This window comes from Anastrepha ludens, chromosome 2, assembly GCF_028408465.1.
Source record: "Anastrepha ludens isolate Willacy chromosome 2, idAnaLude1.1, whole genome shotgun sequence".
Taxonomy (NCBI): domain Eukaryota; kingdom Metazoa; phylum Arthropoda; class Insecta; order Diptera; family Tephritidae; genus Anastrepha; species Anastrepha ludens.
In genome coordinates this window covers 144,211,027-144,355,205 of record NC_071498.1, presented here as the reverse complement: position 1 = coordinate 144,355,205, position 144,179 = coordinate 144,211,027, and positions in this window count along the sequence as shown.

The following is a 144,179-nucleotide window of genomic DNA, read 5'->3' as shown; positions in this document are numbered from 1 at the left end:
CGCCGCAAATTTGGAGTAATTATATTAGTTATCGTCGCTATATCGACGAATCGCACTCAAACGGTTAAACTAAGAGTCGGAATCTAACTTATTTGGCTTATCTAAAAGATGCTTAGAAATAGAACGATCGCAGCAGAGTGGGACGGCACCTTTCTCCGCCGGCAGGTGAACAGAGGCACTCCGCAAAACGGTGTTCTCTCGCCTCTACGCTGGATTTTCGTACTTAACAACTTGCTGGAGAAGCTGGAGAGGAGGGGCTGCAAGGTAAATGCGGACGACGTGGCAATTATTGTCAAGTTTTTAGATGCTCTAATAGAATTGATGCAGGGTTATACGAATCTAGTTGTGAATTGGACCGCAAATTACGGCTTTTCAATAAATCCTATGAAGACGGAGCTTGTCTTATTTACTAAGAAATATAAAATAACTAGAGATTTTCTCCAATCAATAGCGGGCGACCCGTTGGTGCTCTCTGACAGGGTGAAGTACCTGGATCTTATCCTTGACAGAGGTCTAACGTGGAAGCCAAACATTGCGGAGAGAATTAGGAAAGCACAGTCGCCTTGTATGGTTTCAGGGGCGCTATCGGCAAAAAGATGGGACTTCTTGCCTAAAGTCACTTTTTGGTTTTATAACACGTTTATAAAGCCAATCTTGATGTACGGAGTCCTTGTCTGGTGGAACTCGCTAGAAAGGATGGTATCAGTTAAGAAGCTGGAGAGGGTGCAAAGGTCTGCCCTCATTGGAATCAGTGGGGCGCGCCGCACCACCCCTACTCTAGCGCCTAATGTTATGCTGAATGTAGCGCCCGTGGACATTGCAGGAAAAACTAACGCTGCACGCGCCACAATCAGATTAACGTATTCGGGCCATAAAGCTACCGATACTCCAGCATCCTAAAACAATTTGAGTTCATCCCCAGGATGCTGGGTCATTGCTGGGTTATTGTACACATTAACGCTAGGTCCAAGCGGTCCTTTTTCCACTGATATCCCTCAAGGGATGAGTGGGTGGGGTGTAACATTTGGCGGCCAGGCATAGCAAACATGTTCACGAATGGCTCGAAGTTGGACGGAAGGGTTGGTGGGAGAGTATCCTGTGAGGAGCTCCCCATCAAGCACAAATTCAGGCTTCCGAACCACGGTTTTCCAAGCGGAGAGAGCCGCAATTGAGGAAGCCGAAAAACCATCATTTAAGTCTGAGGGAAGTAGCTCGTGACCTTAGCGTGTTTCACGAATCATTTCGCAACACTTTACATCATCAATTGGGCATGAGGGTGGGTATATGAGTTTGACATTCGAATCAGTCAACAGGCGGCAGAATGGCGTTATCCACATGAGCCGAAACCAAAAAATCACGTCAAAGTTGGTCAAATTTGGTCAAAAGTGAAAGTCATGCTACTCGGTTTCTTTGATTATCATGCAGTTATGCACTCGGGATTCGTTCCAAATGGTAAATGAAGAATATTACTTGGAAGTTATGCGACGTTTGAGAGAGAATGTGCGTAGGAAACGGACCAATTCGGCCCGTATGGATCTTGCACCATGGCAACGCACCGTCTCACTAGGTTCATATTACGAACACTTTTTTGACCAAAAGCACGAGAAATATCGTCGAACAACCACCGTATTCACCGGATTTACTTGCGACTTTTGTCTTTTTCCAAAACTTAAATTGCCACTCCGCGGACACCGCTTTAAGTCGATAGAAGCCATCAAGGAGCCTTCTTCGCTGAAGGAGCTGAAGAAGTTCTCTTCAAACGCGTTTAAAAGGTGCTTTGATGACTGGACTAATCGTTGGGATGTGTGTATTGCTTCGAATGGAGTCTATTTTGAAGGCAACAAAATAAATTTTGATAATTAATCAATTATTTTCACCTCGGATCATTTATTGGATATATACCTCGATCATCAAACCGATACTCTTCTACGGTGTGGTTGTATGGTGGACAGCACTTGAAAAACGGTGTAGAGTAGCCACAATTGATCGAGTTTAAAGAAAAGCCTGCCTCCTGATAACAGGGTGCTTAAGTACAACACCTACTAAGGCTCTAAATACGTTGCTTCACTTGTTCCCTATCGATCTGGCTGGCAAAGCGATTGCAGCGAAAGCAGCGACACGCATGAATGTCATATCGAAATGGAAAAAGTATCTTGGCCATTCGGCCATACTGAACAGGAACACTGTTATCTCTTCCGACATAGACTATCATGTAAGTCTTCCATCACCACCCTTGCTATTCTCCTGTTCACTCCCAACTAGGGAAGAATGGAAGGCAAATCTAACCGAAATCGATGGCCCTCTGATTATATATACAGATGGTTCAAAACAAGACGACAAAGTGGGATTTGGCATCTTTTCCAATTCCCCTCGCATCAATCTATCATTTAGATTACCCGACTACTGTAGCGTATTCCAAGCGGAAGTATGCGCTATCTGGTATGCTGCGAAAACTCGCTTAGAAAAGAGAATATCACTAGAGGATATCTGCTTTTTCACTGACAGTCAAGCGGCCGTTCGAGCACTCAGCTCCTCTTATACCCACTCAGATGTGGTTCGATCCTGTCTCTTATCTCTTAACGAAATAAGTGTTAAGAATTCTGTCCAAGTTATCTGGATACCGGGTCACAGTGGATTCGAAGGTAACTGCAAAGCTGATGAGCTCTCGCAAGAGCTGGAGCCGCGCAATCAAATGTTAGTAACTTACCCACAATCCACATTCCGCTCGCAACATGTAAAATGATCATTGATCGAGAATTTCACAGCATTGCTGATCGGAGGTGGCGAGTGGAAATTACTTGCGTTAAGACCAGACAAATCTGGCCATCCTACAATCTGAAACAGACAAAAACGCTTATAAGTCTTTCGAAACACGAACTAAGGCATATAATATCTCTTATCACCGGCCACTGCCTTTTGGGCACTCACGCACGTCGGCTCGGGGTTCCTCAAAACGACCTGTGCAGATACTGCGAGGACGAAGATGAGGAAGTATCGAGCAGGCATTTGCTGTCCCGGTCTAGCCAGAAGTCGACTCGCTCTTCTAGGCTCTCCAACAATTGACAATCTTTCAGTACTCTCCGACCTTAAAATCGAATCTCTCATCAAATTCTCGAAACGAATTAATATCTTTGACCAAAATCTATGATAAAAATCTCGGATAGGTGGGGAAATCATATAACAACACAACGGGCCCAACTTGCGGTATATGTGGCACTCCGATGCGGGGTCACCCTTAAACCAACCAACCAAACAATTATTTTACGTTTTATTGAGCAATTCTCGGTACTTTTTTGCCAGAATGTTTGTCCCTAGTATTATTTTCAAATGCTTTTCTAAAATGTTGAGCTAACACGGTTGCTTTTTCTGAGGAGAATCAAACCGATTTTTCTTTTTCTGTTTATTTAAGATAAATGTAGTGTAGCTCCCAACATTTTTTGCATCGCCTTCCAAAGTGTGTAGTTTGAAGTATCTGTTAAGTCAATATTTTTAAGGTAGTTACAAAAGTTTTTAATTTTCTTTTTTTCAAGTAGATCTTTTATATCTTTTCCCAATTTGTTAAGGTTTTTTTTTTTCGTCTGGAAATCTGACTGACAGGTAACTGGCGTTGAACAATGGGCCACTGTATGATCACAAAAACCAAACAGATTACGGTGGTTAGAATTAACTGCCAAGAAAGTTTGGTGTGTTCGGTGTGATTGGAGGAGAATCATCCACTAGCAGCTGCTAGCAGTAGATTTGAGGTCTCTCACAACTGACAACATATTGGGTTGGGGGAAAAAAATGTCATGTTTGTGATCGAAATTTGACGCTTTATTTAACGTACTTAGAATTATCCGATTCAAGTCAAATATGCCCCGTTTTGTTAGCAGACTTGTTGCCATTTAAAATGCAACTTCATTATCCCCCCTTTATAAATCGCAAGCGTTGATTCGGTCCAAGAGATTTTTTTGCGTCAACACGTGTGGCACCCAAACATCCAGCTTTTTTTGGAATCCAATCTTCTGCAAATGGTTCCAAACGGTTTTGTGGTCTACACCTGGTTCCTGGCTAATCGAGCGAACGCTCTCGTGCCGGTCTCTTTGGATAATTTCAACGATTTTATCAGTCTCTACGACGATTGGCCTACCAGTACGGGGTGCATCTTCGACATCTACTACACCAGAACGAAATCGATCGAACCAACGCTGTGCTGTGCGAATCGTTGCAGTATCAGGTCCATAAACTTCACAAATTTTTGCCGCCGCCTTCGTTGCATTTTTACCTCTAAGGTAGTAAAAACGTAAAATATGTCGAATTTCTTGCTTGGTGGACTCCACCTTTGACGCGCTATAAATTAGGACTGAAACATACGATCACAACACTGTCAAAGAGACTTGTAGTACAGATTGTCGTCTTCAAATCGCCGTTTAGTCTGACCCGATACAATAAGTACAACGCAAGATATGTTTAAATGTCGCGCTCAATTGACAAAATACGACATTACTTTTTCCCCAACCCAATATCTTTGGGACGATCCAGCAGTTCTGTTGTATAGTTTAGACCAGATACTAAGCAATTGTCACATTTTCAAACTTAAAAAAGTGCCCCAAGAATGGCCTTTTATCTGTAGATATGCGAACTTCCTAACTACTAAAACTTGTGACGAGAGTAGTTTTATGAATGGAAATTTCTAAGAGAAAACAGTGTTGCAAAAATGAGTAGGTAGCTAAGGTGAGAGGAGTTAAAGTCATAAGAGCAGCTTAGGTAGGTTTATTTAGTTTTATGATGCGCTCTCATACCATTCAGGTGAAATAAATATTTCGACATCATTGTGGATTGTACAGTAGCCAGGACCTATTTTTGTAATTTTTTTATTATGTTTTTGTTTCGCAAATCGATTTATGTGAGTGCACAAATCTAATTGAATTCTGACCAAAACAGCGTTTTAAATAACAAATGAATTACTGAGATTACACAGGCCTGCGAAATTTAACTTTTTTCAGTTTCTAGAATGGCTATACTTGTTTCTTGTAGTTTTTTATGCGCTGAAAACGAATCTGACCTTCAAAATGCTCCATCACGTCAGGATTTTTGGTAAATGAAGCCTAAAAGGTCAAAAAATGGCCATTTTAGCCTTTTTTGATACTTTTTTTTTGGGATAGAAAATTTTTTTTTTTCAATTTTCGACGAAAAGGTCGCATAGTACAACTCTTTAGCTTTAAACCCCATTTTTTTAAATTATTGTACGATTTTTTAAAAAAAAGTTACGACATTTTGAAATTAACAGTTTCAGTTACGCCAATAGACGTTTACCCAACGTATACCTAACTGAAACTGTTAATTTCAAAATGTCATAACTTTTTTTTTTTTAAATCGTACAATAATTTAAAAAAATGGGTTTTAAAGCTAAAGAGTTGTACTATGCAACCTTTTCGTCGAAAATTGAAAAAAAAAAATGTTCTATCCCAAAAAAATTATCAAAAATGGCTAAAATGGCCATTTTTTGACCTTTTAGGCTTCATTTACCAAAAATCCTGACGTGATGGAGCATTTTGAAGGTCAGATTCGTTTTCAGCGCATAAAAAACTACAAGAAACAAGTACAGCCATTCTAGAAACTCACCCTCGCAGGACTGTGTTATCGATTGAAGGTGATCTTATAAAGGGTTTTTTTTAAGAGCTTGAAAACTTTAAATAATATCAAAATACAGAAAATTTTTAAAACAGAAATCTTGTTAAATTTCCCTTAAATTTAAATTTAAATAAAATTTGCCAAACTAGCCAAGTCTTACTGAACGGAAGTGTCAACGCAACCCGATAACGTTAGCTCTCTTGCAGCTAAAAAAAAAACACCATTTACGTCTACGAAGCGCATTCTTTAAACAAAACAAAGAAATGAGTTCGTAAAATTTTCACTCCATTCTCAATTTGAATCTCATAAACTTTGCATTTCAGCGCCAGACTACCAACTGACAACACAACCAACAACAGCTGCGAGCAGTGAGCTCAAAATACGTATTGCGGCGCTGCTTGTCTACCACCAGTGGAAATTAAGCTTACGGTTAATAATGTTGCTGTTACAGCCTACGAAATACTTACGCAGCCTTTGACACAGTGCAAAGTGAAGTGCGTGGTCAACAGGCATTTCAATGCTTACGTACATTCGATTTGACCAGAAGAGTTCATGTTCATGGGCAAACGCGTGTTTTAAGCGGCAATCGAAGAAACTGTTGAAGTGCAAACAAAAACAACAACCGGCAAGAGACTTTAGAAGAGCGCAAAATGGGTAGAAAATAACTTTTGAGAGAGTAGAGATATAAATCAAATACAGAGAGAAATGAAAAGATTAAAATGTTACGAGTATACATTTTGCGCTCTGCTACTCATCGCACAACTAATAACAGACTGCGGTCAATGCACGGTGATGATAAAAATAACAACAGCAAAACAAAGTAAACAAAAAACGCGCACAAGAACACACTTGGCTAGGGTAGAGCAAAAATGGAGACAAAAACAAATACAAACCCAGTGCGTTGTTTGGATGTAAGCCATGCACACGCACAGGTGATTCAAGCACACGACAAGTTCGATGCGATCGATTGAGGTGTTGCTGGATGGAATGAACATGTTTGAGAGCGCCGCTCTGGAAAGTGGTTCAATGTGATTTCCATTGCTAGAGGTGTGAGTGTAAAAATTACATATATTGTTGTAGCCAACAGGTGTGCGTTTGTCATGAACAGCCTCCCACTGAGGGGAGAGTATATGCTTGCAGAGCGACTTTCTTTGCAAATTTTTGCTCACACACATTGCTTATGAACTTGATTGCAAGAGTATTATGCCAGAGAGAGAGAGAACCAAATTAGCAGTGTTCGAAGGCCATGTTTTTTGTTGGTCAATGTCAAGTGAAATGCTAGCATTGGAGCATGTTGATGACTGTTGAAGTAAGCTTTTATGATTTTGCTCAAACATTGAGAAATCGTAGATATCAATTGTAATGGCAAGAGTGCTCAGCATAGCTAGCTAATAAATTACTCGTAATGAAGAACTTTTCGTAAAGTAATTGGCTTTTATGAACCATCTGCTGTCACATTTCTTACATGGTTAAGCCACAATGATGATGTGAGATGATCATTAAGATCATTAATACATACATACATACATATATATTATATGAGTGTATGGTATACGCATTTGATCATGTGGAAATAAAATTTTGCTATCTTTACTTAGTTTTTTTCTGTTCTCTAATGCAATAATTTAAAAAAATAAAACTGAACGATTTTATTGCATTGTAGATATAAATAAATAAGAAATATTTATGTGCACTGGGGTAGCAATATTTTGATTTTAAGCAACATAAGGAAATTTTAATGCGAAAACTTTCTCACTGAAAAACAAGTTTTTTTTTTATTTGACAAGTTTTGAAAAGCTTTTTCTTTAACTTCTAAGAACTACCTTTTCTTTTTCGTAACACTAATCTGGGCATGGTTACAGAGCCCTAAATTTGCTATTACTATTAATCGATAAGCAAAGGCTATGAACGAAACACCGCCGTAGCCGAATGGGTTGGTGCGTAATTACCATTCGGAATTCACAGAGAGAACGTTGGTTCGAATGTCGGTGAAACACCAAAGTTAAGAAAAACATTTTTCTAAAGCGGTCACCCCTCGGCAGGCTATGGCAAACTTTCGAGTGTATTTCTGCCACGAAAAAAACTCCTCACAAAAAATATCTGCCGTTCGGAGTCGGCTTGAAACTGTAGTAGAGACCACACAACATATGTGATCACTGTGAAACCACTCGTCCACAGTTAAAGGCCAAACACAATTGATTTACATGAATTTATCTTGACACGAATTGAACATCTCTCAGTCTCTAATGTGCCCAATTATTCGCAAAGTCCACGCTTATTACAGCCAATTGTCTAAATAGATGAAGCGCCTTGAACGTTTCCAACGCCAAAACGTCATTACAGAATTTCTTTATATGCTTCAAACCACTACAAAATTACTTAAAAAAATTATTTAAATTCGCTCTAATAATGAGCGATTTTTTCTACAAACATACGCACCCAAAAATCTTCTTTAGCCAAATACCACTTTTCAAAGCATTGGCATTCCTCCTCAACTCCTCAAAAACTCATTGCCTAAACTACATAATAATCCAGCAACCACTGATCAGCCAACAAATAATGTTTCACAACATTATCACTACCAACATAACTATGCTGTTAATTTAGCCGATCATCGTGAGTAATCTTCTTTCTTCTCCTTCACTGTTACATTTCTTGCCACTCAAGTTTCTCCAACTCCAAACACAACTTCCCATCAAACCGCAGGCATTTGAGAGATTTTATGCTCGGCAAACATATGTACATACACACAACTATCTGCATGCACACATGTAAGTCAGCATATACGTATGCATATATGTGTGTGTGCATGCTTTCGTGCGGTGATAGTGTGCGGCGATAAAAGTGTTCGTGGTCTGTAGAGCGCGCGCCGCATCTTGGGCGTTGAGCGCCAAAGAAATGGTTTTTCCTGACATCTTCCGCACAATACATTTGGTCGGAACGTCTCCAGTAAAAGAAGTCTTCTAACTTATATAACAACACATTACCTTGGCAAAAGACTTTAGTTCTACGGCGACCTTACAACGGTCAAGTACGATTTTTGCACACAAACACAACCGTTGGTGTGTTGTGGTGTCTTTGAACACTTGGTTTTGTTGAAAAGAGAAAAGCAAAAAAAAAAAGTTGAAAGTAAAAATTTCTAAAGTTTAATTGGTTTGCGTTTTTATTTGACTTCAAATTCCAGACAGCATATTAATTGTATTTAATATACTTAAAACGCCGTGCGAGTACACTCCAAAGAAGTTCTAATAAAAACTCAGCATTTCATTTTCACGTGAAAAAATTTTGGATATTTTGGTCGATTTTTAAATATTTGCTTAATTTTACGTAAAGAAAAGTGCGTGGTGAAAGTAAAAATAAAAAGTGTTTTAAAAACTTGTGATTTTCTGAGAAGCTGCTTATAGTGAAATAAAAGCAGAGAATTGTGCGCTTGCTGAAATTCTGAATATAGCAGAAGCAGTAAAAATTAGGTAAGTGGAATGTTTTCAAACTTAATCGTACACAAAAAAAAAAGAAGAGAATTCAAAAATTCTAAGCTTAAGTTAAGAAATACAGACGCTCGAACAGCTGCTGCTTACTGTATTTAAAATCGTTCGACGGGTTAGAACGAATTGTATATAATTTTTTTTTTTCTTGTTGCGGAAAAGTTTACTGTCTTTGATTTAGTAAGAAAGTCGAGAATCACTACAGTTTTCAGCAGTACAAGGAGATGAAAATCTAATATAAAATGGAATAAAATAAAATTAAAACTAACAAAAAAAAAAGATTAATTAAAAATGAACACAAAATTAAAATAAAATAATAAGAATAACAATAACAACAAAAAAAGGAATAAATTCGAATAAAATAAAGTACAATGTTAAATAATAAATAAATAAATTCCAATAATAAAAACAAATTTTTAATAAAAAAATAATATAAGAATAAGAGAATATAAGAAATTAAATAAAATTAAATAAAGTAAAATAAAACAAAAAATAATATGCTAATAATTTAAATTAAAAATTTAATTTATAAAATCTGAAATGGTTACAACACAAAAAATAATAATGGAAAGTAAATAAAATACTAATAAATTGAAACTGAAAAAAGAAACAATTAATATAAATTATAAAAAATCACAAATAGTAGCAACAAAAAAACAAAACAATGGATTATAGTAACTCACTCAGTAAATAACCAGAAAATTTTAGAAAATGAAAAAAAAACAGTTTATAAAACAACGTAAACTAAAATAAAATAAAATGACAAAATAGTACAATCAAAAAAAACAAAATAACTTAAAATAAAGTAGAAAAAAAAATGCAATACAATAATAAAATAAGGTGAAGAAAATAATTAAATAAAATCTACCTAAAAATGAAGTAAAATAATGCAAAACAAAATAAAATACAATGAAAAATTATTACAATAAACGAATTCAAATGAAAACTACTAAATTCAGTAACAAAAATGCAATCAATAATAAAATAAAATCACAAAAAAACTTAAATAAAAAATACCTAAATATTAAGCAAAATAATGCCAAATAAAATAAGAAATTATTGCAACAAAAAAAGTGAAAAATACTAAATAAAGTAAAACAAAATGCAACCCAAATAAAATAAAACGATGAAAAGGAATGAAATATCCCTATTAAGTAATATAAAATAAGATCTGTATAAATAAAATATAAAAAATGCATTCAATAATGTAAAGTAAAATAAAAATGAATAGAATAAAACAAATTATATGAAATGATCTTAAACAGGGTAAATATAAAGAAAAAAAAGAAAGTGAAATACGATCTGAAACAAAGTAAAGTAAGGTCTGTAAAGTTAAATAAAATGAAAAGATTATACTAAACAATGCAAAATAAAGAAAAATAAATAAAAAAAATTATACAATAAAATAAATTATATAAGATAAAATAGAAAATAAAATGCAATACAATAATTATATAAAATTACCAACAAAACACAAAATAGTTAAAGAAGTAATGGAATTAAATAAAAAATAAATACAAAATGATATGAAAAAAATTTAAACAAACTAAATTTTTTTCGTTAAACAATGTAAAATAAAATTAAATAAAAAATTTATAGCATAAAAGATATTATATGAAAAATATTAAATAAAGTAAAAAATAAAGAAATAAAAAATAGTTACAAAAAATAATGAAATGAAATATAACTAAAAAATAATCTGAAATACAAACTGCAAAAAAATTTTTTTTAATTTTAACAAATAAAATGTATAATTAAAAAAACAAATTACTCGAAAATTTTACTAAAGAATGTAAAATAAAATAAAAGGAAATAAAAACATAAAAGTAAATATATAATAGCTTAAAAAAGTAATGGCATGAAACAAATAAAATATATTTATAACAGAACTATAAAATAAAAAAAAAATTAATATGAAATCAAATAAAATAAAATTAAAAAGTTTATTAAATAATTCAAAATAAAATTAGAAATTAATACAATATAAGAAAGAATATAAAACAAAGTAGAAAATAAAATGAAATAAAAAATAACAGAATAAAAGAAATTAAATGAAAAATATTAAATAAAGAAATCAATAAAATATAGTTACTAAAAATAATGAAATGAAATATAACTAAAAAATATACTCAAATACAAAATACAAAAAAAAATTTTTAATTTTCCCATCTAATTAAAAATTAGAACACAAAAGTACTAAAAATTTTACCAAAGAATGTAAACTAAAAGGAAATAAAAAACAAAGCAAATTATAGTTTAAAAAATAATGGCAGGAAACAAATAAAATATAATTTTAAAAGAAATATAAAATATAAAAAACTAAAAAATAAAATTCAAATAAAATAAAATGAAAAGAATGTATTAAATAACGCTAAATAAAATAAATTTAAATAAATTAAAAACTTAACACAATAAAAGAGAGAATATAAAATAAAATGAACAAAACAAATAAAATTAAAAAGTAGTTAAAAAAGTAATAGAATAAAATAAAAAAAATATAACCAGAAAATGAAGTAAAATAAAAAAATAAACAAAATAAAAAACATATTAAATAACGATGCTTCCCATTTCAACTCACAGATTTTTATCCAAAAATCCATTACTCAAAAACAACTGATTTTAGCTACTAGGGCATTCAGCTCAATTGAGGTTTAAGGTGTCCTCTTGATTTGGAAAAAGTTAAAAAACCAAATACACTTTTTGAAATTTTGAAATTCGAAAAAATTTCGCACTTTTTGTTTTTTTGCAAAATAAAAAAATTTCAGCTACTTTTTTGCTATTGTTTGTACATCGCTCGTGCAAGTAATGACGATCATTTTGAACCCAGAATCATTAAAATCGGTTCATTTTTGACTAAGTTATGAGCATTTAAGATTTAAAAAATTTTGCTATATAATTAAAAAAATCGATTTTGAGCCGAAAAACAAAATTGGCGATAAATCTTGGAAAAATTTTTTTTCGGGCGAACAAAAAAATACGTGTCTCATTACTTTGACCATAGAGCAACATATTTGAGTTACATCGAAATCGAAGAACATATCCCGAATAGCCCGGCTGCATTGAAATGGAAAGCATCAATGGAAAATAAACAAATAGAATAGAACCAAAATAAAAATATATAAAGTAAATATTAATAAAAGTTATTTAATTTATCAAAATTCAGTTTAATAAGCATTCTTAAGTTGGTTATTATTACAACATTGCCTTTGAAATTTTTGTCGGAGAACTTCAAGAAAGCATTTTAACTGGCACTCGATACTTGGAGTTGCGAATTGAATGATCACTTGAACACACTCTCCTGAACACACCTCTCTGAAGCGGGCATTTTTTTCGGACCCTTTGGGGGATTAAAGGGGTATTCTGATCTAGATGCCTTAATTTTAGATATTTTTAAAACTAAGGTAAAACAAAATGAAGAACATCTTTAGTATCAATTTTTTTTATGGGTTTTATTTATATTGGAAAAGTAAAAAAAAAAAATTTATAAAAAAAAAAAAAAATTGGCCGGCTACATAAAAAACGGTACTCCATGGTTGACATGATTTCAACCCTTTTAGTGATCTAAAACAAACAAATTAAAAAAATTCTTCATTAGTTAGGATGTCGCTATCGGATTACGCCAAATAAAAGAAAAAAAATTCAGAAAATGGCGTCAACTTGAAAAAAAAAAACATTTTTTCACCCAGAATAAAAAATTCTTATCAAACTTCAAAGCGATCGGTCAAGTAGAACTTGAGATATCATGACCACCATCTCAAAAACAGTAGTTTTGAGAAAATCACGTTTGAAGTTTGAGCAACAATCCCAATAGAATAACATAGATCATAACATTTACTACTCACTCTGGATTAAACGGCGATATATTTCCAGGTATATATCATAGAAGTATTAAGTATATATATATATATATGTATAGAATAAATAAAGGTTGTGTGGGATACAAAAGATTTTCTGGAAAGAACGAGTCCTTAAGTCGTCCGGTAACATCTGCAGTTCACTGTGCGATTCGCTACATTCTGCCCGCTTAGACGCCACGTCACAAAATCCGCTGTATCTCCGAAAATAATTCGAATTTTGAAAAATCCCGTTGAAGGGCGTATTTTTCAAGGTCTAAACTTTGAAAATATGCAAACAAAAATCGATTTTTTCAAATTTCTATACCAGAATACCCCCTTAACACATTTGTACATAGAAATAGCGAAATCAGATTAGACTGAAGAAAAAAAACCGCAAATATAAATTGGAGAACAATGAGCTAATCCAAATAACTTGCATCGCTATTAGTATGCCTAAACACATTTTAATAAAATCCGTATAAAAATTAATAGAAACTGAAGGTTGGGTACGTAATTTTTTCAGATTTGTATTCAAAATTCTGTACTTGAAATTCTACTAAATAAAATACTTTGCTGCGGAATGAAATATTTCAAACTCGGGTGGTGCAAAATTCTATATTAAAAATTATGCTAAGCGTACGCACTCTTCTTTTCCTTTTGCGTATGGTTCTCTGAACTTTCAATACAAAAAAATAGATTTGATATAGGTGAAAAAAATACTTAGAGATTATAAAAGGAGGCACAACTAATCATCCAATTTTGTTTTTGAAAAACTTTTTTATTAAACAGCTAAAACAAAAAAATTGTTCTGAGTGATGGAAATTCGTATTTTGGACTTTTGTGAACTTCATTGCTTGTCTGTTCGTCTATTTGTATGCTTCAGTTGTCTTATTTGCAAGTGTAAAATATGATTGGTAGGATGATTAATTTTGCGCCACCTTATATTTCAAGATTCCACAAATCAATAAAACCTCAAAAGTATGATTTTGTAATAAAAAATCGCCAATGGGTGCAACAACTAAAAAATTTATTACAATACAATAATTTTAATTAATTGAAATTTATTATGAAACTCCATGGAAAGGAATAAAATGTCCGATAATACAGAAAGGCGAATTTCAATAGCCAAGGAAGTAGCAGCAATATTTCTAAACTGAATTGAGTGAAACCGCAGGCCGCCAGAGAGCAGCAGGCCTCAGTTAGAGCAAACCGATTCTGTGGCATTTATTTAAAATAACATTAAACTGCAGTGAATACAAAAGTGCATTTAACATTTATTACAAGAAAGTTAAAGAGTAAAGTAACGCAATAAAAATTAAAATAACAAAACTCAACTGTAGAAAAGAGTGGCTTAATAAATATTGAAAAGCACTAGAATATTTGCAGCAGGCTGTAACAGCCTGAAATCGGTAGCAAAGCATTGGGCTAATCACCAGCTGCTGCTGCTGTTTACTGCCGTTAGCATTACGAATACCCTTGCCAGCGTGAGTTGTACCCAAAATGCGCCCACCGGCTGGTGTGGTGAACCAAACAGGGCATTGAAGTTGCCGCCACAACCGCCACCGGTAGACTACTGATTTTGTTACTCCAAAGCAAAAGCGAAATGCAACAAACCATACAAATTGGGAATTTATCGGCTATAAAAGTGATTGAAGTGTGGCCGCTTCTTGAATTTTGCGCTGTAAAAATTATGAAACCTGCTGAATGGGCTTTGAGGTGTGGTGTTAATGGCTCCTGTTTTTTGTTTTTTTTGTTTTCAGCAAAATACATAAGACTACAACCAGCGCCCGAAGCGGCTTCCGATAAGTAAATAGGCTTGTGCCGGAAAGCAGAAATTTAGGAATTTGCTTTTGGCACGTAAGGTTTTTTCGGTTTTCTTGAACGAAAATTTAACGTAATAGAATTTAAAAATTAAAAACATAATGATTTATGAATTAAAAACTGCAAGAAATGAGAAATGTTATATAATAAATAAACTTTTAAAAATTAACAAAAAAAAATATTAAAAAACAATTAATATTATTATATTATTATAACAAAAAATTCCAACTTCAATTACGATTGATTATAAACTACAATAAAAAAACAGATCTATTTATTTTGGACAGAAAATGAAAATAAAAACACACAAGTCCCATCACTATAATTGGTATTGTAAGAATTGTAAAAAAAAAAAAAAAATAAAAAAAATATATATATATAAAATTTATATAAGGAAATAATTATTATTTTAGCACAAAAAATATTTACCTTAAAACCAATAACTATTTTTGGAAAAGAAAATTTTACTAAAATCAATCACGCTTATTAAAAAAAAAAAACAATGTAAAAAACTGTCATTATTCTTCAACCAAAAATTTACAAATCCAGTCTCATTGAATAAACAGAAAAAAATTAAAATTTAATCTAGGAGAAAAAACAATCAAAAATCGATCGTTTTTAATAATTTTTTAATTTTACCAAAACAATAAAAAATATTATTGAACAAAACGGATTAAAATAATCCAGTAAATTACTAAAATTAATAAAACAATAATAATATTATAAATAATAATTAATATAAGAATAAAAAAAAATATGAATAACTATCGGGCAAAATAATTCAGAAAACTTACTAAAATGAATAATAAAAACTAATATTAAAAAAAATCCGAACAAAGTATTTTTATTGATAAAACATTAACCAAAAAACATAAGTATTAATATTTTCCAACCAAAAAAATTTATAATTCGATAATTACAGGGTTAACGATATGAAGTGTTACCTATTCAAAACACCGTAACTTTTTTGGGTGAAATTAGTTCTTATTGATTTCAAAGACAAAATTGTTCAAAAATGATTACAATTTTAACATATATTCACTTTAGCTCGATATGACCACCTCTTGCCTTCACTATAGCCTTCAAATGGTCAAAAAATGAGTTGCATGCTGTACGAATATGATCTTGAGGCATTTTGGCCCATTCTCGTATAATCGCTTTTTTCAGCCCATACTGGCATATTTTTTTAGTCCTTCCCTTGCTCTCCAAAACGGACCAGATGGAATATTCCATCGGATTTGCGTCTGGCGAATTCGAAAGCCATTGTGTGGACGAAATGAAGTGTGGAACATGATTTTTCAACCATTCTTGGTTCACAGGAGCTTTATGAGACGGTGCCGAGTCCTGTTGGAACGTCCATAGTCTACGACAGAAATGTTTGCATGTCCACGGCTCTAAAGCAGCTTGTGAAACTTTTTCCCGATAATAAGTCGCATTCACTTTGACACCAGGCTCGATAAAAACGATTGGAGAGCGTCCATCAGCGGTCACTGCGGCCCAAACCATTACTTGCGATGGGAAATTGCTTTGAGTGGCCACACATAGGCTCAAATTCTCGTATCAGCGTTCGGTCAAGTAAACACGATCGTTTTGAGTGTTTATGAACTGCTCAATCGGGAAATTTTTTTCATCAGAAAACACAATGTTTGGAATTTCGCCACGTTCGTGCAAGCGCAACAACTCCTTTGCTCTTTCGCACCGATTTTTTTTTTGCTGGAGTGAAAGATCATGTGCTTTTTGGAACTTGTAAGCTCATTCCACTTCGACGTGGATTTCGTTCAAGTCGAGCCTTCACTCTCCGAACCATTTCTGGCGTTGTGGTGTTTTTTTTTATTTCACTTCCATAGCGTTTTGCAATGATAACAGTATCATTGTAACGTTTTATAGTGCAATACTCAAACATTTTATTCACTTTGAGGTGACTGAACTCACGAACAATGGCTAGTTCTGATTTTCCAGCCAAATATAACGCAAATCACACGATTACGTTTGAATTCCATCACAGAAAAGAAAATTCAACAAAACTGAGACGCAAATGCTTTTGATGGCTTATACAAAATATATTGAACTGTGATTAGAACAATTTTGACGTTGATGTCATGAGCTGTTTTACAGATACAAGCAGTGTGTGTCACACTTCATATCGTTCACCCTGTATAATTTAGGAAAAATTCAAATAAAATAAAACGTAATCTTTATTCTTAAACAAAATAATTAAAATACCGAAAAAAACTTTATTACTAAACAACTAAGATTAAAAACTAAAATTAATCTACTAAAAAATTTTACTAGAAAACGAATGTAAAAACAATAATAATTATTGAACAAAATAATATAAAAATTATACCAACCATACCGTGAAGAGAGGAAAAAATCGGTTAATCTCAATGAATCATCACATAATCTTGAATGAACCACTAAGACTTAAATGCAAAAAGAAGCACGAAAGTAACTAAAATTCTGACTTTTTATTATATATATCATTGGCGCGTACACCCTTTATGGTGAGCGTCTTGATGTTGTTCCACAAATGGAGGGACCTACAGTTTCAAGCCGACTCCGAACGGCAGATATTTTTATGAGGAGCTTTTTCATGGCAGAAATACTCTCGGAGGTTTGCCATTACCTGCCAAGGGGCAGCCGCTATTAGAAAAATGTTTTTCTTAATTTTGGGGAAACTAAATTTTTTAATAGCCTACTGAATTTTACATAACTAAATGCAAGTTTCAAGTGATTACAAACTACCGTTTATTTGTGGTATTTGGTTTTTTTTATGCAGACTAGGCCTTTTCTCCCATACACAAAAATTCAAGCAAATAATTTGTATGCAAATAACTTGAGTCATGTTTTAATTTGTTCTATTTCTACGAGTATACTCCACGGACGGTACCTCGATAAAATTCATAATATTTAGCCTCATTTATTTAAAAATAAAAATTAAAATAAAAAAAAAACTGTAACAATAGCTTCCGAAATTTAAATTTTTCTCGATTGTTGTTTAAAAAAATTTTATTCTATATCCAAAATTAGAATTCATTCTGTTTGCACTCCACGGTGCTTGCACATAATTCATCATTTTTAAGGGGTGAGTCTGGTTTATAAGGTCAAAAAAATTATTATTTTTTTGTTTTTCATTTAAAGCCATTCCTAATATATTTCAGAATATTCACACAAAGTTACAGAGCCTAATTCTTAATATTTCCGTAGATACAAAGCCAAAGGTAGGCGAGCGTTAGGTAGTTACGCTGTGACCGGACAGCTATAGTACAAACTTTATCTTCTTTACTCGACTTTTCATTTTTATGATGTCTTTGAATTGGCGTACATGAATGAAAAAAAAAACTAATGAACCTTTTGAAATGAATCATAGCTTGTTCCCTTCAATATTAAATTCTCTTCTGACAAAATAGATAAAAAAAAATTTTCAAGATTTTTATACCAAGTTGAAGTGAATTTTTTTTTTCATAGAAAGACATTTTTTTCTTTAAAACCTCCAAAAAGTTGAAGTTTTGGAATTTCTCTCAGTTTTCTTAGTTCATCTAGAATAAAAATCATGATTATTAGAAATCCATTTGAATTTTTTGCTTTAGATAATAATTACGAGCTGTATCTTGTACGCCAGCTGGAAACTCCAGCGGTGCAGCGCTCTACTAATTTCTATATTAAACATTTTTTTCAACTTATTTTAACCAGTACAAAAATTTTTTATACTTTTTAAATGTTCATTGAACGATAGAAAAAACTTTGCAGCGCTAAATTAATTTTTTCCTTAAAAAAAAAATCGCAAAGAGTTGCAATTTTTAGAACTCATAAACCAGGCTCCCCCTTAATCTCATTTAATATAATAATTTTAATTTAATAAAATCTGTACCAGTAACCCCTGATATTTTAATTTTTTTTTTTTTTTGCTTTTTTTGTGCTTTCACATTGAAGTTTTAACAGAGTTATATTTTATGTCCAAAATTGGCATTAATTCTTTTTCATTAAGCTAAAATAAGAAAATATTGTCGACCTAGGCAACAAGCATGAAATAACCAGAAATGTCAGCCCTGAGATTTAGCGAAAAAAAAACACAGATATGCTATCAATTAAGGGGCACAGCCTTGCTCCAATGAAGAAAACGCCATCCTACAAGTCCCACATTATTTCTACCCTTCCTTTTATAAGACGCAGCAGCACAGACAATGTCCACGAAAGATGAGCGAGCACTAGGAGCAGCAGAATTAGTAGACTCAAAATGAACTGTCTGCCACACCTGAGAGGCCAACCTATTGCTGGGAATATGGAGAGGAAACTAAAGAGCTTCATTGCGATATGGATATTATATTAATTTCTTGTTTGGCGCAATAAGCAGCTCACTGACTAGGAGAAAACTTCAAAAAAAAAAAACGCACCGATCATTTCTCCTAAGCCAAGTTCTTGTCCAATTGGTGTTTCCGTAGTTAGTTTTCTATTCCTGAGCCATCACTTCGCAAAGGAGAGCGGCTAATGGATATATTTGCTTGAAACCCTTTCGAATAAAATATCACAGTTTAATACTGAGCGCCGACTGTGTGTTTTCAATAGTACAATAAAGAAAATCGAACAAAATAAGTTTTGAAAATAAGGAATAAATAAGAATTTCTGCATCAAGGTTTGAATGGCGAGTGGAGCATCGACTAACGCAAAACACGCACTAACCCACTGGCTGTTGCCGGCTTGCTTGAGATGTTTCTCACATTAGTGCATTTAACCATCTGAACGCCTGAGCAAAAAATACCCGCTTGAAATTACAATGCGTGCGTGTGTATATGTATGCTTGTATGCATGTGTTGTGCTGATCTTGAAAATCATAGTGCAATATAGCGAAAATCGTGTTTGATCAAATTGCTACTGCCGCCACCGAGTCGTCGTCGTCGCCGTCGTTGACGTCAGCGTTGCTATTTTTTATGATACACTGCAGCAGCAGTTATGAGTACGACACACCTCAGGGTTGTGGCATGTTATGGCATTGCTATGCCCTGTAGCCGTACTTGTAACAGAGTAACTGCGAAAGGGACTGCTAACATACTTCTAAGCAAACGCGCCAGATAAGCAACAACTTGCAGCGATGATAATGGCAATCAACAAAGCACACGTTTGTGTGTGTGTGTGCGTGTATGAGAGTGTAGTGGATAGCAACAACAATAGAAATTGGATTGGCACACAAAGCAAAAGGGAGTTGCAGCGTAGCAACTATGACTTTGTAAAAGTTGTTTTCTTCTCTCCTTTCTTTTTCTTCTTCTACACTTAAAGTGCTGGCACATCAAAAAGCTATCAAAAGCGATGGCATATCGGGTTGGCAGTTTGCGTCTGGCGAGTGCTTTCTGCGTGCCTTATAGCCATGGTCAGTTTCATGTGAGTTGAACGCATTTCTACTTCCCTTTTTATTGCCTGAATTTGCTTTTACTCTTCAGTCTCCCTTTTCCATGCCAGTTTTGCTACAAAAAAATGTCTGCTGCCTTTTACATACTCGTGTGATAAGTGAGTGAATGTCTACGCTGTATAGCAAACACACATACGCGCGCAAACACAGTTACACGCACTGAAAAAATGTGTAGAATTGAACCTACTACACTAATTTAAATACGACACCTGTTTGATAGCCAAAGTCGTATGCGTACTTTACATACATACACACATACATACATACATACCTGCATACATACATATGTATATGAGTGCTTCACAATCTGTCAAAATATTTATATAATATTTACGCCCATTATAAATATTTTCCGCCAATATCAGGGCTTTCTTCCTTCCCAAAACCACCCCCAGCAAACTGACTTAAGCAACGAACTTGCTTTGCATTGATTCGACAGCTGTGGAAAATTATGCTTCCCAATACAGTTTTTGTTTGCCTACATTTTTTTACTATTCTATGCGTTGCAACGTTATGCATGGCATGCTGGCACACGCACTAGCACACATTGACTAACAAACAGAACAATTGCCGCCTCTTAAACTATCTTTCAATTAATGATTGATTGCTGCCACAAATTGGTTTTTAAGCATCCCAACAAAAGAAGAGGTGGAACTTAGTCATGCAATCTTGCGGTTTGTCTTGCTGTGCGTGTGCGTGTTTTTTTTTTTTTTTGTTTTTTGTGTGTTATTTGTATGGCGTTCATGCTAATGCACTGGGCTGACAGTTAGGCTGCTGAAGTAGGGCGTTCAACTAGCGCGCAATTAATGTTTACTAATGAGTATTTGCTCGTAAAAGTGGTGGGGCGGTTTATTTCCAAGCAAGTTATATACAGTCTGTTACATAAGAGCGTGATCACTGTTAAATAATAACAACAATTGATTCTTCGAAAATTCGCAAATTTATTGATAATTTGGTCGTCAATACTCAATGCAAGTACCTCAGAGGCAAGTCCAATCTCCTGCACTGTCAATTATGGCCTGGCACCGTTGGGGCATACTTTCCACTAGTTTTTCTGCATATTCTAACGGAAAAGACGCGCAAATTTTCCGACTTTGTCGAGAAGGTTCATCTAAATTACACGGCTTGCATCTGCGAAACTGCATTTTCATCAGAGCTCACACATTCTCTATGGCATTTGCAGCCGGTGACTGAGATGGCCAATCTAAAGTGTCAACTCCGTTTTGCGCTTTCCACTCGCTACACGCTCGACTCCGGTGTTTCGGATCGTTGTCCTCTTGAAGGAGCCAGCTTTCATTTTGATTGATATGCCATTGCTTAGCAGATGGTAACAAAGCCTACTGATATATTTTATTCATTTTTTTCGGCACTTAAATTCTCGGTAAATAGAAACAAAGTACCGAAACCTTTGTTTGAGAAGAACCCCCAAACAAGGATCTTAACGGGGTTCTTAACAGTCCGTTGAAGTGGAGGTTGTACAGGCGTGTTTGATGCTCGAAAATGCCTAGAAGGAGGACTCATCCGAAAAAATTACGTTGCTACAATCGCAGTCCACGTTTTCCTTCGCCCATTCCACTCAATTTTCAACGTGTCTTGCACTCAACATTGGTTTTTCCAAAGTACTGCGATATTTAAGCTCATTGGCAAGCAAGTGCCTGCGAATCGTTCCGTAAGATATGTCGACACCTTTTGCTTTAAATTTCACAGCAGCTCCACGTAAAGTCAAAGCTGGATCTTTCGAGAACAATGCGAGAATCTGTTTTTCGTCTTTTTTTGAGGCTTTGCTTGCACTTCCGCGATCAGGAAAATCATCAATGTTACCGAACTTTTTATAGCGATTTATCCACTTGCTAACGAACTGCTTCGACTTTCCCATATATTTCGCAGCAGCAGCTTGCGTTAATTTGGGTCCTTTTTCATGCAAACACAGAAAAATTGCCTCAAAGCGAGAGGCGTAAATAGCACTCATTTCGAAAAACCACTCAATTGAAGACTAAATTTGACAGACAGCTGCCTTTTTACAAAAAGCATGAAGGACTGAGGTGCCCTCTATGTCATAGAAAAAGAAACAGTGACCACGCTCTTATGTAACAGACTATAGCCCTGAAATTCTTCATTAAAAATGCAAAGATTTTTATGACAAACCAAGTACCAGATTCTTGTAAAAACTAGTTCTTGCGCTAATATAGCGCTGAAGGAATATAAAACTATTTTTAAATAAGCAAATTAATTATTTCAACGCAATTAAAATTATGTCAACGCAATATTTCCGTACATTTTTACGAGTTTCGTGATTTATATCCGCACTGGCCATTTCAGGTTTCAACACTTGAATCGACTCTGAATGGTTGCTGTAACAAGTATGTTATTTTGATGAAAGGCGCCTCACCAAAAAATACTACAATAAAATCTCAGCTTTCGCACAAGTAATTATTATCATCCTTTTAGCTGGTATTTCAATTAGCGATTTTACAATATAATAGAAAGATCTTTGAATAGAACAGCTAGAAGAAAGTAAATTTTTGAATACAAAATCTGTTCAGACGCCCCGAAATTGATGTTAATCACAATTTTAAGGCACCAAAATTATTTACCATCTCAATTTAAAAACAATTTGTACCGAATTTTCGGCTGGGATTGTAGTAACCTTGTGCTAAGTTGTTGAAAGGACAATTGTGTCTATGGAGACAATATCTGTGAAAAGCCGAAGAAGGAAATATAATATCTCCATTCGATGATTCTTTGTTAAACTAACAAAACATTCGTCACTAATGATCAGTTTATGTTCTGCAAGCGAAATCTTCAATAGGTGTACGTTGCGATTTATAGCAATTACCAGCTCAAAGTTAGTAAAAGTGCAACAGACGATTGCCGAAACATCTGCAAACAGTGAAACTTTTTCCACGAAGGGTCAGGCGAAAGGGGGACTTTATATATATTAAAAATAGTATAGGACAGAACCAAGGACTCGACCTTGTGGAAATACCTATGAAATGCGTCTTTGTTTTCAATTTCAAACATTTATTAACAAAAAATGGTTAAAAATTTTATCTCCAAAATAATAACCATCGCTAGCGACACATTTTTCCCATCTCTCAGGCAATTTATTTTTTTATATTTAAAAAATTGCTTTTCTAAAAGCTGTCATCCTCAGCATTCCATGACAAGCTTTAGCAAGTACCAACTACTGCTTTAAAAACAAAACTTTCTCATAGAAGCCATCTGGCCCTTGGAGCCGCCTAAACACGCAGTGAATGGTACTGAAAATAACCATAAAACCTGTCAAGTGTTTACATAATTTTCTCATCGAATTAATATTAACCCTAACCCAGCATAGGGTTATGCCAATATTCACAATTGCCTAGCAAAAAACTTGCATCTACCATACGAGGCTTTCATCTATACTTATAACGCCTGTAAAATATGTGCGAGTAATAGGTATTGCACGCAAATTAAACCAGGCAATTAAACAAAACTATGCATTTTACGGTGCAAAATGAAGTCGTGAACTTTTGCGAGTATCATGAAAAATATTCAAACTCGCAACCGTAAACATTGGAATGCGCAAGGCTTCGAAATGGAACTAAGCAAGAAAACTAATAATCCTGCAATACAAATCGAGGTCGGCTGGAGTGTGTGCATAAATATCGAATGTGTTTCGCTGTGAATGATGCGAGTGCGTTCCCTGCAGGGAAAAGCACCAGAAGTAGTCAAACACGATTCTACTTCGGAACTAGTACAATTGGGTTTATTCGGCAACTACTTCGCTGTCATGTCTGCTAGGCTACTACTTCGTTGTTAAGCGTATTTCACGGTTATCGCTTACCGCACTGGATCCGTGTGATGATTAGGTTTTCAGTGAAGTAGAACGATGTGATTTTTCGAAATAAACTAAAATAAAGTAGACTAAACTAAACTAAACTAAACTAAACTAAACTAAACTAAACTAAACTAAACTAAACTAAACTAAACTAAACTAAACTAAACTAAACTAAACTAAATAAAAAACTACGGGGGCGGGTCAATAAGTCCGTGACTTTTTGTATTTCTGAGCTCTTTACTGAAAAATAAATACTGCTCCTGTCAACAGGCACCTGTCAGTTGACTCCTGTCAAAATTTGAACGTGCTGCGTCAGTTAGTTTGTGTTTTACAGCTACCTTTATCAGACTACCCAGTAATTCACAGTCGACCACAAACGCAATCGTGTAACAACTTCACAGGAAGATTTGGCGTTATTTGATCGCAATATGGAGAAGTTTTTGCGCCGTTTTGTAACCATGGACGAAACATGGATCCATCTCCATACACCAGAGACCAAACAACAGTCGAAACAGTGGGTTTCTAAGGGTGAATCGGCTTAATAAGCACACGAAATTCAGTTTTTTCCATTTCTCCTCCTGTTGCCAGGAGCAGTATTTCTTTTTCAGTAAAGAGGTCAGAAATACAAAAGGTCATGGACTTATTGACCCGCCCTCGTAATTTTATGACTATTCTATGACTATTTATCGACTTTTCTACCCTAGGGCTGGAGCAGCAGAGCAAGCAGTCATACAGTCTAATTTTTCATAGATATACTTTGTTGAATTTAACTATACTTCAGAAGAGCCGAAAAAGGAAGAGCAGCAGCGGACAATTGACACTGGGGCATTGCCATATAAAACTGAAGAAAAACGAACTACAGGCAGTCATGATCGTAAATTCTCTAGCAGTGAACCTGTGCGCCACTAGTGGATTTTCCTACAGGGCACCGATATGAATGCTAACTTGCGCAGGTTAAGTTATAACTCGAACAAATACAGACATACGCAAGCAGATGAAAATTTATGAAATATACGTATATATAATATAAAATTAAAAAATACTACACGGTCAGGGGTAGAGTGGAAATGAAAAAAAATCAAAGAGCAAAAAATGCAAAGCCCCGCTACTGCTGCAAGCGCTAAGGAGTTGCTAAAGCCTGCAAATATAAGAAAACATGCCACACGAGACGAGTGCACGCACACTTGCGCATTCCTCGATGACACACACACACACACACACTCACACATTTCAAAGCATCGCATGCAACCGACTTTAATTACTACACGAAAATCATTAATCCTTGGCAGTTAGTTGAACTGAACTATTATTAGGGGCGGCTAGTTGGCGAAGCAGGAAGGCAAAGCAATGCTTAGAGTGTGAGCAGAGCAAAACAAAAAAAAAAACAAAAACAAAAAAAAAAACAAAAAAAAAAGCTACGTACACACACACAAACGAAGCAAGGCTCGACGACGCTGATAAGGCCATGCCACCAAAGCGCAAAAAAGCACAACCTCAACTGGCAATGGAGCCTTTGTGCATGACTGCAAAATAAATTAGATTTCCACAGCAACTGTAGAAGGAGCAGCATATAGAAATAACAACAATTGCAGACGCCACAAGAGGTAATGACTGTTGCTGCTGATGTTGCGCGTACAAGTGAATGTTGATTGATTTTATAGAACGCAACACAACAACAAAAAAATAGAAGATGTACCCTAACAAATTTTAGTAACGATTTTCCACAACTGTCTGCCCTGCATACATACATACATACATGTGAACGTGTGCTTGTATGTATGTGCAGTCAAGGCCATTCGTCCAGGTGAGCACTCATTAGCGTAAAAGCTGGATATTGAAACGAATAGGAAAAAATAGAAAAATAAAAACAAAGGCAGAAATACGAAATATTGTAAAGAGGCACTAAATCTTCAGCAGCCAGAAAAAGCACTGGCACCGGCGACCACCAGTGGTGTAATTAGAGCAAAGTAGTGCGTGAAGAGCGTGGCGAATGGGCGTTAAAGCAAACACACACACACACATTCAAACTTGGGAGTGCACATTTGTTATTGTACCTCCAAGGATATGGAAATGAATTTTTCAAGACACTAATTGGCGTTAATGGTGCAGAATGGTTGGCGTTGAAAGGTGGCTAAGGTAATAATAGTGTGTTAATAAAAAGATGAGCCAAAACTGAGTGAACAAAACGAAAAATTAAAATAGAAAATTAATGGGAAAAATGCAACTAAAAAGCAGAAAAAAGGTGAAACTGAAAATTATTAGTGCAATTTAAAAACGACTAGGCGTTGATCAATGCGTTAGTCATTAACAGACTTTGGTTGCTTGAGCCGACACCCAAACGCATACTAGGGGATTTGGCATATAACAACATCTTTTAGTGCAGACTATCGACGCCAGAAGGGTGCTAGTGACATTTTTATTAAACGCCAAAGCAAAACAAAAAAATTACTTTCATAAAAACTCAGCTTGCAGCTGTTTTTAAATGAAAATCAAGCTTAATAAATTATGATACAAAAAACAAAAAAAAACAAAAATAATAAATAAATAATATATAATATAATTTAAATTTTTTTTCTGATATATTGTACATGGATATGTATATACTAGGCCGAGTCGATTTGTGGGGAGGCAAAAAATCGCCTATTGCTCTGTGAAAATCACATTCTAGGGATCAAAATAAGAAACTTTGCCGAAGGAACCATACCTCTAAAACGAATTCTGATGACCCCCAATTTGGGTCGAACTGTTTAGTTTCTTTTCTCATGTAAAGGCCAAAAATGGTGATATTTTGAAATGATTGTATGGGGAACCCCCCAGGGGAGTTCCAGGCGGTGTGCAACTGGCATGGGTGGATCGGCCGTCCAAAGTTAGGGGGGTCGGTCATACATTTGGACTCGATTGGAGCACTCTAAATGGGTCAAAGTGGGATTTTTCGTTCGACCCAAATTGGGGGACATCAGAATTCGTTCCTTCGACAAAGTTTCTTATTTTGATCCCTAGAATACGATTTTCACAGAGCAATGAGCGATTTTTAAATCGACCCGCCCTAGTATATACCCAACAAGACAGTACTGAAGACTTTCGACAAAACCTCCAACACATTTACAAGTACTTTATTGGTCTCTAATACATGCGCATTATTAGAATGGCACATACAACATTTTTTAATAGGGAAATTAAATATTTCACTTGATATTTCTTTCCCCTTGTCGGTGTGAATTCTATCTCTCTCTTACCAATAGCAATTTCGTATAAGTGAAAAATATATCTACTGTACATTAAACGCCAAGGCAACTCATTTGTATGCATATAATGTGGCTGCTCTGTAAAAAGCACTAGTGTGAAATTTGGTTGTATTTGTTATATGGTCGCCATAGCCGAATGAGTAGATGCTAGGCTATATTAATATTTGAAAATTCATGAGTTCGAATTCGAACACCGAATTAATATGTAAGAGTTTTCTAATGAATACAAAAAAATATTAATTTTGTATATTTGTAAATAAAACATTTTATGATAACGAAAATTAGAAGTTCTTGTCATCAGTCTGATTACTTTTTACGAAAATGAGGAGTTTTGTCATCAGTGCTGATTACTTTTAACGATTTACTTTTTGATAACTAAAATTACTAGTTTGGCCCATCAGTGCTGATTACTTTTTGATAACAAAAATGAGTAGTTTGGCCCATCGGTGCTGATTACTTTTTGATAACAAAAATAAGAACTATGATTATTAGTGCTAGAAGTTTGTGATGACGACAATGAGGAGTTTAGTTGTCAGCAGTTATTACATTGTAAGAATAAAAATGATTAGTTGCCTTACTTTTTAGAGCATAGCACATATATTTCTCAGTTACAAGAAATTGATATTAGTAAAAGAGAGATAGAATAGCACACCGAAAAGGGGAAACTTTCAAAACTTTCCCATGGTTAGAACAAAAATGTATAGTTTAATAAGGATAATGATGATGATAATATGAGTGCTTATATGATAGTCAGCTGTCTTGTAGTGTACAAACTTACATATACAGTTTGCGTCAATAGAAAGTCTACACCACAAATTGGCAAGTTTTGACTATTTATTTAGTATTTTTTTAATTTCAATTATTTCCCTATAAAAATATAGTTTATACTACAACAAAACCCACATAACGCACAGTTTTAAACTTTGTACAAAATTTTTAAACATTCATCGAATTTGCAGCAATATTTCAAACTTTTGAGTCAGAATATCTGTAAATTTTCGAGTACGCATTTTTGTAGTCCATCGAATTTCTCTATAGCAAAGCGCAGGTTTCAAGTGATTTTTGAAAAAATTTTATACTAACGGTGTAAACACCCAGCACCCTCATCTAAAAAACTTCAAGCGTTGCAAAACCAACATCACAGTTATTGATAATGGGATTTCGGTATAGCTTTTCTGTAATCTCAAGCTTTTGGGATTCGTCACGGGACATAACTTTCTTAAGCTTAGCAAGCATTCAATAAGCCTTGTTTTGTTTTTAATAAAAACTGGAAGCAATACCAAGTTAAAATATTAGCTACAGTAGCCAGCATAAGAATGGTAATCAGCTCAGCCGATTAGAGTTTATACTTTTAAATTTTTTTGCAAACAGTTTTGAGCCCTTTTTTACACATGAATTTAATTTTTATATGGAATAAAGTGCAAAAAGCTATCAGAAACAAAAAGTATAATCAATTCAAGCGATTTGCCGTGTTTTCCCTGACAAGGTTGCCTATTTTCGCTAGTGAAAAATCGAAGAAAAAATTATAAGAAATCAACTTGATTTTCTTGCCGCTCAAAAATTGCACTTTGTTGTACTAAAATTCATACCCGAAATTTTTCTAACACTTTTTGCTCGAGTTTTTTCTAACTTAAATCTCAGAGTGAAAAGTTTAGAATCTAGCTGAGAAATTGCTGATTTTTTCTTAATTGTGATAAATATTGATTTACATTTGCTCCGCTAATGAATGAGCAAATTACAAAAAAACGAAACCAAAAATAACTTTTTTTTTGACCAGGCCCAAGAAAACTAGTAACTTTTTTTTAATGCTCATTATTAATATTTTTTTATTATTAAAGTGTAGCTCATTGCCTAACAAAATCCATATAAATTCAAGCTTAAAACTTTATACGAAAATTAGAAGAATTGCACAAATTTTCCTCAGGATTTCAAATTTTTTATTAGAATTCAAAAACTTAAAAAAAAAAACATATGTAAGCAGTTTTAGAGGCCATTCAAATTTAGTATAATAAAGCGCAAGTTTGACGTTGCTAGGAAATCAGGTTGATTTCTTATAATTTTGGTCCTTGACTTTTCGCGTGAGAAAATAGGTAAAAAATAGTATAAAAAATCGACCATTACTTTAAGGCACCTTTCTGGTATAGAGACGTGAAAATTGAAGGCGTTGAAAAACAATCGGTATCAATTGCAAATCGTTTTTATTCATTATATCAATTCTTTATTTACACAAAAAAAAAAAAAAAATTTTCAATGACAATAATAGAAAAAATTGCTTCCCCTGATGTACGAGGGGTGCCTTTTATATGTCGGGATTTGGCAACCCTGGTGTTGCAATCTGGCAACTGACAGCTGTATCGCAAAGTTTGACATTTTTTGGCTTTTACGTACTCAGAACGTTTTGAAATACCAGCGCTATTTGTGTTGTTTACAGTAACTTAAAAGATTCATCTCGGTCCAAAAATGGAATTAAATCGTGAACATTTTCGTGCGATTATTTACAACTTTCGACGTGGATTAACTCAGCAACATTGCATGGATGAACTTAATTCATTTTTTGGCGATGAAGCTCCATCAAGGACCAGTGTTTATCGATGGTATGGTGAATTCAATCGTGCTCGTAGCTCACTCCAAGACGCATTCAGAATGCATGTTTTGGAGGCACCTCATTCAGAGTGGCAAAAGTGCTTCGACAATTGGTTCAAACGCATGCAAAAGTGTATAGATCTTCATGGAGAATATTTTGAAAAACGATAAAGTGATTTTCGATGATTAAAATTTGTTTTTGTTCTCTAATCCCGACATATAAAAGACACCCCTCGTAACATATGCCACTAGCGAAACTGATTGGGCTGATGAGGTACGTCTGAAAACAAAAAAAATGCGGTCGATTATTCATCAGGTGGGTAGCTGTGGTGGGTAGCAGATTTACAAAAAAAAAAAAAAGATTATCGTTGTTTATTGAAAAAACAAAAAAAAAGGATTTTTTTCACGTTCTCGTTCTTAAAAAAAATTGACTACAAAATTATAATTCTGCTACCCGTGGGAGCCACAAGTCTACTCAATAACATATTAAAAATTCAAGTCAATCGGTTCAGTACTTTTGGAGAAATTACCAACGCCTACTCGAAAAAAATACAGAAGTTTCGAGGAAAACACGGTTAACGCGCTTATACCTGGCCGTCGTACTCCAAACCGGTCTCGTTTTAAAGGACTGTAACGTCTAAACTACAAGGAATTTCAATATAAAAATTTGCAAGTATACTTTTGAGAGTTTAAACTATCATACCATGAAAAAAAAATCGATTTTGTCGAAATTCTAGACCAGAAAGGTGCCTTAAGCAACTTTAAACTTCCTTTCCATACACTAAAATTTAAGGAGCCATAAAACTATCCATGCAATTTGTTTTTTTAGTTTTTAATGCAAATTAAAATTTCTTAAATTTTGATGGAAATATATCGAATATTTATAAATCTCGTAATAAAAAGGGATTTATATAACAAAAGAGAAAAAATTATTCATAATTGTTATCATTCTAAAATTTTTGAGAAGGATGTCGGGTCAATTTTAAGGAAAATCGATCGATACTTCCTCCTCATAAACACAAAACAAAGAAAAGAAAAAATAAAACCTGAGCACAAAAAACAAAACGAAAATCCCGTGACTGCTTCCACTTAAATGAACGCACATCAGATAGTATAACCAACTTCTACCCGGATCTATGCTTAGTCACCTCACCATACATACATCCATCCACATAAAAAAGTCAAGTCAACAAAAGGAATTATAGAAAGTGCTGGTGAAAGTTCTTCCACTTTAGCATATATACACACATACATATCCATTTACTATTACGTTTTACTTTTACTCTTTCTTTTTTTTACTTTTTATTCGCCACTCACTCATTGACAGCTGCAGTCGCTCAAGTGCTGGCTCGTTTCCAATTTCGTTTAGTTCTGGTCGTTCTGATATATATTTTTCCTACTGCTCCCTTCCCAATTGCCAATATTACGGCACAAGTCATTTGTTTGCATTTCATTGGCCTGATTTGTACGCCACTTACATATCCATATACAATTTATTGATTGTCTCACATATGAAGTATTTTGTTCGCTGATTTTTTTTTTTTTTGTTTGAGAATTTTTGCCTCTTCTTTTTCGCTTCAGCGATGCTGTGGCTTTGACCAATTCTTCTCTTGTCTACATTCGCTTTGTCGGTAAATAAAGATTTTTAATCGATTATGTATGTTACAGGGATTGACGCGGACACTTTGCTGTTGTTTTGGTTCTTTACATTACCATAGTTTTTATTTTGTTCGTTTTTTTGTTCGCATAACAAAATAACTTTCTTCGCGTTGTCGTGTTTAATGAATCACAACATGAAGTGGGTGTTCAGGTGCTCACCTACATTCCCGTTTAAGTGCTGAGCTTTGGATTTACTATTGAAAGAGGATTTTTTTTTGTTTTTGTTGGTTTATCTAAATTTGTGTGCCATCTTCGTGTATTCAAATTAATAGCTTACGCTTTAAAGGGAGTGGTTTGCTAATTAATTATGCAGATGTTGAAACACTATGGGAATGCTGCGTGCTGAGCGAATGCTGGCGAAGAACAACGAAGGTGGGTATAAGAATTTATTTAAAAAATAAAATTGACTTTCAATTAACCGCAATTTGTTGGTCAACAAAGTGGAATTTTTGCATTTTTTTGCTCCCTACAGGCGCCGAAATTACACCAAAAATTTTGTTTCCAATGTTGCTTCAATCAAAATTAAATATTTTTCACTTAACCTCGACAGCAGAAGCCGTCTATTGGCGCATATGGGTATGACCAGCAGAAGCTCTGTGGATTCTTAATGAAATTTTACGTGTATAGTGAGACAAAAGAATTTCAAATAGACTTCTAATAATAAAATTCGGCCGCCGTAGCCAAATGGTTGGTGCGTGAATACGTAGTAGACTAGTGCGTACGTTCGAATCTCCATGCATCAAACAGCAAAATGAAGAACAAGTTTTTTCTAATAGTGGTCACCCTTTGGCAGGCAATGACACACCTCCCTGTGTATTTCTGCCATGAAAAAGCTCTTCATAAAAAACCATTTCCCGTTCCGAGTCGGTTTCAAACTGTAAGTCCCTCCATTTGTGGAACAACAACAAGACGCAAACCACAAATATGAGCAGGAGCTCGACCAAACACCTACCAGAAGTGTACGCGCCAATTATTTATTTATTTATTTTTTAATTTTAATAATAGAAATATTATTTGCAGTTTAAGAAATCAGAAATTTTTGCAATCAGCAATCAAATAGAAATTTACCAATTCGATGCAATTTAATTCGATAAAATTCGTTCTCAAATTTTGTATCATAACTCAGCGATTGAACAAGTTCTCTGCCTGCCTGTATTAGAAAAAAACCTGGCCAAACTCATTTTCACACGCCCTCATGAAGCTAATACTTGAAACGGTTATAATCGAAAGTAATAAACGCTTCGTGTCTGATCTGCGCTATGCAATGCTTGTGACAGAATGGTTCTTCCAAGTTCTCCCATAGCCTGGAGCACTACACTCTTCCTATACGTCCATCTGACCGCTTTTTTCGAACATCTGCATCAATTTGATTAGCTGCCGAATTGAGTTCTTGATGCTTGTTGAGATAGCAGGTAATAATGAGGATTCCACTCTAATCCTACCAGACGTACAGCAATAAACGCCCTTGGATGGTGAATCAAAACCTTCAGCGCTTGGCGATCATATGGGCCGTCGATACCTTTTCACCTATTGTCCATCACCAGTTACCATCCGCTTCAAAAATGGCTCCACTTCGATAGGTGTCTGCAAAGAATTGCAGGCATCAGTTTGGTTCAACAGATTTTGCTGCATCAATTCGTTTGGCTGATCTGCAATTCTCGGACAAGTGAATGTGTAAAGTGTGCTAATGTCGATTCGCATTCACGACTTCTATAATTTTTCGGCACTTTCGACGATTGGTATTGGTTTACTGGAGTTTGCGGCTCGTTTTCGATGTATATCTTATCAGAATGCAATCGATTTTTTTCCCCGGTTTTGTAGGTTTTCTTCTTGTAATGAATGCTCGATTTTTTTATATATAGAAGCCAATTGCTCAGCATCATAACTCCTTTGTATAACGCAAAAGCCTAAACAAATTGTGTGTTAGTTACTTATATTAAGTATTTATAATGAAAATATAAAAACAAAATATTTAAAAAATATTAAGCAAACCATAGATTTTCTTTTTTTCCAACAAAGTTAGCAAAAAAAGTTCTTAAACATCAACGCGATTTTTGAGCCACTTGCAACTTGCACTTTATTAATACTATACGGCGGGTGGGGTAGGACATCCCATTTGAGCGTTTCTAAGTATGTTTTGACCACTTGTGCAACATGTGGCCGAGCATTGTCATGTTGCAAAATAACTTTGTCGTGTCTATCGGCGTATTGCGGCCGTTTTTCTCGCAGTGCTCGGCTCAAACGCATCAATTGTCGTCGGTAGACATCCCCCGTAATCGTTTCATTCGGTTTCAGTAGCTCATAATACACAACACCCAGCTGGTCCCACCAGATACACAGCATAACCTTCAGGCCATGAATATTCTGCGCCGACGTCGATGTTGAAGCATGGCCAGGGTATCCATACGTTGCCCGACGTTTTGGATTGTCGTAATGGACCCACTTTTCATCGCCAGTCACAATTCGATGCAAAAAACCCTTTCTTTTGTGCCGTTGAAGCAGTTGTTCGCATGCCATAAAACGGCGTTCAACGTCTCTTGGCTTCAATTCATACGGCACCCAATGGCCTACCTTTCGGATCATTCCCATGGCTTTTAAACGTTTGGAAATGGTTGATTGATCAACTCCCAAAGTTTTTGCAACCTCTTCTTGCGTTTGAGCCGGATCTTGATCGAGCAATTCCTCCAATTCGGTATCCATGAACTTTGGCGGCGCACCCTCGCGTTCTTCGTCTTCCAAGCCAAAATCACCACTTTTAAAGCGTGCAAACCACTTCTGGCACGTTCGCTCAGATAGAGCATGCTCACCATAAACTTCCACAAAGATACGATGACTTTCGGCTGCTTTTTTCTTCATATTAAAATAATGAAGAAGAATTCCCCGCAAAAACACATTATTTGGCACGAAATTCGACATTTTCAAGTGTGGTAAAAATATTGTTGTTTACGCTTCAAATAAAAAACTTATACTGACGTTTGTGCCTTACGACAGTAGCTCTCCAATGAATGTTTGGAAATGTGGATCGATGGAATAATAATCAAGTTACGCCATCTGTTGTAAAACCGCACGAACTTATAAATAGACCTATTAGATAAAAATTCTATGCGCTATGAAACTGCATACCCGAAATTTAACTAGAAAATGTGTTTAAAAAATGTGAAATTTTGTTCAAATTTATTGAATTTATTTTATTTTTCTAACTTGCACAAAGTTTGATACTTGAATTAATATGGTTTTTGTCGAAAAATGAACTATATTTTCACAAAAAAAGTATTAAAATTAAGTAAGAAAGAATTAAAATGTAAAAACTAATCAATAAGTCTTAGTGCTAAGGTTATTCAAGGCCGTCTACGTGATGTGAAGCGGCCCACGCAAAAATGAGTAAATGGCCAGAAATTTTTACTTCATCTATTGTAATATTTAACCCTTTGGGACTTTGGGGACGGAGCCGTTCGGCGGGCGAGTGTCGCTGAGAACGAGAGGTATTAGAGTGTGCAGTAAAGAAAATAAATACGTTGAATCTTATAAAAACTAAGGCTTTATTTAACACAAGAAAAATATTTCATAAAATCGAAAAATAATTATAAACAAACTCTTATCACTGCTAATGTTGAAATGCCTGAACGGATTATGCCGTAATTTTCCGTCTTATCAGAGACAAAGTAATATTCGGCAGAACTGTCACTATCTAACGTATCATCTCTAGATCGATTGGCCAACGTGCGTAGGATAAAATGTAAAATGTGTCTGGCAGTGACACTGAGAGACTGAATCGAAGAACTGAAATTCGTTCTGACCTTACTAACGTCGTCTCACATCGTAAGTTTACCTCATCGCTAATGGCCCTAATGTCTTTGAATGAAAACGTGACTCTTTTACTATATCTATGCATATCTTCTCGCTCAGAACGACAGACGTTGCGAACCTATATGCCGACACTCGTCCCCTAAGGGTTAAAACAGAGAACGTATCGTTCATTCACTTCAACAGAGTCATAGCGCACAAAAGCCAAAATACCGAGAAAAACGACTCCGAAGTTTTCAATTTACTCCTAAGAAGCTCCTCCAATTTACCTCCTTAAGTAAAAGTAAAGAAATACTTTCGACTAATGAGATACTATTGATTGAAATCGCTATGAATTTTTTACACATCATTCACAGGCATCTTATGTAAGTTTTATTTTTTATTAAAATTAAATTTTTTTTGTTTAATTTTTTTTGTTTTTTTTTCTTTATTTTTTTTTCTGTTTTTTTCTGTTTTTTTTTGTTAAATTTTTTTTTTCTTTTTTTTTTTTTTGCTTTTCTTTTTATATGTATATATTTTTTTTGTTTGTTTTTATATATTGTAGTTTTTTCGTTTTTTGTTTTTTTCTTTTTATATATTTTTTATTTTTTTGTTAACTCTTTTTATATATTTTTTTATTATTATGGCACTGTGTAGCTGAGCGACTGCACACATCTTTTCTCATCTTTACATTAGGCTTTAAGAATTATGAAAGATGAGGTATCACTTAGACACGTGTTGTTCTTGTCGCGGCATGTTCAACAAGGCGTGACAAATAAACATAAGTTACTAAAAGTAGTCCACAAATTGCTATGTTAAGCGGTTTGCTATATATTAAGTCTGTTAACAGTTATGCCTCGGTAAACAAAGCAAATCTGAGCATCCGCGAAAACAATGGCAGGGGTATTTGAACTCATGCAAGAAAACTAACAAGAACATAAAAAACAAACAAGAACAAGAAAAAGGCAACAATAACAAAAAACTACACATGATAAATGAACAAAGTTGTATTTATTATTTTTTTTTTTTGTGTTTTGTGGGTTGAAGAAAAATATACTAAAGGCTTTGTAGTAATCGAATGTTAAACATTTCTCAAAAGGCAGTGCAAAAATGTGACTCGGAAAGTATAGAAACTCGAGAGGTCAATTGCCAGCGAACATCACTTGTTTTCCAGCCTTTTTGCAAAAATTGTCATCTCTTAAGGGGTTATATACCTTGTGGTCCGGTGAAATTAGCGAAAGTTGAGTTTTTTTTAAAGATATGTAGCAATAATTTTATTGTATAAAAGTTTTTATTATTGGATATTACAATGTTTAAAGAAAAAAAAAGGCTTTGTTTGTGTAAAAATATTTAAAAATGGCGGAGTTATGGCGTTTTCCCCCAAGACCCTTTTTTTGGAAGAGGCTTGCGGTGGACGCGATTCAAGTCCACCAAGTCAACTGAAATCAAAAAATCGAAAAGATTTCATTAGTATAGGGTTATATCTTCTTAGTGAACGATCAATATATTAAATATTTTGATTTTTGTGAAAATAGGAACATGTTTTTAAAAAACTCCACTTCTACAGTCCTAAAATTGGCATTAAAAAATTCATATCTGCAAAATAAAAATTTATACATAAAAAGTTGATCGTTCACTAAGAGGCGACATCAATTACGAACAATTTAAAAAAAAATTATAAAAATCGGTTGAATACTTTTTTTGCAATCGCGTCCACCGCAAAAGCATTTTTGGAAAAACACGTTTTTGAGATAATCGCGTTTAAAGTTTCAAGCGCCGCATGAGGCCGTACGCTCAGGACGTGACGACGCACAATTTAAAACGCTGTAACTTTCGATCTATTGCTCAGATCTCTATGAAATTTTTGGAAAATGTTCTCAAGGGATTGTACTTTACGATAAAGAAATAAAATTTATTTTGATTTTTTTGAAAAACACAAGGTATATAACCCCTTAAAAGTATTTCATTAGTTGCTGTTTTTGCTTATCAAAACGCTGCTTAACTCAGTTGATCCATAAGTTATCATCGTCAGGCCTAAGAAACGTGTTGCTTCGGCAAGGAAACGAGGTATGGCATATCAGCGAGTTATTCAAAGGTATTGAGTTCCATGCCTACATCACACAAAACAAAAATGCCATGCTACGGTAGATAATAACAAAATAACAAAGCTAAAGAAATGAGGAGTTAAAGGAGTTACCTTAAATTTTAAATTTTTTTATTATTTTCCGAGTAAGGTCTTTGGTCATTTTGTTTAGCTTAATTTTATCGACTTATCTATTGGTATATACTTAATGCCACTAGAAGGGATTCAACGACTCGCTGTTCTGTGTATAACAGAAGCAATGAAAATCACTCCAACGGCGGCACTGGAAATGATACTCAGCATGCCCCCTATTGACCTCATGGCGGAAAACCTGGCAGCGAAATCCGCGAGGAGGTTAGTAGCTGCTAGAGTATTCACCTGCAGAACCTTCGGTCACAGCTCAATAGGAAAGTGGAGCTCAGGTTGCACAGACTACATGACTCCGTACTTTAGTTGGGAGAGAAGGTTTCGCACTACAATTGAAGAGGAGGGATGGCACTAAGGCATTCAGCCTGGCCATAGAACTTTTCACATTTATACAGACGGCTCTAGAGCTTCAGATGGAGTGGGAGCAGGTATTTACTGCTCAAAACTAGGGATAATGCAGCCTATCAAGCTGCCAGACCACAGCAGTATTTTCCAAGCGGAAGTTTTTGCTGTGGGGAAAGCCGCGGAGCTAGCCTACACTAGAAGAAGAAAGAACTCAACAATTAATATATATGTGGACAGTCAAGCAGCAATAAAAGCAATAAGCTCATATTGTATTAAGTCCATAAATGTTCGACGGAGCAGAGAGGCCATAGAAAGGCTAGCCGCAAACAGTAGGCTACATATCTATTAGGTACCTGGTCATAAAGGCATTATGGGGAAAGAAACAGTAGATGAGATAGCAAAAAGTGCTGTTAGATTACCTTTTGAACAAGAGAATGTCGTACTAAAAGGGCTAAACAAAATATACAACGAAATGGACGACCTCATGAAAAGGCGAGTGGAAGCTTGGTGAACTAATCTGACCACATGCAAAACAGCAAAAGTCATGTGTAGAACTAACGACAAAAAACTGACTCAATTCGTAGTTACGCACTCGCGAAAGGGCTGCAGAACTATCATAGGTATGCTAACAGGTCATAATCTATTGGCTGCACATGCCTACAAGATAGGGATTGCTAACATGGACAAACGCAGGAAATGCAGAGAGGATGTTGAGGAAACTTTAGAACACCTTCTGTGCGTTTGTTCGGCATTATTAAAAAAGCGACTAAGATGCCTGGGAGCCCCACTGTTTGAGGGTCTGGAAGACGTCTCAAAAGCGGAGCTCCCAGCGCTGCTTAGATTCGCCAAAAGCGCTGACATACTACATGATTTCTACTTTCGGTATTGATAGAGGTCGGTCTCCATCTGGTATCGCTAGGCACCAAAAGGTCTATGCGTGGCTTGTTGCCAACCAGGCTAGCCTAACCTAACCTATTGATACTCAAGTTTAATGCTACTGGCGTATAACAGCCGCCTAACATTTGGTCACCTACTATCCCTTGTGTCACTCATGCATTTAAACAAATTTATTTTTGCTTCATTAAACTGCAAAATAACAAACTGCAGTTGTTCCAATCACACTATTCTTATGCAAAGTTTGTATGTATGTGTGCATATTAATAAGCATCAGCTCTTATTTACTTCAAAGCACATTTTCCGAGATAATTTTAGAATGGAAAAGAATTACCTTCAGACCTGTTCGTGGCACTTCAGCAACAACAACACAAACAATAAACGCTTTGGAAATGGTCGACTGACGAACATTGATAACTTTGCATAAAAAACAAAAAAAAAATGGTGGCCATTAGAGCGGCACTATGTGAAATTATGACTAAATTTGAAGAGATTGTACAGAAATTTCGTAGACAATGGGCAGGCGTAGAAGCAGAAAGTCAGGAGTGCAAAGGGGAGCGAGCCAGCAAAAGGTGACTGACAGGACGGTCGCTTAGCGAGAAAGAAATTAATGTACATACAAGCAACAGTAATGAAGGAAAAAGAAACAAAGTAACAAGAACAGCAGCAGCAGCGTTAAAGTGAGAAATTAGTACTCATAATAAAGAGCTCTGGTAGGATGGTGGGCAGCGAAAGCCTTCATAGCTGCGGCGCTACTCCACTACACTCTGGTGACCGTTAAACCATATTTAATTACTATATTATTTGCAGCAAATTCGCCTGAAGTTGTACAAGAATTGAAAACAAACACAAGCACACACGCGCAGCTAACTAAAACGGCTGGAATGCACATATATACGAATAATTGTGTGTGTGTGTGTGCAAATTAACATTATATTATTATATAAGAACATAAGTATGTATGTGTTAGGTGGTGGCTTATGATTGTTAATACTATTATTTGCAGCAGCAACAATGACCACTTTGACTTCTGCGGGCAGTGCTCGCATAAGTACTGGGAATTGTACGGCAGAACGGCGCACAGGCGCACAAATTTACATACCATAAATACGCAGCACACGAACGCATAATGTCACAGCAGTTCATTTGTAAGGCATTCAACTTTAATTTTCAACTCTTTTTTGCCTGCTTTGCTGATTGTTTGAGAATGTTTTTTTTGCGAAGTGAATACTTTTTCGTGGCAAAATTACTATTTTTCCTTAGAACCTTAAAACTTGAGTGTAGTGTTGTTTGTGTGCGTAAGCAGTTACTAACAAATGTGCGCATTAAAGCGTACGAAATTATTTTTGTGAACAAAAGCCACCGGATACAGGCAGTTGCCGCAGATCAATGACATCAAGTGTAATGAAATTGTTTAGTGTTGCATTGTGTTGTTGTGTATTGTGGGCCCATTAAGTAGGCACAAATTTGTAGCACAGTATTTAAAATACTTTTTTTGTTGAAGTCGAAGGGATAAGCTCTCTTTTTTCGCTCTCTTTTAAACAGTAAATGCGCCAACTATTTCAGCCACTTACTTATGTATATGAATCTTTGAAAAGCTTCTGAATAATTTCTTTGAGTATTTAGGATAATCCTGCATCTCTAAATTAAATTCCAATTATCGCCTACAACATTTGACAGGTGTTTAGAAAAGTTTCTTCTAATTCTTGGGATGCCAAACGACAGTTGGTTCATAACTATAGTGGGCCGAGAACTTTAAAATATAGATTTTTTATAGAACTTAACGTATAGATTTTTTAATTGACAAAAATTAAGAATTTTGAAAAATATAATTTTTTTTTATTAAAAAATATTATTCTTGCTCTTTTTTTATTTTGAACTAATGCTTATGAACATCCGAAATTTACATATCAAAAAATATTTATTCAGCAATAACCAAATATTCTATGACAAGAAATACCTTATAAATTTAAAGAAATAAATTCTTATCAGAATCACTAAAATCAGAATTATGCACTCTTTAGTTCCAACAGAGGTATCAGGGCCATTTAAAACTCTGAAAATTTGAAGGAATTGATTTCCATTCAATTATTTCATTACAAGAATGTCAACGCTCTTATAAAAAATAAAATCAACCAAAAGTAAGCGAAAAATTATTTTTACGCCCCGCTGAACTTTTAACGGTACAACAACAGATACTGCCAGCCGGAAACCGAAAACTGGTGCTTTGGCTGGAGAGTTGGTCCGCTGGCTCACTATAGAGACAAGCAGTTTTTGCAAACATTTTTCTCGGTAATTTTTTAGTTGTGCCTTTTGCGGGAGTGAGACAAACATTTAGACAAAACAACGATAACAACAGCTGTAATATCTGTGTTCACCTTTTTTCGATGAAATACAAAACAAAAAAAACATTATTTGTGTGGCAGTATAAGTTTTAATAGAACAAATTAGCTAAAAATAGTTACTAAAATACAATAAATAAAAAAAATTAGGTAGAATAAAATAAAAGCAAAACAAAAAAATTACATCAAACCAAAAGGGAAATAAAACAAAAATTAATAAAAACAAAATGAAAATAAATTAAATTAAAAAATTTTAATAAAAAAATAATAAATAAAATAAAACAACATAAAATGGAATAAAAAATAAAATGGGCACCTATTGCGGCGCGTCCCAGGTGGTGGATAGGGTACGCCACAGTTATCTTCTGTGGTTAAGTAGGTCATAGCCTTGGTAAAAGCCTAGTCGCGAACCAGCCTAGTTCTCGTCAACCAACAACTATGGTAGGGGGAACAACATGCTGTGCAATGTTACTGCACGCGTGCCGTAACTGCCATAATTGCTGGCAGTGACCCATATCCACTTCGGTGAATGGCGAGAAGCCACTCGTATTAGTAGGTCATGTCTCTGGTAATACGAATCGAATAAACATGGACTCACGGGGAGAAGGCCACTTCCTTATATCAAAGGCTACCAATCCAAGGTGGAACAGCACATGCCGAGGGATGCATGGCTTAGGGTGAGTCGCTAGTATGCGGACTCAAAAAACTACAGAAATAAAAAGATAAAAGACGTAACGAAATACATTTGTTGGTTTATTAAATTACGTCAGCTTAAACAAAATAAAACAAACACAAGTAAAAGGGTATAGCGGCAGGCTATTCACCTACCCTCTCAGAAAGCAAAAAAAAATTAACGAATCCTACACAAGACTGAGTCCTGTCGGGGCTCTCTGCTCCCGAGGGGAGTGAACAAAGAAACAAAAAAAAAACAGAAACAACAACACAAGAATATAGATCATCTAAATAAAATTTTCAATATAGAAATAGTATAACTGAGATAAAAAATAAAATAAAGCAAAACAAAAAAAAAAAACTAAAAACTATAGAAATAAAAAAAAATATACCAGGAACAAATAAATTCGAGTAAAAAAACTAAAATGACAAATACGGGAATAAAACAAAGGCACAAAATAAACTTAATTAAATAAAATTCATTTCATTAAATCACATACATCAGCTTAATTAAAATAAAAATCTTAAAATAAAATCGAATTAAAAATTTCAAAATATATATATATATATATATATATATATATATATATATAATAAAATAAATTGATAGAGAATAAAAGCAAAACAAACTTTTTAAATAAAGAAACTATAAAAATAACATTGAATAAAAAATTAAAAAATAAAATAAGATTAACTCAAATAAATTAGAATAAAGTAAATTAAAATGAAAAACATGAAAAACAATAAGCAAAAAAAAGTATTTTGTTTTAATAAATTAGATCTAAACCACATCAGCATTAAAATATATAAACAAATATAATCATATAGAAAAAAGTAAAATTCCAAAAAAAGAAAATGAAAATTAATTTAATTTAATCACGTAATAATACAATTATATAAAATAAAACAAGAAAATATAAATTAACACATCAAGCACTCACTCAAAACTAGTAGTGCCTGTGTTGCAATTACTTTCCCACTCGACACACACTCCACTTTGCTCCACATAGGCAACGCTTGGCATTTACTGGCCACGCTCGACTTTTACTTTTAGACAAAACCTGGCATTTAATATTTTTTATAAACTTTTTTTTGTGCTTTTTAGGTGAATGACTATGAAAAAGCGCATTTCCATCATACTTTTTAAGTGCATTTTAAACAATTTCCAGTCGTAAAAAAATCACTTTCTCAGACATAAACGACAGGAACGTGCTTTACTGGCAAGCCAGCAGTGGAGCTCGCTAGACCAGGCCATTCTCTAGCTTTCTTAAGAAATCGAAAAAAAAACAGGCATACATAAATATGCACATACGCACACACACACATGCGTGTAAGTCGGTGCATAGTCGCTAATTTATGTCATAAAAAGAATTCTTTGATAAATCCAGCTTGTTTAAACATATTGCAGCAATAAAGTGGCAGTTAACAAATTTGTCACAAAGGCAATAAAAATGTGCGCAAATGCTGCAAATTATGACATCAATAAAGACTGAAGTGAAAATAACTAACCCACAATCATTTGAATACAAAAAAATACTCATAAATCTGAATATGCATTTCTTGCTTTTTTATGCACATTTACACATAAAATGTTGTTAAAGACAATGCAAAAATGAGAAATATTCGGACTGTAGAAAGTAGTTCAGAAAGAGGAAAGTATTTAGCTTTGAATGCAGTTTGTAGACATTCAGCAATGAAAAAGATTTACTAGTTAATTTTTTAGTATTAAACGAAGTCGGCAGATTAGTGGGAAAAGACAATACATTTTAAATGAAATATGGAAAATTTCTTGCGGAGGAGGTGAAAAAAAGCGAATGAATGGAAACTCTTTATGAGTGTCGTCTGGCCTAGATATTTTTTATAAGCATATCAGGCTCAATGTCACCACTGCAGAGTGGAGTAAATGGCCAACCTGTCACAGATAAGCAATAAATCAGTGAGCGGAATCATGCGACAATCTGAACTGCTTGCTTCACAAGAGGAAGACACAAGTGCCTGCGACTGTGAGTCACTCGCAATTTCTAAATAAAACAACCTGACGATACGTCACTTAAGGCTACGCTGATCGAGCCCATTGCCAAATAACAAAAGTATCTTATACAACTTCAGGCACAAGTGGCAATGATCTACTACTTGCAGGTGCCAAAATTTGGATTGGTAGTTTTAAGAACTCAGCTATAACGGAGTGCATAAACTAATCACCATCAAAAAAGAGTATCCCGCTTTAACAGAGCCTGAAAGAGTAGTCGCAAAATTGTTAAATACATTTAATAGAAGTATAACTAGAGACTGGGACTAAGATATAAAGACTGCCTTCTAATAACACACGCCTATCCTACTTTCGAACCAACAAAAATAATCAAAGTACGACATTCGCTTTTGAATCCATTCCCTTTTTTTGGCTAAGGGATACTTTTTCACACATTTTTTTTATTATCGTTTTTGCATTGGCATTTAATAAGGCTGCAATATGATAGGTACCATCCATTAGGCCAGATTGGTACAACTACTACGAGATGTATCTTTGTTAGCCACAGACTTGGTTTCATAAATCATTTAACGGTAGTAATTCATTCATACAATTTCTTGAAAAAAGTGGCAATAATTTTTAAAAGATATTTTTTTTGAAAAAGTGGCCATGCTATTTAAAAAACATTTTTCTGAAAAGTGGCAATAATTGGCAAAAAAACAATTTTTTTTTTAAAAAGGGTGGCAATACTATTTAAAAAATATTTTTTGAAAGAGTGGCAATAATTAAAAACAAATATTTTTTTTGAAAAAGTGGCAATGCTATTAAGAAAATTTTTTGAAAAAAGTGGCAATACTATTTTAAAAAACAGTTTTTGAAAAAAGTGGCATCACCATTTAATTAATTGTTTTGAAAAAAGTGGCAATACTATTTTAAAAACAGTTTTTGAAAAAAGTGGTATCACTATTTAATTAATTGTTTTGAAAAAAGTGGCAATACTATTTTAAAAATAGTTTTTGAAAAAAGTGGCAATACTATTTATAAAATAGTTTTAGAAAAAAGTGGCAACACTATTTAAAAAATATTATGTGAGAAAAGCGGCAATAATTTTTAAAAAATATTTTTTTTGGAAAAGTGGCAAGACTATTTAAAAAAAATGTTTTGATAAAAGCGGCAAGAATTAAAAAAAATTTTGAACAAAACCGGCAATACCATTTAAAAAATATTTTTGAAAAAAGTGGCAATTCTCTGCAAAAAATATTTTTGTTTAAAGCGTTCCTAGCCCTTTTTCCTTTGATAGGCTTATTGAGACTAAATTATTGTATATAATGAATCCATTTAAATTTCGAAATAGGTGGCATTCCCATTAAAAATATTTTCTACCAAAAGTGCTATTAAAATTTTTTTTTGCTTTACACACGCATTCAAATTAAGTTATATAAAGCATTTTTAAATTTTGAGATAGATGGCAATCATATGAAAAATAATATATTTTCTGGTTAGAGTATTTTCAAATACCTGCTGTTTGATGTTTTTATTCAAATTTGTTAAGTAAGTTAGTAAATATATTTATAATTGGCGCGTATACCCTTTTTGGGTGTTTGGCCGAGCTCCTCCTCCTATTTGTGGTGGCGTTTGATGTTGTTCCACAAATGGAGGGACCTACAGTTTTAAGCCGACTCCGGCAGATATTTTTTATGAGGAGCTTTTGCATGGCAGAAATACACCGGAGGTTTGCCATTGCCCGCCGAGGGGCGACCGCTATTAGAAAAATGTTTTTCTTAATTTGGTGTTTCACCGAGATTCGAACCCCACTTAGTATAGGTGTTTGAATTAAAACACCGTCAAACTCTGTTCTTTAGCTGTATTCTTTTGCATCTGACCTGCAAAAGAACGCTAAAACCGCTTATAATTTACAGTAGTGTATATTAATTTAAAAAAGATTTATAATTTTTGAAAGCGGCCAAAATAAAGGGTGTTAATTTAACAAATTTATATTAAAGCTAACGATTGGAGCCTTCAGGTAGATTCCTAAAATTACTTTTACTATCGATTTATGGTTCTAAGGTTTTGAAAAAGGTGTCCAACAGAGAACTAATTCTTGCATATACAATGTGGCGCAAAATTAATCATCAAATTTGTTTTCCACCAACTAAAAAAAAACAATATTTTAAATGGTTGAAACATTTTGCTTGTTTGCTTGTGTATTTCAGCTGCCTAGTTCAAGAATGTCAAATTTTATTGACGTACGATGAGATGGTAAAATTATAAATCTTCCAATAGGGTGACTAATTTTGAGCCACCTGGAATTTAAGCGCTTTCCACTCATCCCGGTCATATCAACTCAGTAGGTTGTTTTGTGATGTTGCTTTCCACGAAATTCGCCAAAATAGCTTGTATTCTTTTACAGGTCGGATGCAGGTCGGGTGCAAAAGAATACAGCTATTCTATAGCATTCTTTCAGTTTTCAATGACTTTCCTACCCTTCATTTGCTTCTTGAGATATGGTATTAATCTCATACAAAAATTTAATAAAAGTACAATATATTTTTTACGGCTTTTCCTAAATTTTTGAATTTTCTAAGAATATTATTTGAACTCAGAAATATTGAACAAAGAAACCCAACAAAATGGTTCAATAAGTTGGGCAACAACATGCAATTTTTATTCATACATACATATGTATATTGTTCAGTAAAAACTATGTAGTAAAAACAATTTACCAAATTAAAAAATTATATCCGTAAGTAAATTTTTTGAATTTTGTTCCATTTAAGTAATAATTACAATTGTCGGAAACCTCAGACGTTAAAGCATTCCCCCAAAATCATTCCCTCCATCCCTAAGAACCTCTGCATACAACGCTAAGCTAGCTAAGCTGGCTTAGCACGAAATTACATACCCACTCACACACACATGGCTCTTGCGGTCGGAGACAATACACACTGATACGAGCAGCGTACACACCTCCATGCAAGTGCGCTGGCTTAGTGTTCATTGTCGTCTCAAAATGTATTAAGTGTGAGCAAAAACTAATAAAATTACACTATGTAAATACACGGGAAAATTGAGTGGTAAGCAAAATACTTAAAGGCTCAAGGGCACCAGCAGGCACAACAATCCACGAAGCAGATACGCCACTGCCAGACACAACAGCGCAGAATCAGGAGCAAAATTGACACTTAGTGGAGCTTAGAGCCATAAAGTAAGCCATAAGTTGCTTACATATACTACGTCCTTACGTATATGAATGCACTGAAAACGTGCAGGCCATTATGCGAACGCTGACCACAGAGGAATTAAACAAAAGGCTATGTTGAACATGACACTGAAGATGTTCAAAAACAAAAAAAAAAAAAAACTCCAAAAGTGTAGAAGGGCATGAAAAAGATATGCAGCAAGTAAATACGTGGATAGATTTTAGAGGGAACGTGCAAAAAAAAATTTACTATACCAGGCACGCAGCAAACGGGGTGCTAAAAGGTAACCAGGCTGTAAAACAAACTGTGAACCAGATAAAATTGCTTGGGCGGCGGCAGCGGCAAAGGCGACGTCACTTCATTCGCTTTTAAAGCCTTTGATTACTCGTACATGGATTGCACAAGAAGCACACACGCACACATGTGTGTAATAAAGGCAATACTAAGTGACCAACTAAAAGATAGCGCGAAAAAAGTAGTCTCCGACATTCGCTCAGGTGGCTTACATTTAAGTATTAGCCCAAAGGCTGCACTCATATTTACAGTAATTACAGGGTACTCAGAAAAAATGATGAGTTTATACTTCTACATACGTACATATGTACGTATAGATGTAGCTAAGGTCAGGCGTAGTACCAGCAAGCGTAAATACACCTCGCACGGATTTTATGTAACAACTTCGTCGTGGAATGGATTCCTTTGAATTGGAATACAGCAACATTGGCCTTTGCTAATTTTTTATATTATCATACAAGTTCTTGATATTTTCATTTATAAACATAATGCTGACTACCTTTCGTCGGCCGCCATAGCCGAATGGGTTGGTGCACGACTACCATTCGGAATTCACAGAGAGAACGTCGGTTCGAGTGCCGGTGAAAACACCAAAATTAAGAAAAACATTTATCTAATAGCGGTCGCCCCTTGGCAGGCAATGGCAAACCTCCGAGTGTATTTCTGTCATGAAAAAGCTCCTCATAAAAATATCTGCCGTTCGGAGTCGGCTTGAAACTGTAGGTCCCTCCATTTGTGGAACAACATGAAAGCGCACACCATAAATACGAGGAAGTGCTCGGCCAAACACCCAAAAAGGGTGTACGCGCCAATTATATATATGTATGACTAGTTTTGGTATGCAAAGTTAAAGCTCAGCTATAACTAACGCACGTTTATGAGGAATATATTTACTGAAGACATAAGAAAGTATGTCTCAATACCCTCTTTAAGTCACTTTTCTTATGTATCAATAAAATATGGAGAATATATAAAAACTGCTTAATCCGAGAAACAATCATAAGTTCAATCTGGCTCCCAGTACAAGGCGGCGCACAAAATGGAGCTGGTGTTATTTAACAGCAAATATAAACCTCCACACTTTAGACTTCTCAAATAAAAAAATCACGTGCTACCGCTTTCGTTGAAAGGTAGGTGTGTCGGAGTGATATTTGACTCCAAACTCCATTGGAAGCTACACCATAACCATCAGGTAAACAAGGCCAGTATAGCTTTCTACTCCTGCTAATGTTTTGTAAGTGCAACGTAGTGGTTCCGCTAATTTTAACTTATAGATACCTGCTTTGCTGGGAAGCTCTTCGGAGGCGCTATAATATCACTAAACTGGGGAGGGTGCAATGGGCTGCTTGTATTGGCATCAGCGGAGCTGTAGAGCTTATCCTAGTGCTGCACTTTGGCACTTATTTCCCATCAAATTTCACGTAATTTTCATTGCTGCTCAAGTGCAATCAGGTTCGTGGAGATTAGCCTCTGGAAGCAATCTCTCAAGGGACATGGCAGCATATTAGGCAGTTAACGCCGGATTTCTATGCCGTAAAGATACCTCTATCTGCGAATTGCAGTTTGTGAGTCGTGCCAGAGCAATCTTTCCAAGTCGGCAGTATTCGAACCAGGAAAAATGTGCACCAAAACTAGTACCACTGTCTTCACTGACAGCTCCAAGATGGAATCGGGAGTTGGAGCAAGGGTTTACTCTATATCAGAAAATGTATATATTTTCTTAAATTTGCCAAATACTTCTAGTGTTTTTCAGGTAGAAGTCTTTGCGATCCGTGACCTCGAGGAGATCTTAACATTTTCGCTAATAGTAAAGCCGCGATCAAGGCTCTGACGATGCCATGGTGCAGATCAAAACTGGTCCACTACTGTAAGGAAGAAATCAAATCTCTTGGGTGGGCAGGTAACATTTCTTTGATCTAGGTTCCAAAACATAAGAAGATAGAGGGAAGCAATATTGTTGATGAGCAGGAAGGGGACTAAATCGATCTCAAAGACCTCTTATCCGCTCATAGGCATCTACCTGACTGTTATTAAAAGGGAATTGCACAATTAGTTTCTCGGAAAAGCGCAGAAAAGATGGAGCTCCATTTCTTTGTGTACTATTTCGAACACCGTTTGTCAACAGTATAATAAACGGAGCACTCAGAAAGTCTTGGTGACTCCACGCCATTCAATTTCCAAACTCATAACTGTGTTTACCGGTCATTGGACTATCGGCTCATACGCGGAAAAGCTGGGTTTTACCTTTTAACCTCCATTGCATAAGCTGTGGGGACTTTTTAGAAGAGGATACTATTCAGCACTTTCTCTGTAAATGTCTAGGTTTGGAAGCCAGCATGCTTCTTTCTTCGACAGCTTGAGGCAGTGCGTCAACCTGAATCCCATCAATCTTTGCCATTACATGAACAGCTCGGGCTGGCTGTACATAGATATCTGCCTGTTGGAGTTCTCATAATGGGATCAAGGCGGAGCTTTAGTGGTAGTTGGGGAGTGCCAGAGTGGTACCATTCATCACTTAACCATTTCACCTACCTACCTACAAGGTGGCGCAATATTAATCACCCAATCGGAAGATTGATGATTTTTGTAAACGACTACGTCAATCATATTTGATCCTTGTCAGGAATGAAGCATATAAAGATCAAAATAAAGACTTTTACCCAAAAAAAAAAAATAAATATCTTCACCCTTTTTATTGTTTCTTTTTTGTGAAGAATTGATTGCTTCGCACTTAAACTTAAAAATGCGTTTCATATTTACAAATATAGAATTTACCACGGCCGAGGGTCATAATTGAGGTAGTCTGCTCACATAACACTATGAAATTTTGATTCATTCTGACAGCCAATTAATTAACGGATTTTACAAATTCGTATGTTACTACAGATTTTTGTCGCTGAAATGCCAAGGTTCCCATTCGCGTACCGGCTCCTGGGAATGGTAGTCTCAATAAGCAGCCCCCGCGTCTAGCCAAAGCTTTGCACTAAAAAACAAGGAGCAGGACTACATGACAAAGACTTAATTTCACAGCATTTGGCTGAAAAGAAAAAAAAAGAACAAAAAAAGAAAAAACAAAAAAAAAAACAAAAACAAAAACAAAAAAAAAAACAAAAAAAACAAAAAAAAAAAAACAGATACACACACATACAAACACAAAATATGCATAGATATATTATTTAGCTCCAAATTGTTACTTTCTGTAGTTTTTTAATGATGTAATACCCAAAAGGTATATGGAATATTAGAAGTCATTAGGTCGTGTAAGTCATTAGTAACTAAAAATGGAAAATATTTCACAAAATTTAGTGCTCCTGATAAGTGTGCACACTGTGGGAACGCATAACGCAGGCGTTTATAAATAATGAGTGAACTAAAACTCCAAACGAAGTCTGTCTACATTACGCAAATATCGATCTTCTAGAGACTAGCACACGAATGCATAGGGAAAACGAACAAAAATGCTGCTGTCAATATGTGCGATTTTTTCTTTGTGTTTATTTTAGATTTTTTATTTTTAGTTTTCAATCATAGCCTGGTAGGCAGGTAGATGGGCCTTCAAGGGCCGGGAGGGAGGCCATCAACTAAATAGCAGCGAAATTCTTTTCACATGGTTAAGTCTTGTCTGTCCATCGCCTCCTGCGTTCAGGCAAGCCAGTAGGTGGGGAGAGCAACAGCGGCGACACACTATCCGTACGACTCATGCACTTTAACCACTGCCGCCGCCGCCGCCAATTATGCGACTATAGTGGCCGCAAACTAAACGTGTCAGCCAGAGGCGCTGCTGGCACCATTTTAATGCGACGCCTTTGCCTGCGCGCGCGCGGCAAGGTGATGCGCAGCAGTAGAAAATGCCAACCCGCAACTGCTTAGATAAGTACGCTGTGCCCGTAAGAATGTATTTGGACAATTGTGCGGCAATTGTTGGCACGCATATGAGGCCACGCCACGCAACGCGAGTAGCTGCTGCTGCTGTTGCTTTCGCTGCGATAAAGACAAAATGCGCTCAAAATACATGCGATGCGCTTTGATGGCGGTTTGTGGCAAACGGCCTACTCTATGCGACTCATGCTGTGCTGTGGAGGCTTTTTGTTATTTGAGTACTCGAAATTAGGATAATAACGTCACGAAAAACTCATTGCCGCACCGATTAGGCTCAAATCTCAAACAATTTGCCACGCCAATAAATTTGCAAAAAAATTACAAAAAAAGAAGAAAAAGGGAGAAAAAAAAACGTATGGTTGTCAGCAAAGTTGCACTAAAAATCAGCAGCATTGTAACATAACAAAGAAATAAAAGCAGCGCTCTTGCGCTGCTGCTGTTACTGATGCCGATACGATAAGCTTACTTACAAGCACATATGCCTACATATATGCTTACATACATATCTATGCACATATATACATACTCATGTGCATACATACATTCATGTGCATGTGCATTTCCGCAAGCATTTTTGTGTGAAAAATTCATATTAATACAAACAGCGCGCACAAGTGGCACGATCATTAGTCGCAGCGCTGGCGGCAGTGTCAATGGCAAGTGACACCATAACTAGTCGCTGCGGCAAATTGAATACCCAATTAAATTCTATTTGGCTTCCACATTCACGCCAAACCACATACTGGCATATTTGCTTGCCTGCCACCTGCGCCCTTCCGAAGGCTGGCGGTTGCATTTACATGCATGAATCGTCGTCAGCCGTGTTGCCGTGAAGCGGGGCAATAGCGCTTAAAGAATGTTGCTGATTACAGCATTTGCAGCATTTCTTATTAGGTCACCACAGCGAGCAGTGCATCTGCCACAGTAGCAGCAGCGGCAGCACACCAGAAGAACAGCAGCGGCGGCAGCGGCAATAGCGACGACATAATCAACACCAATAGCCCCGAAGAATCTCGGAAAACAGTAAAAACTTTAAAGATCACAGAAGTAATAGCTTACTAAACAACAAATTGCTGCGCATAAATTCTTGTCTTCGCCAAATGCTAACCAGCTTTTAAGTGGATTTCGATGTCATTTGCTCAATTGATCGGCTGCAGTTGATAGACACCACAGCAATCGCTGTTGTCATTCTAATTTCTGTGGCTGCAATTGCTGCTACTTTGTTCTTTCGGCACTACTTACTCGCCTTACTCGCCGATTTATTCTTATTAGCTTGTGTTTCTTCTTTTAAGGCTTGATTACATTTGATTTTATGCGTTTGTCGTGGATTTGTTCGCAGAGCGTAATTTAGAGTTAACTACAGCAGCAATTCAAAGCAGGCAAACAGCAGCAGCTCAAAGCAGGCAAAGTAATTTCGCAAATTGTCGCCTAAATCGCTATTAGATAAATGTTTGAGAAATTATTTAGCGCATAAACACAGATAGGTGTACAATGTAATACTAAGCGATGGCATGGCGGGGCGTATGAGTAATCTCGAATCACATGAATTATTGCCAATTTGCGCTTTATATATTTTTATTATTTATTTTTCTGTTTTGACCTACTTCAACTGAATTTATCTAGCATTTGAATTGGATTTGCTTATACGTTTAGCACTAAGTGTCTAATTTTTTATTTGAGAAATTACTGATGTTCTGACCATATTTGCATATAAATTTAGGCCAGCATCTAAATGAAGCGCCTAGTCTAATTTCTATTTTTCTTTAGAGTCAAATATGTTTTTATAAAGAGAAGAAACTTATGTTAACCTACTAATTGTGCTCAAGCATTCCATTTGCAGTTTTTTATAATGGCAATTAAGTCCATTCTTCGTTAGAAGAAGCTGCTAATCAATTTCCACAATTTTCACTTGCGCAACTTTAAAATGGAATACTTAGTTGTTTTTAAAGTTAAATTAAAACATAATGTCTTCTAATACAAGTGTATTGTAATAACTATTACAAAAACAGTAGTGCGCATTTCTTTTTTCATATATATAATTTTAATTATGACCTTTATGTCGGATACGCTCTTGGAATTCGGCCACCATATGCCGTCCCACTCGCTGGAGAAATGATATCGGGATGGTTTGTTGCGTATACTTTACTTTTGAGGTACCTTCACGGAAAAAAGTCTATAGGGGTAAGATCGGGTGACCTGGCTGACCAGGATATGTCACTGAAATGGCTTATCAATTTTGTTAAGGAACAAATCACGCGGTATCGACATGGCTTCACTGACTGTGTACGGCGTGGCGTCATCTTGCTGAAACCATTTTTGTATACTGTGTGGAAGGATGTGCTCTTATTATTGGCAGAAAATAATAGTTCAGCATGCGCCGATAAGAGACACCGTCCACAGAAATTATTTGGCCTCGACGATTTTCAAAAAAATATGGTCCACTGCTTGACAATGCACACCAGTCACTTTGGTACTGCGAAGTGGCTGTTGATATTTTAGGTAACCAATTACGACAATTTTCCTTATTCATACTTTCATTAAAATAAAAAAATGGACTTCATCACCCCAAAAGGTGGTATTTACCGCGCCAACGTTGTCTCGTAGAAATTTGAACACAAACTATTATCGCAAGTCGTGAAACTTATGGGTTTGAACGATTTAAATTTTTAAGGGGTGAAGTCCTCAAAATTTTATGCACAACAGTTTTTGCCAGTCCTAGGGCAGCCGGCAGCCATTTGCGCACAGAATGACGCGGATTATCGTGCCAAAAAGCACCGATGAGTTCAATATTTCCATTTGTTTTCGATGTCTGGCTTCGTTCCGGCCATGGGCTGCTTGTCTCCGAACTTTTCGTTCGGAACCTTCACGAATTAAACCTTCATTAGGGTCAATTCCGTAAACGTCTACCATCAAAATCTACAACGAGCAGTTGCACAGACGAATTATTGGCTTTGAAATACGCTTCGATTGCGAACGCACGTTGTTCACCCGTCTACTGTGAGGTGAAATATGGCTTACTAAAGACAATTCGCGGAAAATGATAATGGCTTTTTGCATGTTATTTTGACCGTGAAAAATTTGTAATACTCATCATCTTAATTGTCAGCCAGTAACCCGGTTCAATTGGTTGGCTCGGTGCTACGATTTTACTACCAACAAACGCGTTTTGCAATGACAGTTCAGACATTTAATCAAGATTGTGTTTTTTTTTTTTTTTGTTTTGGCATATTAAGTTATTTGTAAATTTGTTTAAACTAAAATTTTAATAAAAAATAAATAATATTCAATGACTAAATAAATCAAATTTTGGCTGCATTTAAAGAACCTTAGAATAATTGTATTACCCACCTTTAATTTTTTATTTTATCTGCAATTCTTCAGTAACTAATCAGATTTTTTTTTCTTTATTTGCTATTCCACAGGTAATGATGCTTTGATTGCAACAATTAAATAACCATTTTGAAATATTATGAATGTGAGTATTGCCTAGTATTCCGACATAAAAAGTGAAAAAAAAAACGATAGTACATTAATATGAGCTGGCCAAGGTTAGTTGCTCAAGTGATAAGGGCCAACTTCATAAAATATTCCTGTCCAATAAAACGAAGTAAGCTGCGGTTAGAAATCTAAACGGTGACTAGATGATAAGAACGACAATAAAATAAAAAAATAAATTACTTAACAACGATGTGAGATATCAAACTGATGATGGCTTTAGCAAGCAAATAGGCGCCTCTCGAGCACCGATCCCTTGATTTTGTTGTTATGTTTCAATTTGTACATTAAAACAGAAAATATTATGTAAATATATATAAAAAAATATTGATAATATAAAATTGGTTGGTTGTGCACCGATAGAGTTTTTTAAAAAAGTTTCAACAGACTGCAGGCACTACCACGCAAGCCATGTGGAGCGAGTCATATAGCCAAAAATTCAAAAATTATTACAGTTTCTCGAGGAATTCATAAAGCAAATTTTTTATTGTATTATAGCATTTCTACGGAAATCTTGAACTTAAAAAAAAAATTGGTTTTACAATTGTTCATTATTTCTTTAAGGTTAAGATATAAAAACAACAAAAAACATTATTTGAAATTTTTTTAGATACATTAAATTTGGCTATTTTTTTAAAATACTTCATTAAAATTCAGTTCATTCCCTACAATTTATCTTACGAAAATTAGTTTGCAGGATCGATAGATTTCGAGATAAAAAATTCTTGAGAAAAGCATCGCTCAAAAATTTGTTTTAGCAAAAGCTCGGAAAAACGATTAATTCTCTAAAATCGATTGGCGCACTTCAAATATACTCCAAATACAATACAACGTAGCAACAAAAATTTTTTTGAAGTGAAACTTCTTAGGCGTTGATGGACGAGCGAGAATGAAGAGTAAAATTTCAAAGCCATGCAACGTTTTGGGCATATTCGTTCCACGAGAGAGAAAAAATATATAACGTAGAGCAAAAGGAGAGAGAGAGAGCTATACCTTATATATATCTAAGATACACTTTAGGCTATTCACGTCTCCCTTTTGTGCGGTTTTTCGTCTTTTCTCTTACTCCTACGCTAAGGCTCTAGTCTAAGTCGTATGATGTTACTCGTATTGTAGGAGCAAGAGAGAACTACATATACATTATATACAAGGCGTTAGAATATAACAGAGAGAGAAAGAGAGTGTCGAGTAAACGTACAGCACTAACGCCATATTACTATAGTAGAGCGAAAGAGAGCAACATATTGTTAGAATAGGATAAATAGTATTGCGGATGCGCGTGCCTTGTCTATGCACGTTATAGTGTTAGACGCTATACGTGCGCACGGCTCTAACGCCACGCTAATACATCGGAGCGAGAGAAAGCAACGGTGGTTAGAATACGACAGATCTTATTGTGCGTGCTGTGGCAGTACGCGTTGGCGACAGACGCTATATATACTCAGTTGATGTATTATTATTTTTGTAAATTTTGTCTATTTGTATTCTCTGGAAATGTTGTGAATTTATTTAGTTATATATTCCTTCTCTCTCTCTCGGGGGAGAGACCCTTTCTTACTTTGCCTGCCTTGAAAGTTTCACTTCTGTTATGTGTACTACGCTACACGCATTTTTTTAATTTGATAATTTTTGCAATTGGGGTCGTACGTTAATAATAGTAGTGTACTAGAATAAAAACTGAAATATACAAACAGACAAGAGAAGGAGCGCGTAAAAGTCAAAATAGAGATTTCCATTACTCAAATACTTTTTTTTATTTCATAAAAAAGTTATTCACGAACGAAATTGGATAATAAATTTTGCGCCACCTTATGCTTCCAGTTAGTTAGAGAAAACCCCATGGCCTTATTAAAGCAGTTCAAGAAGCTAGGCCCTTCTCCCTGTCCCTCTAAGAGCTCTGCGGTAGCAAATCCTCAAAGGATTTGTAAGATTCTCCTTCACGCCGTATATGTAAAATATTATAAAACTATTAAGGGACTAGGGGCAGTCAGAGGCCCGAAAAATTATGATTTTCAAAAAAACAGTTAATTTTTTGAAAATTCTGACTACCACTAACCGCTTAATCTTACCACACCTCTTCCTCCTAACCTTATAACCACAGCCACCCATTACAATTTTGCGTTGAAAACTCAGCTCATCCAGACGCCACTGTGCAATGCTTCAACTACAGTAATTTGCTCACTCGAAAAACGCAATGAAAGCCGAACGAATCAAGGCAGCTTTTACGAGAATTGATAGGCACAGGGAAATTGCATTTAATAGCGTTAGTGGCATTTCAGAATTGTTGAATGCGCACAAAATAATGCGATGCCACATTTCAGCAATGGACTGCGTGCCGCATGCCAAATGCGCTAAACTGGGAAGAATAAAATTGTGGAAAAAAGCAATAGAGAGTGGTCAAGCGAAGTAAGAATGGCAAGTTGATAAGCAGCACAAGGCATTGAGATGCGGTGGCAGCAGGCGGCTGCAGAGCGATGACAAGCACGAGCGCAAAAACTGGACAAGCAAACAAAGCAACAAACAAACAAAAAAAAAATTAAAAAAAGGATAAAAATTGTGAGTTCATCTCGCTTGCCGTAGATTCTCGATTGGAAAACGCGTTTCAACCGCACGCTATTCTATAGGATTATATTTTATTTTATACTAGTTTGTTGCACAGCAAAAACCGTTTGAATGCCAATCTAGAAATTCCAGTTAAAACAGAACACAACACAACAAGATTTGTGCACAACGAACGGGGCGCTTGATTTTGCAAGTAAACAAAAACTAGGAAAAACAGCCAGCATTTTGCGACGAGTGCTGAATGCCACAACTCAGCGCGCAACAGGAAGAAGCGCGCCTTTTGCAGCAGTACCAGCAGCAGCAGCAGCTACAGCAACAACAATCAGCGCAAGCATCAACTATAGAGCACATAAACTCAAGCTCTACAAGGCTACTCAAGCCCAGTTGGCCTGTTTGACGCGCTATTCAGGCCAAGTCCAAAAACAAAACAGCAACGCAGTCTGCGGCTCTAACAAGTTCCATGACAAAGTTGCCGCAGCATAGCTGATGATGGCAGTAGCATTGCGTCGCTGCAAGTGTGATCGATGCGCTTAGACCAAGTGGCACAAAAAAGAAAAGCATGCGAAGAAATAACTGCTTTAGAACAAATGTCGCGTTGTCATGCTTGCAACAAGCGCAATAAGAGCAAACGCAACTAGTTGGCTTTACGATTTATTTTTCTCGTACACACATAGATATTTATTTTTAAATCTATATTTGTAATTCACATTTAACGCTTCAACGCACAGCCGCGCGCATATGCAAAGCAAGCAAGCGAGTGACCAAGCGCACAGCGAGCTGTCAGTTTTGTTGCCGGCGCGGCTGTCATGTCCGCTATGACAACAACTAAGTCCAGTAGTAGAGTGGAGAGTATAATCTCTTCTTTCCTATTTCCTAGTCCCATAATCGTGCGCATGCAGACGTACATAAAATAAATACATTTTGTAGTTGCTACTAACTGAAGAAACTGCGTTTGCGCGCTAAGAGCTGCCAGATTATAGCGGTGCTTCTTGACAACGTGTTCGCAGCAGCCACGCACAGGCAGCGGTCACAAACAATAACAACAAAAAGTAGCCACAGCGGGTCTGTTGCAGCAACTGGTCGCATTGAGCTCAGCACTTCTGCCACGGCTCAGTATTGGCGTGGCTTGTATGGGTTGCCACCAACGGCGAGCGGCTAACAGCATTTCGAGCGTAATTTTATTGGTGAATTTCTTTGTTTATGCTTATTCTGATTTATGCCGCTGCGTAGGTAGCGACAATGCATTTAAAGAAATAATCATCATTTTGATTTGTTCGGTGTTCAGGAAAAAAACGAAAATCTTTATTCTTGTGTTTTATTACAGAAATGAGGGAAATAATGGAAATAAATAGAAAAAGGAGTGTTCGGTTTTTTAATGTACAGCTATAAATATTATAAATATCTTCTCGAAGGCGGAGGAAAGTGTACTCAAATCAAAAGTTGTTCAGGAATGCCTGGCAGCTCCAAACGATATTAGCACCGTCTTCAAGATCAGTCTTACAGGTGTATCGGGACACAGAGATATTAAAGGAAATTGCAAAGCCGATGAGCTAGCGACAACAGAATGGAATTCCTATGGCAACCTGCAAGTTAAGGATAAAAAATAATATTCTCACGGAGGCCAACAAGTCGTGGACAAAAGAAAATACTGGTGTTACAACCTGGTTAATTTGATCGCAAATAGATCAGAAAAGATCAGAAGAATTGGTCAAACTCTCTCGAAGGTCATCGTTTCTGTTACCGCTCATTACTGTTTGGTAGGCACTCTTCTTCTTCTTAATTGGCGCGATAACCGCTTACGCGATTTTGGCCGAGTTTAACAAAGCGCGCCGTTCGTCGTTTCTTTCTCGTACCAACCGGCGCCAGAAGGACACACTAAATGAAGCCACGTCCTTCTCCACCTGATTTTTCCAACGCAGGGGAGGTCTTCCTCTTCCTCTGCTACCACTAGCTGGTACCGCATCGAATACATTCAGAGCCGGAGCGTTTGTATCCATTCGGACGACATGACCCAGCCAACGTAGCCGCTGGATCTTTATTCGGCGGTATTCGCCGTTGCCAATGTGCAAAGGTCCCAAACTCTTCCGCAGAATCTTTCTCTCAAACACTCCAACCGTCGCCTCATCGGATGTGCACGCTACTGTGCCATACGTTGGGATGGGCATGATGAGAGCCTTGTAGAATGTTAGTTTTGTTCGTCGAGAGAGGACTTTACTACTCAGTTGCCTACTTAATCCAAAGTAGCACTTGTTGGCAAGAAAGATTCTTCGTTGGATTTCAAGGCTGACATTCTTATCGGTGTTGATGCTGGTTCCTAAACATACGAAGTCTTTTACAACCTCGAAATCATAACTGTCTACAGTGACGTGAGTGCCGATATGCGAGTGCGCCGACTGTTTGTTTGAAGACAGGAGGTACTTCGTTTTGTCCTCGTTCACCACCAAACCCATTCGCTTTGCCTCTTTATCCAGTTTGGAGAAGGCAGAACTAACAGCGCGGTTGTTAAGGCCGATGATATCAATATCATCGGCATACGCCAACAATTGTACGCTCTTATAAAAAATTGTGCCTGAGCGATTAAGTTCTGCGGCTCGTATGATCCTATCCAACATCAGGTTAAAGAAGTCACACGACAGCGAGTCACCCTGTCTGAAACCTCTTGTAGGCTAGAAATATTTTCGCATGAATACTGCAGAAGTTGTAGAGACAAGAAAGAGGAAGAAACAGTACAACACTTTCTCGGTATTTGTCCAGCCTTACCTAGGAGTAGAGGTAAATGTTGTTAGGAAAATACTATGTTGACGCTCCTACGAAACTTTCCGGTGTTGGGATAAAACCTCGTATGCGCTTCATAAGAGCGCATATATGGTTCCATAATAAATAAACACTGAGGTCCCAGTGTTTCTCAATGGTACCACAACGGATTTACGAAGCCTATTCTGAATGGATTGCCACAAACATCTAACCAGCCGCCGAAAAAAATATAGCAAAGGATGGTCAAGTTTTGACCAGTATTGACCATTACTTATTTTTTAATTTAAATAATTTTTTTACATTTTTTAATTTAAATAATTTTTTTTATAACTGCATAGTTCAGTTACAATAATAATAATCCAAGCTACAAATTTTGTAAAAAATGTATAAAAATTCGAAAAATTTTTAATTGGAATTTTCAGAAAAATATCAAGTATGCCGTTTTATAGCCCACAGAATTGAAGTTTGAAGTTGATAGAAAATCTCGTTGAATTTTTATAAATTTTTTTCCGGAGAGTGTTGCGCACTTTCTTCATATGAAAAATCTACGAAATTTCTTTTTGTATGGAGAAAATATGCAACATCCGCCAGAGGCGAAAAACCATATAAAATCGAAAAGAATTGTGGGTCAGTTCAAGCTTGCATCCTATTATACCAAAATTAGGGCTTGCGAGCTATAAAGCGGGGATAAATCCTTTGTAAAGAGGAAGAGGTCCGTCTACGTACGTGTATTGTTATGACGAGAGCAGTCGAATGCATTAAAACAATTCTATAATGAAGGCTCTACAGGCAAACCACTAGGCCTTGAACCCTTTCTACGAGTATGGTAGGTGTCAATTCTGCATCGATTCAACTATAGATTGACGACTTCATGAGATCTACGCATAGAAGACGTTGGCCTGAGTTGGGTCCTTGCAAGTAGTAGCCAAGTGCTTTGTGAAAGAACCAAACGGGATATTAGCGACTTTTCTCCTAAAATTTGGTAGGAAGGGTGTGAGAGTGTACGTAATCACATGACACAATGCCTGTGGTCAGCATATGGCTACCACGGGAGTTAGTGGCGGCCCAATTTGCCTATCCTGTCGCGAGAATGAGAACAGTGCAGAACATTTTCTCTGCAGCTGTTCCGTGTTTTCTAGAATCAGTTCTAGGCTGTTGGACTGCGATGTGCTGAGTGTAAATAAAGTACATACTTTTCCTCTTCTGGATCACTTAAGATTCATGAATTGATCTACGCGAAAGAATAACGTCAAACCGATTTAATACTTACCATCCATATAATATCTATCCTGTCTCTCTATTACTTCCGCTGTAACTTATCCAACCTGGACTTATCCAACCCCCCACAAATCTAATCTAAGGTAATCTACATTAAATTGGTACAGATAAATAGATTCTCAAATACAGAATTACCAATCGAATGCTTACTTTATTAATTTTCTCTATAATTTTTACTATTTGGCTCAATTTACCGGCAACTAAAAATGTGTTTATGCAGAACATTTTCTTTCCCTTCGCCACTCTTAGAGGGCACATTTTTGGGTTGGGTGTATTGCGAGCGGACGAGGCACATTCCACTTCCCTCGACAGACTGCGAAAATTCATAAACGAGCCTGAGAAACTTGCAGAGAAGCAATGAATTCCCACTCCAGCCGTATCCCGCTACAATTTAAACCTCTCTCTAGGTTTCAAGTACAATAGGCAATATTACCTGAGTGCTTGAGAATTTGCGATCTTCTGCAATTTCATTCAATTTCATCGAAGCCGTTGCGAAAAAAACATTAACAGGGGCATGATGAGTGAACTAAAAAGTGTGGGGTTTGCCCGTTATCCGTTTCGTTATTTTCAATTCACACATTTTTATCTGTGGCTATATTCACTTGGTGCTTAAGCGGAATAAAACCATTGTTCTGCAATTACAAATTTGTTATTACTCAAACACGAACGAAGATCGGCCTTTTGTGTAAAATTATGACCCACTACCACTACCTACCTATGAGTAAATACGGAAACCGTGAGGCTTAAAACAACCGAACTATTGCAGAGCCTTTGAAATTTGTATTACAGTAAAATCAATTTTCGAAAAAAAGACGTTTTTTAAAACCTTTTTAAAACCTTTAGTCTATCAGAATTTAACAATAGTTGGGCAACTGATTGGGTGTATTGTACTACCAGGCCTACTGAGAAGTCGAAAGAAACTCAGCGGACATTGTTAGTTAAACAAGAAAATAACCTTTGAAAACTATGTTCCAAAATTTTACATCGGTTCACCAAATCATCTCTTAATTTCTCTTAACTTGAACTGCACATTCATTGTAGCCCTAAAGATATTGTCAGCTCAAAGTTGTGGCTCCCTTCAACTAAGAAAATTCATCACCCGCAGACCACTTCCTGATCGCATCACTGTGGATCAACTGTCGTCCTGGATCGACTTGGCGGTATGCCATATGCAGAATTCAAGACTCCTTGACGGCTTGGAGCTGCAAGACGAATTGGGGCTCTTCTAAAATCTAGCTAGATAATGGGTTCCAGCATATACGCATATAGTTTTTAAAATTCAAATTTTCAACATTTTTAAGTTTAACATATTATGGTAATAATTGCCTCTTAATTATGATCCTAAGTAATTAACCTTTCACAACAAATGAGCGGGACCTTAAGTGCGTCACACTACAATAAAATAGGTGCTACAACCACATACAAAGTATAAGCAAGTTTTTGCTACTTTATAGACACCCTGGCAACAAATTATTTACAAATGTACCCACACACACACACATGAATGAGTTTGCTGCCCCTTGTATGACTCAGTTCTAGTTTCTCTGTATTAGTCACATTTGGATGCTGATTGGCTGCGCTACTTTAATCTGCTCTGCTGTGCTCAGCGCTCGTATCTCATCGAAATATATGCGCATGCATAATTAATTAAAACCTATTTCCAAACATTTTCATTAATGAATAGCTAATTCTTAGTGTCAGCAACAACAACAACAATTAAAACCAAATATTCTGCCTATTCTTTGTATGACTGAAAGCGTATTAGTCAATTGAAAGCCGGTCGACTGATGTAGTAAATTTATGTATTTAGATTTCACGCACTACAACAATGTACTTGCACACATATATACACACACACACGTCGCTCGTGCATGTGTATGTGCAAATTTGAGATGAAAGTATAAAAACAAAGGCAAAAATAAAAAAAAACAGCAAGTTAATGGAAGAAAGAAGCGAATTATGTAGGAAAAAGGCGCACGGTTAGTAGGTCAAGTTTTCAAAAGCAGCCAGATAAGGTATTGAAGGCATTCGTGAAGAATCAGCACGAATATATGTATGATAGAAACGAGCAGCGCACATTAGCCAGCGTGCTGAACACGCTAAAGCTAGATTAGCAGAGCTGTCTGATGCCTGATGAAGAATAAAAATCACTGATATGTGATTGTTTATTAGAGTGTAAATGAAGGAACATTTTTCGTTGTAGTAACAACAACAAAATATTGCAGAATGAAATTAAACGAATTGAGTGTACATTAAGTAAAACTAAATTAAATAAATGGGCACAGCAGAATTTTAAAAATAAATCACACCAAGAAAATAAAATGAAATATAATGTAATTAAACAAATTTAATTAAAAAGTTATTTAAAAAAATAAATTTTAATTAAATTTATAAAATTCAAATTAGATTTAATCAAATTAAATAATAAATTCATAAAAAAATAAAATGAAATCAAATAAAATTAGAAATAAAAAAACACAAAAAAATAATATAAATTAAGTTTGCACAAACACACAATTCAAATAAAAAAAAAATTAAAAAACTTAAACAATTGAATTAAATGAAATAAACTCAACTAAAATAAAATGTAATCAAATTAAATATAAACAAATAAATAAAATAAAATAAGTTTATATCAAAAATAACTGAAAAATAATAAAATATACTAAATAGTAAAAAATGTTATCAAACTAAATAAGAGATAAGTAAAATAAAAAATTAATATACCATAAAATATATTTAAATAAATTTATGTAAAAGTAACTGAAAAAACAATTTTAAATATTGAAAAAACTCAACTAAAACAAATGTAAACAAATCAAAAACACAATTAAGTAAAAAAATAAAACTAAAGAAATAAAATAAATACAATAAATAAAAACAATTTCACAAATTACAAAAATTTTAATGAAAATGTATTAAAAAAAATAAATTTAAATGAAATAAATTCAGCTAAACTCAAATGTAATCAAATTAAACCATTAAAAATAAAATAAAAATAAAAGAACATTAAGTATAATAAAATAAAAAAAGTAAAATAAATAAAATATAACTAAATAAGTTTACACAAAACCCCAAAAACCAAAAAATAAATTAAAAAATACTTAAACAATTGAATTAAATTAAATACACTAAACTAAAATAAAATGCAATCAAATTAAATAAAAATAAATAAATAAAACTAATGAAATAAATTGAATAAAAAAATTTAATAAAAACTTAACTTAACTTAAAAAAATAAATTTAAGTTAAATAAATTCAGCTAAAATCAAATGTTATCAAATTAAATCATTAATAAATAAAATAAAAAATAAAAAAATTAAGTATAATAAAATAAGAAAAGTAAAATAAAACAAAATGTAACTAAATAAGTTTACACAAAACCAAAAAAAAAAAACGAAATTAAAAAAAAAAAAATTAAAAAACACTTAAACAATTGAATTAAATTAAATAAACCAAAATAAAATAAAATGCAATCAAATTAAATAAAAATAAATAAAAGGACATAAAATAAATGTATACCAAAAATAATTGAAGAATAATAAAATAAACTAAACAGTAAAAGCTGTAATCACACCCGGGGCCTCGGTAGTTGAGCGTTAAGGGGGTAGTATGGTATTTTTTTTTTCATTTTTTTTTTTTTTTTTTTTTTAAATTTTTCTATAACATCTTAAGATTATTGTGTGAAAGTTTGAAGTGCATTAGAGTAAAATTGACAAAGACACAAAGGATTAAGTATCTACCTCTCCAACCGGATTTCACGCTGCCGAAAATAGCTACCTAATCTTTAAACGCGTTTTTCTCACACTTGCCTTTTTTACGGTCGGTGTCCACTGTAGATTCATATCTACTGCACCGATTTTTTTCAAATTTGGTTTTTTTGTTTCTTTACTTTATTCACGAGGTAATGACGTCGAGTTTTTTTTTTTTTAAATTTTGTCATATTTTAAAACAACAAAGTTTTCAAGTTTTTTTTTATGAAAAATCGGTGTTTTGATTTCAAAGCGCTTTAAAAAATTTCAAAAAAAAAAAAAAATTCGACGTTGTTACCTGCGAAACTTTATTAGCTGATGAAATCAATTTGGTTTTTTGATTTTAGTTGATCCAGTAATGAGTTCTGAGGGACACCGCAATAAAACTTTTTTATGAGACGTCCGCGAAGATTCGCTGCCACCAACTCATTTCTTCATAAAAATCAATGAAAATTTCACACAATATTCTTTAAATATGACTTTATAATGAAGTAATTTTAAAATTTTGAATAAATCAACTGTGTCGACAAAAAAAATTTCGAAAAATATGCTTGTTTTACACCGAATTAACCATACTACCCCCTTAATGCACTAACCTGCCGTCCGAGAGGTTGTGGGTGCGAGTCCCACGTAAAGCACGGTCCTCGCGCTTTTCCAAATTTACCTACTTTCTCTCTTTCTAAAGAACAATCCTTACTCCCGCACAAAAGTCAGCGCATTACTTGCATTGTGGGTGCTAAAACAAGCAAAAAACAAAAAGAAAAAAACACAGTTACACATTGCATGCATCAGTGGCGCCAGCAAGAGGAAGCGGGCAATCGCGGCAATAGAGCAGACACACCAAATTTAGCGAAGTCCTCAACCATCTGTGCGATCCTTTTGACAGAAAAATGTGAAACACAGATGGCACTCTAAACGGTTAGAAGGCGTTGTTCCTAAGCAACGACAGGTGGGCATTCCCACTACTTAGAAGTGATAGCAGCAGGCTAAACACCTACCCTGTCAGGAATCAAAGCAGATTAACGAAACCAACGCACGACTGAGTTTTTTCGAGGATCTATGCTTCCGAGAGGGATAAACAATGAAAGAAATAAAAATAAAAAATCAAACCGAATTCTTGGAACTATACATTTTTTCATTATTCTTTGTTAATTTTTTAAACCAAAGCTTTAATAATTTTTAGATACTCGGGGGGAACAATTCAGCCTTACAGAAGGTAGCCTGACAGCGGACCATTAAGAATTATTTTGTAAGATACTCTAAAGATTATGAAAAGATGTAAAATGAAGCAAATGTGAACTTTATCCGAACTTTTCACTGACTTTCGTGGTTGAAAGGAGTTTCACCATAATTCAGAAGTGTTTTTTCGCGATTTCAAGGGAATAAAGCCAGATGGATATAGAGCTAGGATTGACCGTGAAGAGACAAACGGGCTATGAACTCCGATTCAGCAACCTGAAAAACGTATACATTAAATTTGTTATAATATTTCCGGTGAATATTCTGTGTTTGATGCAACAATGCTTCAAATAGACTGGTCTTTAGAAAGTGTTTCAAATCGTTTTTCACATGAAACAATATCTTAATTGGAAATTGAGGTAAAACATTATTGACCATTAGCGAAAATGAAAGTGTCACCTCTTAATGGAATTTAGCAAGTTCTCACAAGCACTGGGTAAAAGGCACTACTAAAGCTTTACTGACACAATTTTAATACGCATAATCGCTCGGCAAAATGAAAATTCTTTCTTATTATTTCAAAGCAAAGATCCCAAAATATTTCACTTGGTGACGCAAAACGGATTTTAAATAGTAAATATACGAGAATTAAATACAATTGGTAGAGCAAGCGAAGTAAAGTGTTCCTCCTTACAACTTCATTCTTAAAGAAAAACTCCCGCCAGATTTCTAGAGTTCTTTTGCTCAAAAAAAAAAAAACAAAAATATATATTAACCTACCCAGTCAGAAATCAAATAGATTAACGAATCCAATGCAAGACAAGTCTTGTCGAGGACCTAAGCTGCCGTGAGGAGTGAACAAGGAAAAAAAAAACTTTTAAGTTATCACAAGCAAGCGAAATGAATTACTATTCTTGTAGACTAACTAAATGTTAAAAAAATTCAAAACTAAAAGCATCAAAAAAGCGCACAAATTTACTACCGCCCAACAGAAAACACTGCCTTTAGTGATCTTTCATGTTTTGTTGCCTTTTTTTATTCTTCTTTTTTTGTTTTTTTTTTATTTGCAAGCCAAAACGAAGCACTACTTGTTAAGTGCCTCTAATGGCCACGCAATTATACCGATTGTCGCGTCTATTGTGACCACAATACCTCATTACCGAACGTTGGCGAATCACGTTTTTTACGACCGGCCATTAAAAATGCAATCGCATTTACACGAGCAACACAACCAACCAAATGCAACGTTTTTGTCTCGCAGCACCAGAATGCCATAAAAATTAAATTGAATGCCAAAGCCAATGCCAAAAAGGTGGCTGGCGACAAAGCGAATAAGTGAATGAGCGAACAATATGCGCGCAGCAGTCAGCCATACAGGCAAAAGCTGTGAAATCTATTGCAAAGTCAAGAATGCAGTAGACAATTCAACAACTAACTAACCAAATCCCAACAACCAAATCCATGTTGCAGCCGGAACAGAAACAAGAGGCAGCAGTCGAAATAGGAGACATTAAATTCAATGACTTTCATTGATTTGCAGCACACCCCACCCAGTGCGGGCGCAGTCAGTGTTGGCGAGTGGAAAATAAATATTCGTATTAAATGCCACAAGCTGTGCGCGCTAATGTTAAGCTGGGATCTAATTCGCTTTCAAATTTACAATAGCAACAGTACAAGTACACTACGTTGCACATACACACACACATACATACAGGCATGCATCCATATATAATAGCATTGTTATGTAAAATGTCTGAGGCAAAAAGATAACAAAGTATAAGCCAATAATGTCCAGTACTTGTAAATGCATCAAAGGGCAATCAGGCGATGAAAATAGTCATTAAAGCTTTACAAGGAACTTGTAACTGGGAAGATTGTTTTGCAGCGCAGGCAAGCTTAAGTTACGCTAGTGCAGGCAGGAGTGAAATTTCTATTCTCGAGGAAATGAAAAGTAAAAGAGGCAGATGTAATTGATACTCGGTTATCCCAAGTACTAAAATGGATTGCGGAATGGCGGACTTGCAGCAACAAAAGTGTTATATTTATTTCAATCGAAAACGTCATAAAAATTATTTTCCTTTAGTTGGGGGTAGAAACAAAAGTCTCACGTAATCTCTTGCACAAACTTTTAAGAACGTCGTGAATGCTCAAATGTCGCTAATTTTAATCTTCTTAACACTAGGGAACTAATGCTATTTTTTATGCGCAAATCCCCAAGAATGTTAGAAACAAGCTCGCGCACATCAAGAGTGCGTGACGTTATGTTTGCCGAGTTGTGCAGTGTTGCCAACTATTTGCTCTTTATATATTATTTATAAATTTAGTGCTTTTTTATACCCAAAATGCGAAAATTTTTAGGTCTGGTGTTTGTTTCTTTTTGTTTTAATTTAAAGCTACCGAAACTGTAAGTTAAAAAAAAAATTTTATTATTAAACAAAAGAAGGTTAAAAAAGCTCACTCTGAAGAGATTTTAGTGCTAATGAAAATTTGTTGATTCTTATAAAATTTGATAATTTGAAAGCACAAATTTAATTTTTGGCTCCACTTAAGGTTATGCAAGAATATTAAATCTTCTTCTCTCAACTCTACTTAAGATTGAAAACCTTTTTACACATTTTAAAAAGCGTTTGAATTTACTGAATGTGAGTTGAAACCATAGAGGGGTAATCGCTTTTATCGGTCCTTAATCCTGTCCCATTAAGGGGTTATATACCTTGTGGTCCGGTGAAATTAGCGAAAGTTGGGTTTTTTTAAAGATATGTAGCAATAATTTTATTGTATAAAAGTTTTTATTATTGGATATTACAATGTTTAAAGAAAAAAAAAAGGCTTTGTTTGTGTAAAAATATTTAAAAATGGCGGAGTTATGGCGTTTTCCCCCAAGACCCTTTTTTTGGAAGAGGCTTGCGGTGGACGCGATTCAAGTCCACCAAGTCAACTGAAATCAAAAAATCGAAAAGATTTCATTAGTATAGGGTTATATCTTCTTAGTGAACGATCAATATATTAAATATTTTGATTTTTGTGAAAATAGGAACATGTTTTTAAAAAACTCCACTTCTACAGTCCTAAAATTGGCATTAAAAAATTCATATCTGCAAAATAAAAATGTATACATAAAAAGTTGATCGTTCACTAAGAGGCGACATCAATTACGAACAATTTAAAAAAAAATTATAAAAATCGGTTGAATACTTTTTTTGCAATCGCGTCCACCGCAAAAGCATTTTTGGAAAAACACGTTTTTGAGATAATCGCGTTTAAAGTTTCAAGCGCCGCATGAGGCCGTACGCTCAGGACGTGACGACGCACAATTTAAAACGCTGTAACTTTCGATCTATTGCTCAGATCTCTATGAAATTTTTGGAAAATGTTCTCAAGGGATTGTACTTTACGATAAAGAAATAAAATTTATTTTGATTTTTTTGAAAAACACAAGGTATATAACCCCTTAAGGATAGGGTATCAAGAGGTGATTTCATAGTAAAACTAAGCAAAAAAATATCAGAAAATACTAAAGAAACCATAATGACATTTTTACAAAAAGAGTACCTTATCTTGTTACATAACCTCAAATATCGCAAAAAAGTCGTTCCCTTAAGGGGGTAGTATGGTACTTTTTTTTTCATTTTTTTTTTTTTTTTTTTTTTTTAATTATTCTATAACATCTTAAGATTATTGTGTGAAAGTTTGAAGTGCATTAGAGTAAAATTGACAAAGACACAAAGGATTAAGTATCTACCTCTCCAACCGGATTTCACGCTGTAAAAATCTTCACAAATCTTTAAACGCGTTTTTCTCACACTTGCCTTTTTTACGGTCGGTGTCCACTGTAGATTCATATCTACTGCACCGATTCTTTTCAAATTTGGTTTTTTTGTTTCTTTACTTTATTCACGAGGTAATAACGTCGAGTTTTTTTTTTTTTTTAATTTTTTCATATTTTAAAACAACAAAGTTTTCAAGTTTTTTTTATGAAAAATCGGTGTTTTGACTTCAAAGCGCTTTAAAAAATTAAAAAAAAAAAAAAAAAAAAAAACAAATTCGACGTTGTTACCTGCGAAACTTTATTAGCTGATGAAATCAATTTGGTTTTTTGATTTTAGTTGATCCAGTAATGAGTTCTGAGGGACACCGCAATAAAACTTTTTTATGAGACGTCCGCGAAGATTCGCTGCCGCCAACTCATTTCTTCATAAAAATCAATGAAAATTTCACACAATATTCTTTAAATATGACTTTATAATGAAGTAATTTTAAAATTTTGAATAAATCAACTGTGTCGACAAAAAAAATTTCGAAAAATATGCTTGTTTTACACCGAATTAACCATACTACCCCCTTAACAAAAGAGTTTCGCTTAACAAAAAACACTCATAAATTAAATTGTAAATAACCATAACACATTTATTTAAAAAAGTGCACATTTAAAAAACAGCTGTCACGCATACAAAATTCTTTAAGTAATTCAATACAAATTTGGTATTTTATTTTTTTAAATGGGCATTTTAGTGCGTTTTTAAATCCAAAGCTGGGCAACACTGCAGTAGCGAGAGAGAAATTTGACTGCTGAAAGCAGAAGAACACCAACAACCACTGCAATCGCGGGCAATGCTACCAGATGTTAAAAAAAAGTAAAGCTAAATAAAACAGAGTGAATTAGTGAACTAATTATTAAAAATGTATATTTTACAAAATTATAAACATTTCTTTTAATTAGAAGAGGCTACACAAATATCATGAAGAAAAAACTAAAACCCCGAGACTAAATAACAAAAAAAAAATGCTAAATCAAGTTACGAAAATGGTAATCTGGTCATACTGGTGCTAAAACCACGTAACTCATTGTGAAATTCGCTGAGCGCAAAGTCACGGTACTACGATTGATGACATCTCATTATTCTTTCCATCATGGCAAATCCCAATTTTTAGTTGATGCGACTAATATCTATTTAATATTAATTTTTGCGGTTCTTACGCATCAATCATCAACAGAAGTTGAGAACATTTTTATTTCTATTTGTTCTAAATCAAATAAATTCAACTAAAATAGAAAAAACAACAAAAAAAATAAAATAAATTATAATTAAATAAGTTTATGCAAACAAAAAATAATAATAATAAAAACAAATTTTAAATAAATTACGATCACAAATTTTTACTTCGCCTAATATAGTATGGAATAAACCAAGATTTTTTATAGATCATAAAATAAAATTATTCATGTACTCACAGAAATCTCTTTCAAAGACTTGTAGCCTATGGAATATAATATTTAGTCCAGAAATGCTTACCTGCAAAGTAATAAGAAAATATATCAATTAGAATCAACAGCAAACAAAATATGAATTTGAGTTTGAAAAGGTCAAGCCAAGGAGCACCAGGAGATTTGGTGGCTCCTAAAACACTCAGGCTAAAAAGCCCATTGTATTTAAAGCTCTGGAAAGGGGGTAGATAGTCAAGGAGGAAGGGAGAAAAGTATCAGAGAAAGAGATAGGAAAGAATAGAGACAGAGATAGAGATAGTTAGTCCTGTGAGAACTTTCCAGATTCTTTGGCAAATCTGTAAATATCCTCCAGTTTTAGAGAACGAATATTACTCATTCTCATGACATCAAAATATAATAATGAAGAAATTTTTTCCGACAAAGATAGTCGTGATTTGTATTTATATATATGATGATATATATTTACATGAACGATATGAAGTGTTACCTATTCAAAACACCATAACTTTTTGTGTGAAATTCGTTTTTATTGATTTGAAAGACAAAATTGTTCAAAAATGATTACAATTTTAACATACATTCACTTTAGCTCAATATGACTACCTTTTGCCTTGACTACAGGCTTCAAACGGTCAAAAACTGAGTTGCATGCTGCACGAATATGATCTTGAGGTATTTTGGCCCCTTCTCGTATAATCGCTTTTTTCAGCGCATCCTTACTCGCATATTTTTTAGTCCTCACCTTGCTCTCCAAAATGGACCAGATGGATTTCCGTCTGGCGAATTCGAAAGCCATTGTGTGGACGAAATCAAATGTGGAACATGATTTTTCAACCATTCTTGGTTCACACGAGCTTTATGAGACGGTGCCGAGTCCTGTTGGAACGTCCATGGTCTACGACAGAAATGTTTGCGTGTCCACGGCTCTAAAACAGCTTCTAAAACATTTTCCCGATAATAAGTCGCATTCACTTTGACACCAGGCTCGATAAAAACGATTGGAGAGCGTCCATCAGCGGTCACTGCGGCCCAAACCATTACTTGCGATGGGAAATTGCTTCGAGTGGCCATACGTAGACTCAAATTATCGTATGAGCGTTCGGTCAAGTAAACACCATCGTTTTGAGTGTTTATGAACTGCTCAATTGGGAAATTTTTTTCATCAGAAAACACAGTGTTTGGAATTTCGCCACGTTAGTGCAAGCGCAACAACTCCTTTGCTCTTTCGCACCGAACTTTTTCTTCCTGGGGTGAAAGATCGTGTGCTTTTTGGAACTTGTAAGCCTTGACTTTGAGCTCATTTTTCAATATGCGTCGAATGCTGTTTTGCGATATTTTCAGTTCTTTAGCCATTTTTCTTCCACTTCTACGTGGATTTCGTTCAAGTCGAGCCTTCACTTTTTTAACCATTTCTGGCGTTGTTGCGGTTTTTTTTGGTCCACCTCCATAGCAATTTGCAATGCTACCAGTATCTTTGTAACGTTTTATAATGCGATTCACAAACATTTTATTCACTTTGAGGTGACTGAGCTCGCGATCAATGGCTAGTTGTGATTTTCCAGCCAAATATTATATAACGCAATCACACTATTACGTTTGAATTCCATCACAGAAAAAAAAAATTCAACAAAACTGAGACGCAAATGCTTTTGATGGCTTATAAACAATATATTGAACTGTCACTAGAACAATTTTGACGTTGATGTCATGAGCTGTTTTACAGATACAAGCAGTGTGAAGTTGGTAACACTTCATATCGTTCGCCCTGTATATAGATACAGATAGTCACTGCACCGATACCTGATTTTTTCCATTGTAGAAAATACTGTGACACGTCAAGATGGTTTTTACATAAACAAAAAATTAATTGATAGGTTCAAATGAAACTTCATATACGAACATATGAAGCGCCTACCAACATAAATAACAACAACAAAATGTAGGCTAGTAGCAACGCCCTCTCTTATCGCACTGCAAAATGTTTTGAACAACTTAGTACATAGCACAAAAAATGGGGCCAAAGGCAACGAAAATTATCTAACAAAAAAAAAAAAGAAAACAAAAAAACAAAAAAAAACTTTGGCCGACTACAGATTAGTGGAATATAAAAGCGCCTTTTAAAAAATAAGTCAAAGCTGTTTTCCGTTTTTCGTTTTCAAGATTTTTCAACATACTAAATTAAGCCTTATGTCGAGACATAACCAAGAGGAGGCCTGCTGAAGCAACGAAATTTTCTACCCATCCCGATCTTGAGTCTATTTTTCGAATATTCAATGAACTATATATCCAATGCTCATAAAATGGACTACTTGCCTACTACCTACAGACCTAAAAACGGGGTTACATACAGTTAGTAGGCCGAAAAAGAAGCGAATTTTCCAGAATTTTTTCTGAGAAAACTTTTTTTTAAATTTATTAATCTAAAAATTTATACAATTTGTTATCTTTTGACTGTATTTCAAGACTTGGTATTAGTAAAAATATTTATTCGGAAAGGAGCTATAGCTGATCTCCGGGAGCTCCTCTAAAAACAAATGTTTTGCGGTGCCCACTATATCTCTGAACTGGATGCTCTGAAATGAACTGTATTTTAAGACTTAGTATTAGTAAAAATATTTATTCGGAGAGGAGCTATAGCTGATCTCCGGGAGCTCCTCTCAAAACAGACGTTTTGCGATGACCACTATATCTCTGAACTGGATGCTCTGAAATTAAAAAAACCAAACCGATTTCGTTAATGTAATGTTAAATCCAGTAATTAGTCAAAGAAATAAGCAAACTAAATTATTTTGACAAAATGACGGTTTCTCAAAAAAAAATCGGTTTTTAACCAAAATTTCGGCCTTAAATTGTTAAAACAAAAAAAATTTGACGGTGAGAAAAAAATCATCGATTAATTACAAAAAAATATATTTAAGAAGTTCGCGTTAGAATTTGAGACTAATCGGTTTAGCCATTTTCGAGTAATGTTGGTCACCACTTTTGAAAACACCATTTTGAGAAAAACGCGTTTAAAGTTTGAAAAGCACTTTCAGGCACTCTGAAACGCCTTTTCAAATTTGCGTGTAACTTCGAAAATATTCACCGGAACGATATTAAATTTTCTATGTGTATTCTCAAATATATGTCAATTCAGAGGATAAAATAAAATCGATTTGTTGAAAATTCTAACTGTATATAACCCTTAAGGCTGAGAAACATGCATTGCTTACGGAGTGGAATTTACTTTCTCTTGCTCCCTGGTTTGTTAAATATTTCTCAAATAAGCATTTATGCATGCACTGAGAAACATTTTCTTTTACAAATAAGCGATTCATCTTTGACTTCCCAAAAAGACAATTTATTTCGCCAAGTTCAACGCAGTTCAGCAAACCTTTACTGCTGATATACTTACATACACACACACTTACATACTTACATATGCATACCTACATAATTGAATACAAGTTTTATTAGAAAAGAATTCGCTTTCACTTAAACAATCAGCAAAAACAGCAACGAAAACAAGAAAAGTAGTACCTACAATTGCATTAAAAATAGTTTCACTCATCTGATGATTGCCTCACAGGCGCTTCGATTGCTAACGCCGCAAAAACCTATTTTTTTTTCAAACTCTGTAGCCCAAAGCAAATTCTGCTTGTCGATATTGGTTGACACCTCGGGTCAGCGCAGCGAAATGTGAACACTCAACAAACTACCTTACATACATACACACACCCATATGCTGTGTATAGCAAATACAAACACAAATTTATTAATACAAGCATTGCTGGGGACTAAGTCTGCAGAGACTGAGCCTCAAATGCCAACCAATGTGTGTAGCTTGCAATATTGCAAAAATCGCCGCAACTCGTACTTTTATTTTATTTTTCTGCCATCATAAATGCCAGTGAATTATTGCACACAACACAATTACCTACAACAACAAAGCAAATAGTTTGTATTTCTGTATTTTTTTTTTTTTTTTTTTGGCAGCTAGCGCCAAAGCTAAAAGTCCGCAAGGAGGAAAACAATTCTACGCTATGCACAGCTGCAACATCAATAGCCAGCAGCAGCGGCGACAACAGAACCGCACCTTGGCCCCTACCGACACTACTGCCACCCAGTCCAGCCCCCAAACAATGGGTTTTCTCCTTTCTTGTCTTGATTTTTTTTCTTTATTTATTTATTTTTTTCTTCTTCTGATCTTGTTGCTATTGTAGCCTATGGTGTCTGCGCACACTCCTCGAGCTGTCTCAGCGCATCCACCCACTTCGCTCACCGACTTGCCGCTACACCGAACTGTAATACAATTATAGACACACACACACACACACACACACACACACACACACACACACACACACACACACACATACACACACATGCAGACATAACCGCATCCACATCGCTTGCAGTATTTATGCAAATGACCTCAAAAAAGGTGGCATTTGTTGGCCGTTTGGCAAGGCATTACTTTCCCATGACGTTTATGGCTAACTGGTAATGCTTGCCACACTACCGCTCCCTCTCCTCGTTTGCGGCATGTTGCCGTTTATGTGTACAAAAAAACAAGGCAGCCCGACTAGCCGACTGGATCCGCTGAGCTGGTTCAACTTTGTTGCACGTCTTCCCATCCATCCCCAGCCGTCATGCCACAATTCCTTCATGTTCCACAAATGAAGTGCATAAAAATCGTGCTGCCTTTCCAGCCACTACGCGATCGCAAGGCATTTAGCAACAAAGGAATTAACGTGCAGTATATTTGTTGTGGCAAACTTTTTCGATATCTCCGTCCACACACCGCAGTTGGCTTTTACTGTTGCCCGCTTGCCTACAATTCATGACTTAATTAGGAATGCAATAATGAAAGCCCGAAAAATTAAACTCACCAACCAGCCAGCCAACAGAGTAACAGCCCTAGAACAAGAACAGCATCAGCACCAAAACATCAACAATCACAAAAGCAAACATCAATATTGCCACACAACATTAGTGGCAATGTCGAAGTGGTGGCCCAACAGCAGTAAGCAACAGCGACACGAGAGGCAGCCAGCAGCTTCAGTGTCAGTGTCAGTGCCAGTGCCAGCATCGATGCCAATGTCATCTGCAGTGTCATTGCTGTTTCACATACGTTTTGCTTTTGTTTTCCCTCTTTCCAATTTGCTGGCTTTAAGTCGCACTTCTTATAGCGCATTTTTTTCAGTTATTTTGTTCTTGTATGCACCACAGCGCAGGATTTCCTTTCGAATGATCGACGACTTGCACGCAAATATTGTCCCTTGGAGGCAACTGCAGCCACTGTTGCTGCTGCTGCTGCTGTTTCCATGTTCATGGCCTGCCACACATGTGGCTGCAACTATAAATGGTAAAAATCCTGAAGGTTCATAATGAAATGCAAAAATAAGTAAAAATAGAATTGTTGTGCTTCCAAATGAGTCTCTTGAGCGTGTGAATAATTCGAAGAGACGAAGTGGATAATTGTCTGTAATGGGATGGGGGAAGACGTGCATTAATTTTTTCATTTAATTTAATTTTTTTCCACTCAATTCAAATGCCGGATGGCTTTTTTATGTATATTTTTGCTGTTTTTTAATCAAGAGATTGTAAAAATTTACATTTACGTTTGCTGCTGGTGAATAACTTCTTGCGATAATAAAATTTGCAATTTTTTTATATTGGAAGAAAATACCCAACATCGTCAGCACAAAAAATTATCAAAAACCAAGGCGATTTCTGAGTCACTTGAAACTAATATAGCATTTTATTATACTAAAATTTAATAGTCTATAGAACTGCACACTCCAAATTTTTCTAGAAATTCCGATTAAAAAATGTGAAATGCTTAAGAAAATTTGAAATTGTTGAATTTTTTTGAAATTCGTACAAATTCTGACACTATGGTTGGTATGGTTTTTGTTGGAAAATAAGCTATATTTTCAAAAAAAAATTTATGAAAATTAAATAAGAAACAAAAAGCTGACAAAACTTCACAATCATTCGCTACGCTACAATTATTTAACGCAGTGTATCTGGCAGTAGTAGCACAATGGATGAGTTGAGCTAGGTTAGGTTAGGTTAGCCAAGTTGCTTGTCTAAGACTAGACACTCAGTGACCCTAAGATCCATTTGATTTCCACGCCCGAACTAAGTTGGTTCTTTTTAAAAAAGTGGATTAGTAAGTTGGTTCTTTTTAAAAAGATCCCTCCAGTGAGACATTTTGCAAGTTTCCCAGGTCTTCAAAGAAATTTTGATGAGCTAAATTCGGTAGGAATTTGAGAGCTCGCCGAATACTATTTTCTTCGTCAAAAAACTGGGGATGTACACAACTACTTTCATTTCATATTTACAGCTCCTGTAGTTGGTTTGGCTGCCAACAGCCCAATATCTTATAAGAAGTACAACGACACACGAAACGTCAGTGCTTCTTCTTTTCTTAATTGGCGCGATAACCGCTTACGCGATTTTGGCCGAGTTTAACAAAGCGCACCAGTCGTTTCTCTCTCGTGCTAACCGGCGCCAATTGGACACACCAAGTGAAGCCAAGTCCTTCTCCACCTGATCTTTCCAACGCAGAGGAAGCCTTCCTCTTCCTCTACTACCACCAGCTGGTACCGCATCGAATACCTTCAAAGCCGGAGCGTTTGTATCCATTCGGACGCAGCGAAAGTAGCCGCTGGATTTTTATTCCCTGCGCTATGTCTATGGCGTCGTAAAGCTCATACAGCTCATTGTTCCATCGCTTGCGATACTCGCCGTTGCCAACGTGCAAAGGTTCAAAAATCTTACGCAGAATCTTTCTCTCAAACACTCCAAGCGTCGCTTCATCGGATGTAGTCAACGTCCAAGCTTCTGCGCCACACATTAGTACTGGGCTTTGCTACTCGGCGATCCTTTATAGTGCCACTTATTAAGCGCACACTTAATTCCTCCGTCAGAATATATGCTGCAGGAAAGGATAAGTTATTAGAAGGACAAGAAGCGAGAAAGCCGGAAAATACCACTTTGATAATTTTCGTCAGGTCAGCAAAGTAGTATGGCGCCGAATGTTTCGAGTTCCTCGGATGAGGGCATGGGAAGTTTCAAAATGATTAAATTTCTTTTTTATCTTGACAACAAAGGGAGCTCGTGTACGCTAACGACTATGAAGATAGGAACCATTATTGCTTTAAAAACCGAAAATTCAGCAGATTCAAGGAGACTATTCGAATTTTCAAATTTGCGTATTAGAGTTCTTGTTTTGATGTTAAATGTGAGGGCAAGGGATAGGTATGACAATTTACGAAAAGCTGCTGAAACTCTGAAAAGCTGCTGCGAAGACTGAACTTGAAATTCTGACTCGTGGTAAACATTTCTACCTATCATTCATGGTTAACTCTGCGATGGAGGAAAGAAAAAACGATTTAAATTTTGATAGAGCGAATCATGGGTTCACGCGATCTCATTCTGTATTACCCTCAAATGATTTCTAAGCAAGTAGCTACAACATCCCAGCGTTAAACTACACAACTTACTTGAGTCCTCTGAAAGTATGGAAGAGAAAATGGTACGCGCCCTAAATGCGCTGAAAGAAGAAGATTTACTGAGCAAGATTTCGAACACCAGAGGATGTAGAGCGTTGCAGAGATAGAAAAGAGGCTCATATTGAAGACTATAAGTAAAAATATATAAGATAACAATTCAGTGCTTTCCAACACCTCGTAAAATTAGCAGCAGCGATCACGTATACATGAACACACACGACGTTACTCTCTCAATGCTGCCTTGCTCGGCATGAATACGCTTAAACACCTAAATAATCCAGTGGGGGAGGAAATTTATGTAGCAAAAATGCAACACTAAGACGTTTCACGGACTTATCTTCTTTGGACTATTAGTGGCTCTTAGGCTCTTTCTATGCTGGATACGGCTGTTTGAACCACTGTGTAAATATTTTTCATGTAAACCATTTTTGTTCTAAAAAGTCTAATAAAAAAATTATATCAAGACATAATTAAAGATATATACAGTGGTCACACAATTTATTCGTATACTCCCAGTTTCAAAACGGATACACCTAATACTTAGCACGATCCAACAAAAGAACAAATTTGGGGCATATTCGTACAAAGTAAAATTTGTATTGTATTTAATATTTAAGGAACAAAAACTTCCAAATTCATTTCTGGAATTAGAGAGCTTAAAGTAATAACGAAATAAGGCACAATTTATGCAAAAATATTATTCGTACATAGCCAAATAAAGAATATTTTATTAAAAAAATATCAGAAAAAACGAGTATTCAGTACTTTGTTGAGCCGCATTAAGCTTTAATAACTGCTTCCAAATGTCGATGCATACTTTTTACCAATGCCTCGGTTTCATTAGCTGCAATTTTCTCCCACTCAACACTTAAAGCTGGCTTTAATCACACCTTTGATGTTATTGTGTGCTTTCTAATTCTCTTTTCTAAGAGCTCCCTGACTTGTTCGATTGGGTTCAGGCCCGTTGATTAAGATGACGTTTTAAGCTGCTTAGAGTAGTAAATAAGCCATTCGTGCACGAAATAAGATGAGTGTTTTGGGTCATTGTCTTGTTTAAACAAGAACCTATTAGCATCCAGTCCAAGATTAGCGACACTATCATTCAAATTATTCCTCAAAATGTTTAAATTCAAATGTTTACCCATTTTATTATCAATAAAAAACATTTTTCCTACTCCAGATGCAGATATGCAAACAAAACATTGCATTTCCTTCCCCAGTCTTGACGATAGGAATAAGATTTTTTTCATTTAGTTCTGTATTTTCTTATCGCACAACTTTTGGAGGGACATCTGATCCGGAAACAGTAAATTTCGACTCATCACGGAATACGACGTTTTCCTAAAAATAACCTGGCTTTTTCCCAAAAAGAATCTGGCTCATTTAGATATATAGCATTTGACGAACTTCAATCTCTTCTTTCTGTTAATTTCTTAAATGTAGGGCTTGCGGCGTGCCATTCTGTTATGATTACCAGCGTTGTGCAGGCAATTACGGACTGACTGTTGGCTTACTTTTTAATGCAAAGACTCTCGAATATTTCGGCATAGTGTCATGGAGGTCATTTTTGGATTTTGCGCGACTGCTGCTACTTTGTTGCATTTCTCAAGTGCAATGAATATTTTTCGCCTTCCGGTTTGGTGGTGATTGGCTTCCATTTTACAAGTATGAACGTATTTGAAATAAAACTTTGCACCGTAGAATGTGATTTGGCAATTGTTTCGCCGATTTCGCGCAGATACTTGTTTTCCAAGTACAATTTAATAACAATTTTACACATTTCTTATGGTAAATCCGCACTTCGTCCCATTTTGTCACATTCATTCATTCGCGATATTACGCACAACTGCAACTGAATCGGCGATAAAAACTAAGAAAAACCAATCTTATTTCGTTTTCAGCACAAACGATTTCTACCAAAACATTTATAGCAACAAAAACATGAGCTGAAAGTGTACGAATAAATGTTTTGCAGCATTTTGCTACGTCTGCCTGCTTTCCTTGGAGCCCTTCAGTGTGAGTTGAAATAACGGGAGTTTTGTTTGCGGCAATTCATTAGGAGTGCATGATAACATTCTTAAAGTGACCTAAAAGAAATATATTGTCACGGCAAATATTTTGCGCAAAGCTATAATTTTTTACGTACTACGCAGAGTGTACGAATAAATTGTGTGCCCACTGTATATAATATATATGTTTATACAATTTGAAAAGTATATATATAAAGATATTATATATATTTAAAAAAAAAATATTTTTTTTTTAATTCGAAAATATAGTTGACGCCTACTTCCTTTATTTTGTCGAGCTTTCTCTCCTCTTTTTGGTATGTGTCTGAATGCTTTTCCCAAAATAGAGGGACCTACAGCTTTATGCTAGCATCCAGCAGCAAATGATAAGCTTTTTCTGGGCATAAATGGATTCAGACGTTTACCATTGCCTGTCAATGTGCGGTCAATAATAGAACATAACCTTTTCCACTACTTCGTGCTTCGTGTGCCAATAGTGGGTAATCACTCACAAATACATTTTCCTACATAAACGCCATAAAAATATTAAGTTGCTGGTACTCACTGCGAACAAAATACAAATTGCTTGGCGCCTAGCCCAGCCCAGGAGAGTGATGTGGAAGCCAAATAAGCTACATTAAATCCATATAATCTTCATTACCATTTTTTCGGTTAATTTTAGCATAAAAACTTTTTTAGAAACATTTAAAATATCTATAAAAAAAAATGGATGAATGCAAAACATGCGAAACATTCCTTGCATTCCTACAACTTCATTAAGTGCAAAAGTCATAGCAACAAATTTCTCTAAGGCATCCAACGGATACGTTGCAGAGAAGTCTGATGAAAATAAGGGGAAAAATCTGCTAACGCTTGCGGTCATTAACTGTCTGCACCGCGTAGATTTAGATACACGAAAAATGAAAATTCGCAGACTGCAACGAGATTTTTGGTTTTTTGTTAAGATTTCTTCAGGAAATTCTTCTATTCTTACAATATCATATTTCTTGTTTTTTTTTTTTGTATTTAAGCTGCGGTGGTTCAACATTTTTCGCTGTTCGTGCGCGGCCACGATGTTTCTGCGCTGATAATGCGTGGCAATGGCTGCGCTAAACTGCTGCTGATGTTGCCGCTTTTGATTATGCCTCATGTTTTTATAATATTTTTGTGTGTTATTGTTGTTTTTGTTGCGAGGTCTTCTCTGGAAGCAGTTCTCTTTTTTCGTACTGTTGTCCAACGAGGTAGCAACAACTGACAAGGCCTCAATATACCCCAAAAGGAGCTGCTTAAATGAAATGTCCAACAAGTTTTAAAACTGCAATGCAATGCCATAAGCGGCAACTAATAAATACAAAAAATGAGAAGCAATAACAATACACATTACATATGCACACACATATGTATGTACATATACATATGTTGATAGCAGCGCATAGCGGAAGGCGAAGCGAATATTGAAAGCATAACGAAACCGATGGCGGCAGAGCAACGGAAAAGCGGCTGAGCAACTCAGACGACAACAGCCAACAACAAACGCCTATCGAAAATAATTTATGGAATCTGTGCTGGGTTTTGGTGTAACTAAATGGAATAAAAAAAAACTAAAATAATTACAAAAAAGAGAGAGGTGAATCTAAATAATAAATAAATATTTTTATTAGATCGAAAAAGCAGTTTTTTTTACCATTTGGAACAAAAAGAACAATGCAAATGTTTAAAGAAAGTTATAAGAAATATGAAGATGCCAGTCAAAACAGAGATAGAGCAGCACGCTCAAGTGTCAAAATTTCATGAGCAAAATAAGCGTTCGTTAGTGCGAACGTTACCCCGTCTAAGGCAGAGGCATTTGACTCTGAAAATCGGTGTTTGAAAAACAATCACTAAACCCAATCCCGTACGTCGAAACGAACGCCAGACGAGCACAGAACAGCGCCGCAGTCTGCGATAGTGTGCTGATGGCCCCAATGCAATTTATTCCTCGCCGTGCACAAGAACTCGATATTTTCCCACAGTTTAAGTTGGCAAATGGAGTCTGAGTCAGGAAAATTGAAAATTAAGTCACGACTTAAGTCAGCCCCCGTGAAATATCCAATCGGCATACGAGCACAAAGTTGAATGCCGTAGACGAAGTGATTTGTTCGCAGACTAGGCTTCTAAGCGTTCACAATTTCAATCGCCAAATCAATTTTTAGCGATCAGAGGTGTTCCAAGATGTATCATCGTTAATGGCGAGTTCCGAACAAAGATCGTCTTCCGCCTATTTTAGCGCAAATTGAAGTATATGGGGGTAAACGACAGGTGGTTATTGAAAATTAGTGCCCAGGCGAGCTTGTGAATGAAATTCCATTCATAACGGAATTTGTGGAGCTGTATAAATAAAAGGAGAGTTTCCTGAATACCTCTCACTAGCCCCATAATTTTCCTACTTGAATTCCTAAAGCTACAATAATTTTATAATTAACGAGATAAACTTTTAAAGTGAAACTTCTTAGGCGTCGATGGACGAGCGAGAATGGAGAGTAAAATTTCAAAGCCATGCAACGTTTTGGGCATTTTCGTTCTGCGAGTGAGAAAAAAGATATAACGAAGAGGAAAAGGAGAGAGAGAGCGAGCTATACCTTATATATATCTTAGATACACTTTAGGCTATTTTTCCTGAGTTTTTCCTTGTGGTTGCTAATTTCTAGTGAAAAATAACACCCCCTACTTTTTGGCGCTTGTTTGTTGGTGCAACCTTGTAGGAAATATATTTTTGTTGCCTACTTTTTGGCGTTATATTTCCTTGGTGCATACAGTTTGGGGCGTTTTTTGGTCGCAATTTTTAGGCGTTTTTTTTTGTGCCTACTTTTTGCGCTTATTTCCGTTTACTGGCTAGTGCTTGTGCGTACTATAAATTGTTATCCAGCGGTATCGGATTTATTGGTATTGCCTTGCGGTAATTTGTTGCTGCGGTCCTGGAATCGCTGCGTTTCTGCGGGTGATAAACGCTCGGAGTAGGGCGCGTTGTTGCCAAGGTTTGTGTCTGGCGTTTACCTACACCAGTCGACCCTTTTCCGTTTTTTGTAAATTTTGTCTATTTGTATTCTCTGTAAATATTGTGAATTTATTTAGATATATATTCTTTCTCTCTCTCTCTCTCTCTCTCTCTTTCCCTCTTTCATTCTCTCCTGGATCTCTCTCTCTCTCTCATTCTCTCTCGGGTCTCTCTCTTTCTCTCTTCCCCTCCCTCATTCTCTCTCGGATCTTTCTCTCTCTCTCTCATTCTCTCTAGGGTCTCTCTCTCTTTCTTTGTCTGCCTTGAAAGTTTCACTTATGTGTACTACGCTACACTCACTTTTTTTCGGTTTCTTTTCTTGTAAAAAACCAGCATTGCCCCAAAAAACATTTTTTTTCTCCAAAATAAAGCCAATATTTTTTACTCATAACAACAAGTGAACCACTAAGCATTTATTTAGCAGCTGTGCACACCATTGTACATACATACATGCACACACACAGATGTACTCCTACTCAGCCAGCCTTCGGCTGTGGCAGGGGCTCATACTCATATGTGAAATTTATTTGAAATTCGCGTGAGTAATGGAGTTGTAAATGATACTGACAACCAAATAAAAAATCAAAATATATTACAACAACAAAAAATAATAACAAACATATATGTGGACTTCATCAGTTATGTAGTACGTAATTCTTAGCTGGTCAGGTCAAATATGGTTCGTTGTTGCAAGCTAACCAGCATGGCAAAGTAGACAGAGCGAGCAGTCGGCAAGCTATCCAAGTACTTCGAGACCACCATCAAAGCCATTGCGGCACAAGCGACTCACTTTAGAATTAGGTCAACTGCACATGTGAACGCGCCGCTCGCTGCACAAACGGGAGACGAGAATGCAGCGCAGCACTCAATGCTCAACACCGACCAGACTACACACACTGGCGGACATTGATGAAGTGCGAAATTGATTACAGCGCTGGCCAAAAGGGTATATGGGAAACAAAATCGTATGGGAGAGGTATGAAAACCTTGCACGCACTTGTCTGCCGCTTAAGAGCCGAAAACATCTTGCAGTCGTAGGTTAAATATTTGCACTTACAGTAAATTAATTTTTTAGTCGAAAATTGATTAATGATTTGACAAGCGTAGAAGGACCGTAATTTCTAGTTCCAATAACCCGTTAGTTTAGAGGTGGGATTTTTGTTTTACATGCATGTTAATTATTTATTATTTGACAGTTCATAGGCATAGGAAATTGTTGTTGTTCTAACTCAGAATATTAACCATTGAAATTATACATACAATGCAGTTCCAGCTGCTAGTCGACAACAAAGAAAAAGTAAAGTTTAAGGGGTTAAAAAGTCGTGGAAAACTGCTGGTGGTGTTCTCAACCGGCTACTATTTTATTCAGATCCATGCTGCAATATGAAACTTAACTTCAAAAGCATCCATTTAAATCGGATGCTTTTGAAGTTAAGTTTCATATTGCAACATGGATCTGAATAAAATAGTAGCCGGTTGAGAACACCACCAGCATGAGTTGCGACCTCTTTAGTCTTCGAAGCTCCCACGAGCGCAATTACATTGTCGGCCAGCGCTTGATCAGTTCACATTAAATCCATTTGAATCCAAGAGGAGACCAAATGTGGTGAAGGGAACCACCGCAATCTCCTTTCTGTGTTCTGCCTAACCGGCTCAGCAGCGATGCAGTTTTCTACAATGGTTTTGAAACCCGCTACAAATACCAGCCGGATAACGAAATGTTCAGGTGTCGATAAGGAGGCAAATCAGGCGCTCCCGAGCCAATTACATGCGCGCCATCAGAGAGTCCAATGTCTTGTTTGCAACTGTCTTTGGTATTAAATATTGATCACTTTATCGGCAGCTACTTAGAAGAACCTAATCAAATGTTTCTTCCGAAGCTGGGAAAATACTGAAGTGGTCCTGAAGCTTGAAGCATTCAAGCTTAATGGGAATTTCCTCGGAGAAATCTTAACCTTTCCGTACAACTTTGTACAATCCGTGAATAGGTCCATTCTCTTATTCTTAATTGGCGCTATAATTGAGTTTAACAAAGCGCGCCAGTCGTATCTTTCTCGTGCTAACCGGCGCCAGTTAGGCACACCAAGCCAAGCCAAGTTCTTTTCCACCTGATCTTTTCAACGCGAAGGAGGCCTTCGCCTTTCTTTGCTACCATCAGCTGGTACCGCATCGAATACTTTCAGAAGGATGGTTCCATGTGTAGAAGTCCACGCAAGTGGGGAAAGTTACTGATCGCCATTCTCTTGGGAGTGGTAGGGACGATTAATCTACATATTGTTCAAGCAGCTCACAACTTCCGGGATTAGCCCAGATATCCTCTGGGTAGCTTCCGAACAGCCGTTCGGGAGCGAGTCAACGTGAGAAGGAGAAGCATCCTAGGATAGCTGATTGTGCGCTGGGTTTGGGACTCATCATTTAAAAATCCACGCCAATGAAAACACCAACAAAGCCTCGGATGAAGAGGTCCATTACTAGACCTTATTTCCAAATGTTTCACCCCACTCATTGTTCATTGTTTTAGGAGATGCTAATAACACGCGACCTGTTTAGATACAATTCAGAAGTGCACTGGTCAGTCACAGTAAATTGAATCAAACCTAGAGGCGGGAGCTCTTAACCTATACCATCCCAACACAGCAGTTGTGGTTGCTTTGTCTGCCACGTCTACGGGAACACCATTTAACACGCTAGTACACAGAGTGGTCCAGGCAGTAGCGCATCCTATTTACACAGTTTACCAAGGCCTTGGTCACAGATTCTGGATTCATTTCACGAAGGCTTACCCGTTACGGTTCTTCACGGTAATCCACAAAAGGAAGTCTAATGGCGTCTATTCGTATCTCCGAGGTGGCCAATTCGACATTGCCGAGATGGCTGATAACTCGATTACCAAAACTTGGCTTATGAAAGATCGATTGTGGCATGGGTTGTGTGGCATAACACGCCTTTTCTGCTGAAACCAAGAATCGTCTAAGTCCATGTACTCAATTTCCGGCCACAAAACATCATTTATCATACTTCTGTAGGGCTTATCGTTAACCAAAATGTGTCACCGTTCTAAAATTTGCACCAAACATTCACTTCTCGACGATCATATGTGGGTTTTTCCAATCGATTTTGTATTTCTTTGAAAATGAGATGAGCTCATCTTACGGGGATTAGCAGACAGTTCCTGTTCAACTGCACATTTACGACTAAGCTAAGTTTGTCTGATTCCACCGAGTACGTAAACCTTTCTCTGGCAGTAAATGCCGCGTCATCCAGCTGATTGCAGTAACTTGCTTAAGTTAAGATTAAGATTAAGTAAGTGGAACAATTTCGGTGAGAAAACATGCTGACGCAAAAAACACAAAAAAAGTTTTAAATTATTATTAAAATCTATAAACCATCCAAAGCCTCCACATAATTAAAAGCATTTACTGCACACTCCTTCTTCAACTCACCACAACAAACCACAAACACGAACCTAGTAGACTCATTTCCAAATTTCATTATTAAAATGTTTGCTCCGAACTCAGCGGCTGTCAAGCGGAGATTGCCATCTGTATACACAAAACACGCAGCAGACCACACTCGTGCATCAAATCAACAATAACACCAACTGAGAGGGGCAAAATATTGGAACTGAGCAACAAAGTAAATCAATGGACATCTGTCTAAATAATTGTGTGCGATTACCTACTGACCAAATTGCTGGATGCACCGCATTTCAAGTTGGTCAAGCAAGAACGAGCTACCAACAAATCAACTGAGCGGCTGAGAATCAAGCCAAGTGGCGCTGTCGCTTTGCACACCTCACAACTCAAAAGAAAATTACATTTAAGCGTAAATAGAAATTAAAGATAAAAAAATATACGCAGTCATCAGTAGCAGCAATCAACTGCGCTTCTTGTTGATCAAAATCACCAGGCCAGGGAACTTTTGGCATAGTTCTTTTTCCCTTTTTTTTGTTTTTTATTCTTACTCAACATTCATTTACTCGCTTATTGGTGGCTTGATTCTGTTCGATGGCGCTTTGAGAGAAACAAAGAAAATTCCATACCTCAGTTATTCTCACGACGTTTTTCCAACTGTAAACGAATTAAATGTTGCACCACCAACTCTCTGCTTGCCATTGGGATTAGCAGTAGTTGGTAGTGGTTAGCGGGCTGCAATGTCTGCCATTGACGAGCTGAACGAAATACAATTCTTCAGCTGCGGCAAATCTTAGAAACAAAAGATATATTGTTGCATAAAAGCATTGCAATGAAGCCAGCAGCAAGTTGCCATTACTCGCCTGACAAAATATGGAATATTAAATGGGAAAGAAAAAGGTAGATAATCAAAGAATTCTATGTACGTGTGTTGAGGAGCAGAAGACGTGCGGTGGAAAAGAGGCTGTAAAAGCTGATAAAAATAAGCGCATTGGCTGTACTGGAAAAATGCCTAGCATTTGCATTGTTTCGCTCTTTTCTCTAGCCCGCAACACAAGCCGAGTAGAGGAATACAAAGAATGGCACTAATAATATGCAGTTGTGCTGGGAAAATGAAGAACAAAGAAAAATACCATTTTTTGAAGGTATTAATTTACACACATACACATGTGCATGCAGGAAGGCTGAGTTTTTGTACTCAATTTTGGTTGCTTATTTTAACTTTTGAACTTATTTTCTATGCTTACTTCTACTGGGACTGCTGATAGAATTTTTAATAAAACAAATTTATAGTTAAATTTGATTTAATAAAACAAATTAAATTCAGTTAAAGTTTATTTTCGGGATTTCTGGACATTTTTACTGTAATCCCGAAATTTCGGGATTTACCTCCCGACGTAACTTTCTTAAATTCTTATTCATTTGCGGGATTTCTGGATATATTTACTGTACTACCGGAGAGATTCGCTTCGGGCTATAACTTTCTTAAATTCAGTTAAAATTCAATAAGCTGCTTAATTAGTCTTTGTTTTTTTTTTTGTTTTTGATGGCTGCTTGGCAAATTTTCAAAATTTTATTTAATTTAATTTTATTTTATTTCATTCAATTTTTCAATTCAGTTTAATTTTATTTCATTTTACTTTTTGTTTTATTTTCTTCCATTTTATTTTATTTTTTATATACTTTTACATTATTATTTTTACTTTTTTATATTTAATTTTTTCGTCACTATTTTTTATTTTTAATTTTTTTTACTTTCTTTTACATTTTTGTTAAATTTTATTTCTTTGTTTGTTTTATTGATTTAATTTTCCTTTTATTTTATTTACTTTATTTTATTTTATTTTATTTTATTTTATTTCATTCAATTTTCAATTCAATTTAATTCTATTTCATTTTATTTTTTATTTTATTTTCTTCCATTTTACTTTATTTAAATTTTTATATACTTTCGCATTATTATTTTTACTTGTTTATATTTAATTTTTTCGTCAAAATTTTTTTATTTTTATTTTTAATTTTTTTACTTTCTTTTATTGTACATTTTTGTTAAATTTTATTTCTTTGTTTGTTTTACTGATTTAATTTTCTTTTTAATTTATTTACTTTATTTTATTTTATTTTATTATTACTACTAATTTTTATTTTATTTCATCATAAAAAAAATTAAATATTAAGTACTATTTATATTTAAATTTATATTCATACTTTATATTTATATTTACGTTTTTTTCTGTTACATTTTTTGTTTTTCATATTTTATTTACAATAGTTTTTTTTATTATTAGGACTATGAATAAGTTCGTGCGGTTTTTTTTCGAAATTTGAAACTTTATTGACGTAAAATGGTTACAAATTTAATATTCAAAATATTGTCCATCGCTTACTACTACTTTTTCCCATCTTTCTGGCAATTCACGGATTCCCTTTGTAAAAAATTCGGTCGGTTTTGCCGCAATCCACGAATCGATCCATTTTTTGACTTCATCGTAATTACGGAAGTGCTGGTCAGCCAGGCCATGTTGCATCGATCGGAAGAGATAGTAATCGGATGGCGCAAGGTCTGGACTATACGGCGGGTGGGGTAGGACATCCCATTTGAGCGTTTCTAAGTATGTTTTGACCACTTGTGCAACATGTGGCCGAGCATTGTCATGTTGCAAAATAACTTTGTCGTGTCTATCGGCGTATTGCGGCCGTTTTTCTCGCAGTGCTCGGCTCAAACGCATCAATTGTCGTCGGTAGACATCCCCCGTAATCGTATCATTCGGTTTCAGTAGCTCATAATACACAACACCCAGCTGGTCCCACCAGATACACAGCATAACCTTCAGGCCATGAATATTCTGCGCCGACGTCGATGTTGAAGCATAACCAGGGTATCCATACGTTGCCCGACGTTTTGGATTGTCGTAATGGACCCACTTTTCATCGCCAGTCACAATTCGATGCAAAAAACCCTTTCTTTTGTGCCGTTGAAGCAGTTGTTCGCATGCCATAAAACGGCGTTCAACGTCTCTTGGCTTCAATTCATACGGCACCCAATGGCCTACCTTTCGGATCATTCCCATGGCTTTTAAACGTTTGGAAATGGTTGATTGATCAACTCCCAAAGTTTTTGCAACCTCTTCTTGCGTTTGAGCCGGATCTTGATCGAGCAATTCCTCCAATTCGGTATCCATGAACTTTGGCGGCGCACCCTCGCGTTCTTCGTCTTCCAAGCCAAAATCACCACTTTTAAAGCGTGCAAACCACTTCTGGCACGTTCGCTCAGATAGAGCATGCTCACCATAAACTTCCACCAAGATACGATGACTTTCGGCTGCTTTTTTCTTCATATTAAAATAATGAAGAAGAATTCCCCGCAAAAACACATTATTTGGCACGAAATTCGACATTTTCAAGTGTGGTAAAAATATTGTTGTTTACGCTTCAAATAAAAAACTTATACTGACGTTTGTGCCTTACGACAGTAGCTCTCCAATGAATGTTTGGAAATGTGGATCGATGGAATAATAATCAAGTTACGCCATCTGTTGTAAAACCGTAACGAACTTATTCATAGTCCTATTATTTTAATTTTTTATTTCAATTAATTCATTTATCTTGCTTTTTTGAGTTTAATATATTATATTTTCTGTTTTGTCATTTATTTTTAACTTTCTTCAAACTTATTCTATTTTATTTTATTTTACTTTACTATATTTTTTGTATTTTATTTATTTTAGTTTTATTTCATTTTTATTTTACCTTCATTTTCTTCCATTTTAGTCTAGTATATCTTTTTTGTTATTATTTTAAATTTTTTTTAAATAATATATTTTAAGATTTTATTTGTGTTAAATCTTACCCCTTTATATATTTTTTAGTTTATTCAATTTAATTTTGTTATTTCCTTCGGAAATCTCCAGTGCCGTACTGTCACCGCGCATCTGTCACTGTTCCTCAGCGCATACCTGCTGTCTGTTTATTTATAGAACTACAAGTTAATCCCACCAAATGCCAAACACACAAATGGCATTTACCACCACAACTGAGACCAAAAACAAACAAAAAAAAACTTGTACTTGTATGTGCTCATACGAACTGTTCATGATTCTGGTCAGTTCCATGACAATGCTAATCAGCTAAGAGCTTACCATTTTGAAAAGCCATTTGACGTTTCTCGCATGCTGCACATTTAAGTGGTAGCTGATAAGGCAAGAAGTGGCCACTGGCAAGTGCCAACTGGAACACTAATAGTGGGCAGCAGCAAGCACGAATACCCGAAACCACACATCCAAACAAACGCATACTTGAGCGCCTGAAGTTGACAATTCTAGCTCCGGAGTGAGTGTCAGAACTGCGGTGTCTTAGTGCAACATTTTCAGTTATTGTTAGTACGAATATGCTAAAAATAAAATGCTATAATCGTTTGGGCTTGATTCGCTGGAGAAGGTGGCACTTGAATGACAGAGATAATAGAAAATCTTTTAGCATATTTTTGTATGTAAAAGCAAGTGGCGTAACAGATAAAATTGGAAGATACTAAAAAAAGTGTAAGCACAAAACTGAAGGGAATAGAGAAAATGGAGTGTTGAGAAGCAAGTGCCTTTCAAATTAGCATTTAAGTTGCGCACAAATTTACAGTTAATACCAACACTTTTTAGGTGAATGGCCTGGAATATTAAATTAATTCGGAGTGTTTTTTATTTGATTAGACTATTTGTTTATTTTATTATGAAGAAGGTTCATTGAACGTATCGCCTATTGAGGCTTTTGACGAGTTAACGCATTTTCGGATTGAATTATCATATTTTTGTATGCCGCACTAAGAAAATGTGATCTAATGCGTTCAATGCAAATTAGCATAGAGTTGCTCAATTTTAGTAATGAGTAACAAAAAAAAAAAAAGAAGACAAATAGGTATTATTTATTGGAATTATTTGTATAGTTACTGTTACCTCATCGAAGTATTGTAAATATTTTGGCATTGAAATGTGTAAGAGAAATAATAATTTTGTAAAGGTATGCGAATAGAACGCTATTTAATGAGAATATCTCTTTGGCATAGAGTCGCGCAAAGCAACTTTACTTAAGTAAGAATTAAGAATTAGAAAGGTTTCAAGGTGGCGAAAAATTCATTGTTCAATTTTGTTTTTGAATAAATTTTTACTTAATAAAAAAAAATACTTTAAGTGATGAAATCTTTATTTTTTAAATTTATTTTTTAATTTACGCTCCATTGCTTGTCATTGCACCGTATTTTGCATAAAGATTTAGGTCTTAAGGCTTATAAAGTCCAGTTAAAACAAGAACTCAAGCCGGCCGATCATAAACAACGTCGTGTCTTAGTTGATTGGGTCGTTGAAAGGCATGAAAATTATCCGGAATTCCATCGAAAAATCATCTTGAGTGATGAGGCCCATTTCCACCTCGGTGGCTTCATCAATCCAAGGGGCCCCGAAAATCCAAGAGTTATTGTTGAAAAGCCTCGCTATCCTCAACATGTGACTGTTTGGTGCAATTTATGGTCCGGTGGAGTCATTGGACCTTACTTTTTCGAAAATGAAGCTGGAGCAATAGTTACGGTGAATGGATTGCGTTATCAACAGATGATTAACGATTTTTTATGGCCGGAATTGGATGGCATTAATCTGGACAACGTTTATTTTCAACAAGCCGGCGCTATGTGCCACACAAGCAACGAAACCATTGATCTTTTAAGGGAATAACACCTCTTATTGGAAAATCCTTTATAAGGAAAAAATCTAAGAATCATCGATATTATTTAGGCTCGTATTGTTTGAACCACCGAGGTAGTAGCTGTGTGTATTTTTGCGTGACATACCATCCGCAGTTCTTGGTTCGCACGACACTACTTTACATCTTTTGCATGAAATTTTGAACATTTTGAATTTTTGAACTTTTGTTTCTTTAGTTTAAAATCAAATGCGATTTTTTTTATCAATCTCTGATTCCAAAGAACGTTTTATCGCGCTTCCAATGCGTGTCACTATATAATGTAGATGTGACTGTATGCATGTAACAGCCTCTACAGGTCCATATGCTTATTTGAAGCACCTCGATTAGTAGTCCAAAGGTTGTTGGTGAGTTACCCACTAAGCTAGGCTGAACGCATCAAAGTATGATAGTAACAAAAGCATGCCCAATAAAATATACCTTCATTACATTTCTGTCATGAAAAAGCTTCTCGTAAAATTTGCCTAGCATTCAAAGCCTTCATAAAACTGTAGCGCTTTTTATTGGGAGTAAACATTCAACACACACATTGAAAATGTGATAAGAAGTACCAACTAAACCCTTTTAGGTTAAATTACCGCACAGTTTCTTTACACTATGCAACACAGATTTTCCGAATGGAACGAAATTACCAAAAAACTATGAAACACTAAACGAAGGGCAGTATGTAACCTGAGTAGTGAAATAATATTTTTTGTTTGTTTTAGTTTTACTTCGGCACATTACAGTTTGTGTTTTTTTTTAAATTTTTTTTTTTTTTGCTGCTGTTTTTGATTTTTTTTTTGCGCATGTCTTACTCGAAGAGCTTCGCTAAGTTACGTCTTCGCCCCAATTCTTGCTGTGCGTCTCTTGATTCTGTCCTAGACGTGGCGAGAGTTACCACAGTTGTACGGTACGGCAGCTGGTTTTTACGCGAGACTTTTTACTTACAGAAACTCACTCGAAGATTTTGTATTGCGTGCCGAGAACGACTAGTGTTAGAAACAAATGTTTTTTTTTTACCATTTGATGTTTCAGTAGATGCTCACAGTAGATTTTGAAAGCGCGTCAAACGACTGTAGTCAGGCACAAATACACTCAGATATGGCATCGCTTTGTTCGAGCAAAACTCGTATTAAAATATTTCAAAAATAGAGAGAAATAAAAAAAACACTATATTCTCTCAGATATTCTTTAGTAGGGGACCCATTTCAGTATAAGGTGGCGCAAAAGTAATCACCCTATCGGAAAATTTATAATTTTTGCAAGTGTCGTCGTACGTCAATCACAGCTGCAATATGTAAACATAAAGATTTCCATCCGTAGCCGGATGGGTTGGTGCGTAACAAAAAGAAATATTCCTGCCACGAAAATATAACTTCTCATGAAAATCCATCCGTCATTCAGAGGCGGCATAAAACTGTACGACCCTCCATTTGTGGAAAAATATCGAATGTGTTGGTGCGTGACTACCATGCACAAAACTGATGTTACTGTCGCAGTTGCTCCAGTCACTAAGCACATGGGCAAAGCACATGGGAAAGGTGGGCACCTCAGACAGTGCACTTTGCCCAGTATGTGGAGAGGAGAATGAGATGACGCACCTTCGCTCGAATCAGGCTTGAGGTCTTTGGCACTGATGTGTAAAGAAGCGACCACCTTGGCTCGTTGGCAACACAAGATCTACTCAGATTTCTTCGGAGGTCGAGTAGATGAAAGAATATTAAAAGGGGAATTCGAGTGCAGTACAATGGATTTAATTGTGTCTAAGTGCTGTATTTGCTAGTCTGTCTCGACGAAAAAAAAAACCATTCGGAAGTGCACGGGTTCGAAATCCAGAGGAAGAAACACTGAATAATAGACAATTTTTTTTTCTAATAACGGTCGCCTCTCCGCAGGCAATGCCAAACAACCGGGAATATTTCTGCCACGAAAAAATCTCTTCATGCACATCCATTCGCCGTTCGCAGGCGGCTTAGAACTGTGGGTCCCTCCTTCCATGTGTGGAAAAATATCAAGACGCCCACCACAAATAGGAGGTGAAGCGCGGCCAAACACCCAATAATGGGTATACGCGGCAATTATACTTATATTTATATGCAGTTATTCAAAAACTGAATTGGGTGATTAATTTTGCGCCACCTTGTTGAACGTTTTAACCCATTTGCGTTCTTTTAAGTGCGTATTTTCGATTCTGTGCTTCTACTCGTTATTTTTCGTAACACTTAAAGGTCACTAGTGGGATTAGGCCAAAGCAAAGCGCAGAGCACACGCAACGATGCGAATGCTAGGGGTACTTTGCTACTGCCCTGTTCTTAGTAGGACCCGACAAGCGACAAGGATCAGCATATTTTTCACCCTTGGCGAATATCGCTGACAAAATGCTGAAACTCGCGAAGAGGTACATTACGAATTACATAAAATAATATCTTCGAGCCCAAATACATAGCACTGGTAACACAATGAACCCTGATGGACTAAGTGAGAACTTTTTACACATCAGCCAGCACTACCTAACCAACCACTTGAGGAACCTTTTAACCACTTTCAAAGTCTTTTAAGCTACTTCCTTGTTAAGCCTTTTAAGTCTACTACTTGTACTAAGAAGGGCCAACCAAAAGGGCGCTAGTAAGCTAAAATGTTCCACACAAGACTTTCGCTGTAGCCTTAGAAAAGGAACTGTGATATGTTTTGTATTGACGCCTACTTTATGGGCTTACTATTTTGGAATGAGAAACCCTGGCAAAAAAAAAACAAAAATATGTTGTGTTACCTTAAAAACCCAGTTGCTCGATTTACTACTCAGTTAACATACTTTCGCTAAGCATAGGTTTTTTTCTGGCCGGCCTCCACCAATGACCTCGAAATTGTTACATAGTGTGATTTGTATTAAATACACGCATACATACGGGCATAGGCGCACATAAAAATGTAGTAAATAGCAACGTGTCGACACAAATACATAGATACATAGATACATATATATATATGTATGTATGTGTGTGCGAGCAATGCAAATTTATAGGCAAACTTCGTCTTGGCATCACATCATGAGTTGATATGACTAAGCCAGCCGCCGCAACTAACGGATCGCTGTGGTATGAACAGTATGCCAAATACATATTAATGTGCATATACAGAAACATATGTACTACACATATACATACATATGTACTATACATATACATACATATGTATGCATACTACCTATATATACATGAGTAATTACGTATATATGGCTTTGCGTATGTTTGTCTGATTCTGCGAGAACCTTCTGCAAATTCATTCATAACGTCTTCATTTTTTCACTGTCATTATTAACAGCGACTCCGCCACTCCGCCACTCAACCAGTCAGCAAGCCAGCCAACCAGCCAGCCAGTCAGCCATTGAGCCAGTCACCCATTCCGTTGGCATGGCATTACCTGCTGCATTTGACTGCATGTGCCAGTCTATTATGAAGTGGCAATAATTTATGCCACCGCAAAAAAGCGCGCATAATCCACACATGAATTAAAGTGGCAAAAAAAAAACAGCATAGCCATATGAACATACAAACAAACAAAGAAGCAAACAGTCAAAGCAAATGTGGCAAGAAGTCTCGATCAAAACAGTAGAGATGATGTGATGCTGCTGGCTAAAAAGAGATAATATCAAGACAAAGTAAATGATTTCCACAAAATGCTTTGCAGCAGGATGAGAGTGCTCCACCGAGCAGTCGTACATACAAACACACGCACACACACACACACACGCATGCATGCACACACAGCCGAACACAGATATTTGCGTACGTGTAAAATTCTGAGTTGAAATAAAAACAGCGGCATTAAAACATTGACAAAATTACGCTTATAAAATAGACCGAAGAACTCTTGGGCTGGGTGGCAGGGCAATTCAGTTATTATGTGACAGCATGCAAGTTCCAGCTGCATATGTATGTACTTTGTTGCAGCGACAACAACCAGCCAGCCAACCAACCAACCAACCAGACAACCAACAAACCAACCAAGTGTATGACAGTTCTGTGTTGACTGTCCTAAGGCAGCGCTGACGATGCGGCGGCGAATGGTGATTGCTGTTGCCATTCAATGGCCAGCTAGCTAGGAGCACTGGGCTATCTTCATCCTCAGTCACTCAGCGGATTAGAAAGCATTTGTAATGTTATCTGCCCATAATTTTCAACGCGGGTACTTAAATATAATATGAGTGATTGTACGTATGTATGTATGTATGCGTGTATGTATTCATGTATGTATGCATGTATGTGTGTATGTTTGCATGCATGCGTGTATGTATGCATGTATATATGTGTGCATGAAAGTGTTTATTTTTATGCTTATTTCAGTTAGTGTGTATGTGTGTTGTTCGCACGTGTGATGCAGGTCTCGTATTTTATACTTCTGATGTTTGCCTACATCTCCACAGTCAATGGCCCACCTTCCTACGCATATTTCATAACTCTAATAGGGTGTAGCCATCGTCGTTCATAGGTATCCTTAATGACTGGATGGTTCCTATAGCAGCAACAGAGTAGTCGCTCGCCATTTAGTTACAAATGATTGCTTAACGTTGTGCTTTTATTGGTGAGTTGGATTGTTACGGTTTTGATTTTTTTTTTACTATACGCGATAATCCTCCAAAACATTTCTTTTACAAATTGTTCATACGCTGAAGCATTCGATGGATTTTTAAATGTGAGACGAAAATCGACGCTCTGTGAGAGGTGTTCATCGCGCGCTCAGGCCGTCATATGGTGACCCATTTTTAGCTTAATGACTACGTCAAAAATTAAAATTGTTGAATTTGAGCTGAACAGCAATCCGAAGCCGTTCAAGAGCAGCCATTACATCCATTGAAAATGACCATTTGATGCGGAAGGAATCATCGGTCCATATTTAGTCAAAGACGAAACTGGCGCCAATGTAACAGTGAATGGCAAACACTATCACGTAATGATAAACGACCTTTTGCTGCCGTAAATTGAGCCCCAAGATGTCCACACCATTTTGTTCCTACAAAACGGCGCTACTTGCCATACAGCCCGTGAAACAATGGATTTGCTACGTTGTCGTTTCGATGAGCGATTTAACTCTCGTCTCGAACCAGTGTACTGCCCACTAAGATTGTGTGATATCACGCCTTTAAACCTTTAATTATGGGGGTATGGGGGCATGTAAAGTCTACTTGCTTCCTTCATAAACCACCTTCGATTGAAGTGAACATTACTAAAGTCAGTCACGAGATACCGACGGAAGAAGTCCTCCAGCGAGTCATTCAAAATTGGTGTTTATGGATGGCCGAATAACGGCGCAGTTGCGGCCAATATTTGAAAAGATTATCTTTAAAAAATAAATGTCATGAATGGCTCTACACAAAAATAATGAAGCTTGCCCAATGAATTTGAATTTTCGTTATGCTATTTCAATTTAAAATATGAATATCACAGCTTCTTCTTAAATGCGATGCAGAGGCGAGAGGGTGAAATCACTACCTCGGTTTGATACGGCCGAAAGAGAAGCACATATTCTCAATCCAGTCTAGTACCATCATAGATTTCTTAAAAGAACTGGATCTAGATGAGGTATTGGTAAGAGTAGAGAACATAATAGACTTGAATGTGGAAGTGCATACCTCTATTCTCATATATATCTGCCTATGTAATATAGTAAAAATAAAAGTTAAACAACGAATGTTTCTCACTAAATCATTAATGCTTAGACGAAATGCGCATAAGAATAAATGTACTTGGGTTTAAATTTAGATTAATAGCCGCCGTAGCCGAATGGATTGGTGTATGGCTACCATAGGAAAATGTCCGTCTTCGAAACTTCAGGCACGCACGAAACACCAAAAAGCTTTTCCCAATAGAAGTCGCCTCTCGGCAGGCAATGGCGAATCTCAGCATGTATTTCCGCCATGAAAAAGCTCTTCATAAAAAACTACCTGCCCTTCGTAGTCTATCTTTTGGCAAAATGTTACTCAGTATTGTAGATGATCATATTTTGTTTTTTAGACCAATTATTACTTGAAAAGAGGACGTTTCACCAATTAAAGATGATAGCTTCTGGGTTCCAAATTTTATTTTATTTCTAGAATTTGAATTTTAATTATGAATAACTTTTGAAGCATTGAAAACGCGTAAATTGTTTGGAGTATTTAACATTTTTTTTTTTACTTGACTTCAATACAAATTTTTAAGAATATCCAAAAGCCTCAGAAAAGTATTTTCTTACTACTGCATTACTCTGCAACTCTTAAAATCTCATGTCCGTCTCTCTGAATCCTTATTACCCTCATAGCAAGCAACAGGCCACAAACAAACACGTCCAATTTTCTATCTATCCAAGCAGTGCATCATACAACCTCGCGCCGCTGCATTGCGTCATACAACCTATCGCGAAGAAATCGATAGCTACACTTTTACTACCTTTTGTGCTTTGTTGCAAACAACAACTATTTCATGGTCAACAAAAAATTGTTTGTCCCTCTATATTTAAAAATGCCAGCGTGTTGACTGCACTGGGGTATGCAGGCAACCAAAACAAAATAAACTTTAATGATCTTCCTCAATTGTCCCATTGAAGTTCGCCAATGCGCTGTGGTATTTTTTCAATTATTCGACTATAAACTTTGGTTCACCGACTATTTACTGCTGGCATGAATTCATTCTCAACGAGTGCCTTTTCAAATTAAAACAAGCAAAGTGTCTGCTGCTGCGACGAGACAGTACATTTCAAGCTATTTAATGTGACAGATGAACCAAAGTATAGCAGCCGATGGAAGGAGTCAAGTTAAGCTCGAATACCAGACGAGCCACAGTGCGCAGAACTAATCAGCAGATGTTTTGCATAGTTATTTTTGTTGGAACTATTCAATGCTCAACGTGCCACCAAACGAATTGAGAGAAGTTGAAGGTAGTAATACCGTGAAATAAATTTTTAATGAGACAAAAACTTTGTAAAGGTTTTCGTTGGCACAGAATCTGCTTACTTTTAAGGGAATAATTAAATGGGTAAATAAAAAATTAATTAACAAATAATGATGAGTTGTATTAACTGACAAGTCCTCTAACTGAAAACGGAAAAAAATGGTTACCAAATAGCCGAAAAGGGTTAAGTATTGAGTTAAGCGGAAATAACCTAATAATAATCTAGAATGACTATCTAGAATGACTTTCTCCGGTAACCCTATATACGGATTGTTCTAAACTGAAAAGCGGGTAGAGGCTGAGGTATTTTTATAGCTCATGCAATTTCAATCGAATAAAGTGAAATTAGAAGTCGCTCAAAATCGCGTTGATTTTTTCGTTTTTTTTTTTTTTTTTGCATGTGATGTTGAGAATTTTCTTTCGTATAAAGCGCATGTCCGGAAGTATTTTGTATAGAAGAAAATTGGCAACCTCGCATCACAAGTGGGTACAACTGAAACAGTTTTTCATGAGAATTTTTTGGTAAAATTATATCGCTTAATGTAAGCAAGCGGACTCACTGCGGGGAAAAACACAAAATGGGTTCTGTATTTTAAGTCCATATCTGCGTAACCTGAGATGATCTCACTTATGACGTATCACCCCGTTTCACCCGCTCTCCAGAAGAAAAATGTTCCACCTCCGCGTGTTGTAGTTCTTTTCATTGTAATATTTTTGCAAGCAAATGATAATTAAATACTAATTAAATGCGTTTATCTACTTTTTTGAATCACTGCAGCTGAAGTGTCTAGCATCGAAAACTTTCTCCTCTAGCAGCACAGTTCCGAGTGGCAAGTTTGCATAGCCACAAGTCCAATAAAGATAGCCAACATAAAAGTAAGCGTGAGCCGTATAACACTGCGAGTGTCAAACGCGCCACCACCGAAGGATTACAAGCGTTGGCGTGCAACTAAGAAATATTCGAAAGCCAAAGTTGACACACTCTTCTCGTTTTCACTTAAAGGTAAGTCCAGTTAATTGCAATTAAATTTCCTACACAGAACTTAGCCAATAGACTCGCAACAATAATAGGACAAGCTATAAAATTTTGCTATCCGCGACATCAACTATAAAATACTCGCAAGCGTGTGCTGCAACAATTATTAGCGCTGGCGACAACGAAAGTTATGTGTGGTAAGCTCAAGAGGTACGGCTCAAAACGGTATGCCAGAACGTATTTTACATAGGATTAATAGTGAAAAAATACGTACATAGGTGTCGAAGAGCGCGCACTTTATAGACCCGGTTTTTAGCGAAGGAATAATTAAAATTTGATGACACACAGACAAATTGCAATGGAGTTTGAGGAAATATGTTGGGATGTGAATGCCTGCAATGCATGCATGAAGTTTGATTTAACTCATGGGGTAGTCTTTGGCTTCCAGAGAAACATTTACATACATATATAAAGGCGTTTGGAATTTTATTTAATTCTTAATTCGACTACAAATAAATGGCGCTTGAATATTTAAGAATGAATTTCAATAAATTACTATATCTCTATAAGCTTACCATTAAACATGCAACACAATTTCATTCAAATGGCTTTCGAGGCTGACTTTAAAGTAGCCCATTCCGCCAACCCTACTTTTCGGTAATTACCTTCGCGAATTTCGGCACTTAGGTCAACAGTACCAACTGAGATTTCAAGTTTCAACTCTTGCTTCGTCACGGGATGTTTGGCGTAATATTTATCCTTATCCCAGTGAGCTGCCGAAAAAATAATCCAATGGAGTCAAACACAGATTCTAAGCGGCTTCATTGTTTTGGTTGATATCCCGATTTTCTTTGGTCGATATTTGATTAAAATTTTTTACAACGTTGTTGAATCGAAAACCGACCCACTTTAAAAATTCTGACCCAAAGATTCAATTTATGACCCATCACGATTCTTATTTTAGCTGCTCTTTTAGGCAAACAAATCAATCGAATTCCAGAAGATAAATGGACTGTCCTATACCTCAAAGTGTGGATGTCATGCTCTATAAAATATTTTTCACTTATTAATAAAATGTCATCGGGAAAAATTAAAAGCGTTGCTGTAAAGATGCAATTTCGTAATTTTCTAGAAGTTCGTAGAACCAGATTTCAGTGCGTGACTCCATTTTAAGTGATCCAATTATTTCAGGCATTGTCCAAAATTTTTCTGAATATCGGTTTATTTGTAAGCTCGAAAATAATAAGTGAACTGCAAAAAATCTACAAAAAAACAATTTATAATTTTTACATTTCTTTAACATTGAAAATTTTGGAATGAGTTTTTTAAAGTTGAAAAAAATATAATTTTGAGATTTATTCAACATTGCATTTTGGAATCGAGTTCTTTAAAGTGAAACATTTAAGGTTATTTTTTATAATTAAAAAATACTAATTTATAACAAATTAAATAAAACATATAATATTTAAAGAAAAGGTTTATAAAAAACAAAATAAAACATATCTAAAAAATATTATATGTAAATAATGAAATAAAATATATTAGAAAAAAGAAATTTGGGGGAAAAAAAATTGTAAATTTTTTTTTTGTTTTGAGAAGAAATTTTTTTTTGTTTTCAGAATTTACAATTTTTTTTTTGTTTTGAGAAGAAATTTTTTTTTGTTTTCAGAACAAAAAAAGAAAAAAAAATTTTTTTTTATTAAAAATTTTGAGAAGCAAAATTATTGTTGGCTATAAAAAAAAAATTCAGAAAACAAATTGTCAAATCTCAACTTTTAATTGTCAACTTTTTTTCTTTTTGTTTTTTGTTTTTAGAAATTTTTTTTTAATGTTGAAGAAAAAAAATTGTAAATTTTTTTTTGTTTTGAGAAGAAATTTTTTTTTTGTTTTCAGAAAAAAATTTTTTTTGTTTCCAGAAAAAAATGGTTTTTTTTTTGTTTTAGGATTAAAAATTTGATTAAAAATTTTGAGAAGCAAAATTATTGTTGGCTATTAGACAAATTTTCAGAAAACAAATGGTCAAATCTCAACTTTTAATTGTAAATTTTGTTTTTTTTTCTGGTTTTTAAGAAAATTTTGTGTTTTGTTTTGAGAAAAATTTTTTTGTTTTGTTTGGAGAAAAATTTTTTTTTTGTTTTGTTTTGAGAAAAAAAAAATTGTTCGTTAAAAATTTTTGAGAACAAAAATTGTTTTTGGTTATAAAACTTTTAATTGTAATTTTTTTTTTTGTTTTGAGAAGAAATTTTTTTTTGTTTTCAGAAAAATTTTTTTTTTTTTGTTTCCAGAAAAACAAATTTTTTTTGATTAAACATTTTGAGAAACAAAATTATTGTTGGCTATGAAAAAAATTTTCAGAAAACAAATTGTCAAATCTCAACTTTTAATTGTAATTTTTTTTTTTTTTGTTTTTTAAGAAAATTTTGTTTTTTGTTTTGAGAAAAATTTTTTTAATGTTGAAGAAAAAAAATTGTAAATTTTTTTTTGTTTTGAGAAGAAATTTTTTTTTTGTTTTCAGAAAAAAATTTTTTTTGTTTCCAGAAAAAATTTTTTTTTTTTGTTTTAGGATTAAAAATTTGATTAAAAATTTTGAGAAGCAAAATTATTGTTGGCTATTAGACAAATTTTCAGAAAACAAATTGTCAAATCTCAACTTTTAATTGTAAATTTTTTTTTTTTTTGGTTTTTAAGAAAATTTTTGTTTTTTGTTTTGAGAAAAAATTTTTTTTTTGTTTTGTTTTGAGAAAAAAAAAATTGTTCGTTAAAAATTTTTGAGAACAAAAATTGTTTTTGGTTATAAAACTTTTAATTGTAATTTTTTTTTTTTGTTTTGAGAAGAAAAAAGTTTTTTTTTTTCGTTTTGAGAAAAAAAATTTTTGAGAAAAATAAATTGTGAAATCTCAACTTTTAATTGTCAATTTTTTTTGTTTTATTTTGAGAAGAAAATTTTTTGTTTTTGATTTTGTTTTGAGAAGAAAAGTTTGTTTTTTGTTTTGAGAAGAAAACAGTTTTTTTTTGTTTTGAGAGAAAAAATTTTGAGAAAGAAAAATTGTCAAATCTCAACTTTTAATTGTAAATTTTTTTTTTGATTTGTTTTGGTTAGAGAAAATTTTTTTTCTGTTTTGAGAAAAAAAATTTTTTTGTTAAAAAATTTTTAGAAAAAAATTGTTTTTGTTTTGTTCGTTACACAGTTTTTTGAAAACAAAAAAAAATTAAAAAGTATATTTAATAATCAGTTATTGCCCGAATTGTCCCATTACTAATATCACCTTACTACTGACATCAGTAGGTCAATGAAAGGATCAACGCTGAATATTTGAAGGCCAAAACTAAGAAACAAAAAAAACCATCTTAAAGACCAGTTCTGACCTTTATTAGACGGTTGTAATGAGAATGCACTGTAGCCATTCTAGCGCGCATGCGCCGGGGACACTTATAAAAATGTATTAATTATTTAAGTAGTAAAAAATCGTTTTTCTCTTTTTTTTATTACACATCCAAAACATTTTTGGTGATCGATAAAATAAAATCGATAAAAATTTTGTCTGCCACTCATCTTACGATGAGATAACTTCTCTACTACCAACAATTTTCTGAGAGCCCTAAAATGATTTATGATTAAAGTGCAACCTGGGGAAAAAAACCTGGACCACCAAAACGGCTGGTGATTACACAAATAATCTTACCAAAGTAAGAATTAAAATGGTAAATAAATGGTTTGGCTAGCAACAGCTACAACTAAAATTACGACATGTAACAATTACTAGATTGTTAACTTTTCTGCGGCAAGCAAATTGATTTCAACTAACCACTTTGAACGCATAACAATTGCGTTTCTTGTACTAGCATTCCCTTTTTATGACCACTTCGAAACGTTTAATTGATTTCTCTACCTCCGAGTTGCTCAAGTTTCCATTCAATCGTTTACAAATGTAGAACTTAGAACCATTTAAAAAGCCTCTAACGATTCAGCATCCATTTGTTATGCTTAGCGGTGTATGCTACACCCATTTACCCGTTCGCCCATTCGCACATTCTCCCATTATACTACATACAAAACTCAACAAATTCTTGCAGTAATGTGTGAAATAGTACCCGCATGCTTGGCATACGAAATGTGATCGTCGAGTTAAAAAATATTTTTCAGCACTTAACAATTTAGTGCGAGATTCTCATTAACAGGTTGGCCCAAAGCGGTTACATACTTGAAAAACAAAATGCACACACGCACACAAAATACCAACCACATGCCCAAGACACTCACATGCAGCACTCATGATATTTGAGGCACATGGACGCATGGCAACGAATTTGGTCAAGTAAACTCTCCACACCCATTTCCAGTTGCTGACCACACCAGCGCTGCGCTATTTGTATGTATATCCGGTACGCTGAGACGGCGTTTATGTGCTTTCGAGTGCCTGAGAATATTTTATATTCATCGATTAGTGTTTAGTCTGGTTAGGTGCGAACGAGCCTGCTACGTGTGTGTCTTATTGTGGCGCAGCAAAATCGGTTTGGGTATTCGATTTATCAGTTCTCTTTTTTTGGTCTACATCACTCAACCAGCGTTGTTTTTGTGGTTAATAGATGTCATTATTACACTTTAATCGCGCCAACGTGTAACAAAACTCGATGCGTGCAACGTCTGCAGAATGTGTGTGGAGTGACGGCATGAAGAAGCTGACGAGTTTTTCTGTGTGTTTATCAATTAATATACTCAACTGTTTGTGTGTGTGTGTGCACGAAATGTTTCGACATATTGGCGTGCCAACTGTGGCGAATAGCAGTTATGCGAATTCAGCACAACCACAAAAGCACACAATAACGGCAAAAATAAAAAAAATTTATAAACAAAATTAACAAAAAAGGAAAATAATAAAAAAAATGGTGATAGTAAATAACGGAGCAAAATGAATATTTCATAATTCTAAACAGTTTTCGGTCATCGGTGAACCGCCCGGTCGTACTGGGAACGAGCACATCTTTACATCAACCCAAATAAATGGTAAAACTATACAACACAAATCAACTTTTTTTGTTATCCAGCAAAAATTTCATATCCACTTGAACAGATTTGACTGCAAACGCAGTTCTTCATTCCTCACCAAATAAATTGTATAAGGATCTTAAGGCTTCAAAGCGGAAAACGTAACCAAAGGTGTCCATAGCGTATACTTAATTTTCTAGGAGAAAAATTCAGACATTTTTTTTTTTTTTTTCGTTTTTTATAAAACAGCTTTTCCATTTGTCCTGTTAGGCTAGTAGTTCCCTTTTTATCATATCAACCTCCTAGAATATCCTAAGCGTCTCGCACTTCAAGACCCAAAAAATTTGAAAATAGCCACCCTACATTGACGTGCATTGATCAGCCCATTCATTGATTTATAATTTTTAGAAATGGCGTCGACCGTCAATCATATTTGACACTTGTGTACTAGATATATATTTTTTCGCCCCAAAACTAATAAAGAGTGATACACTTTTTAAAGGTATCGGATTTTAAATTGAATTAAACAACGAAAACTCTAATTCATCGGACGTAATAAATAAGTTTATTATTCACGACATTTATTTTTTAAAGATAATCCCTTTCCAATGTAGGACGCAACTGCGCCGTAATTCAGCCATCCGAAAACACCAATTTTGAATGACTCGCTGGAGGACTTTTTCCGTCGATATCTCGTGTATAAGTTTAGTAATGTGGGAATGACGAATATCTCAATCGGAGCTGATTTATCCACAAAGCATTTAGACTTTACACACGCCCACAAATAAAAGTCCAAAGGTTTAATATCACACGATCTTAGTGATCAGTCCGCTGGTCCGAGAGACGAGAGGTAAATTGCTCATCGAAACGACAACGCAGTAAATCCATTATTTCACGGGCAGTATAGCAAGCAGCTATGTCTTGTTGAAACCAAATGTTGTGGAGATCTTTGGTTTCAATTTGCGGCATCAGAACGTCGTTGGCGCCCGCCTCGTCTTTGAAGAAATATCGACCGATGACTACTCCAGCCCATAGACCGCAAGAAACGGTTGTTTTCAATGCAAAAAGTAAGGCGAATTTATTTGTCAAACTTCGCGGAAATAAAATTTGGCTTTAGTTATTTGTTTCATGAGTTGGCGTCACTTTTAATAACATCTGGGCCAACTTTCATGTGAATGTATATTAATTATCAGTAATATATTTACGCTTGTGTTTACCAAACGACCAAGAGTGCATTTTTCGATCTTTACAATGACTGATTTGATTGAGCAGAGAAGTGTCATCAAATTTTGTTTGCGGAATGAAATTTCGGCTGCGGAAACGTTTAGCATGTTGCAGAAGGCATTTGGTGATTCGACCATGTCGCAGAAAAATGTTTATAAGTGGTACAAAGACTTCAAAGAGGGTCGAGAACGTGTTGATGACTTGGAGCGCTCCGGACGACCATCGACGTCAACAGATGACCAACACGTCAATAAAGTGAAGGAGTTAGTGCTCAAAAATCGTCGGTTGACTCTTAAAGACCTTACTGATATGATCGGAATATCAGAAGGATCTGTGAAAACCATTTTGAAAGACCATTTAGGCCTACGAAAAGTCAAATCTCGTTTGGTACCGAAAACTCTCAATTTCTTGGAAAAAAGTCGTCGCGTTGATGTGTGTGAAACAATGCTTTCAGACTATCAGGACAAGCTCAAGTGCATCATTACGGGAGATGAGACTTGGATTTATGCTTACGACCCTGAAACAACCGACCAATCAAGCGAATATCGTGCTAAAGGCGAGGCCAGACCGAAAAGAGCACGTCAAAGTCGTTCAAAAATAAAGGTCATGATGACAGTTTTTTTCGATTTTCGTGGTGTGGTGCACTATGAATTCCTTCCACCTGGCTAAACTGTTAATAAGGAATATTATTCGAGCGTTATGCGTAGTTTACGTGAAGCAATTCGTCTAAAAAGACCAGAATTATGGGCCAACAACTCTTGGTTTTTGCATCACGATAATGCACCGTCTCACACTGCACTCGTTCTTCGTGACCATTTCGCCAAAAATTCCACGCATATCGTTCCACAACCACCGTATTCGTCTGATTTGGCTCCGTGTGACTTCTGGCTATTCCCAAAACTCAAGAGACCACTCCGGGGAACGCGTTTCGAGTCAATTAAGGAGATAAAAGCTGACTCGAAGAAGGTGCTGATGGATAGACCGGAAATGGACTATTTGGCATGTTTCGAGGATTGGAAAAATCGTTGGCATAAGTGTATTTCATCGAGAGGGGATTATTTTGAAGGGGATGAAATTGATTTACAAGAATAAATAAAGATTTTTCATTTTACAACCACATTCACCTTACTTTTTGCCCACAGTAGTATAAGGACTGTTCTTGAATTGCTTCAGGTTGATTTTTAGCTCTAATTCAGCAATGTTTATTTTTAAGGTAGCCATTAAGTCAAAAACGCGCCTCATCCGTAGGACGGTTATGTACACCATAAGTTGGCTTTTCACAGAGCGTCGATTTTTGTAATACAATTGTATGACTTCTAAACGTTGTTGAGGCGTAAGTCTTTTTATGATGAAACTTCAATGAATACTGAAAAAAATTATGTATTTAATTTGACAGTAGTCACGCGTGATCTGTCAAAAAAACGCTGCTGGAAAAAGTACTTCCAGTCTGAAATTGAAATTGCTCAAAACTTCCATTGGTTTTTATGAATGTTTCTACTGACAACCTCGGCATTTTCTTCTCTACAAGCGTTCAAGCGTTATATGAAAGAAAAAAAAAAAGAAAATTAAAAACCTCATTTTTATCTCACAGTAATTTCCAAGAAGGTTTTAATTTTAAACAAATTCTGAATTATGTTAGTGAAAAATACAAACGGAAAATCTAAAAAATATAACTAATTTACAACTTTTGCTTGTTTAAACGGCTGTCGGCTAAACTCATGAACAACACACCATGAAAAATTATTGAAAACAAATCGCGAAATAACTTTTTTTTTCCTACAAAATGAAATCACAGAACATTTTGTAACAGGTCCCCCTTGTGTAGGTATAGATTTTCTTTTTTGAGAGCAATGCCAATTCCATGGTAAACAACAGCAAAAAGTCAAAACAACTTTAGCTTAGTCGACTTATGTTAGCAATAGGCGTTTGACTGGTTTACAGTCGATACAACCGTTAGACACATAACTATTAGCGCATTAAGTACGACACGTACATTCGTAAGTATGTATGTATGTATGTATGCACGTGCATATGTAGGTGTGTATATCCACCAATGCTGCGCTTGTGATCTGTCCGCACAGTCAAGGATATGTGCCAATGTAGCGGAGCCAAGCCTCGTGCTCTTACACAGATATTTGCACGGACATGTGCACTTGCTCGTATGTATGTTTGTAATCGAATGGGCATACATACATACATAAGCATGCATATACATAAATAAAATGTTAGCATGTCTCAGGTTATGCGCACTTGTTTACCCGCCTGCTGAGGTGGGGCGGCAACGCAGGTTAATATGAAGTATTTTTCTTAATATTTGCTAGTAAAAAAGGTGGACATGTGAGCAAAATGACCTAAAAATAGTAATTTATTGTGGTAGAGTGAATAGAATTTAATAAATAAGAAATGTTATTACTGCGTATATTTTTACATGCGAGCGAGTTCGACATAAATTCAGTCATGTAATTAATAAAAATATATTTTCTTATTAAAATGTTTTCCACTTTTTACATAAGTGGAGGAGTAAGGCATTTGTTCCTTATTCAAGCATTCCGGAAGGTTGCTTTTTCGAAACATATCTACATAATTTCGAAGTATAATCAGAAAAGTAAATGTTATGGAAATTCTGTTGAAGTTTCATTTCTTAGCTAAATACAAATGCGGGTCGTTCCGGTGAGGTATAGCAGACTGTCGGGGGTAATTTGGTGACAATTTAACTATTTAAAATTCCTCAATTGCGGCAAAATGTACGTCGAACATAAGCAAAGCAAATAGATTTGCATACAAACAAAAAAATTCAATCGACTTTGGCATAGCACAAAATAAGTTTACAAATACAAAAACAAAAACAAAAAATAAAGCAAAAAAGTTTAATCGATTTTTTCTGGACAGCAAATAGATTCTCCAAATACAAAAAAACTTCGATCGACTTTTGCCTTGGCAAAAAATAGATTTCCAAATACAAAAAAACAAAAATTCAATCGACTTTTTCCTTGGCGGAAAATAGATTTCCACATGCACAAAAACAGAAAAACAAAAAAAAACCAAATACTTCAACCGACTTTGGCATAGCACAACATACATTTTCAAAATACAAATACAAAAAAAAATAAAAAATAAAAAAAAAGTTCGATCGATTTTTTCTTGGCAGAAAATAGATTTTCAAATCCAAAAAAAAAATTCAATCGACTTTTGCTTTGGCAGAAAATAGATTTCAAAATAAAAAAATTCAATCTTATTTTTTTTGGCAGAAAATAGATTTTCAAATGAAAAAAAAAATGTATCGAATTTTTCATGGAAAAATGGTAGTCATGCACCAACCTACTCGGCTACGGCGGCCGCCATAATCTTCATAAACTGCAGCGGCATTGTAACATCACCAACGAGGTGATCATTGCGCCATTCAACCGAATATTTCTGGATATTCCATTTGCCACGTTATATGCATGGGATTGCTAAGCCACTGTCCCATAGAACTAAAAGGGGCCATAAATGTGGTTTTTCGACATTTCTTGTTATCACCTAACCATTTTTAGCAGTGAGTAGCTGTGGTATGTTTCTCAAATTAGCCGTATTGGGTCATAAATAATATTTTTAGAAACATATCAAAGGCAACGCCACCTGGAGAGTGATGGTATCGGCGTACAAAGTAGCCTATATCCTGCTCACAACATTGGAGCACCCAACAGTAGGAATTTCGTCAAATTCGGTTTAAATGTTCGGAAGATTAAAGTATCCAAGCAGGCAGTAAAAATTTTTATAAATTATCTAAACAAATTGTGCTACGATCTCTGCATTACCGAAAATATTTTTTTTATATTTGCGATGTACGCGACAACCCTACAATTTTATTATATTGTAGCTAGAAAGATAAGTGAAAGATTTCAAATTTATATGTTTCATTTTCTAAATACATTTCGTACAAGTGTGCTTAAAAACATCCACCATAAAGATACGAGGGCAGTTTTATAATTCAGTAGCATTCGGAACGAAAGATATTTTTGGGACAAAAACGCACTTTATTTCTGAACGTAATCTCTAATTTTAGTTCTGTACATTTAGTCCAGCGTTTTTTCTTATTGGTTTATCCCTTGCAAATAAGAGTTTTTCTTATGGACCTCATAAAAGACGGTTTGTTTCAATGATGACCTCATCAAAAGGGCACAATTTTTTAACATCCCGCCATTTCTTCAGATCTTAAAATTAAAAAAAAACTCAAAGGGGTCTAAGTCTGCAAAATATGCTGGATAGGAATAACAGTTCTGAGCCCAATTTATGGATTTTTCTTCCAACGCGGCGATTGATGTGTGCGCTTAGGCGTTGCTTTGATGAAAGTGCACGTTTCTCCCTGTCAAATGAGCTCGTTTTTGCTTTAAATCTATATAAAATCCATCCTTAAGCTCTGAATAACATTCAATGCCACTTTCGCTGGTATGGCCAGAACCAGTAAACCAATTTTTCGCCATTGAAATTTCTCGTGCAGAGCCTCATAATATTTATCAAGTATTTTCTTTGTTTCGGCGCTAACTTTTTTATGCTAAATACGAAATTCAGTTTTCCATTTACGTTTAGTTTTACGAGATCGTCTGCTTTGAATCACTGTGAAACCGAAATTAGATGACGCAGCCTGCTTAGAATTTGAAAGATGCCTATTGAGACGGCAATTGATATGAGTTGTGTTGAATTTAATGGTATTGCGAGGAATTTAAAAAAATTATGGACTTAACGACTCGATTTTTTCCTGCATTGCAAGCTCTAAGTTCAAATGCAACGCATTCCTGGGTGACCACTTAATAATGGATGGCACTATGAACTCCACGGACTTTGGGTACATACAAACATTCCTCTCGAATACAGAAGATTTACGCCGTAATGAAATCCGAATAGTAACTGGATTAAGGACACTTTTTAAATGCATGAAGGTGATACAGTAGATGTGAAGGCTGTAGTGCTGTATTTTTTTTATTATCCTTATTTACTCCACTCAGCAGCATAGGGCCTATAGGACAAGATTCCTCCATCGGGCACGCTTCTGGGCTGTTGTTTTGTTCGCACCGTCCCACATCATGTCGGAATTTGTTAGCTTGCGCAACATCGACCTTCTCCAAGTAAAATTTGGGCGACCGCGATCTCTGCTCCCTTGCGGATTCCAGTCCAGTGCCATTCTCGTGATACTAACTGGTGGCTTTTTAAGCCTGTGACCTATCCATCGCCACTTTCTGCGTTTTATTTGCCATAAGATGGGCTCCACATTCGCTGATCTCCATGGCGCGTCATTGCTGATGGTGGCCACAATTATCTACAATTTGTTGACGAAAGATTGTAGCCTCTGTGTGATGGTGTTGGAGACCAGCCATGTTTCACAACAACAGTAGTGACTTCATACAGTTGAGAGCGCCTGGAGTTTTGCGAACTCGCCCATATTGTATGGATTCGCCCGGACGTCACCCCGGCTTTGTTTAGTTTGCAGTTGACATCTGCATCTGCTCTGCCGTCTGTTGTGATAGTACAGTCGAGGAAGCAGAAGCTTTCACAAATTCCACCGGGCACCCGTCAACCATTATATATCTTGCTTTATTGTGGTTGACGCTCATAGCCTTCGTCTTGACGGCATTCACCTCCAGTCCGAGAGTGCGTGCTTCCGTGACTAATCTGATCGCCTTCGCTTGCGCGTCTAGGACGATCGCCAAGAGCAGAGGCTATATATCCAATAATGAAAATAACAATAATAACGAAGTCCCAAAAATTGTATGTCGTATCGCAATGTCCTATATCGGGTGTTTTTTAAGAGCTTGAGAAGTTAAAACTATAATAAAAATCAGAAATATTTTTCGAATGACTTTTTTTTACTGTAATTTAATAGATAATTTTATGGCATTTACTTTTTGAGCCCGGCATATTTCCGCCACGACTACGACTACAATCAATCCAATTTTTGAATATATATATATATATAAATGGCGCCTACACCCGTTTTGGGTGTTTGGCCGAGCTCCTCCTCCTATTTGTGGTGTGCGTCTTGATGTTGTTCCACAAATAGAGGGACCCACAATTTCAAGCCGACTCCGAACGGCAGATATTTTTATGAGGTGCTTTTCCATGCAGAAATACACTCGGAGGTTTGCCATTTCCTGCCGAGGGGCGACCGCTATTAGAAAAATGTTTTTCTTCATTTTGGTGTTTCACCGAGATTCGAACCGACGTTCTCTCTGTGAATTCCGAATGGTAGTTACGTTGGTGCGTACGGCGGCCAATAAATCTGGATACTTTTGCTAATAAATCTGAACAATGAATCTAAGTGAGCCGAATCAGCAAAAATGTGACGCCAACGAAGGCCATTTGGTTTCTATTCTTGCAGTAAGCTAAGATTCTTACGTAAAATTTTGCAGGTAGTCGACACCACCATCTTGACAAGTTGACAAATCGTCATCTTCTTCAACACTTTGCTCTATGAACTTCGCGAACAGATTTATTTTTTCAAATTAAATTTCCACAATTTGGAAATTCTGGCGTTAACCGATTCATAACGACTCTTCAAGCCTTACTAAACAGAAATTTTACCACAGTTTGCCATTGTCAGCTGTTCAAATCATAGTTATCGATATCGATAGTTCTCACGCAGCTAAAAAAACACCCGATATGTGCCTTAAGAAAAGTTTTTCAAAGTGTGAATACACCAGGTGGCGCGGCCTGCACGACCGTTACTCGAGATAAAGCATCACGAGTGTAGAGAGCCAACAGTTTGATTGGAAGAAAAACAAGCCGCATAGAAGTTTACTCGCCTGCTTTTCTCAATTAAATTAAACCACTCGGACAACAAATTACGTGTTTTTATTCGACAAAAATAGGTTTACGAGGATAGATTTATTGGAAAAATAATAAAAAGGAAAAATTAACATACTTTTTTGAAAGAAAGTTACAGGTTCACGTGGAAAGTGACGGAAACTTATTTAACTGATAAGACACGCAATTAAATGCTTGTGGTTGGGATGCGCTAATTGTGTTTTTGAGGAATACTTTGGCGCAATTACAATTCTCAGAAGAAGCGATTAAATGTTGTTTTAACGAAACAAAAAACCAGAAAATAAAACAAGAACAGGAATAGCTGGAGGCGGTTCACAAACTTTCATTTCCTACAAGACAAGCTGTGAACAAGCAGCAAACAAAAACAACAAAATATTTTCCCAAACAGAATTATCGGCACATTCCAATCCCGAAAATAACACGACCGAATATGTGGAAAATAAATCAGCAGCAAAAGTCAAGTACACACATACACACACATGCATATGTGTGTGTGTATGGGGAGAAGCGTATAGCCCCGCGTGTGTGTATATGTGCATGAAGATGTTTATAGGCGCCCAGGGCAACAAGGCGCTGCTGCTCGCAAACAACAACAACCAATGCAAATAAAAACAAACTTTACTATTGCACTTTGGTAGAAATAAAATTAAATAATGAAATATACAAAAGAAACAAAAACAAAAACAACAAGAAGAAAGAACAAAACAAACAAGATGCAGAAGACAAACCGGCTCGACAGAAAGAACAGTTATGTTGTGTATGTTACAGTGCGATCGACGACAGTAACTACCTACAATTACAACAACAAATAAACAAGCAGCATCACAAAAAAGCGGCAATACATATTTAGAAATAAAATAAAATAAGTTAACGAAGGGGGCAGATGCACAGGGGGCACAGATGTTGCAATCAGCGCTGGTAGTTTCTTAAGTGGAGGACAGCAGCAGCAGCAACTGCAGCGGCAGCAGCACTAACAGCACCAGAAAAAATGTGGCAACAACCAGTACGAGCACATCTTCAATGGCAACAACAACGAAATCAACAACAACAACACAAATATAGTAGTATATAACCAGCTTGGCAGGCTGTCGAGCCGCAATGCCAAAGGCCTATTGCGACAGCCGAACAAATAGCAGAGGCGGGCGGTGGCACCGGTGGCAAGAAACCAGTTAAAGTCAAAGTGTAAACAGGTGGCATAGCAGCAACAATGATAACAGCAACAACTTGAGCCACTTCAACCTCAATGGCGTTTGAAGCAAAGGCAATTTACGCACATGCGTGATGTGACACGCATAATGTGCAACGTGGCGTGCAACATTAATGCTGCAACTTGCTTTCGCACAGTTGAGTTTGCGCGCTGCCACTACTTCTACTACTACTGCAACTACAACTGCTTACCGAGTGATGTTGTGCATGCAGCAGCAAGCAACTCGTGGTCATTGCCACATGACTGATGTGGCAACGTGGTAGGAGCGCGCCACAGTGCGAATAACAGCAAAGCGCAAAGCGAAGATGAGCAATAAGGAGTACAAAGGCGACTGCGGTCATTGAAACTGCCGTAAATGGAGCTACTGCTGATGCTGCTGCTGCTGATGATGATACTGTTGTTGCGATTGTTGTTCTTTCTGTTGTAGAACTTTGTTTGTTGGTTGTTTGCTTTTATTGCTGCGGCTGTGGATGCTGTTGTTGTTGTCGTGGTTGATGGCGAAGAAAAGTGGCACAATGAATTGGGTTGCTGGCACACTAACCACAACAGCAGCAGCACCAGCAATATAAGAACAACAAATAATAACTGCACACACACTCACACATAGACAATTCGCCACACACAACTAAGCCAGGCTTTGCTCTCGGCAAAACTAAACCACAAATTGGGTGATTTTTCTGTCGCTATACCCGCTTACAGACTCACTCACACACACACATACATACATATGAATTTGTACACGTGTTCTTTGTAGAATAGTGCCAGCAACAGGATATAATATCTCGTTATTGCTTATGTTGCCTGTCATGCGGGAGAAATCTGTGCACAACAAATGCGATTGAAGAGCTTCGCGCAACCAGGCATATTCCTTTGTACAAGAAGTTTGTAGCTGCTTTTGTTGACCGCGACATCACTTTATACTTTGGCGCTGGCGATACTCTTTGTAGTCTTCGGTTGAACGTGAGCAATCAGCTTGGAAATCGCATTGAAATTTGAGTCATATCATCACATTGGCCGAGGCAAGCAGCGAAGGGAAATGGGTGGCGAAAAGTTGGTGATGATATCTGCAAATTTTGATGACACACTACTGATTGTGCTTAGATTATTTTAATGGTGAGGCATGAGTTTGCATCGAAAAGTTAGGAAAATTTTCACTACAAATTTACTCAGACTAATAACATATTTCTAGTAACAGCAATTCCCAAGTAAGTAATATAGCATTGCAGTGATGGTTAAACATCGTATTTTAATTAACAAATTTCAATGTTATGGTTACTGCTTCAAAGCGCGCTAACTCGCTCTCTACAATGGAGTTAACTCAGTGTTGCTAGCCGAAATGAAATGAAAATGTTAGATTACCACTGACTGCGGTCTTACAAATGTAAACATTTCTTACCACATACTTTCTTGGGTGGACACTGGACAGGGTAGTAATTATGCAACCAAAACAGGGATCACTAATTAAGTTTTGTGTGTTAGCATTTGCGTAAAGGAAAAAAATGATTTTGAGTGATGGAATTTTTGAATTTTCAGGTGGCGCAAAAGTAATCATCCAGATTTGTATTTGAAAATTATTAAATAAAAATGTGAGCCTTCATGGGACGCCTGGCAGATGTGAAACATCGTGCGTGTAAAAGTAATATGCATAAAAGATAATATTATTACAGGAATCAAATATAGCCTAATGAAAAAATGAAGTATTACGAATTTCTTACAGAAAATGGTAACTTTATTTAATAAACACTTATTTACATGTGATATCGAAATTCGATATTAATACGAGTATCAAGCCACAATTTAAATATTTTCATCTGTGACTTCAGTAATAGTTATATTCGATGTTTACTCTGCCCATATTACTGTGACGATTGGCCGATGATAACTAAAGTACGTTACAAAAGTATTGGATGAAATATTTTCAAGATATCTCACAAATACAGCATCTATTGTTGTTCCATATTTGGTAGTAGATTCTCTTGGATTGTTGTTGATTTGCAATTGAAATTCTTTTTGAAGTGTGCTTTGAGTGCTGACTTTTTTTGAATTTTCAGGTGGCGCACAATTAATCATTCAGTTTTGTATTGTATTTGAAAATTATTAAATAAAATTAAAAAAATATTAAATAAAAAAATGATTTTGAGTGATGGAATTTTTGAATTTTCAGGTGGCGCAAAATTAATCATCCAGATTTGTATTTGAAAATTATTAAATAAAATTAAAAAAAATAATAAATAAAGAAATTATATTGAGTGATGACTTTTGACCTTTACGCCCGCCATTGCTTGTCTGTTTTTATACAGCAGCTCTACACTTCACAAATTTCAATTATGATTGACGTACTGCACTATTTGTAAAAAATATAAATAATCCGATAGCATGATTAATTTTGTGTCACTTTGTATGATAATCAAAACATGTCTTTAAAATATGCCTTCCTCCATAGGCTTAAACTTTTTATTTAATTTCAATGGCATATCTCGAATTTGCTATTAAATAAGTCTGCACTTTTTATTTCGAATTAATAAAGCAATAAATTTGGCATTGCAAAATAGTTCCACTTGCTTTAAATAATTGAGTAATGAAACTTCTTTCTGAGGTGGCTCTGCTTTCTGTGACCTTTTGATAATTTTCAACTCAAACACTGACCTTCGTCATTTCTTCGCACAGAGAGCACGCCTCAAAGGTGCCCACTCTAGCCAGCCTTCCAATTTCCCATGAATTCTCTGTAATCGAATTCCTATTATCTACATAGCAAATTACCGAACACATTCAAAAACACATAACGCACCAACATTTACTAAGCACTCACGAGCATCCAGCTTGCCGCTCTTTAGCAACTCTACATTTGTCTCTCTAACATGGCACACATACTAACACACTTTAACCCACATCATTTGTGAGTTGTTCCTTTGAAATTGGCTTAGCACTTCTCATACTACTACACATAAAATATATATATGTATACCTTAGTATAGCGTGGCGACCCGTCGCCACGGCAAGCGTCGCCACGCGAACGATTCGGTTTACAAGTGATCCTATAGATGTTTCACATCAAAATACCCTCACCTCATAGCTACAGATGTTCTGTAATATACGAGGTAAAAGCCTCACAACTACAAAATACCTAAGGCTAGAAAAGCAAACCAAAAATATGACGCCCCTCGCATTAACCCTATATCAAAAATCAGTTGTCTGCATTAATTCAATTGCAGTGGAACTGCTTGATAATTCTGAAATTTAACAGACCTCTAAATTGCTGTCTAATTATTGGTGTACATAAATATGATATATCCGAATATGTTATTGTATATAAACAGTGATGAAGCAAACAAAGCTTGATACTTCTGAAATCTAACAGACCTCTAAATTGCTGTTAAGTTATATGTCGATGTAAACAGTGACAGAGCAAACAAAATAATAGAGAGTTAAAAGTATTGTAATAATTCGACGCCTAAATACTTGACCCCACCGCTTATCATTCGTAGGCCTATGATTTTTTCTCATATGCATCCTGTTGCAAAATTATAAACACACTACTAATTTTTGTTTAAAATATAATTCATAATTTTTAAAGTTTCCAACGCCGAACCATGACGGTTTGTGTTGTGTACGAGTACGAATGACCCTGCAATCGCGTTAGCCGCATATACCTAAGCTCTGGTTTGCTATGTTGATGGTTTTGGGTAAGCTATGAAAAGCCGTAGTGAGAGGTGTTAACCCCCAGTAGAGGGGTTACTTCACAATGATTTCTGCAGGGGCAATGGAGATGAAGAAGAAATTGAGTGAATGTCCTGCACTTCAGAGAAGCCGTGCCAAATATAAGATCTTCGCGAAATTTGCAAAATGTCCCACTGGAGCGACGACATAGTTACCTTTTTAAAAAGATCTAAGTGGTTTAAGTAACTTATTTAGGGAAGGAAATCGAATGCAGGCGTCACATTGGGCCTTAGTGCCAGCGAGTGTCTTGTCTTAGAAAAGCAACTTGGCTAACCGAACCTAACTCAATTCATATTACAATAAAAACCAACAACGCAAATTTTCAAACTTTGATCAACTTACAGGTATCGGAATTTAAATTGAAATAAAACAAACAAAAATTCAAATTGCTTGGGCAAGCTTCGTTATTTTTGTGTAGATATCAAACGATCTTGATGGTCAGTCCACTGGTCCGATATAAATTGCTCACCGAAACGACGACACAATACATCCATTGATTCACGGGCTGTCTGGCTGTATGGCAAGTAGCGCCGACTTGTTAAACCAAATGTTGTGACAATATATTTTTCTCAAAACAGCATTTTTCTATACGGCCGCCATGATATCTCGACAACTATTAGGCCGATTGCTGTCAAATTTGACACGAATCTCGAAATAATATCTGTCTCTATCATAAATTACGGAAAATAAGATACATGCATGAGTTTTTTTTATAAATAAAATTTATAAATAAAAATCCGAGGAAAAAATGTGCGAAAAAACAAGATTTGTCTTTCAACCATCGCAGTTATATAGGGTTTTTCAGTAAGAGCGCTTCAACTTTTGAACTTTTTTGAATAAAACACAAACGGTTTGACTTTTTTTAACTAATTTTTTTTTTATTATCGAGTTTGAACATATACATTTAAGTATGAAATTCGATTTCTTTTGCATGACCACCGCGTGCACGTTTTACGAAGTCCAATCGTTGAACCCAATTTTCGACCACTCTTTTGCATAAATCGATTATTTTCATAAAAAATTTGCACGATTTGCAATCGTTGCTCAAGTGTGTAGCTTTCCATGATGAAATGTATACTAATGAAGTTTACAAATGGCAAGCGAAAAATAAAAAATATTACGTCGTTCACCCTCCCTATCGGAAAAAAGTTGAAGCGCACCTATTGAACAACCTTTATTAATTTTCGAAAAAAAATTTTTTCAATAGCTCATACTGAAACTATATTCATAAGGAGTAAAATGCCATTTTTCCTTTCAAATAAGCTGGAGCTGAGTTATCGTGGCGGCCAGTGACCAGGAATTTTCATAGAAATTTCACCTCGAGCGTTGTCAAAGCCACAATTTTCCAGAAAATCGACCAAAAATTGAAGTTGATTTTATATAATGCATAATAAATATGGCTGTCACTTTTCCTAAAGATTCAACTGATAGTTTTCCCATTAAAAATTCGTAAAAAAAACCGTTTTGTTTTTGGCGTTTGAAATGGGAATCCCCCCTTAAATTTATACCGCATCAAATTAAAATTGTTTACCGTTAAATGTCTTGCTACTTATTTGTTACAGCCAGTTGCATAGCACTTGGAGAGGAAGTTGGAAAATGATTTCGTTTACATCTGTTTCAGTCTGACCGAAATTATGCCCGCATTCCGTTTAAGTAATATGAAATTAATTTATATAAAATCTTCATCAAATTCTCACGCTGCGTGGGAAGCACTCATTTCACCAGAAGGGCGTCAAAGCACAAGCTGCAATACAACAGTTTCGAATTAAGTTCTTTCCATCCATTCAAACACTTCAAAACAAATCGCAGCCTAAGTCAAAAATATCATCATTAATCAATCATCGAATTGCTGAGTTCCTTGGACAGACATACTCACACATACCACACACATGCATACGCATGTTCATATAAAAACAATAATAAAACATACCACACACATGCATACGCATGTTCATATAAATAAAACATGAACACTTTGCCTATATTTGACCCTCTTTCGTTTTCGCTGCCCCACAGAACCGATAGCATATTAAGCTTTTAAATTCTTTTTGTGTAAAATATTTCTTTTTTGAGTGTTTTCGTGTTTCACGCATACGAAGGAGCGCCGAAATATAACTGCATTGTCTTCGCACCCAACTTAACCTATTTAATGATGTAACGAAACAAAAACAATGCCAAAGTGAAAGCATTGAAGTACTGAGTTGGATGCATGAATTTGTTGTGTAAAGAGAGAAATTAAGAGGAAAACGATTTTTTTTTTAATAAATTGACTGCATATAAAAGAAATTAGTCGTTTGCAGAATTTTGAGTAACCAAATTCTCGGCACCTGCTGGTTCGTCTAATAAAAATATTAGAACTGTAGAGGATATAACCAAACTGAGAGGGTATCTAAAGGGTGTATTTTGGTATGGGAAGTGGCTGAAACGAAAATGTATCGCTACTCGAGAAAATTAATTTCAATATTCCTCAGCGAAGCTTCCTGATTATACTTCCAATGCTCTGATTTCTAGAGCTTTAAGAGAATTTAAAGTGATTTTAAATCAGATTGGCTTGGATTTTTCTTCCACAAAGTACCACTTCAAAATTTTATTCAATGAATTGTTTTACTAGATTCTAAATATTCAATGTAGTATTCTTTTGCTGTAAATTATAAGAAGAAGTTTTACATTTTGTGTAAAACTGATATGGTGAAAATAATGAAAAAATTCGCTAGCGGCGAATCTTGCTTGACAACTTTGGTGTTGCTTTCGCATGTAAATTTTTTCCTTAAGTTAATCGAGCATAAAGATAGCGAGTGGGAAAGTGACGAATTGAAGAGGCGTAATATTTCATTACATGAATTGCCAACTTCATTCAATCTGCTGTCTCGCTTGGCACTTTCATTGACATTGAACATTAAAAACATCAAAAACGTAGTGTCGAGGCGTTAAGTTAGGCTGGACTATTATGCTGAAAACAGTGAACACCATAAACGCAATCCCTACTCAGCTGTTCCGATCAAACTAATGAGAACCCCATGTAAATGAAAAGTTCCTTCCTTCCGTATCGTAGTACCGTAGATTTTATTTCGCGATTGTTAAAAAAATCCCGTAACGGACTCAGCTGATTGCTCTCTCACCACACAGTGTTGCCAAGCAGTACATTTCGAAATCATTTACAAAACAAGCTTAGAAAAATTATAGCTTTTGTTAAAATAACTTAAAAATACTGTTGAATAATGTTAATTATAGATAAATGAACTATTTGCATTTGTTGTTTTTGGCTTTGGTTTATTAAACAATGAAAAATTATAACTGATAACGCGGATGTGTGAAAAAGTGTGTAAGCAAAAATATCAATGGCAACATTGTGTAGATACAACCAAACACATACACAGTAGTGATTTCATACAAGGTGAATTAGTCACGAAAGCGAAAACAATATTTCCATGCATTTTGTTTTCGCAATGTCGCAGTTTGAATACCAGAATTTCAATATGAATGTAAACAAACAAACAAGCGACAAAAAAAAAATTAATTTGATATTCAAAGCTACAAATCGCAAAAATAAACACACATCAACTGGTGTAGTAACTTTGCCTTACATATATAGATTCGCTTTAATACGAAGAAATATGTATCTAGCTGCCTATAATATTTTTGTTTTGTTTTCAAAGCAAACAACAGACTGGCATTCAATTTCTCAAACACTCGTTCGTGTAGCGAAGTTACGAAGCACTCGCCGCCGAGCCCACAGAGCGTTCGCGCGTAATATAAAAAAGTAACGGTTATTCTTATGCAACTTGCATGTAAAATTTACATATTTTCTGATTCTAAAGGTAAGACAGTTTTCAATTTAGGAAACTGATAGAAGTCGCACGGCGTAAGATCCGCTGAATAAGGCTGATTATTTAACACTGGCTTGCTGTACTTGGCCAGACAGCAAAACTCGTTGACCGATAATGAAGAATGAGTCAGCGCCTTCACTTTATCTATTGTTACACTTAAAATTTACCCAGCGGAACGAATCGACAACTGGTATGCAGCCAAACTTTATAGCCATACTGATTTATGTACTTACACAAGCGGTGCGAAGACATCTGTTCATATTTTAAATTTGAGATTCGGACACTCATTTGTTAAGTAAAAATTTAATTTGCTGAGCCTCGCTCTACTGGTTTTTAATTCTTTCAACCTCAATCTAGTAGAAGTGTGACTAAACCAATTTAGTTATGCCTAGCAAAGTTATTTATCTCTCATCGCTGTCGGCATGTTGCGGCAACATGTAGCCAGAGAAAACTTTCAGCACAAACAACTCTATCGACAACATTACTATTACCGTTACGCGAGCGCAAATGCTATGCCGCTCAATTTGAAACAACTTATTCCAGCAACAAAAATAAATGCCAGCCACGGATTATGCAATTCATAAAGAATAAACATATCAATCAATAAAACGAGTTCAAAGTAAATGCCGTAACAGCCGCAGCAGCAGTGATAATCAATGAAATGAAGCCACCTGCGGTATTGCATAGAAATTAAGGCAACGGCACTATGTTCATGGTCACTAACGTAACACCAACAGCATTGCAACATATAATAAACCAAATTAGCAAATAAATTCCGGTAGACGTTCCGCATAGAGAGGGAAAAAGAGAGTGGGAGAGAGTTGGAGTAGGAGAGATGTAGCAATAGTTAAAGACTTCGCAGCGGCGTCAGCATAAAATTTAATTATAGATATTTGCTTAAACACAAAACGTTTACAGCACACATGCATACGAGCGGGCACATATACACGAGCAGGCATATGCACACGAGCAGTCATATACACACATGCAGGCACATACCTACATACACCATAAAGCTGTTAAGGCGGCTTTAGGAGAAGCGGTAGAAGTCAGGGCTCTAACGGAGCTGCGGCAAGTGGAAATCCGAGACCTGGATGAAATCACCACAAAAGAAGAAGTACATGAGGTGATAACAAAACAGTTCAAGGAACTTGACGTACCAGCCTCAGCGATTCTGGGCCTACGAAAAGCATATGGAGGCACACAAACAGCGACACTAAGAGTAACGCCGGAGACCGCTACCAAGCTGCTTGAAGCAAACAAAATTCGAATAGGCCTTGTAATTTGTCGCATACGAGAGAAAATAGAACCAAAAAGATGCTTCAAATGTATGGAATATGGGCATGTGGCAGGAAGTTGCAAAAGCCCAGCTGACTACACTAGCGTCTGCTTTAAATGTGGCAACAAAGATCATCAGGCCAAAAATTGCACACAAGCAGCAAACTGCATAATATGCAAGAAGAAAAATGTAAGTGACACAGGACATGCGATGACCAGCAGTAAGTGCCCAGAATACCAGAGAGCTCTGAAAGAAATACGACAGAAATGAAGATCTTACAACTAAACCTTAACCACTGCGAAAGCGCGCAAGACCTACTCACGCAGTCTATACGGGAACACAAAATAGACGTTGCTGTACTCAGTGAACCCTATAAACACCTAGAAGGCAATGGCTGGGCCTCTGATATTACTGGCAAGTCGTCAATCTGGAACTGTGGGACAAATAGCTCCCGACTTATGAGCGTGAAGGCAGCTCGCGGATTTGTACGAGCGCGTATTGGGGAAACATACGTCTATAGCTGCTACCTACCACCCAGCTTAACTCTGACTGAAGCTACCAGCATCCTAGAGAATCTCGCTCAAGATATTAAGGACCACAGACCTGTGGTCGTAGCTGGTGATTTCAACGCATGGGCTGTGAACTGGGGATGCCCGCGAACAAGTCAAAGAGGTCAAGCCCTCTTGGAAACTTTCGCCATGTTAGACATAGTCCTTATGAACACAGGGAACCAGCAGACATTCCAAAAGGCAGGAACGGGATCGATAATAGACCTTACCTTCATGAGTCCCAACCTTGCTCGCTCGACGAAATGGTTTGTTAGCCAGCATTATACCCGGAGTGACCATCTCGCGATAATATGCGAAATAAAGAAACATGACGAATCAAAGGTGCCATATACATACGACGCGAGATACAGGGTCGACTCAATGGAGGCTGAAGTAGTCGAAGTCATGCTGGCAGATGTAACACTCACTGGTGATGCAACTGAGAAGGCTACACAAACTATGAAGCACCTAACAAAAGCATGCGACGCAGCCATGTCTAAAACAAGGCCTAACAGGCATAATAGTGAACCCGTTTACTGGTGGACAGCGGAGATTGCGGAATTGCGTAGCGAGTGCAACAGAGCAAGGCGAGTTTATCAACGTTCTAGGGGCACGCACAGTTTCCAAGGGAACCAGCTCCAGTATAAGCAAAAAAGGAAGGCCCTGAAAAAGGCAATTAAAGGGAGTAAACAACAATGTTTCCTCCAACTATGTGACGAAGTCGATAGTAACCCTTGGGGACTCGGGTATAGGCTAGTCATGAAAAAACTGAAAGTTTTCAAGCCACTCCCAACAACGTGCTCGGCCACACTGCGTAATGTAGTTGAAACATTGTTCCCAGTACAAGATGCTCTCCGAGCCTATGATTTGGAAAAATGTTGTGAGGGGGACCAAAATATGCAGTTGACAGACAAAGATGAGCTCCTGATGATCACTAAACGGATCAAAAACAATAAAGCTCCTGGCCCAGACGGAGTCCCCAACGAGGCACTAAAAGTGGCAATTCGAAGCCATACCGACATTTTTGTAGATCTCTACAATACATGTCTAAAAGAAGGCACATTTCCAACTCAGTGGAAGTTACAGAAACTGGTGCTGATTCCAAAAGGATCTAAACCAGCGGAAGATCCTACAGGCTACCGCCCCCTTTGCATGCTCGACACCGCAGGTAAAATTCTAGAACGGTTGATCGCTAATCGTCTGGAGGCCGCCATTGATGACGCAGGCGGTCTATCATCCTCGCAATTCGGATTCCGTAAGGCTCGCTCAACCACAGATGCTGTAGTTGCGGTTAAAAACATTGCGCAGAAGGCAATCGAAGGAACTCGGTGGTTATACGGTAGCAAGGAATACTGCCTAATGGCAACGCTAGACGTAAAGAATGCCTTCAATACCGCGAACTGGAACCAGATTCTGATGGCGCTTGATTGCTTCCAGGTTCCAACGTATATACGAAAGATTATACTCAGTTATTTCACTGACAGAACCCTTCGCTATAATACCGATGCGGGTGTTAGGGAATATAAAATAACTGGCGGAGTTCCACAAGGCTCAGTCCTAGGCCCCTTGCTGTGGAATATTATGTATGACGGAGTCTTACGTCTCAGTTTACCCCCAGGGTCCAAAATTATAGGGTTTGCTGACGATATCGCTGTTGTGGTCGTAGCAAAAGTACTACAGCAAGCAGAAGCAACCTGCAACCAGGCTGTAGGCGTGGTAAAAGAATGGCTGCGCAAGAATGGTCTAACTCTTGCTGATCATAAGACGGAGGCAGTGCTCATTAGCAGCAGGAAGAAGGTGGAGTCGGCAAATATAATGGTGGGCGAAAATACCATAGGATCGAAACCGTTCATTAAATACCTGGGCGTATTAATCGACCATAGGCTGAACTTCAGAGATCACCTATCATACGCAAGCAGCAAAGCGGCAGAGGCAGTAACAGCACTGACGCGCATAATGATGAACACTAGAGGCCCTAGGCAAAACCGTAGGAGACTACTTAATACCGTGGTCTCATCGATTTTGCTGTATGCAGCTCCAGCATGGGCGGAAGCAACTAATTGCAGCTCATATGTGAGTTGTATGAAATCAGTGTATCGACTGAGTGCCCTCAGAGTGTGCTGCGCGTTTCGAACGGTATCAGAAGACACCATTATGGTTATTGCAGGACTACTCCCAATAAATTTAATGGCAAAAGAGTACGCTGAAGTTTACCAAAACAAAGCTACTTCAGAACGACAGACGATACGCAAGGAAGCAAGAGAGCGTAGCATGCGTTCATGGCAGGGAAGTTGGAGTTCGTCCCTGAACGGACGCTGGACGTACCGTCTGATTCCCTTAATAGCCAAATGGGTTAGCCGTAAGCATGGACAGTTAGACTATCATCTGACCCAAATACTGACGGGACATGGGTGTTTTAAATCCTATCTATATAGGTTTAAGCACGAAGACGACCCGTACTGTTCTCATTGTGTACCAGCTGTAGAAGACGCAGAACATGTTTTGTTTGTCTGTCCGCGATTTGCGTTAGAAAGGGAGGAACTAAGCACTAGGGTGGGGAAGCCAATTACGGCTGATAACCTAGTCGATATTATGTTAGAGTCCGAAGAATATTGGTCCGCTGTATGTAATATGGCAAAAATAATAATCTCCAAACTGCGTCGGGCTGAACAACAGCGCAGATCTTCATGAAGAGGCAATAGGCCGCTCCCCCTTCCGTGAAGTACTACTTAACGGTTGTCCCGCGGGAGGGAAACGGAGCTGGGGTGGGTTTTTAGTGGGTGAGCCGAAAGGCAAGTCTCACACTTTTCGGCTTTCAATGCTTTGTGCCACCTCCATAAAAAAAAAAAAAAAAAAAAAAAAAAAAAAAAAAAAAAAAAAAATACCTACATACACCTGGGAGTGTGTGCCATGCCGTAGTGCCGCATTGCTGTAATTATTTATCTACAATTTTGCATTCTGGCTGCTGTAGCCGTAAGATTTGCGCGTTACTACTACTCAGTTGGGTACGGGTTCGAAACCCACTGTATACATGAAACAACAAAACTATAGAAAACGGTTTTTCTGATGGCAATCATTCCTAGGCAGACTATAGAGACGGCATAAAACTGTAACTGTAGTTCCTAGCAGCAGCAACTCGGCCAAACTCCCAACAATTTTGCAATGTGTTAATGCAATGGTAAAGTGGCAGTTGTCGCAGCAGCAAATGGCAGTGAAAGGCTTTGTATATTTCTTTTTGTAGTTTCATTCATTCACTACTTTTTTCTTGCCTTCAGCAAATCTCGGCATTATTGTTGCTTCGCTTACACCATTTGCCACAATTACTGAGCGCCATAATCGCCGCAATCGACAATTAGCAACAGCCACATTGCAGTAAATATTGCGCGTGTGATTACTAACGCCAATATTTCCTTTTATTTTTGCACAGCTTATCAATGCTGAAAGATTTATTGGGTGTCTTTTTAGCCGTATGACTATTATTGATCGATATCTATATTGGTCGATAACTATTGTTTGATAGCTGATAATGGCGTATTGTGTTGACATTTTTTTCTAGTAAAGTTTGGCAAGTCAACAAAAATCGTTTAGCGCCGAAACAACGCTTCAAATCATGGAATTTAATAATTTAATTAATATAAAAAAATTTTAGTAAATTAAATCTGTTTGCGAAGTTCATAGAACACTGGCAGCATAACAGCATTTGCAACAAAACGAATAAAACTTTAAGAGCATCGCATATGGGCTGAATTGGTTATTATATATTTATTTGTTTCAAAAAGTCCAGAAAAGTTGGCTTCAAACTGACTACTAAAACTGGAGAACAACTAAGTTTTACAAATAATTAAATTACTAAACTAAAAGATATCTTTCAAAACTACAGAATACATATATATATGTATATACAGTCAATGTCAAAAGAAAGTGTACAAACTTGGAATGTACAATATTAATATTAGCTTTATTCAATACTTTGACGGGTGATACAAAGAGACATATTATATTTTTTTTAATTCATATTTAATACTATTCGAGTTTATACAAAAACATAAACCAAATTATTACAACGAAAAAAGTTATGAACGAAAAATCTTATATACTTCATAGTTTAGGCGTCAAATGAAAGTGTACAGAAGAGCAGGGTGCATATTCAGTAATTTGTATGCTTTCCATTTGCCTTTATCACTGCTTGCAAACGTCGTGGCATAGAATTAACAAGGTTTGCAGTCACTTGTGGTGCAATTTTCTGCCATTGTTCACAAATCGCGGCTTTGAACATATCCTTACTAGTAATGGTTTTTTTTCGGATTTGTCTGTCTAGGTGCTCCCACAGATGCTCAATGGGGTTAAGGTCCGGTGACTGAGGAGGGTGATCTAATTGCTTGGGTACGTGATATAGCATCCATTCTTTGACAACTTTCGTAGTGTGCTTAGGGTCGTTGTCTTGTTGAAATACCCAAGACCGATCCAAGCTCAATTTTTCGACACTAGGGCGCAGGTTATTCTTCAATATGTTGAGATAGTCTATTTTATTCATAGTGCTTTCTATGAATGTCAAATTACCTACCCCGCCAGCGGCCATACACCCCCATACCATCACTGAGCCACCCCCATGCTTCACAGTGGGTACTACATTACCTTCTGCAAGTGCCGTATTTTTGGTTCGCCAAATTTTTGTTGCTTTTTTCTTGCCGAACACCTCAAATTTGCTTTCGTCGCTAAATAGTACGTTATTCCAAAATGAAACGCCGTTATACTGGTACTTTTTAGCAAAGTTTAATCGCTTTATTGGATTGGTTTTCGAGATAAGAGGTTTTTTCCGCGGAACTCGACCATTGGGCTAGCACTAACCGGCTTTCCAGACGTTTGTGAAATATTTTTGGACAATTTTATAGCACTTTCTGACGGATTTATTTTCACACTTCTCACAACCGACCTTATTTCAGCAACATTTAGTCGTCTTGGTCTGCCGGATTTTGGACGATTTTCCAGCTTGCCATACTTTTGTTTCTTCTCAATAATTTTTTTCACAGTATTATGGCTTCTGTTAATAATACCACCGATTTCACGCAAGGTTTTGCCTTCCTTGTGATATTTTATCACAAGCTCCCGCATATCCAAAGACGTTTGTTTTTTCATTGCGATTTTTTTTTTCAAAGCATCTACCGATTGCGACTAAGCAAAGACTTTAAATGAATCGTATACGATGACTCTCACAATAGACGCAACTATGTAACGGTTCTTTTCCAAGTCCGTTATCTGGCAAACATGTGGTCGATGATTTGTACACTTTCTTTTGGCATCTAATATATGAAGTATTTTCGATTTTTAGTTCACAACTTTTTCTGTTGTAAGAATTTTGTTTTTGTTTTTCCATAAATTCTTATGATATGAAATATTATTTAAAAAAAATATAAAATGTTTTTTAAAATTACCCAGCAAACGTATAAAGAAAGCCCTTATTATTACATTTCACGTTTGTACACTTTCTTTTGACATTGACTGTATATATATATATTTTTTTTTTAAACCAAGAAATCCAGCAGAGAAATGCACTTTGAATAGCAGCATTAACGAGCCAATTTGTATTGCCCTTCTTTAGACAGAAACGAAAAGCACGAAGGTACAAGAAAACTAACTCTTTGAAGCAGAAACGGACAATCAGTGTCATTCCCAATAAAATTGAAAACATACGAGAGAGTAAGAATCGATATTCTACTTTTTAAAGACTTCCCAATCGGGATGTGTAAGATCGGATAGGATGAGAAAACTTTAATGGTCTTAGCACAAATTGCACATACACCTTTCGCACATTAAAAACTTGTTGTATGGCCTCCAAATAAACGCGGCATATTCTAACCTAGACTTAGCACGTTTTTCCTGCAAGGCACTAAATTGCTTGCCTTTCTTGATCTATTCAAGCAATTAATTACGCAGAGTCGTAGCTGCAGTAATTTTAATCTTAATAAATATTCAATAAAATACAATTTTTTTCCATATAAGATCAGAAGCAAGCAAAACCAGCCCCTTAAAGCAAATCCTGGGCCTTAAGCAAAACCTGGTATTCACAAAATTTGCAGAGCGACATATTGCGAATTTTACTATTTTTCGCCTTTCTAGTTTTAATTTTATCTTTATTTATTTTTTTTATGAATTTTTTTTTTTTAATTCTGATTAAAAGATTTGAAATGTTGATGAATTTGTTTAGGTTTCTTTTTAACTTTGTTAATAAAAATATGTTTTATATATGCTAATATGTTTATAAAATAAAATTTTTTATATTGTACTATAATTATATTGTTATGAAAAAGTAAAAATTGTTACAGAACACATTGTTATAAAACACATTTTTATAAAAGAAAAAAACATTTTTATACCATAAAACATATTTTTATAAAAAAACATTTTGATAGCATAAAACATATTTTTATAAAAAAAAACATTTTTATAGCATAAAACATATTTTTATAAATATATTAAAGAAATTTTTATAAAAACATTTAATAATTTGTTTTTTAAATATATAAATTTTTATAAAAAAAGGTACACATACATTTTTGTAAGAAATATTTCAATACTTTTATGAGAAAAACAATTCATAAAAAAATAAAAAAGATGTTTTTATAAAAATATAAAAAACAAATTAGGCAAGTTGTTTTGCCAAAAGTCTACAATTATAATTTTTATGCGACCCTTTTATAAGTTCGCGCAAGCATTCCTTCTATCGGGTAGACCAAGTTTATTCATGTTTTTTGTCCTTTCAAATAAACAAAAAGCTGAGTAAACGTCAGCGCACATATTTGTCAGCTCTGGGTAATAGATTTTTAGTAAATTAATAGAGGTTTGCGCGAAGTAGGCTCTTGTTGGAGCATCTCACTAAACTGACTGGAAACTATAGTGGACTTAAGCCTTTTCAAATTACTCTAACTAAATTGAGCTCTAAGACCTGTGACTATGCGCCGAATTTTCTCAAAGAACCCCTTGAAGTTGAAAATCAGCAAAACACTTATCTCAATTGGATGGTCCAAACTATGTCAATTCCATCCTCGATATATGTAAATCGGAAGAATGGCCAAAAGTTTTTACTTCAACTGATATTTATTCATAAGAAACTACCTTACGTTTAGGCGACAATCTCTCGAGCACACATGCGTATGTATGTATGTGTGTCTAACATTTAAAGCATATTTTTGTTAGATTTTAGAAGCATTTATTTAGTGATGGAATAGATTAAAATTTGGGGCAAAAAATCAATACTTTTCCACCCAATTGCCCGACTACCGCAGGCTCTGCTATGATATACACACACACACATACATACACATGTCTCTAGTCATTTAAGCGCTTAATATATGGATTACGAAACAGTTAAATGGCCGCAAATATAATTCTTTCCGCCCAGCACAATCAAGTGTGGCGTATATTCTTTACAACTTTGGCCACAGTGTTGCACGTATTTATATAAACCTCGGAGTAGGTCGCGTCGTTGCTTGCAACATCACTTTTCTGCATACAATCAGCCTCGTAAGTATGAGCGTTCGAACACAGCATGGCAGGCACGACAGCTTGTTTCCTCTACATTTATAACTTCTTTAATACCTTCTGGGGATACATTTCAATTACCCCACTTCTACTTATGTTTTCCGCCACTCAGCTACCATTTCGATGCGCTTTTGGGGGCATAATTTGCTGCGAAATTTCAAATATTTATTAGCAATTGAATGGTAAGCACACCTACATGCACATGTGTGCGTGTGTGTGTGTGGCATGCCGCCAGTGTGGCATTAGCAATTCGTTCGAGTTTTCTATTTTTATACACTATGCGAAATTGAAACTGAGTCAAGTGGCTGGCAGGCGTAAAAAGGCATGCGCACGCCAGACCAGACAAGACAAGACAAATCCTAAGCGCTGAGACAGGAAGGCCAATAGACAGCCGGTTGTGATTTTGTGAGCGCTAGAAATGTAGTATTTTAATGTATTTTTTTCACGGCTCATGGCACTGAGTCGGTTAGTTAGTTAGTTAGTTCGAGTGTTAGTTAGCAGCGGAAATGAAGGAAAATCAGCGCAATTTGAAAAATCTTTTTTTTTTTTTTTATTTTTATTTAACTGAAATATTTCTAATTGTTGGCACTCTGGTTGCTCGGTCTGCCAAGAGTCGTGCTCCTGCGCCCAATGCCACTGAGTTTGAGCGCCGTTGGCTGAATGATTGAGCTGGATTTCAATTTAACCGACACCTCGAATATCTCTAGCGCTCATTCATTAAATTAATTTTCATGTGCTCAAGTAGGTATAACTAATGAACCAATGCATCAACTTTTATTTTACAGCATTGACCAATATCTGCTACGCTAAGAAGGTAATAATCTAATGGAAAGAATTCATTTCCTGCACAATTCACCTATGCTTCATAGCTGAGCCATTTATCCCCAGGCTCACATGAGTTTTGAGTTAAGGAAATCGAGCTTGAAGCTTGAAGGAATGCAATCTGAGAAGAGAGAGACAATTTTTAATTGGTAAAGAGATGCGAGAAATGTTCCAAATATTGCAGTAAGGCATTTGTTACCTACGTAAAGGCCTGCTTTTAGTTTTTTGAACTGGCCAAACCTTTCTTTCATATTTACCTTTTTATAAGGTTCACGTTATGAACGAGCAACTTCTAAAAATTGTAACAAAAAAAGCAATAAACAATGCAAAAAATCTAAGTCAGTGAATGCATCTCCCACTCATTCAAGCCTATCATATTAAAAATGCCAAACAGGATGCGCATTGGAATACCTACCCGTGAAATATTTGGGTTTTGTGCAAAAGTGTTTATTTTTGACACTTTCCGCGCATTCTCGGATAGCTCGCAATGAAAAACTGCTTCAAACTGAGCTGCTCCTTCCACAAAAACAGCTCAAGCAACATTGGCTGTATTTAAGTAACTTTGGACTGATGCTGCTATATAGATCTCAATTTGTTTATAGTCTTTTAATTATTGAAGATTTTTGTACCTTAGCACGTTGGCGACGGCGAGTATCGCAAACGATGGAACGATGAGATGTATGAGCTTACAACGACATAGAGCAGCGAATAAAGATCCAGCGACTTCGATGGTTGGGTTATGTCGTCCGAATGGATACAAACGTTCCAGCTCTTAAAGTATTCGATGCGGTACCAGCTGGTAGATTAGATTAGATTAGATTAGATTTGAGGGGGTTGGACAAGTCTAAGCACTCAGTCAGGAGACCATTGTACTACACCCGGATAGATTTCAGTACAAAGAATAGAGATAGGAAAGAGAAAAAGTGGCTGGCAAGATGGATAAATTAGTTTGAGGTCACTCTTCCACAAATCTTTTGGATTCATTGATGAATCTTAAGAGATCCTTAAGAGGAAGAGTTTGAACTTTATCCATACTCAGTATATCGCAACCCAATATCCTCAGTCTGATTCTGGAAATGCAGGACAGCTACGGGGAAAATGCTCGGCAGTGTCTTCATTCTCACGACGGGATAGGCATATTGAATCGTGTAGAAAGTGTGCTGATATCCCGTTAATGGGTTCGCTGGACTTAACCATTGATCCCTATCTGGGATCAAAAAATCGTACTTCTACAGTCTGACAACTGGTGGTATAGCTGACAGTGGCTTGTGCTTACTTCATTTCCCCAGACTCCGTTTAACTTGAGCCTGTACGCCACCTTCATTGCTTCCTGTCAAAGTTGAAGATCTAGAGGTTGCAAGTTCAGAATGAAATTAAAGGCATCACTAGATGTCGTACTCATGGCACCTGTTATACCCAGGCACAAACTTCTCTGTGGCCTGTTTAGGGGTTTTACTCTGGTGGTAGCAGAAAAATACCTCCTTTGAGTTGGAAAGAACCGTAGGCTTCACTTGGTGTGCCCAACTGGCGCCGGCTAGCACGAGAAAGAAACGACTAGCGGCACTTTGCTAAGCTCGGCCAAAGTCCCCTTAGCGGTTATGGCGCCAATCAAGAAGAAGAAGAAGAAGAAAGGCATTATTCTTTTTATGCTACTGCCAACAGGTATCGCATCGAATAATTTCAGAACTGGAGCATTTGTATTTATTCGTAAATAGCTCGTGGAGTTGCTGGATTTTAGTTCTCCCATGCGCCAACGCCAACGCTTAGAGCAGAGGTACATGAGCACAAGCTTTGTCGCCGTACAATAAGGCAGATCTGATGAGGGACCTATAAACTTATTTACAAGAAATTGGAATAAATGGCTGGCCATGCGAGGGCACCAAACAAGTGGTAAAAGGTTTAGATTAGATGGGAGTTGCATTAGAGGATGAGAGTCCAGAAAAATTAGAGCGCAGATGTCTAAATCTTTGATCGACGATAGCAGGGTAGCTTAAAAGGAAGTGCTGAGGTGATTCCACCTCATGCTCCAGGATGTTAGGTGTCCAGGACTTGAAGCACGCACAAGTCTCATCGCATGGACACCTAACGGACAATGTCCGGTAAGGATACTTATCAAACTCGCTAGCTGCGGCTTTGCAAGCCTTAGAATTTCCCTCGAGCGCCTTCGATCTAGAAGGATATCACGACTTTGCATGTTTGCCTAATAGGCCAACGCTCGCTGAGTTGACGCGAGGTCCATCTTATCAGGAGGAGATGATAGGTTCTTAAGGGCACTCTAGTCCTCGCATTTTGCGATGAAACCGTCTCCAGGGTCTCCTGTCTAGTCAGCTGATTGAGTAGTTTCTCTCTATGCTGCTGTGACCAGGACCCGAGGTGAAGTAGTTAAGTTTGCTTTGCTATGCCCATTCAAGATTAAATTGCATATTTTATTACTGAGATTTACTTTACTTTCCTGATTCAGAAATGATTTATTTTTAATCGCATTAGATTTACGAATTTTCACTTGAATAATTTTTTGTTTGTGTTTGTTTTCCCCCTCGTTTTGCTGAATGAACTAAGCTAATTAAGATTTCTGCTGTTCATCGATTACAAGCAGCATTCGAGCAGGAACATCCAGCCAGATTAAATTAGGTTACATTTTTACAGTTTTCGCTCACCTTTTAAGTGGCTATAAACCCACTTTCAGCAATTATTGGCTACTGCGAATCTGCCATTTCAACCTATGCGGACTCCTGTCAATTTAATTTGACACGAAAAACATGCTTATTAAATTTAAATATGCAAGCTTGACAAAAAACAAAAAAAAAAAACATTAGAAAAACAAAAACAAAAAAAAAGAGTATGCTTTCAGAAAATTGTCTGCCCTGCCACTACGAAAATGGAAATAGAAACTTTAAAGTAATAAATAAGCGGCTAAGCGCATGAGTTTGAGTGGAAGTGTGTATGTCCAGCAACAGCACAAAAAAAACAAAAAAAAAATAAAAAAACATACAAAACAGACATACAAACATGGCAAATTCCAAACATACCCAACAATTGTGATTTTCAGCCGAAAACTCTAATCTCGTTCGGCACAATCTACATTTGCATTACATGTGAATATCTCAGAGGCAAATATGATGTAGCTGCTGGCACACTTTCCACTGTCCAAGAGCGCAGAATAGTACAAGGCGAAAATACACAAAGGCGTACGAAACATTAGAAATGCAAACAATACAAGCCCCCAACAAACGGACAGACAGACAAATGAACATGATGGCAGCATTTTTTCATCAGCGCCAATTTTGCACATTTGGTCGCGCACAAAAGACTTAAGACACAAACTTCAAACCACATGCAGACGGAAAACAAAAACAGCGGCTGCTTATCGCTACCAAGCATGGCCATAATTTTCTGCCAAACAGGCGTTTTTTTTATAAACTTGTCATATGCAACTATTGCCAGCAGAAAAACAGCAACAACAACAAATAAAAGTTGCTAACCATTAGCAGTGTAGTAGGTAAAGTAAAGGGTCTTTTAAGTACGAGTTAATATTTTTGTTTAACTAAAATAATGTATATTTTCGCATACATACTGAATTATGTGAAAGTGTAAAGTGTTAAAAAGCTAAATACCATAAATTGTATTTTTCAATTAACCCCTCGTGGGAATGCCTTTTGGTGAAACTTTCAATGGCATTTAGCACAATTGCTGCTCTATATCGACAGCTTCACAGGTCATGGCAACTTTCAAAGCTTCAATTGTTTCGTGTGTATGTAAAGTATTTGGGTAAACCGTGCTTTAGAGATGACGTGACAGAACATGCAGTCCGCAACATCTATATAGTACTTCAGTATTTGGGTAAAGCTTACTTTCGAGAAGAGCTGACAGAACATACCGTCCGCGAAAACTCTATACTAATTCAATATTTTTACAAATTTTGACTATTTTCGTATTTGAACATATCTTCCTGAATGGTATATTTAGTAGTATTTTTAAGTATATTTTTACACAATTGAAGGATGTGAGCATAATTTTCAACTTATAAAAAATAAATAAAAAAAAATTAACAAAAAATATGTTATGGATTTGTAAATCAAAAAAAATTTTATATTTAAAAATAAACATTTTAATAAAACAAAATAATTAAACCAAAAAAAATTACATATTTAAAAAAATTCAAAATAAAAAAATATAAATAAAATAAAAAATAACAAATATTCATGATAAACAATTTGTAAATAAAGAAAAATGTTAAATGAAAATTTTTTAATAAAAATAAGTGTACCTTTGTGAATAAAGAAAATATAACAAAAACAAGTGAATCAAAAACAATTTGCAACTAAAAAAAAAAAATTGCATATAGAAAATAAATAAAAAAAATCTTAAAAAAACATGTCATGGATTTGTAAATGAAGAAAATTTTAATATTTAAAAATAAGAATTGAAATAAAAAAATTGTAAATTAAAAAAAAAAAAAACAAAAAAAAATATAAATAAAAACATGTCGTGTATTCGCTATATGGCGAAAAAAGGCAACATTGCCTAGGAAAAAAAATTACGAAAAATCGCTTGGATTTTTCAGCAACTCCAGATTTTCCTCTATGAGCCTAAATCTTATTAGCAATAAAACTACAATACATAACAAAGATTTATCTCTAAATTCTAATTAAAAAATGAAAATAGAATGAAAAGTTTGTAGAAATTTTCGAACTTGAGTATAAAGTTTGAAAATTGGATCTAAATGATTTCTGATAGGCAATGAAAACATAATCAACATAAAAAATTTTAAAAAAACTAATCAACATTAAAAAAAAGCTAGTCGAAGCCGGTCAAAATGATGCTTTAGTACATTTTTTGCGAGCTGTAATTTCAAAACGTGAAAAAGCCAATCTTTGAATATTTTTGAATTTTTGAAGAATATCGTGAAATTATACCTCTGGAAATTTCTCCGCATTAACTTTAATTTTGCGCCGTCATGCTGAGGCCACATATCGCCATTATCCCTACAATAAACAATAGACCTAAAAACGGCATTGCAGTAGTTAAAGTTAGAGCCAACTTGCTGTAAGTTCCATCCGCCTAAAAAAATTTGATATTTTTTTCTTACTTCTGCCATATTTTCATGCGGCTGAAACCATCGGGTGCTGGTGTTTTTGTGGCTTGTGCCGAGCCAGCCAGTCTATTCAAATTTTTCTATTATATATACATATATTGTATATCTAACTGGCTCCTGCATCGTTTGGTGGTTGTTTGGTCGAGCTCCTCCTCCTATCTGTGGTGTGCGTTTTAATGTTGTTCCACAAATGGAGGGACCTACAGTTTCAAGCCAACTCCGAACGGCAGATATTTTTATGAGGAGCTTTTCCATGGCAGAAGTTTGCCATTGCCTGCCGAGGGGCGACCGTTATTAGAAAAAACTTTTCTATTAGCGGTGGAAAATATCCAATATTTTGCAAAAATGTAAAGTTTCACAGATTCTCTATTTTAGTATAAAATTTTAGTTATCTTTTGTGTGGTTTTGAGCGAAATAGAATTTTGTTTAGTAAACTGTAGGCAGTCCACCTTACTTCTGTCAAAAAAGTTGCCTTCACCCTGTGACAGCTGTCAAAGTACAGCTAAAAGAAAACCGAATTTGAAAGACCCTGTATGCATGTAAGTTTATGCATTAAATGAAATAGTTGTAACCCATGGGGCAGCAAGCCAACAAATGCCATAACAGTCAGCGGCACAATACGGCAGCTCGGCAGCCAGCAATATGACAGTTTGCATTAAGCGAAGATGACGGCAAACAATAAGCAGAAGTTTGGCCAACTGTGCGCGGAGAATAATCGCAAGTCTAAAAAGGCGCTCAAAAACAATGCAAAGCGAAACAAAAAGTTAGCTCGAACGGTTTGGTTGAGTAAAATAAAAACATAACGTATATGTTGACAAGCGTGAAGCGGCTGAGAAAGTTTTCGAAATGCAAATTTTACAAGTACGTAGAGAAGAAGAACACCCTCATAAGTGGCAAACTCAGCCGCCGTAGGCAGTGGCAGTAAATTTCCATAGCCATTTCCATTTCAATTGGCATTTGGGCTGCTAGCTTTTTCCACTACTGAGAGGCGATGTGTTATGATTTGTAGATGACCGACGCTCCAACCGGCCAATGAGTGTTACAATGAGTCAAGCAAAGCGGCGCAATACCCATATTTCACTCGTTACCCAAAAACAAGATGTGAATGCAGCTTTCCTCGTTCTCCCTTTTTTACGTTGTACACTTTACAGATATTTACTACGGGGCAAAGCATTCGCTGACAGCATGCAATATGGCACTCTTATGGGGGCACTTCAACGGCGCATAGCCAACGGTTAGGGAAGCAGTGGAGTGCACAGCCAACGATTGGAATTCTAATGAAAATTTTGTAATGGAAATGCACTGCAAAAAAACTGACTTGTAAGGCAGTTAGTTCGATATTTTGTATTTATGTGATTTTAGTCATTTCGTGGTCAGAACGTATATATTGTACAGAGGTAAATGAAATTACTGATGAAGCGGTTGACCCGTCCCGGAAGCGGTCGACTGAATTGATTTCAGAGATCTTCTGCACGTTCATCGGCACCACCCGACTGTTGCTAAAGGAAAATGGCACAACTTACTTCTCAGGAAAGTGCAGAATAGATGGAACTTCATTTCTCCGTGCACTATTTCGAAAGTCCTTCATGCGCAGCACAATAGACGGAGGACTCAGAAAGTCCTGGAGACTTCACGCCGTTCAATTTCCAAACTTAAAACCCTGGCTACCGGTCATTGGATGATCGGCACACATGCAGAAAAGCTTAACCATTTAATCCCCATTGCCACAGATGTGGGGACCTTTCAGAGAAGGAAACTGTGGAGCTCTTCCTCTATAAGTGTCTGAATTTGGTATTGAAGTGAAGTGTATTCTAGGCTAGAGGCCCGAACTTCGAGCATTTTTTAAGGCGAATAAAAAACGCTATTGATATTTTTACTATCCATGTTTTTATCATTTATTTATTTATATATTAAGAGCACACAAAATGAATTTAAAAAAAATACTTATAATAAAATTTCATGCAATTATGCGTCCTTAAAGTGGAAGGGGAAAACAAAAGGCAGTGTCCTCGTCGTCACGATTTCTACCCTTGTGGTCATTTGAAGAAAAAAAAGCTGATAAATTCTTAATTCATATGAACGTCATTATCGTACGACGCAGAAAAAAGGGGAACATTTTTTATTTCATAAAATGGCGGCTACTCAAAAATTTACGTCGATTTTTTTCTAATTTTTAAACTTTCTCGAATTGCTCACACATATTAAAAAATTTAAATTTTCAGTTTTTCGTGCTTCATCCGATAGAGATATATTTAAAGAATATTCATGATAAACTTCAAGCAAATCGGAACTAGAACTTGAGATATAGTGCCGACCGTATCGAAAGAAGTAGTTTCGAGAAAAACACGTTTAAAGTTCGACGTTCGCTCAAACCAGTCAAGCTGTCGCGTCACTAAAATAGTTGTAACTTTGAAAATAATTCGAATTTTGAAAAATCCTTTTGGGGAGACATTTTTGAATACTTAAACTATCGAATTTAATCATTATCATTTTAAATTTCTAGACTATAATACCCCTTAAGGTCACTGGGTGCTCCTTTCTTCGCCTTCCAGGGGCAATGCGCCAATATGAATCCCATCAATCTTTTCCATTACATCAACAACTTTGGCTGGCCGTAGATATCTGCCTGTTGGAGGTCTCATAATGGTATCAAAACGACGCTTTACTGCTACTTGGAGTACTTCATCCATTTCACATACCTACTTTTATGCTGGCATAAACATGGAAGACGCAAATTCGGAAATCTTTTATATGGCAAAGAATGCATAGTTCTCTAAAATCAATGCGATTTTTGTGCAATTTCAAACTTGCTTTTCGTGGTAGTAAAATCACAATAAATTAAATCAAGCCCAGAAGTTTTCTAAAGACTTTTGTTAAAAATTTGAAATTTTTTTGAAATTAGTTAAATTTTCGTCAATTTTGAAGAAAGTATGAAACTTACATTTGCACGGTTTTTGTTTATAGTAAGAATTATATTTTTATTAAAAAAGAGTTAGCGAAAAGACTTAACATGAAAAATTTAGTGATTGTGATAGAAAAAATACAGTATCTATGTCTAGTATGGGATCCAGGTACCGCTTAATTTTATACCGTTTTTTATTTTAAATTAGTTTCGTTCGTTTTTTTTTTCAAACTGGCACTTTTCTTTATTTTAAGTGTATAAAAATGTCTTCATCCAAAAATCACATATGAATAAGTTTGTCATTTCTTGCAACTGCAAATGACCGTAAGGGAATGTGCATATTTGTGTGTATGCATTTGTAATATACATATACATACATAAGTCCAAAACAGAATTTTTGCTGGAGGTAAGCAACGAATGATGCAAAAATAAAAAAAAAAACGAAAATGAGTAGCAGCGGCCAACAAAGCCTCGTTTGTCATAATTTTATTTGAACGAATTTTTCACTGATTCATGCATATTCATCTGGCGTGGCGGCAAGCGAGCAGAACAATTCGGACAATTGCAACTCACTTGGCGGCATCACAAAAACAAAAATTACATGCGGTTTGCGTGGCGGCATTTTTACATCCACTCATAGCTGTGCAGCAGCGCCCAAACAATGCTGATAGCTAACACATACATATGTACACATACACATGCATACAAGCGTACATACATACAAGTATACAGATGCATGTATGTGCAAATATATTTTCAACAACCAATCCTACGATCCACACGAATGAGTGTCTGTGCTGCGGTGCGGTTTTGGTTATAATTTAACAGCGAAAATATATTTTTTGGGTGACTGTTGTGCATTGGCGGTAATCGAATTTTTCGTATGTTTATTTTTTTAATTTTTCTTTTATTGTGCCTTGTTGCTTTTGTTTGCAGACTTGCTGCTTTTGCATTTGCATTTGTATGATTATTTTATTTTTATTTTTTTCTGATGCGCGGCGGTACTGCACACCACGCTAGTACCAGTACCATAGCTGGAAATTGATGTGCCCGTTGTTGGTCGTTTAGCCAGTTAGCAGTGTCGTCAACATGTTCGACTCGGACGACAGACAACATTGCCTGATTGCGGTTTGCTTGCTTGACTTGCCTTCTGCCGAATTTAGGTCACGTTCAAGTGAGTTTGGTGCATTTTTCTAGAGTGCATAAGTATTTTTCTCGGTTTGAAATTCTTTGCTGCGTCCACCTTGTCGCTGGCCTGCCTGTCTGCCTGCCAGCCTGCTTGTTTGACTTATTTTCTTGTTGTTTCTGCCAATGCGGCAAGTGATTGTGATTTACATCATCACGAAGCTCACAGCAATATGAGGAGTAGCAACGGAGCAGCATCCCACAGCCAATGCTGCTGCCGATTCCATTTCAGTACTGTTGGCCTGGGAAAATATGACTTTCTTTTAGGTTAAGACGAACAATTTCGTTTTTTGTGTCAAGAGGCTTTTTGTTTCGCTTTTTTTTCGATTTCAATATATGCAATGAAGAATTTTGTGCACAATTGTAGTGGAAATGGAAAGAAAGTTGGAACATTGCACTAACCAATAAAGTATACGGAGTGGAAGCAAAAAACAAAAAAAAAAAAAAAAAATATTTTCATCAATTCAGCGAACTGCAAAAATTTACTCAACTGCAGCAATGGTACAACTCAAATTTAATGAAGGTTACGTTAAAGAACATTTCGCACCCTAAATACAAAAGGGGCACAACTCAAAATTTTCCACACTCGAGCTTGACTTGTTTACAGTAGCAGAGAAAACAAACTATGTGACATATCACGCTGAAATTTGCCATGTAAGCTTATAACAGTCCTACCAAAAAACAAAAAATTTATTTTTGCCATATGTCATCCGCGGACCGTTTTATTGATAACGTCTCGTTCATATTTGAGCAGAAGTACATTTTGAGTTGTAACCCTTTTGTATTTAGGGTGCGATTCGTATAAACTATTCTGCGAAATTTTGCAACGCGTATTTATTTTAGTTTTTGTGGGTACGCAGCGATTTATGCATTTTTTACTTTGATTAGAGAATGCAACACATTTCAGTTTGCAGAATTTTCGGCAAGTGAGATTTGATTCATATTCTAACTTGGTTTTAAAAAAGTTAATTCGATTTTGAATTAAATAAAATGATAGTGATATATATATAAATTGCTTATATATATACGAAAACGCCCTATGACTAATTGACGCCTTTTGCTTCAATCAAAGATGAAAAAAAATTAATAATAAAATAAATTAAAAAATCTACAGACCGAAAACGTTCGCGAAAACCCTAGAAACACTTAAACTTAGCCTAAGCGCAAAACTGAAAACAAGAACAATAACAATAACAAATATTACTATTATCACGTGAGAGCTAACCAAATTTTTTCATATTCGGATTGAAATTATTAAATTCAAAATTTGAAGATTTGAAGATTTTTAAGGGAATTAATGTTTCACATTTTGTTCTTATTTCAAGTGCACTGCATTAAAAATTAAAAAAAAAATATATTCTGGAAAAGCTTCAATTTTTATTCAAATTATAATTTTTTTTTAATTAAAAACTATTATTAAAAATAATTTTCATTTTTTAAATAAAAAAACAAAATATTTTAGAATTAAGTAGCCATTTCCGTTTTCGAAACAAAAAACAGTGTTTTGATTCAATTAAACACAGCTTAAATATTTATTTCGTTGGTTCCTAAAGTGGTTTATGTTTTATTTTATATATGCTATATTAAAAAAAGCAGCTGAACAGTTCAAAAGAATCAGTAATAAAATTTACAACTCGGTGACATTCTTCAGTTGTGCCGTGATGTCGGCGAAATCCAAATTGATGTTCAGTAGGCCGGGTCGATTTGTGGGGAGGCAAAAAAATCGCTCATTGCTCCGTGAAAATCGCATTCTAGGGATCAAAATAAGAAACTTTACCGAAGGAACCATACCTCTAAAACGAATTCTGATGTCCCCCAATTTGGGTCGAACTTTTTAGTTTCTTTTGTCATGTAAAGGTCAAAAATGGTGATATTTTGAAATTATTGTATGGGGAACTCCCCAGGGGAGTTCCAGGGGGTGTGCCACTGGCATGGGTGGATCGGCCGTCCAAAGTTAGTGGGGGTCGGTCATACATTTGGACTCGATTGGAGCACTCTAAATGGGTCAAATTTTTGGGATTTTTCGTTCGACCCAAATTGGGGGCCATCAGAATTCGTTTTAGAGGTATGGTTCCTTCGGCAAAGTTTCTTATTTTGATCCCTAGAATACGATTTTGACAGAGCAATGAGCGATTTTTAAG